Source organism: Oncorhynchus nerka, linkage group LG11, assembly GCF_034236695.1.
Source record: "Oncorhynchus nerka isolate Pitt River linkage group LG11, Oner_Uvic_2.0, whole genome shotgun sequence".
Taxonomy (NCBI): domain Eukaryota; kingdom Metazoa; phylum Chordata; class Actinopteri; order Salmoniformes; family Salmonidae; genus Oncorhynchus; species Oncorhynchus nerka.
In genome coordinates, this window is record NC_088406.1 from 59,050,725 (window position 1) to 59,186,515 (window position 135,791).

A 135,791-nucleotide genomic window follows, 5' to 3' on the forward strand; every position below is an offset into this window, starting at 1 on the left:
AGCATAACATACCTTGTCTAAACATGTTTGGCCTAAACGTTTGAACAATGACACACCCACCATGGAAGAGTATGTGTGATATTTGTGTGTGAACCTGCTTAGCCTGTCCATTCTGATTCATTAAGGATGAGCTGAAGTCTGCACCCCCAAAAAAATTCTTCACCCTTGAGCAGTAGTGTCCAAAATGTACTTCATTTACATATAGGCTTGTGACTTTTATGTATTCCACTAATTGTCTATCAGTTATTGTTGCTAACCTAACACTGGCCTACAGCATATGGCCTGTTTCAATGTTGAACTTGAATACCAATGTCCTTTATAACTCTTCAGTTATAAAACGAGTATTAGATGAAGTGCAAGAAATGTGCTTTATGTGACAGGGTTCTCATGGCATAATTTGAGTTTGCAGGACTTCATTGGTGTTGATGTTGGAGGGACTTCTAGTACTATGAATATTGCAGTTTGATTATTCTATATGGGAACCACATGATGGAATCTCTCTTAACCTTTGGAGTGATCTATTGATTGGCACAACGTTTTTCAACCTCAGTGGTATGGGGGATTTTAAAACAATGGGTCCACAAGCGCATCATCATAACCTCGATTTGCTTTGGTTGACCGCATGACAGTTGTTTGCCCGCGCGGGAAGAAAAAAACGAAATAGAATGTTTCGCATAAACTTAGTTTTCTGCACGATTTACCTGCGTATTGGACTGGCCACGCGATATTCCCATGAGTTGGATCATTTGGTGCGTTTAGTTCGTCACGTTCAAGTCCACCTCATTGTGCCAAAATTAGCCAACGCAGGCAGGCGGATGAATGCATCGCCTTGGCTGTGGTCGGCGCATACTCTCCACACACACACACAACGAGAAAGAGGGCGAGGAACAGAACAGGGTGGGAGGGTTTGCTAGACGGGGAGCGAAAGCAAGAGAAAGAGAAAGCCAAGCGTAGCACAAGGCAGGCTGCTAGCTGAACAGGGCAGCATGGCGGTGGTACGGGAGTTCCAACAAGGCAGCCGCTGTCACAGAAAAACGTGGATTAATATTATACTCGGAATTCTACCGCTACTTTTGCCCTGCATACAGCATGGAGGGGCTCAATTGCAAGGTCTGGTGAAGTACATTTTTCTTCAATAATTAACGTTAACCACCCATTGCGAAAATGTCGGCGAGAACTGCCAGTAACGTTAGAGCGAACGTTACCGAGTTGACAGTGAGGACAAGTCGCTATGCGAAAACGGGAGGGCTACTGCAACCATCGTATTGTGGATTCCAATTCGGCATAATTTGCGTGATAATTTCGAATGTGTTAATGTCTGCAGAAATGTTGCGAACGTCGTTCACTTATAAGTGCTAAGACTATTTTATTAAGTATTTTTTAATTTTTTTATCAGTGGACAGTTTCCTGTGTTGGTTCATGCAAGCCATAACGTTATTTCAGTGAAGTGTCGCGTTACAGTAGCTAGCGAATTTAGCTACAAGGGAACTTCGTTTAATGATAGTTAGCTTGCCAGATGCCATTGTTATCACTTTGGTTGTGTGTTTTTAAATGTTTCAGTGTATTTATTGGTTGTGTTATAAATGTATAGCTTGGCTTTTATAAATGTTAAAGCTATGTGTTTACACGCTAGCAAAGCCAAAGCTAGCTAACCTAAAAGCAACGTTGATGATGATAATTTGGTGGGTTCTTCTGGCCTATTTAACACATTTACAAGTGTGTATTAATACTGCATGTGTGAATTGAAAAATGTAATATCCCAACTCTCCCCGAGCCACCCTCGGAGAGTGGGATCATGGGCAGTTGAATACACGCCTTTGTCAGTCATGCATTTGCACAAGTTTATGCTAAACGTTGACAAACAGCCGTTTGCGCTGTCCCCTGTTATAATTTTTTGGGGGTAAAGCGTTTTATCTAGACATTATTTCTTTCTTTTTATCTGATGTGCTTGACAGCGAGTGTTTTCTGCTCAAGCTTTCACATTTACACCTCGTCCCCCTCTCTTCCTCCCACCAAGCCCTGAGTCAAATGTCCAGCGTGGTCGAGGTCTGGCAAGCTGAGGATGCTGACCCAGTAGTCCCAACTCAGGTAAATGCAATACACAATTTATTGAGATGGTATAAACCTTGATTGCAGATGACATAAAGATAGGCAGGCATTTATATTTCTTTAACAAAGCATACCACCTCCCACGTGCATGGGTATATCACCCCATTGTTTATGTTTGCACGTGTCTTGGAGCGCAATGACATCAAGGAGATTAGTTAGGTACTGCTACATTCTATCACTTCTGTGTGTTCTCTAATTGGTCGAACTGTTAATTATGGTTCTATTTTGCGAAGTCCGCTAAACGTGTTCCTGTTCTAAACGTGAGGATTTATGTTTGAAGCGAGGAGTCCAAATGGAGGCGGGGGAAGAATTTGCCAAGGCCACCTGCTAGAGGAATAGAGGGTGCCATGTGGCCTGCCCTGTTACTTGTCGGAAGTGTGCAATAATAGTGTGTCCATGAACAGCATAGCAAAGCCCTGTCTTAATTATCTCCATCTCATACATATCTTACACATTTTATTTGTCACATGTGCAGAATACAAGAGGTAGACCTGTGAACATTTCACAGTAATAACCTGTTGTATCCCGCGCATGTCTAACATTACTATGCTACAGAGAAAATAGCCTAGCTAGTCAAATCAATGAAGTTGGCTAAATAGATGTAAATATGATTTAATTCACCTGTGTTACTCGCACTATGATGCAAAAGCTTTTTTTCACGATGACACCTCACAAACTTCCCGAATTTCAAGTAATGCGTTGTCAGTGCTGCAGTGTGTTTTGCATTTTGGCCCTGTCTGCATTTTATGCTGCAGCTGATATGTTTGACGTTTTATGTAATCCAGGAACACCCTACATATTTTGTTTTACTGATTGTCAGTGAAGCTATGACGGACTGTCATGTTACCTGCAGATAAGACGCTTATTTTAATTGAACCTAGGATAAAAACATATTTGGAATGTTTTCAAATACCTGGTCATTTAGGCTGTGTACACCTTTTGACAGTCGACGCAGAACTAAAACATTATGCTTTCAATTGTCTATTTGATGGGAAGTAGAATTTGCCTAGTTCCATTTTCACATAAATGGGGTACCGGTACATTTCAGAAGCTTACCCTGACATATAATGTCACTTAAGTTAGACCAGTTGTTTTGGTTCGTATTCCCACCAAAAAAGGGTGTGTACTGTGGATCGCAACTTAGTTAGGCGTACATTTGCTCAGTGCAATGGGGAACCAAGGTAATCCTGTCAGGGTTGCAAATTATTTGGACCTGTTGATAGCAATTTAAAGTTAATGACATTTCAGAAGCTTACCCTGACATATAATGTCACCTAAGTTAGACCAGTTGTTTTCGTTTGTATTCCCACCGAAAAAGGGTGTGTACTGTGCATCGCAACTTAGTTAGGCGTACATCTGCTCAGTCCAATGGGGAACCAAGGTAATCCTGTCAGGGTTGCAAATTATTTGGACCTGTTGATAGCAAGTTAAAATTAATGACAGAATGCTGCAATTGTTTACATTCCTCAGTATTTGTCAGGCTCAGGTAGGCAGGGCTGTGCTGTGAATGGAGTAGCTGTGTCTCAGCACTATGATTTGTGAAATGTAGTAATTACATAATCTGTTTGCACTTGGCTGTGTTTAGTAGGTTCACAGTTTAGCTAAATGTTTCTTATTGGACAAGTCCAGGTTGTCCTTCCCTGTTTCATTGTTTTCTTCCATTTGGTGCCTAATGAATATAGTCCTTGTTTAAGATTGTTGTTGTTGGGTGGAAGATGTTAGCAGCTCACTGAGGTGATTCGGTGCAAAGATATCACGGTTTGTTTTAACCGTGCCACAACAAACCACTCCCTCTGTAAACCATAACTGGTTGATCTTGGTTGCGACAATTTACAATGGAATAGTAAAACAAATATTTAAACTTTAAAGAAATATATATTTAAAAAAATATATATAAAGATCAGTCATTCCACCTTTGAGTGTAACTTGGTCCATAAAAAACAGATTTCACAATTTTTTAACATTCTGTCATAAAGAGCACATGTTCAACTTCATTTTACACATTTTTCCATCTCAAGAGGTTAAATAAATGACTATAGTAAGTGCCTATTATGTGCCAAATAAAGTAACATGGTTGACTGTAACAGGGTTGACGATTTCATCTTAAATCAACCATAAATCTCCTTGTGACAGGGGTAATGGAAGCGTGTTGTGTGCAACATGGAGTGGCAATTGAATGCAAGCTTCACAATTTAAAAAAAATTGTTAACAATGCTAGCGCCTCTATCTGTGGGTATCAGTGTTGACGTGTTATGCTCGACACGCTCAGTTTTCCACCACAAAACACCAGAAAATGGCCAAAAAGAGTAGAAACAGCACAACTGCTTTTTACACTTTGATTTGACTATTAGATGTTCAAAGTTTCTTTTGAGAGAAAAATATTTTAAAAGGAATAGTTTCACCATATTGAAACGAGTTAATCTCTTAAAAAGGGTTGACCTTAAATGAGGGACAAACATAAATGAATCAGTAATCAAATGAATTGAATCTTCAAAGTTAATTAGTCAAAGCAACAAAATAACTAGGGCTTTACAATGATAGTAAAAACTTGTCGAAATGTTGTGGGTTAAAATCTTCTTAAAAGTCAGAGGGTTATTAAGGATCCTCATTTACTTATTTGATTTACTGCTGCCAAGGGAGTCCAGCAACATTAATTTTATATAATTGCCTTAAGTGATAATCCCTGATAAGCCGGTGTTTGAAGGATAAATTGACACGGGTGTTAGGCCCGAGATGAGTTTGAGTGCAAGCAAACCGTGCCAATACAGTGCATTCGGGAAGTATTCAGACCCCTTTTTCCACATTTTGTTATGTTACAGCCTTATTCTCAAATGGATTAAATAAAACATTTTCCCCATCAATCTACACACAATAACCCATAATGACAAAGTAAAAAGAGGTTTTTAGAAATGTTTGCACATTTATTAAGAATTAAAAAATTATCACATTTACTTACGTATTCAGTCCTATTACTCAGTACTTTGTTGAAGTACCTTTTGACAGCGATTACAGCCTCAAGTCTTGTTGGGTATGATGTTACAAGCTTGACACACCTGTTTTTGGGGAGTTTCTCCCATTCCTCTCTGCAGATCCTCTCAAGCTCTTTCAGGTTGAATGGGGAGCATCGCTGCACAGCTATTTTCAGGTCTCCAGAGATGTTTGATCAGGTTCAAGTCCGGGCTCTGGCTGGGCCACCCAAGGACATTCAGAGACTTGACCCGAAGCCACTCCTGCATTGTCTTGGTTGTGTGCTTAGGGTCGTTGTCCTGTTGGAAGGTGAATCTTCACCCCAGTCTGAGGTCCTGAGCACTCTGGAGCAGGTTTTCATCAAGGATCTCACTGTACTTTGCTCCGTTCGTCTTTCCCTCAATCCTGACTAGTCCCTGCCACTGAAAAACATCCCCACAGCATGATGCTGCCACTGCCATGCTTCACAATGGGGATGGTTTCAGGTTTCCTCCAGACGTGACGATTGAACTATTTGGCCTGAATGCCAATCTTTGTTTCATCAGACCAGAGAATCTTGTTTCTCATGGTCTGAGTCCTGGGGCGGCAGGGTAGCCTAGTGGTTAGAGCATTGGACTAGTAACCGAAAGGTTTCAAGTTCAAACCCCCGAGCTGACAAGGTACAAAATCTGTTGTTCTGCCCCTGAACAGGCATTTAGCCCACTGTTCCTAGGCCGTCATTGAAAATAAGAATTTGTTCTTAACTGACTTGCCTAGTTAAATAAAGGTAAAATAAAAAATAAAAGGTGCCTTTTTGGCAAACTCCAAGCGGGCTGTCATGTGCTTTTTACTGAGGAGTGGCTTCCGTGTGGCCACTCTACAACAAAGGCCTGATTGGTGGAGTGCTGCAGAGATGGTTGTCCTTCTGGAAGATTCTCCCATCTCTACAGAGGATCTCCGTCAGTTACCATCAGGTTCTTGGTCACCTCCCTGGCCAAGGCCCTTCTCCGCTGATTGCTCAGTTTGGCTGGGCGGCCAGCTCTATGGAGAGTCTTGGTGGTTCCAAATGTCTTCCATTTTAAGAATAATGGAGGCCACTGTAGGGTTGGGCGGTATACCATATTTTATGATATACTGGTATTGATGCAGGGACCGGTTTTGGTTTTTACTTTACCGTCAATACTGGTATTTGAATGTTTGGTTTGTTAAATGTGATACGCCATGTGTAATGTACATTTTTATGGTTTTACTTCGCTACTTGAATCATCTCTTGCCGCTCTTTCTCTCCATGCCACTTTGAACACAGACCTAGCCATGCCCCCTGTCACTCAAGGAGTGCATTTGATGTTCCTCAACCACGAGACACTTGCGTTCAGTCTGCATGGTCAATGCAGCACATTGCAACAATGTTGATGACAACAATGCTGTTTTCACTTTGGTTCTTAATATAAATCCACTAGCATTCTTAACTCAACAAAAAAATACAAAAATAACCACAATCTAAATAACTTCACAGATCTTCATTGTAAAGGGTTTAAACACTGTTCCCCATGCTTGTTCAATGAATCATAAACAATTCATGAACATGCACCTCTGGAACAGTTGCTAAGACACTAACAGCTTACAGACGGTAGGCAATTATGGTCACAGTTATGAAAACTTAGGACACTAAAGAGGCCTTTCTACTGACTCTGAAAAACACCAAAAGAAAGATGCCCAGGGGTCCCTGCTCATCTGCGTGAATGTGCCTTAGGGATGCTGCAAAGAGACATGAGGACTGCAGATGTGGCCAGGGCAGTAAATCGCAATGTCCGTACTGTGAGACGCCCAAGACAGTGCTACAGGGAGACAGCACGGACAGCTGATCGTCCTCGCAGTGGCAGATCACGTGTAGCAACACCTGCGGAGGATCGGTACATCTGAACATCACACCTGCGGGATAAGTTTAGGATGGCAATAACAACTGCCCGAGTTGCACCAGGAACACGCCGACTGTCCGCAATAGGCTGAGAGCTTTGACATCGGTTTTTCACATCGGCTGATACCGATGTTGGCATTTTTAGCTAATATCGGCTGATTCTGATATTTTCACCAATATATCGTGCATCCCTACTCCCTGGCATTTTATATCGTGCATCCCTACTCCCTGGCATTTTATATCGTGCATCCCTACTCCCTGGCATTTTATATCGTGCATCCCTACTCCCTGGCATTTTAATTTGTGGTCATCTCAAACGCTGTATTCAAAGTGCCCACTATTATATTCTTATAGATTTAGAATAGTCATTCGATGTCCATGATTCCAAAAGTTTTGCTCTAATTCGGAAGTCAAATCGCATTTGCAACATTTGGTTAAAAATAGGTCCTATATTATTTGCCCATATCGTAAAGCCCTACGTGGCAGTGTGGAAATTCTCAATTGAGCAGTGGTTTAAAAATACATCTAAGTACCATGTAAGTTTTTATTTTTGGGGTGATTCTGTACTTTACTGTTTTTTATTTTTGACAACTTTTACTTCACTACATTTCTAAAGGAAAATACTGTACTTTTTACTCCATTTTTCCCTGACACCTAAAAGTACTTGTGACATTTTGAGTGCTTAGCAGGACAGGAAAAGGGTCCAATTCACTCATTTGTCAAGAGAACATCCCAGGTCATCTACTGCCTCTGATCTGGAGGACTCACTAAACACAAATGCTTTGTAAATGATGTCTGAGTGTTGGAAGTGTGCCCCTGGCTATCTGTAAATAAAATAACCAAATGGCACCATCTTTTTCTTTTCTTAATATAAGGAATTTGAAATGATTTATACTTTTGCTTTTGATACTTGAGTAAAAGTATTTTGTTTTAAATATACTTATGTAGTATTTTACTGGGTGACTCCCTTTTATCGGAGTAATTTTCTATTATCTTTTACTTTTACTCAAGTATGACAATTGGGTACTTTTTCCAACACTGCAATTGAGTGCAGGAAATGCAGAAATTATAAAAGTGCTGACATTTATTTTGGTTGAAGTTTAATGGTTTTATACTGTTCAATCAGAATGGAGAGACTTATTGCAATCACTTAATCTATGTGTTGCACCCTAGGATCATTCACTACTCATAAAGCAAATGTGTAACTTTTATTATAAAAAAAAATAAAAACCGCCATACCGTCCAATTTTAAAATACTGTGATATAATATTTCGGCCATATCGCCCAGCACCAAGCCACTGTGTTCTTGGGCACCTTCAATGCTGCAGACATATTTTGGTACTCTTCCCCAGATCTGTGCCTCGACACAATCCTGTCTCGGAGCTCTACAGACATTTCCTTCGACTTCATTGATTGGTTTTTGCTCTGACATGCACTGTCAACTTTGGTACCTTTTTATATAGAAGTGTGTGTGCCTTTCCAAATCATGTCTAATCAATTGAATTTACCACAGGTGGACTCTAATCAAGTTGTAGAAACATCTCAAGGATGATAAATGGAAACCGGAAGCATCTGAGCTACAATTTCGAGTCTCATAGCAAATGGTCTGAATACTTATTTAAATAGGATATTTCTGTTTTTATCTGTAATACATTTCTAAAAACCTGTTTTCACTTTGTCATTATGGAATTGGTATTGTGTGTAGATTGAGGGGAAAAAAATATATTTAATCCATTTTAGAATAAGTCTGTAACGTAACTGTGGAAAAAGTCAAGGGGTCTGAATACTTTCTGAATGCGCCGTATATCCTCAACACCGACTTCTCGGGTATTTATCACTTTTATACAACGGGTTACCACATATTCAAATGAACATTTTATTTTGATGTATTTATTAATACTACTTCGACAAGATATAGTCCCGACACACATCTAAGGATGCTACACAAGCAGGCCTGTCGTTGGTTCGGTTTGCAGAGACGCGAACCAGTCAGTCCGTCTTTTGTTCTCTATCTATGGACTCAACCCAGTCGTTCGTTCTAAATGTTTCATTGCCATACTGGCTGGCAACGTTGTTATCCCTTGCTTGCTAGCTAGCCAAATGTGGCTAACTTAGTCACGTCAAACAGTGCAACCAGAATAACAGTAGCTGGATTTGCATTTGTTTAACCTCTTAAATGTGGAGTCCCCATATTTGGGGAGACTATTTTTCAATTCAGTCTGTGTGAACGGTAGCCCCTATCTGCAGGGTGTCTGCGGAATGAGTATCTTGGCTATTGATCGGTGTGACTTACTACCATATATGGGCATGTGAATATGTAAGGTGGCAGGTAGCTTAGTGGTTAGTGTTGGGCCAGTAACTGAAAGGTTACTGGATCGAATCCCTGAGCTGACAAGGTAAAAATCTGTCGTTTTGCCCCTGAACATGGCAGTTAAACCATTGTTTCCTGGTAGGCCGTCATTGTAAGTAAGAATTTGTTCTTAACTTCTTGACGCTACCCATCCCGGTAGCGGGAAATTGTCATCAGCAACTGCTGAATAGCATAGCGCAACAGTCAAATAATATTACAAAAAAATATTCATATTCATGAAATCACAAGTGCAATATAGGAAAACACAGCTTAGCCTTTTGTTAATCGAGCTGTCGTCTCAGATTTTGAAATTATGCTTTACAGCGAAAGCAATCCAAGCGTTTGTAAGTTTATCGATAGCCTAGCATAACATTATGTTCACTAAGCATTAAGTAGCTAGGTCACGAAAATCAGAAAAGCAATCAAAAAAATAGTTTACCTTTTTGATCTTCGGATGTTTTCACTCACGAGACTCCCAGTTACACAACAAATGTTCCTTTTGTTCCATAAAGATAATTTTTATACCCAAAATACTGACGTTTGTCGCGTTATGTTCAGAAATCCACAGGAAAGAGCGGTCACGACATGCAGACGTATATTCCAAATATCCATAATGTCCACAGAAACATGTCAAACGTTTTTTTATAATCAATCTTCAGGTTGTTTTTTAAATATATGTCAACCGTGTGTAGGTTTTTCAATGACAGCGGGAGGAACAATGGCGGCTTTACTCAATTGCGCAAACTCACTCGGAGCCCTCAACTATCTACTTACGCAATGTGATCCTTCACGCTCATTTTTCAAAATAAAAGCCTGAAACTATGACTGAAGACTGTTGACACCTTAGGGAAGCCATAGAAAAAGGAATCTGGTTGATATCCCTTTAAATGGAGGATAGGCATGCATAGGAACGGAGAGGTTTCAAAATAAGAGGCACTTCCTGATTGGATTTCTCAGGCTTTCGCCAGTTTTGTTATACTCACAGACAATATTTTTACAGTTTTGGAAACTTTAGAGTGTTTTATATCCTAATCTGACAATTATATTTATTATTCTATTTTCTGGGGCTGAGAAATAGGCAGTTTAAAATGGGTACGTTTTTAAGCCAAAAGCGCAAATACTGCCCCCTACACGCAAAAGGTTAATTGACTTAACTAGTTAAATAAAGGTTCAATTTAAAAAGGCCAGGCCGAGCTCATGACCTCGCTTCAAGATGGCTGATACCTACATATTGGTTAGCGTTGTGAAGCATAATCAAAATAAACAAGGAATACGTTGATAAACACCGAATGCCGGGCATCCACAGATCATGAGGATATATTATTTGTCTGCTTGTGATCTACTGTTATTGACAACGTTTTTACCAAAAAGGTAAGCTTCGATTTGGTCTGTGTTTGAGCTATAGCTACATGGGGGTATCAAATTAATTCTTACGTTGTTTAGGAACAAAACATTGGCAATGGGCTACATATCTGATGTATAACTTAATGGTAACGTCGAATGTCCACGAGTGATCATATTTTTGATGCACAAAGATATAATTTTGCCTGCTTAGGCACAGTTGGCATTCATTACACATGGGATTGCCTACTATGTCACCTTGACAGTCTTGGAGCCAATTCGAGGCTTTCCAGGGATATGCAGTTGACCTGGGTGGGACAAAGCAAGCCATATAACTTTTTTTTAATGCGTTATATGAAATATTGCTACCTGGCTCAGAGACGAGACGCACCAAACACGCTACATTACATTGTAAACAGATTTCATTGTGTTTAATTTAATTGCTTTTGCATACAATTTGGCTTCTTGTGGGGGGGGGAATTCAGCATATCGAACAGGAACCTAAAAAGACAGTATACCGACCATAGAAGCTTTGAATAAAAGTCTGACAAAGAGGATTCCGACTCGGGCTGACGAAGTTTGCTTTCTAGAGGGATTGGATCCATTTTAAGATCTGTAAGTCAATAATTTTCTTGACTTTATATCTAATTTACTATATTGTTTTTTCTAAGCTTTTTGTGATTTGGATGTAGTTTACATAGGCCTATGTAACAAGTAATTTCAATGTTATGTAATTCCAAAGTAGTTATTGTCTATGTTTCATATTAGTTTGCTGTTCTAAGTTTCATCCTTGTAACTTTGGAGAGGCCACTAAACTCTCATGGCCATTGTTTATTTGTGGTTCTCACGTTTCCCTTTGTCTCCAAGGTGTTACTGTTTGCATTGTGTGTGTGCTTCACACCTAATGTGAGTCACTGTCCAGGTAAAGTTTAGGTTTGGTGTTTTTACTTTATAGTAATGTCATTTTGTAACTTTAGTCAACTGTAATTCTGTCTCACAACAATATCTCTTTATTGGATGCAAATGATTTGGATGATGTTTGGGAGCAATCCCTTCCCCAGCAAGCTTCCCCTTCCCCAGCAAGCTTCCCCGCTGCTATGTCAATCACCCCATCTGATGGTTCTACATCCACTTTTCATAGACCTCTTGATAAAGAAAAGATGGGCTTGTGGCACCATTCGCCCTATCAGAATAGTTTTCCCCAAGACCAAGGTAAACCACATGACAAATACAGTGGAGAGGGGGACATTACGTTGGATCAGGACTAACAAGTAGCCTTTTTTTTAAATGGAAGGACACTAGGAAAGTAACCATGCTCACCACACAGCGTAAGGCCATAACGACCATGTCTCAATGAGGTTGAAAAATGCCAATGGGGCATTGGTGAGGAAAAAAGTCCAGGTTTCTCTGAAGGACTACAATTCCAATATGGGGGTACCGACCTATCTGATGCTCTGGTAGGCTACTACCAGGTCCTCCACAAGACCAGGAAGTGGTATAAGACTCTTTTTTTAAATCTTTTTTTTTACCACTTTGTGGAGATTGATACAGTAAATGCCAAAGCAAAAGGTCAAACCCCTCACACCCAGTTGGCAGCTGTGTTGGAAATTACAGAATTGGGGACCCAAAGCCACCTCACAACTGTTAGCTGTTAGCACTTGTTACTTTTCATTAACACAGACCCTAAAGCAAATCAGGTGGAGGTAAATGTGTTTATTCTTATTCAAAAAGGACGAATCATGTGGGGAGGTAGATGTTCATGCTCCCCTGTCCTCAGTGATTCTCTCCTGGGTGATTATCTTCTGTGATTCTCCAGTGAACAAAGGGACAGGGTGTAGTTTATAACCTTAACTGGTTGACCAGTTAGAATTCCTTGCAATAAAACTGGGCCAATGGCCAAATAACAAGTATCCTGTTTCAGGCTCACTTTATAGACGCATTCCTCCTATGTCTCTAACGTTGCTCATTAATCCCCTATTACAGAAAAAAACGTATTTCCATTCATCAATAGTACTCTATTGAACTCTTGTACTCGGCGTTGTGTATTTATCTTCGAAATATTCTTACTCTCCCCTAGACTATTTTGAAAAGAAATATACTTAAAAGGTATTTTTAGAAAACATGAAAAAATAGACAGTATAAATAACATTAGCAGTAAGCATAAAATCATTCACATTAAACACCTTGCATTTCTATAAAACACAAAGGACATGTTGTACTTGCTGTTACAATAAGAAATAGATTTCAAGCAAAGTTATTAGTATTAACAGGTGTAATGATGAGGAAACTCACAAAAAAATATTTTTTTCAATTGTCCTATTGGCAATTCACCAAGTCCTTTTAAAGGGACCAGCTCTTCCACACTGGTATCAGCCCCACATAGATAACTATTAGAAATTATGTTCTGACAGTCTGCCAGGAGTGAGGAATTCTTCTTCCGTTCCACTGGTTGATAAGGACTTTTCTAATGAACACTTCACCGGTGATCTTGTATCCTTTCAAATACAGTCCTTGGATCAAGGGATATTGCTTCAGACTGTAGATTCTCATAAGGAAACAAAAAAGGTGAAAGTAACTTGTCCTGGTTTCAAAAGAGTGATATTTGACATAGATTTCCGTAAGTAAGCATGTCCCGATTTTCAGGAAAACGTTGGACATTTCACTTAGATATCCCTAATATGATGACTGCGGTGTACAACATAGAAGCTTATCAGGTTCTGAGCATCTTACATGGATCCCAAACCGGCTGCACACGTGCGCCATCGTGCATAAATGTATTTTGTTCCCCTACACCAAACGCGATCACAACATGCAGGTTAAAATATCAAAACAAACTCTTAACCAATGACATTAATTTGGGGACAGGTCAAAAAGCATTAAACACGTATGGCAATTTAGCTAGTTAGCTTGCACTTGCTAGCTAATTTGTCCTATTTAGCTAGCTTGCACTTGCTAGCTAATTTGTCCTATTTAGCTAGCTTGCACTTGCTAGCTAATTTGTCCTGGGATATAAACATTGAGTTATTTTACCTGAAATGCACAAGGTCCTCCACTCCGACAATTAATCCAAACATAAAACGGCCAACCAAATCGTTTCTAGTCATCTCTCCTCCTTTGTCTTTTTCATCTTTGAACTTATATGATAATTGGAATCTAAACTTTCATAGTACTACCACGACGACCGGCAAAATAGTTTGTCTTTCAATCACCCACGCGGGTATAACCAATGCGGAGATGGGACAGGCAGGACTTTCAGCGCGATCTGCGTCAGAAATGCAAAGGAGTTCTATTTTAGCCCTTGGCATCGCAGATGCTTGTTGTCGCAATAATTGAATAACATGGATTTCTACATTTATTTTGCGACGTGTCCGTTCTGGTCAGCATGTTACTATGCTTCTGCACCTGAGATTGGCCCCTCATTTTTCTTCGTAGTCCAAATAGGATGGTTTGGAACTGTAGATCCCTGCAGTTGTCTAATTTGCCATGTCATCGTTCCTTCAGAAATGTTCAGTGTAGAGTCAAGTTGCATAATAACATCAAGGCCTTACATTGATTGTTCAAATGAACTTATCCACACCCCTGCATCAATCTTCATTGGATCAATAGATATTGATATGGTGGTTGGGTTTGTTTCATATGTCTCCCCTCCACACATCTTCTTGCCCGTGTACTGAGGTCATGTATATTTTGCTTAAGATATGGGCAATACAGTGACTCAAGCACCCTTATCTACTGCAAAGTTGTTAACCATCACGTTCACATATATTCCATCCGATTTCATATGTTCATGAGCTGAGATGGGAAGTAAAGAGGGGGTCTATTAGTTTCCTTCCACAGCATCCAGCAAACTTGCTGCTGAGCCAGACAGAGCTTCTTACATTTCTGCATCAGCATTGTATCATTGTCCCGTTTCCCCTTAGACAGACCTGGCTTCTCCTGGCCATTCTTCATAAGAACACGATTTATTTTCCGACATTCTCGTTGCCAGTGATCAGAAATCCGCAATAATGACATACACCAGGTTTCTCTTCCACTGAACAAATAATGTTGTTAGTTTCACTCGGAACCTGCACAACTCTTGATACCCACGTCTCGTGGATGCATCAAAGTTTTTGAACATTTGTCCTACTGTTTTGGGGATGCTGATTTATGTGTGATTACTGTCACCGGAGGTTTGTCTTCACTACCTTTTACAGCCTGTGTTCTGGTTGGCCTAAGACGTCATTCGTCACTGCTGTCAGATTCTGTTGACTCAAAGCCATGCAGTGCTGACCAGATGCTTGAAACCCGATCATCCTTGAGGAACTCAGCCTAAGGGTAGATTGAGGGAACAAAGGGTCCACTTGTGGGGGTCAAGTCTATTTTTTTTTTTTACGACCCTGTAATTGTTGAATTTCTTCTTTCGAGGTATTGAAATGTTCACCAAGAGCTTTCAAACTATCCTTATCGCTCTGCAATATCCTGTCATGATTCGCCAGAAAGAATTTCTCATCCCGTTAACCTACTTTGGCTATAAAAGTTAAAGACCGTCTTGTCTTTGTCAACGAGTTAGACATCTGTATTTTTCCTCAAGCTTTTTGTATTTCAGATAGATTCCATCTTTGTCAACAATAACGGAATATTTATTCTCTCGTCTACACTTCTCTACTTTGAAATGGTTCTTCATATCACTAGACGGTGAATTTAAAATCTTTTTCATTCTCACATCCGGAGGAGCTATTAAGTGGTTTTCTCACTTAACAATGGCATTATATTAACTTCAAAAGTTGGATCATATATATCTGTTTTATATATTAATTTAACCCCAAAGAATGTGTGTGTAACCCCTTTTGAACACGTTGTCTCTGTAGGGCCTGGCTACCCATAAAACTTCTGTTCACTTCAAAAAGCTTGTTGAAGGCTTACATTAACCACGTGTACAAATTGCTACTCTACTAGCAACTCCTATGCAACAAGGTTTCACAAAAAGAAAGGACTAACCGATTAATAGAGGACTTGAACCCCTGTAATAGAGAACAAAGACAAAGGACTTGAACCGTATACATCACAGATACGTATCACTCATTGCATGCACTAATTTGAACCTGATTTTGTTCTTTTTAAAATGGTATTGGTCTAGACTCAGCCAGCACTATGCCATCAATCGGGAGATTGGGAGTCACCTCTTAAAGTGGGTTGCGCTCAGCCTTCTCTCTTTCTTCTGGATCAACACAGTTGAGTTTTTCTTGTTGTTCAGACAATTCATCCGGGTCACGGCACCAAATGTTAGCAGTTGTTACTCTTAAGTAACACAGACCCCAAAGCAAATCAGTGGGAGGAAAATAGGTTTTTATTCATATTCAAAAAGGACGAATCATGTGGGAAGGTAGATGTTCATGCTCCCCTGTCCTCGGGTGATTCTCCCCAAGTGATTCTCTCCAGTGAACAAAGGGACAGGACAAGTATCCTATTTCAGGCTCACTGTATAGACAAATTCCTCCCATGTCTCTGACCCGTTGCTCATTAATCCCCTATTACAGAAAAAACACTATTTCCAATGATCGTTAGTACTCTATTGACCTCTCGTACTCTGCGTTGTGTATTTATCTTCAAAATCTTCTTACACAACCATCACAAGACCCCCCCCCCACACACACACACACACACACACACACACTCAAGGTGAGTGCGACTATCCAACACACATGCCAAAACACAAAAGGAAGAACTGCAAACATGGGGGAAAAAGGGGGAAATGACAGATCTTCTTTCAGAAAAGTCAGTTGGCTTTTTGTTTCCTGGCAGAGAGGGACTGCTTCAGACTATCACGACATGCTCAAGCTACAGTGAAAGTGAAATCTAATCATCTACACCTGGGATGTAAAATGAGCACGAATGCCATTTGTAAATAATACATCTTATTTCAGCTAATGTCACGTGCGTAACCAAGTTTGTTTGAGAAGACAATTGTGTATAATTTGAGTTGTATATCTGTTGCTTCTATATTGTTTTCGTAAGTAGTTGATTTGTATGTAGAACCAGTACATTGGACATGCCTAGGCTAAACTTTGAGGCACTTGAAACACTTGAATATCCCCTGTGTGTCCCCCGACACCACCACAATGTTTGAGAGAGGTTGGTGTTGTAGGAATTTAGTTTTTATAGTGAACAATACTTTTTAGGCACATCCAGTTTGCAAAAACAGTACAGTTACCACATTCGGACGAGGTTGAAAGGACAGCTGAATGTAGCCTGGGTACCCCATACCACCACAATGTTTGAGTGAGGTCGATATGATAGAACATGTGTTTTAATACTGAACAACCAGCATTTAGGGATTGCAAATATGTAATAGCACTGGAATTATTATTTTATTTTACTAGGCAAGTCAGTTAAGAACAAATTCTTATTTTCAATGACGGCCTAGGAACAGTGGGTTAACTGCCTGTTCAGGCAGATTTGTACCTTGTCAGCTCGGGGATTCGAACTTGCAACCTTTCGGTTACTAGTCCAACGCTCTAACCACTAGGCTACCCTGCCGCCCCATCTAATTTACAGACATATGCCAATTTGAAGCGGTTTAGGGACACTACTAAAACATCTGCCCATTTCTAGTAGTTAGGTCTATCAATGTGTTTCTAGCTCTGGCCATCAAAAAGATGGCCAGAGCTTGTCAATGAAAGATGACTTATAATTTTTATTTTTTATTTTAAATGGTTATTTTGTGTGTGCTTGATCTTAGGAGTTACATAATTCAGAACACACATCTATCTTCTGATCATAATCTCCCAGATGTTGTTTCCAAATATACCAAGTTTTTGCATGTCAGAATGTAATTACACATGAATAGCAGTTATTTTTTGGGTATGTCTATTTATGCGGAAATCTACATTTTGCCATTACATTTAAGAGGTTAAGCTGTTTCGCCTGGCATTGAAAATGTGCGCTCTCGTCAGCACACTGTTGTTCAGAGGAGCTAGCCAACAGCACAGCTAACACAATCGCGTCAAAATATGCCAGCTGATTCATGATTTTGACTGGCTGAGAAACGCAGCCTGCCTATCTGTCTCGTCCCGACACCTTCATTACTATGGGACAGCTGGAGATCAAATTTGAATATTGAAACAATGTTGCAAATGTTGGAGAGACCGACGGCAAGGATTATTTAAAATCTCCGATGTTAGTCTAAATTAAATAATGTCTGTATGCTTTTTATAGTGGCGATCAAGTTCATAAATTGCCTTGCTGGTCTGATTAGACAGTTGATTGCGCAGTCAGATGGAACGGAGTAAATAGGCATTTTAACATCATAGATTTAGCCGGTGGTAACTTGTGGAATAGACACCGGCTGGGATGCGGTTTTAACCAATCAGCATTCAGGATTAGCCCCACCCGTTGTACAATTTAAACACATTGCATGGCATTACATTTCATAACACTTTTCACAACACACGAAGTGTGTGCCCTCAGGCCACTACTCTACCACATATCTACACAATCCATATGTACTTGTGTGTAGTGCTTGTGTTAGTATGTGGATTGCAAGGGGTGAACAGATTGCAAGTCTGATTTATTGAGTTCTCCATATGGTCGATATTAAAGGGAACTTCATAGAATATAATAGTCTTTTAAATTCAATATCGATGCACAATTTCTTCATAAAATGTCAAATGGGTGCAAAATGCACTTTGTGGTACAACCTATTTTCTGTTGTTAGATCTTGTCTTAATGGGAATGAAATACATCTGTTTTGTTTCCTTGATAGCGTTTATGCCTAAATGCTCCGATGTCCAAACTGTATTTTTACGATAGATTAGCCTAATCTGATTTTTAAAAGTCTTAACTTCCATTGTAATTATCGTAATAGCTGTTCAAGATGAGTTAACTACGTCTGTCTCTTTGGCTCCGTTTAGATAGGCAGCCCAATTCTATTTTTTTCCCACCAATTGGGGTTTTGATCAATCAACTCTGAAAAAGATCTAATGTGATTTAGACAAAAGACCAATTAGTGGAAAAAAAGCTCAGTATTGAGCTGCCTGTGTGAACACAGTCTTTAAGAAACAACAACAGATCACCATTTCCATGCTTTGTTAAATGTTTCAATTGAGTTTGATCCATGAGTGACAAGGCGTACAGTGGGGCAAAAAAATATTTAGTCAGCCACCAATTGTGCAAGTTCTCCCACTTAAAAAGATGAGAGGCCTGTAATTTCCATCATAGGTACACTTCAACTATGAGAGAGGAAAAAATCCAGAAAATCACATTGTAGGATTTTTAATGAATTTATTTGCAAATTATGGTGGAAAATAAGTATTTGGTCAATAACAAAAGTTTTCTCATTTTGTTTGTCATAGTTGAAGTGTACCTATGATGACAATTACAGGCATCTCTCATATTTTTAAGAGGGAGAACTTGCACAATTGGTGGATGACTAAATACTTTTTTGCCCCACTGTATATGCATGCAACGTTATATAGGCTAGGTAGATTAACCTACACTAAAACACACCGCCCTTCAACTATACTGAACAAAAATATAAACGCAACGCTTTCAAAGATTTTACTGAGTTACAGTTCATAAGGAAATCAGTCACTTGAAATGAATTCATTAGGCCCTAATCTATGGATTTCACATGACTGGGAATACAGATACCTTAAAAAAAATGGCTCACAGTGGTGGGCCTCAGGATCTCATCACGTTATCTCTGTGCATTCAAATTGCCATCGATTTAAAAATGCAATTGTGTTCGTTGTCCATAGCTTATGCTTGCCCATAGCTCCACCGCCACGATGGGGCACTTTGTTCACAACGTTGACATCAGCAAACCGCTCGCCCACATGACGCCATACACATGGTCTGTGGTTGTGAGGCCGGTTGGACGAACTGCCAAATTCTCTAAAATGGAGGTGGCTTATGGTAGAGAAATGAGCATTCATTTCTCTGGCAACAGCTCTGGTGGACATTCCTGCAGTAAGCGTACCAATTGCACGCTCTCTCAACTTGAGGCATCTGTGACATTGTGTGAAAAAACTGCACATTCGTGTACTAAACTTGAGAGTAATACGCTTTTTTGTGTATGGAACTTCTTATTTACTGGACTGATAGCCTGCGTCTGAGGGGAGGGAGGGATCAGCGGTGAGGCTGCCGGTCACCCGACTCAACGTCCCTCCTCTCTTCGCTGAGAAAGGAGAAAGTCTTCCAGCTGATAGCGAAACAAACTTAAATCACACTGCATTACTTCTGCCTCATGCACCAATTAATGTTGTTACTCTTATGACCAGAGAATGTGAAATATTCCTCAATATTTAAAAAGACACAAGCTGCAAATCATAATAATATAGGAACGCAAGGCTTTATTGTTGGGTTTTTACGTACATTTTTGCTGATTGACTAGGAATGGCTTGGAGGTTGGTGATCACTGCTGTAAAGAATTCGTTTTTTTTTCCCCTTCTGGCAACACCAACGCCTCCATTGTATTAAAGGGGGCTGCATGCACAAAGTTACTACTGTACTTTAAAACCCACTATCCCCACACAGCCACTCTCCTCCCGTTGTACAAAAAGCCAATGTACTGCTGAGAGCTCGCCAATGTGACTCATGTCATGGGCCCCAGATTGTTCCTATGGAAGTGAGCTGTTCAATGGTAGCAACGAGTTCGGCTAACACTACAAAGCTGTATGTAACCTACATTTAGGTGATAATGCCAGAGAACCCGATGTTTGTTTAGATTATGTATTAGTAACACGGGCTTCGAGGGCATTATTTATTTTTACTTTTAATTTAACTAGGCAAGTCAGTGAAGAATAAATTCTTATTTACAATGATGGCCTACTCCGGCCAAACGCAGACAACGCTGGGCCAATTGTGCGCCGCCCTATGGGACTCCTAATCACGGCCGGTTGTGATGTAGCCTGGATTTGAACCAGGTACTGCAGTGACGCCTCTTGCACTAAGATGCAGTGTCTTACAATGGGTTACTGACATATTCACATAATGATTGACACATTTTCAGAATTTTCAATCTTCCACAAGATATTGTCCCGACACACATCTCGGGCTGTTACCCATGCTGGCTGGTCGTTCATTCTATCGGTTCAGTTGCTAGAGACGCGACCCAGTCGTTCTCTATCTATGGATGCGACACAGTCGTTCGTTCAAAATGTTCCATTGCCATAATAGCTGTCAACATTCTTATCCCTTGTTAACTAGCCAACTATGGCTAACTTAGTCACGTCAAAATGTGCAGCCAGAAGAACCACAAAGTAGACGCATTGGTTTTAGCTGTTTTTTTTCTTCCTGATTTTAACTGGCTGAGAAACGCTGCCTGCCTGTCTCGTCCCGACACGTTCATTACTATGGGACAGCTGGAGATCGAATTTGAATGTTGAAACAATGTTGCAAGTGTCGGAGACAGACAGCGAGGTTTATACAAATCTCCACTGTTGAAAATGTAAGGTTAGTCTAAAAGAAATGTGAGATAATGTCTAGATGCTTTTTATAGTGGAGATCAGCCCAACCAATCAATTTATAAACTTGATGACAGTGGATTGCGCAGTCAGATGGAACGGAATAAATAGGACTAGACACCGGCTGGGATGCGGTTTTAACCAATCAGCAATCAAGATTACACCCACCCGGATAAGAAGTACATCATGTACCCGTGCATCTGCTTTGAGTATTAGTGTTGTCACAATGGGCCACCATTCACCTTAGGAGCATTTAGAAAGATAGTCATTTTAATTTTTTTCATACGCCATTCCTTTTATCCAAAACATAAATGTTATAAACGTACAAACTTAGACTGCAGCTAATTTGTTGATGCATTTGGGTTTATGTAAGCCTAACACTCTTGATTAATTATATTTGTCCGTTATTTATTCATTATCAAGTGCTGAAATCCTACTAATGATGCTCATCATATACTAATTTCCACTTTAAAACAATGACTCAATATAGAAACTATTAGGCTAAACTGTAATTACAAGACTAATATATACATTCTTTAATCTGCTATGCATTTATGGAGGTTTAGTTGTTGTTTTGTAATTTAGTTGTTTTGTTTGCTTGTCTACGTAGGTGGAAGAGCGCAGCAAAGGCAGTCTTCCACTGGAAGAGAGGTAAGATCTTCTAATCCTTGATATTTCCTTTGGCGACGACAAACCAACATTCTTGTTACGTTACTCATTTTGTTTCACTCACACCACGCCACACAATAACCATAGGTGAGGAAAATGGCAGATAAATAATATCCCACTATGATCCGAAAGGATTTGCTCTCTGAGTGGAGAGAATGTAGAAACAGCCAAGTGTAGTTAAGTTAGGACTGGAAACAAACCACTGCAGCAGTATGCAGTTTAATCGAAGCTTGGATTATGACAGGTGTGCATCTATCAGATGAGAGAACCAACGTGGGCGAAAGACCAAACTGGGCGTGGTGTGCAGAGTGGAATAGGACTTGTGTTGTTAAATCAAGCATAATTTTGACTTGTCACACAAGTTCACATCCACTGTAATGTGTAGCCTACATGTATTCCGATGCATTTATAGTGGAGATGCACGATATATCGGTGAAGATGTCGGAATCGGACGATATTAGTTAAAACGGCCAACATCGACATCGACTCGATGTCTAGTTTAACGCCGGTGTGCAAAAACAATGTCAAAGCTGACGTGCATACCTTTATAGCGTAGGTACATGACGTAATGACTGTGCAACACAGCATTCCTATCCTAGCCCACAATGTGTGCTGTGTGGACCGAGCAGTCATTTGAAAGAGTAAGAAAATTTGAGCGAGACCTCAAAGGTGAAATCCATTAAACACCAAGATAATGGCATTCATTGCCCTTGACAATCAACCGTTCTCTGTCGTGGGTGATGTTGGCTTTCACCGACTGGTCGAGCACCGGTACACACTACCAAGTGTTCTATTTTTCAGATGTTGCCCTACCGGAGTTACACAGTAATAGCGTCACTGCTATTCGCTTCACGACTGACATTTGGACCAGCGATATCAGCCCCATGAGCATGATGAGTCTGACAGCATAATGGGTTGACGAGGATTTCGTACTGAGAAGTCGTATTTCATTCTCATGAATGTGCTGGTTGTCTGAAACTTGGAAACATGAACACACTAGCTTGCTCTATTCGGACAACTGACTCGGGAAATAAGCTTATCAATTGCGTCTGCAGCAGATGTGATGCTCTCTGTCACGGCATTGAAACGCCTGCTCAACAGGCATTCTCTCTTTACTCTGTCGCCACATGCTCGTACAAGTACCACTACTTTGATGCAGACAAACAGGGCTTACGTGAAATGTATGAACAAATGAACTACGAAACAGCACAGCAAGTAAGTGAAAGAAATCTGTTTCGATTGTTTTACTGGTAATGGGGACAAACGTAAATGCCAACAAAATAAGTTTTTGGGCAGTGTGTGTGTAACCTTTATTTAACTAGGCAAGTCAGTTAAGAACAAATTCTTATTTACAATGACGGCCTACCAAACCCGGACGACGCTGGGCCAATTGTGCGCCGCCCTATGGGACTCCCAATCACGGCCGGATGTGACACAGCCTGGATTCAAACCAGGGACTGTAGTGATTCCTCTTGCACTGAGATGCCATGCCTTAGAACGCTGCGTCCGTGTGTGTGTGTGTGTGTTAACTGTTGAACTGTACTAGAATGTCTATGCCTAGCCTATATGTTTTAGATACTGGAGCTCCAGAGGGGATTCTAAGAGGGCCTTATTGGGGCCTTTTCAATATGGTGTGGTGTTTATGTTGGTATGAGTGTGGAGGGCGTGAACACGAGTGGGAGAGGGCGAAAGAGCGGCACGGTAATACATTCCAGACTCATTTTAGAACTCCTTTAAAGAAAATGCGGTCGAGGTCCATCTGACCAGAGTTTTTTTTTTTTTACTCCAGATTGCGAAAAGTCTCCTTTCTTAACGAATAGAACATTGATATGTAATACATCTTGACGGCAGTTAAATGTGTTCTTGTTCTATGAAAGACTGGAAGCATAGATGCCAATAGCTCATTTGAAGTGTTGACCCTAGTGCTGCGTTTTAAGATAACAAATTGAACTGGTTTGGCAATGACTGAAGGAGTGAGGACATTCCACATTCAAGCACATACATTCCACATTCATACTGTGAATATAGGCCTATTCTTTGTTGTGTTTTCTGGTTAGCCATAGCACTAGTGACTAGAGAATGACATTTACAAGAGAAGTCAGAACGGCGACTTCTTTTGCTATCAAATTTCTTTGATCTAACATATAGCTGGGACTGTCATGGCAGCCACTGTTGGCTAGCTGCGTGCTGCTGGTTAGTGTCAGCTTCTTCTAAAAGCCCCCTGACAGTCAAGAAACAGAGCCCTGAGTCTCCTGTGTGTACTCAACTTGTCACTGGCACTGTAAGTGGCCCCAGTTGCTTGCTCACAAAGCCCTGAAGGGAATGATGTTTTGTATGGGAAGTTGGCATTTGATTTACTAGCTAACACGTAGCTAACCTAGCCTAGCCTACTACTTAGGCTGTTGCTAAAAATGTCCCCCAGTACAAACACACTGGGAAGGTGTGGAGTCCTTGGACAGGGCTAACATTCAACAACACTGAATTTAATACTAAACAGTGCTGCGCTCATCAGCGCATTGGTAGCAAAATGTCACTTGATGACTTCCTACCATCTCCTTATCAGTAGCGATACGAGCTAACCGTGTGCTAGCAGGATGCACCATTTTAACTTCAAATAGCTGTTGATTGATTTCCTTAGGCACATTCCCTCCAGACCCAGTGTGGAAGTGTCTCTGAGCCCAGAGAAGTGATAGGAAAGCGTGGACAGGCAGTGCTGGTTGAATCCCATCGACCTGGGGACCAGGGCTCCAGAGCCTCTTGTGCCTGGGTTATCGTACCTCTTGACGCAAGGTGCCATCACTCTTCTCCCACCTTGAAAATAGGGTGGAGATAGAGGGAACGGGTCTGAGCCAATGACCTTGCTGTTTGTGCGTGTGTCAGGGTTTCCGTTAACAAAACCCGATACCGATATTTAACATTTTAGTGGCCTTTTAAGCGTTCTAGTACAGTTAAATAGTTGACACACACTGACCCAGAAGTTATTTTGTTGGTGTTTACGTATGTCCCCATTACCAGTAAAACCTATTTCTTTCACTTACTGCTGCTGCTTTGTTGTTCATTTGTTCAGTCTCAACCAGGATTTCATCATACATGTCAAGCAGTGAAGTTTCAGGTCTGTCCATGTTTCTTGTCTGCATTGAAGTAGTGGTCCTTGTACCTAGCATCGAGCATGGTGGCGACACCGTAATGAGGCTCTGACAGAATCCCACCGAATGGCTTGTTCACAGCCTCTTGTACAGTACTTTTGTGAGCTTTAACCCCACGGTCTGTCGGCAGTTTTGAGCAGGCTTTTCAATGCCGTGACAGAGGGTATCACGTCTGCTGCAGACGCAGTGGAGGAGCTTATTTCCCCGAGTAAGTTGTTTGAATGGAGCTAGGAAGTGTGTTCATGTTTCAAACATTGTTCTCAAATGCCATTGAAATGGCAGGGGCGGTATGAGAACCAGCACATTCTTGAACATGTATTACGGCTTTCCTCCGTACAAAATCCTCGTCGACACTTTGTGCTGTCAGACTCCGCATGCTCATAGGGTTGACATCGCTGGTCCAAATGTCAGTCGTGAAGCTAATAGCAGTGACGCTCATAGCAAGTAGCTCATGGATGTGCGTTCCAACAATACTGTGGAACTCCGGTAGGGCAACATCTGAAAAATAGTTATTGCTTGGTAGTGTGTACCGGGGCTCGAGGTGCTCGACCAGTCGGCTCTAATTTATATAATTTTGGCAAATTTAATTTCCATTTACTTCTCTATTTCCTGTTGGTTTTCATATGAACTTTCTTTCGTTGTCCAGAAGCCAAAGACACAATCCTAGTCTTATTAGCAACCCATTCTAGTTATTGAGTCTTTATTCCCCCTCTTTCTAAATTTAACAGATTTTCATCTAGATTTCTTTCATCTAGAGATTTCATGAAATTAAAGTCTTCCCGGTCATGTTGTCCTGCAACACATTTTCCCAACGGAAACCTTGGTGTGGGTGTGCTTCTTTCTCTTGCTAGCTCTCTGTCTGTGTCACTTGCTACTGTGTTTGTGTGTCTACCTGTCTGTCAGCTTGTCCCATTCCCCTTAGCCCTAACCCATATCTCTTACACCATACAGATGTGCAAACATTAAAAGTATAGGGATCGAGCTAGGACCAGCTGTGTGACACTTTCTCTGCTTTCTCCACTTCGTTGTTATGTTGATAGTCCTCTTTCCTCCCCATCCACTTCATTCAGTTGATGGAGTAGCATCCGTTGCTTAGAGACCAAGGGTCTTGACAATGAGTGGTCGTCATAATCTTAATTCAACTCATTCTAATTCAATGCTATCGTCTCCATGGCTTTGATCAACATTCTAGAGAAGGGCCGGCTTAGCAGAAGGGTCGCACTGAACTATCAAGTGTACTTCGCTGCATGTCGGTGCTCTAATCAGCGCGTAAAGATGTCCACGCAATAAATGGAGTGAACCTGCAGGAAGCCATATAGCATGTGTTAAGTCAATCGTTCAATTCACCCTACATGCATACATTGGGGACAGAGGACAATGTCAGTTTCTTCCCTTGCTCCTTGGTCGGTATTGTCTGTACAGTCATACATAGTAGCACTGAGCAAAGCTCGAGAAGGAATGTGGTCGTCCTCTATTAAGACTCTTGTAGGTGCATTGAATATGCCTGCCACCCACTGCTCCCTTGCAGTCTTACTTTCTTATTTCAATGAAAACCACCCTTGGTTCAAAGCTGAACACCAAACTAAACTCCCACCCTGCTATCATCTCATAGCAGATGTGTTGTGGGTAGTGCACTGTGGTTTTACAAGGCTCTAAAAGCACACACAGTGTCCTATCAGCCTGGTGCAGAGCTGACTTACACTAGACAGCCCTCTCACGTTTAGGAAATAGAGATTACACATAATTACAGCCATTTCTGACTGAAATGTTACTGAAATCCCTAATTTGGAAAAATATTTCCTTTTCTCTAAACCCTTTGCTCTCTTTTTAAGTGACACATATTTATCACATACACATGACTAATAGCATATCATAATCACATCAATAAATTGGTTATAACAAACTAAGAACACTGTAACATGTGACAGTAAAATCATTGCAGACGACGTGACAAACTCAAAATGGGGGAATGTTTACTGGTTGCTCAGGAGGTTAAGGGGAAGTCGGATGTCGAATAAATTTGATTAGTTGTGGAAAATACTGGAGATATAGAAAAAAAGATGTAAGGAGAAAGTGCTGCCTGCATATTGTGTACAGGTGCTGTTAGATTACAATATACTTTTTCTGACCGTTTGGAACAATGTAAACAACACTAATTATAAGCTTACCAGAGTCTTTAACGTTTTTTTTGTAAAGCTATTATTACAGCAAATACTGAAGAGTCACATTCATTCGTTAATATAATTTCTGAAATCAACTGTTTAGGAACAGTTTAGGCCTATTTGTTTACGCAAATTATTTAGTGGTCGCTTTATTTTACTACTAAAATGCTTGATTGCATTTCAAATCATGAATGACTCGTATGCTGTGTGATGACATAACCGAATGAATGATTGATTGATACAGTAGCCTGTAAAAGTATTTTATTAAAGGCCTCACTCAGTAAGTTACGCTATTAAGACTAAACAGGATGTGCTCTTAGGCCTCCAGCTCAATGATGGTTATACAAGGCTGCTATACTAAAGCCTACTAATGATAATGACATTACTTATTATAGTGATCATCATCATAATAATAATAACAAGATCAAGGAAAAAGGAGGGTTATTATAAATATAATAGTTCTATTTGGAACAGTGTAACAATACTAAATAAATAATACCAGAGAGGCTGGTCCATCCTTTTACGGCAGAGCAAAGATTAAAAACAGCCAGATTTGTTTATCCGACGTGGTTTTGTGAGGCTTGGCGCTCACGGAATCAGTAGGCTATTAAACAAATACTCAAACAGAAGCAGGATCGGTCTTATTTCCGTCTATATATGGATGATTTATAAATCCAGGCACCTTTTAAGTTAGGCTATTGATTATAGACCTACGTTAGTCTCTGCTCTCCTCACTTTTCTTAGGTAATTAAGGCAAGGGTTGTATTCTCGTCTCCTAACTCCGCTGATACCTCCACCGCATTGTTCTCAACACCAATATGCTGGTTAAATGTGTGCACATAGCAACATGGTCTAGGAAAAGGCACCAATTCAACAGTGCTCTGATGCATTTTATAACTGCGACAGCGACCACTATCTAACTCGGGAGAAAACGCATTTCTTATAAAATAATATCATTTTTATTTGTGTTGCACCGTTCTTACATAATGTAACCATATACAATTTCAGTAGCACATGTCATAGAGTGATGGACTGTGCCATCCCCATGGCTTCCACAATGCAGCAGTCCACTCAGACTTTGCTACTGCTCGACTAAAATCTACGATAATCAACAGCCTATCAACCAAACAATCGACCAGTCAACTAAATGGGGTCAGCCCTAACCCACACCCATCATTTTAGGTTCTGGGTTAAAAAAAATATAGAATGCATAGTTTCAGCTATTTTCCTACATTGCGCATATTGCAATTGCCAGGAAGATTTGAGTTTGTTAGCAGGTTTTGTTATTATTAAATGGTGGTTTTGACCAACTTTACCAACCTGTTGCATGTTGCTGAGGGACAAATGTTCTGAACCAAAGCGATGTCTTATCACTAGGGCCTGGAGTTTTTCTCTTCAGTTTTTCCTGATCAGGGCCTGGAGTTCTTCCTGATCAGGTTGCGTTGTCAGGGAAACCCCCTGGCTCTATGTTATACTCTACACAAGGTGGAGTGTCGTATGAACAGCTGAATCAATTTTCTCGGCTGGTCCTCACCTCTCTCCCTTGAAGCATGTTTGATGGTTTAACTGGTTCAAATAAGGTCACCGCTAATGTTTACTTTATTTAGGTAGATCCGGGGATCAAATGATGACCGGACATAACTTATTTCTGCACTGTCTGTGGACAAAAACAAGGTCTGGGGCACACACCATGCTTGCTGAGGGGCTGTGGCTTTTTGAAAGTAAACACGCAGCTTCGTGCAAGGGTATCTCTGCTCTCTCCTCCTTTAACAAACAGTAGACCTATATAAAGCCACCTGACCCTGTGTGTCTGAGAGTGAGGGAGCGTGCAGTTTCGTCATCCTAAAAGGTTTGCTTGTCGTCGTCCCCCCCCCCCCCCCCCAAGTTCACTTTCCCTGTGCACGCACCTCTTCCGCATTGACAAACAGAGCTGGGGTTAATACTATCTGACAGGGTATGAACTAACTAGCGATTATGACTGTGGACTGACGGAGATAAGAGGTGGAGAGCAGCCCTTATGTAATGCCATGGTGCTTGCCTACGGAGCTGTGAGGGGAACGGCACCTCAGTACCTCCAGGCTCTGATCAGGCCCTACACCCAAACAAGGGCACTGCGTTCATCCACCTCTGGCCTGCTCGCCTCCCTACCACTGAGGAAGTACAGTTCCCGCTCAGCCCAGTCAAAACTGTTCGCTGCTCTGGCCCCCCAATGGTGGAACAAACTCCCTCACGACGCCAGGACAGCGGAGTCAATCACCACCTTCCGGAGACACCTGAAACCCCACCTCTTTAAGGAATACCTAGGATAGGATAAAGTAATCCTTCTCACCCCCCTTAAAAGATTTAGATGCACTATTGTAAAGTGGCTGTTCCACTGGATGTCATGAGGTGAAAGCACCAATTTGTAAGTCGCTCTGGATAAGAGCGTCTGCTAAATGACTTAAATGTTAAATGTGTTAAATGTTAATGGAGAATAACAATGGCCTGACTCACAGTGATTGGTGTCCTGGGCTCGACTTGAAGTACAGCCCTTACACTTCTATTGAAACAAGGGACATTTGGCTCCTTGTTTTGTTTTTTACTTGTTACACATGGTCAGGGAGGAAGCGCCCAATATTTGTAGAGCAGTGTTTCTTATTGTGAATTGGTCACTCTGCTAGTTCCTTATTGTTTGTTGCTAAATACTGCTTTGAGTCTCAGCATATTTGTTTTGTAGTCTTAGCCTATAATTGGTAGGCACCAGAAAATATTGAAAGGCTAATTTAGACGGAGCACAATGCAGACAATATTTCTACTGAACCAAAATATAAACACAACATGTAAAGTGTCCCATGTTTCATGAGCTGAAATAAAAGATCCCAGAAGTGTTCCATATGCACAAAAAGCTTATTTCTGTAATTGTGTGTATTTTAATGTTCATTTCTCATACATAAACCACCTCCCAGCGTTGTTTCAGATAATTTGGCAATAGACCACGTGTAAACGTGCCAGCCCAGGACCTCCAAATCTGCCTTCTTCATCTGTGGGATCGTGTGAGACATTTCTGTTAGTAAGAAAGCCCTTTTGTGTAGAAAAACTCATTCTGATTGGCTGGGCCCACCCATGCCCGCGCCCCTGCCCAGTCATGTGAAATCCATAGATTAGGGCCTAATGAATTAATTTCAAATGACTTATTTGCTTATATGAACTGTAAATCAGTCAAATCGTTGCATGTTGCGTTTAGATTTTTGTTCATTATAGTAACCACTTCTGTGGTGTTGAAGATATCTGTATCGTTTAAATGCCTTCATCACAATATATATTTTGACATTTGTTTGACCACCAAAGTGGAAACATTGTGGGAGGAAGTGATGCCATAGCCAGGAAGTGTGAGCGTAAGAGTGTGCCATAGTGTGGATTTCAGCTATTTCTCAACTGGATGTTGCTGCCTACTGTACATTTTAAGTGCTTGTGCAAAAGACTGGGATGTTCCTTAAGATTTTGTTATAGGCTGCTTAAGACCTTATTCTCATCGACTTGGCACATGGGGATGGTGAATGTTTCATGTTGCATGGCAGCTGTGTCATCACTCACTCCACTCAAGAAACTTTGTTCCTGACTGGGAAATTTGGAATGCAATGCGATTTAAGCAACCTGTGTTAGAAATAATATTGTGGTTATAGTTGATAGAAGCAAATTTTAGTTGCGTGAATGTTTCAATAGCGCAAATTATTTCACACAAAGCTGTTAAGATTAGCTAGCTACATTTACATTTACATTTAAGTCATTTAGCAGACGCTCTTATCCAGAGCGACTTACAAATTGGTGCTTTCACCTTATGACATCCAGTGGAACAGCCACTTTACAATAGTGCATCTAGGTCTTTTAAGGGGGGTGAGAAGGATTACTTTATCCTATCCTAGGTATTCCTTAAAGAGGTGGGGTTTCAGGTGTCTCCGGAAGGTGGTGATTGACTCCGCTGTCCTGGCGTCGTGAGGGAGTTTGTTCCACCATTGGGGGGCCAGAGCAGCGAACAGTTTTGACTGGGCTGAGCGGGAACTGTACTTCCTCAGTGGTAGGGAGGCGAGCAGGCCAGAGGTGGATGAACGCAGTGCCCTTGTTTGGGTGTAGGGCCTGATCAGAGCCTGGAGGTACTGAGGTGCCGTTCCCCTCACAGCTCCGTAGGCAAGCACCATGGTCTTGTAGCGGATGCGAGCTTCAACTGGAAGCCAGTGGAGAGAGCGGAGGAGCGGGGTGACGTGAGAGAACTTGGGAAGGTTGAACACCAGACGGGCTGCGGCGTTCTGGATGAGTTGTAGGGGTTTAATGGCACAGGCAGGGAGCCCAGCCAACAGCGAGTTGCAGTAATCCAGACGGGAGATGACAAGTGCCTGGATTAGGACCTGCGCCGCTTCCTGTGTGAGGCAGGGTCGTACTCTGCGGATGTTGTAGAGCATGAACCTACAGGAACGGGCCACCGCCTTGATGTTAGCTACATTAGCATCTAAGATGGCAAGCTAACATTACCACCCGCCAATGAATAATGGTGCATGTTTCTCATTACAGAATTAGTGACTGAACACAGAATGCATCCCTGTGTGTCCTACACATAGAATATCAGATTTCAGAGCGTCATGTCAGATGTCATATCTGAATGAGCGTGTGAGCAGCCAGCCGCATCCCCTAACCAGCCATTTGTCTACTTATCTGCTTCTCTCCAGACCCGGCGCCAGGATAAAGGGGCCAAGGGGACACCGTTTTTAGGGGGTTCTTGCATTGGAATTGTATTGAATTCTGCTTATTTCACACTATACCACAATAAACAAAGTTCAAATCTCTCTGAGACAATGAATTGCTTTTGAAATGACAGGTAGGCTACAGATTTCAGGCCGATCTCCACTGCGCTGTGTCAGCAGAATTGACAGCGCCCTACACGCTATTACTAAAATAATGCAAACCAAATGCTGAAAGTAGTAGACTAGTTATTAATGCTCGCAAACAAAAATACTGAATAGCAGTTTGGCTTGGAATACCAACACAGCTGCGAATGCGAATAGCACCAAAGTGGTACCAAGTAGGTAGAAAGCAAAATATCAGATGGATAAAGGCATGACAAAATCTATGTTTAGGCTAGTTACATTAACAGTAAACAAACACCATAAATAAAAGGCGAATGGAGATCCAAATAACCAAAATATAGACTACAACCTACTACAGTGAGAAGCAGAGCTGTCTTGCCAAACAAAAAGACATGGAAAATCAGTACGATATTATCACGATACTTAGGTGCCGATACGATATGTATTGCAGCTCTCACGATTCGATACATGGATTTTTATTGCAATTTGACGTTCCAAAAGTATTGCTCACCATATGTCTGCTGCGGAGGAACGAGAGAGCCATGAGAAAACAAGTTTTGATCAGTCATAGAAATAAGTGCTAAACGATGGAGAACAGTCCTCCCGTGTGGCTGTTGGTAGAGCATGGCGCTTATGTAAGTCACTCTGGATAAGAGTGTCTGCTAAATGACTCAAATGTCAAAATTCCTAAAACAATTGGTGTAGGTACAGCCAAACTAGAGCAAAAACAATACTGCAATATTGTCAAAACGATACGATATAACGGGTCTCCAACAGGTTGATCGCCAAGCAACAGGTAGCTCGCCGTACTATTTTGAAAGTGCATGCAATTTTTATGCGTTTCCACCCCAAACTGTCAAACAAATCTCACAAGTATCAGACCCCGTAAGCTCCCAGGTACTATCTAATCAACACAGCTTTGACATTATCCCACACCTGTTAGCCACTATTGGCTTAAAAGTCAAACCTTACACAATGTCTGCCAATTGCTTTCCAGCAATATTGCCCGTCTATGTGATGCGCGCATTTGTTTGTCAGTTCGTGTGTAGCCAGTTGATCTGATAAGTCTTTCGGCATGACAGAAATACTTTCCCCTAAACCTTATCAATGAAATGTTAACTGCAAATGAAGCTTACCTGAGTAAGTATATCATTTGTATGTATTATTTGCACATTTTGAAGTGAAGCAGCAGCAATACACAACCATCACTAGACCGGCACATTAAACAGCAATTTCATCACTTGCTGTAATTTTAAGATTGAAAAACAAAACTGAACACAATTTTTGAAAATATATCACCGATTTTATAGTTGTTTATGAACCATTATTTGACCAGGTATATTGACAGGACATAAACTATGTTCTCTTGTACACTTATTTGAAAGCTGGAATAAAATGAGGAGCTCATGACACTTTTACTGTTTATTTTGTTTAAGTAGCTCATACCAAAAAAGGTTGGAGACCCCTGCAATATGATATATTGTCAAAAATATGATATCGATATGTACTGTAACTATCGACCTAATGTTTAGGCTAGGCCTGGTGGATGACACTGTGTGCATTGCCAATTCAAATACACACATGGCATTGTCATTGCCCATGAACTGTGAACTTCTGTCACCTCTGATCTATCTAGAGTGTGAACGATGATCTAAGTAGTATGAACATGATACATGAACATTAACTTGGGTATTAATTCACTCCACTCTGTGTTCACTTCCTTTTAGATGGTATAAGGGTTGTGTCACAAATGGCACCCTATTCCCTATGTCGTGCACTGCATTTGACCAGCGCCCTAGGACTTCATTCTCTATTACTATTGACTACTAACCTCAATGTGTGGTATTTTTTAGCGTTTGGGCAGGTGATCCCTTTTGCAGTTGGTTGTGTTTTTTTTTTCTCCCTGCTACAGCGAAGTGGGTATTGAAGCTGTGTGTGAAGTCTCTGCATTTAGCATGCTGAGTCAGGCCCACGCACAGAGGCCCACGCACAGAGGCCCACGCACAGAGGCCCACGCACAGAGGCCCACGCACAGAGGCCCACGCACAGAAGCACTTATCACTGGCGAACGCGTCGATCACACCGACAGCGTCATTGCATTTTGATACACCAGAAGTACATTCATTTCCAATGGAACGCTGCGTTTGCGTTGCAGTGCGTTCTGCGTGGGGCCTACGTTGGATTTATCGAACGTGTGCAATCCAACTGTATGCGTAGACGGCTTGACAAATGGTAGCAGAAGGTGAATGTTGAACTTTTTGTTGCACACATATCCAGATGATGCCGCGTACCATTTTCCGCTATAGCGATGTCGGTGTGATCGAGGCGTAAGAGGAGTAAGATAAGCCCCCTTCCTCTCGCCTGACCCGAGAGTGAGATCATTCCGTGGCTAAATCAATCATGTCAAATTCATGCCAAACCAAGCAGAAACACAGAAATGAAAAGGAACCAATATTGCCCTAAATAAGGGGAAAACCAAGATCATGCTTACTTTAAATCTAATGGATAGTGGTTTTACGTTTTGAGCCGAGGAGTGATGGTAATGTTCTCTCGTGAAAGGAATGGACTTTTCAGTCAAACCTGTGGCTTTCAGTGTGCTGAAGCAGTGTCATATTTGCTTTGGCATGAAAATGGTCAGTACTGCTCAGATCTCCCATGGCGTTCTCTGCGTAGCAGCTGTTGCTATGAGTCCATTATGCTAAAGCGCTATCTGAACTGATAGGCCTCAACGTATAGAGAGCCTTATCAAACCCTTTTTTAGGATATGTGTGGGTGTGTATGCGGCTTTGCGTGCACGTCTCCCTTCCCCCTATTTCTGCCCGCTCGTCTCTCTCTCCCTCCCTCTCTCGCTCCCTATCTGCAATGACCCAGTGCAAAGCTGGCAGCTGAGCGGTGGGGAGTGCTAATTTTCACACCTCCTGCCGTTCCTGCACCCACTCTCCTCTGCTCCTCTCCAGCGTCCCCGGTGCCAGCCAAGCCTCCTATTGCTCACCATGACGCAGATAGACCCACCACCAGCAGCCCCTCAGTGAGGTATTTAGGCCCACTAGCCAGAGGTTAACCCTTCAAATCTCTGTACAAATAGAGATTTTAAGCATTATAAGTAAGGGTATAAAATAAATGATTTTGTTCTGCAGGTAGTTTTACCTGATCAAGTTATGCTGAAGTATCATGATTTGAAATATATTTTTAAAAATGGGTGTTTTCCAGTATAAATGGATTTCCTTTTGTTGTCATTGGCCTATTAAGGCTCTTCAGCCTCAATATCTTTTGAATAGCCATTGGTTTTTCCCTTCCCGCTTCACGTTGCCGGTGATGTGTCATAATGATCCCAGTGGGAGAGGTCTTACAGACTAGAACAATAGGGGCTACTCGTATATAATGACGTCGTCCCCCACCTTTTACTCTACTACCTCTCATCTCCTTTGGCGGTGGGGAAAAAGCTTTGTCTCACCATAATAGCACATTGTATTGGCGAGAGCAAGAGGGACGCTAATAACTAGTGCTCTAGCCGGGCTTTCATATTGTAATGCACACTTATGATAGCTTTGTTTCACCGTAGATATATTTAGCTCTCTTTCTTCCTCCCTCTCTTCCTGGGGTGGCAGGTAGTCTAGTGGTTAGAGCGTTGGGCCAGTAACCGACAGGTTGCTGGTTTGAATCCCCAAGCTGACCTGAGCTGACCAGTTAACACATTGTTCCCCGGGCGCCGAAGACGTGGTTTTCGATTTAAGGCAGCCCCCTGCACCTCTCTGATTCAGAGGGTTTAGGAACAACATTATTACACATTTCAGTTGTACAACTGGCTAAGTTTCCCCCTTTAATTAGCTAGCACACAGTGCTAATGCCAGAGCTCTCCTCTCCCCTACAGGCAGGTCATTGGAGCCGTGAAACAGACACCCGATCATTGCTCTCGCACAGATGAGGGAGTTGGATACAAGACGGTCGCCAACAGAATTTGCCAACTGCCACAGTCTCAAATTCTTATCTCTGAGCTTCACTCTCTTCACGAGTTGGTTATGCTGTATGACCGACCACAAAGGGGTGTAGGCGAGTTTTGCCATAGCCAAGTAGGGGAAAAAAGCTATCATCATACATTGCTGAAAGTGCCCTTTGCGTAGTGTAATTTTGGAAGATATTAAGTTGAGCAGGTTTTTGAGACCTACTGCAGTGATTGTCAGGAATTTTGGGTTGACAATATGGCTTTAATTATTTTACTGTCAATGTTATTATAAATTTTTGGTTATTTACATTTTTCATTAGATTTTGCCTTTGTGTGCACTATTATATTTTGGCCTATGTATTCATCTAACAGTAAATGTAATGTCCTAAAAATAACTTTGCGATGTGGCCTAGTGAGTGGCACTCGAGTGGAGCAGCGGTCTAAGCACTGCATCGCAGAGGTGACACTACAGACCCTGGTTCGATTCCAGGCTGTATCACAACCGGCTGGGATTGGGCGGTGCACAATTGGCCCAGCGTCGTTAGGGTTTGGCCGGGGTAGGCCGTCACTGTAAATAAGAATTTGACTTGCCTAGTTAAATTAAGGTTAAATAAAATAAGTGCACTCACGATGGCCAATGTGAAATTTTGCTCGCTCTTTATTTCAAAGCCATATCAGATATCTTGATTATAAACAGTGTGCTTTGAGCCCAATGATCGTTCTTTAAATATCTTTAATACCCGCAATTGCATTTTGAAATGTTATACAATCACGAGGTGCTCATTACAGCAGCCGGCCCCATCGAAACGGGCAGGCACAGTGGACGGCCAGACACTTTTATTGCAGGAAGGTTAATGCAGTTTACTATTTAACAAATCATGGTTTCATCCACCCAAACAATAGGATGATTGAGGTGACCAGATAGTATGTGCAGCTCTCATCAGTGCAACCAAAAAAATGTTTTACTCGCAGTCCAAGGGTAGCAAAATACAACTAAATGGTTTCAATCTGGACATCTGACAGATGTGTTTGGCTGGGTACATGTGTCTGGCTGTAGAGGAAACCAAGTGACAAATTTCAGCTTATCCTTATAATGCACCACACGGGTCGGGACATTAATCACTGAACAGGGTTCAGAGTTTATCAGTGTCAGAGCAGAGTTAGCATAGTTGTTCATTAGGCACCAAACTTAAGAAACGACTGAAACGGGAAGGGACTTCCTGGGCTTGTCCAATAATAAACGATCAGTATCGTTTTCTGTTGCGAAACATTTTCAAACGTTTTCCGTTGCGTGCCCTAATGAATACAACCCAAGTCAGAAGAGACTTTCCTGTATCTAAACTCTGTTCCCTGTCAACAGTCTGCGCCGTGATGAAATCTGTTTGGGCCCAATTAGGCTGTTAGGACAGAGCGAAACAGTGGGCACCTGCAATATTCAAATGAACCCCAACTTCCTGTTGAAACCTGTACAGGTTGTAGACACTCAGTCTCTCTCGTTTTCTCTCAGGGAGCTGCTTTTTAGGCTCATTACTGTTTTCGTGACATAGGGAAATTTTAGTTGACTGAAGTTACTACACTAAATAAAAATATAAACGCAACATGTTCCATGTTTCATGAGCTGAAACAAAAGATCTCAGAAATGTTCCATACGTCCAAAAGCGTATTTTTCTCAAATGTTATGCACAACATTTTTTACATCCCTGTTAGTGAGCATTTCTTCTTTGCCAAGATAATCCATCCACCTGATGGGTGGTATATCAAAAGCTGATTAAACAACATGATTATTACAAAGGGGCACCTTGTGCTGAGGACAATAAAAGGCCAGTCTATAAAATTACGTTTTGACAGACAACACAATGCCTCAGATCTCTCAAGTTGAGGGAGCGTGCAATTGTCATGGTGACTGCAGGAATGTCCACCACAGCTGTTGCCAGAGATTTGAATGTTAATTTCTTTACCATAAGCCACCTCCAACATCGTTTTAGAGAATTTGGCAGTATGTCCAACCGGCTTCACAACTGCAGACCACGTGTATGGCGTTGCGTGGGCGAGCGGTTTGCTGATAACATTGTGAACAAAGTGCCAATGGGGGGGTTATGGTATGGGCAGGCATAAGCTACTGACAATGAACACAATTGTATTTTACCGATGGCAATTTGAATGCACAAAAATACCGTGACACGATTGTGAGGCCCATTTTATTTATTTTGTTACGGTATCTGACCAACAGATGCATATCTGTATTCCCAGTTATGTGAAATCTATAGATTAGGGCCTAATGAATTTATTTCAATTGACTGATTTCCTCATATGAACTGTAACTCAGTAAAAAAAACAATTAAATTGTTGCATGTTGCGTTTATATTTTGGCTCAGTGTACATATTGAGCAACAGTTTCACACTGTCCATGTGAATGTGTAGATACCCTACTTTTACCTTGGTATCTAAGGAGATGGGTGGTTTTGAGTTACGTAAGAGCCTTGTCTTTTCAAGCACATTTAGTCCATGGTGCATTTGATGTCTGCAAGCTATTTAAGACCTAACTGTTCTCTCCTCAAAACTCTTCATTCCCACGAATGTCACTTCCTTCTAGTCAAAATGCAGATACTGTGAAAATGGAGACGGCTGATCTTTCTTGGCACGTCGGATGACAGGTGAATTGTTGTAACCTTCAACGCTATGCAAATCCTGCAACGTAAAACATGTCTCAGCAAAGACTGTACATGTCAGACACCCCCATTGCAGCCATCTATAAGCCTAGATTGTGAGGGCTGGAAGCCACAACCCGCTCTGTTTCATCTTTCATACATGTAGCCTGGGAATTATTTTTTTGTCAGAAAGCTTCAATGTGATTCTGATCAGATCACATTCTGGACATTTTAAAGACGAGTTAACAATGTAGCCTATTTTGTCGTAACGAGTTACCAAAAACTTGTAAGTCCTGATTGTGTTGTTGTCTAGAATTGACTTGTATCTTGTTGTCGCTACATCCGTAGCCTACATGTAGCTTGATGTTAATGTAGCTGTTGATGTCGCAAGTTAGCTGTGAGAGGGTTAACTTGGGGCAGAATGTAGATTTCATCATTTTGATTTCATCTCTAGGATCCGGCTGGCAAAGTGAATGGCCTTGGGCTGTTCTAGGCTATATATTTTTACACTGGCTGTGGAAAGCCTCCTGACTCACTGGGCACTCATCAGTCAGTGTTCTTTTTTGTTGTTGAGGGAAGTAGCTCGCACAAGACAGGGCCTGCCTCAGTTTGGAGCAGGGTTTCGTTTAGGGAACTGTGGCACCGGGCATTTGAGCGGCAACATTTTAATTTACCAGAAATTTCAGAAATGTACCGGACCCATATGCATTGGGTGCGTGACCTGATAAGGCCTTCCACCCACGTTGCTCAGAATGACGACAGGAATCACATTTTAGATTATGGTCATTTATATTAAAAGAACATGCAAGTCGAGGATGCAACGATGTCTTACTGAATTCTGACGTGCACTTTGAAGATGTTAGAATAACTGTCCACGTTTACATTTCCTCAGCAAAGACAAGTAACCAACAGCAAAATCACTAGCCTGTCAATGTACTATCCCCCACAGTAGAAAGGTTTACCTATTCTATTGGTCACCTTGTCGAGAAAGAAATACCCTATTCCAAACAGACTCTGGGACAGTTGTGAGATGATATATCCCAAATTAATAGATATTTAGCGCAATCTGACAGATTTTACACTTAAAGGCTCTGTATCTGTATGCTGCCAATTTAATTCAACAAATGTATATTTTATTTATTATTTTATTTCACCTTTTATTTAACCAGGTAGGCTAGTTGAGAACAAGTTCTCATTTGCAACTGCGACCTGGCCAACATAAAGCGTAGCAATTCGACACATACAACAACACAGAGTTACACATGGAATAAACAAAACATAGTCAATTATACAGTAAAACATTTAAAAACAAAAAGTCTATATACAGTGAGTGCAAATGAGGTAAGTTAAGGAAATAAATGGGCCATGGTGGCGAAGTAATTACAATATAGCAATTAAACACTGGAATGGTAGCTCGGCAGAAGATGAATGTGCAGGTAGAGATACTGGGGTGCAAAGGAGCTAGATAAATAAATACCTAGTATGGGGATGAGGTAGGTAGATGGATAGATGGGCTGTTTACAGATGGGCTATGTACAGGTGCAGTGATCTGTAAGCTGCTCTGACAGCTGGTGCTTAAAGCTAGTGAGGGAGTTTCCAGCTTCAGAGATTTTTGCAATTCGTTCCAGTCATGGGCAGCAGAGAACTGGAAGGAAAGACGACTAAAGGAGGAATTGGCTTTGGGGGTGACCAGTGAGATATATCTGCTGGAGCGCGTGCTTCGAGTGGGTGCTGCTATGGTGACCAGTGAGCTGAGATAAGGCGGGGCTTTACCGAGCAGATACTTGTAGATAATCTGTAGCCAGTGGGTTTGGCGACGAGTATGAAGTGAGGGCCAACCAACGAGTGCGTACAGGTCGCAATGATGGGTAGTGTATGGGGCTTTGGTGACAAAACGGATGGCACTGTGATAGACTGCATCCAGTTTGTTGAGTAGAGTGTTGGAGGCTATTTTATAGATGACATCACCAAAGTCGAGGATCTCGCTCTCTCTCTTTCCAAGCCCTTCATGTACCCAATGCCCTGTGACCACAGCATGAACTTTCTCCCCTTCACCTCTCCCTCCTCCCTTCCTATCCCGTTGTCTTTTTATACCTCCACACAGCACACCGCATTGCAGGCCAGCGATGCAGGTCCCTAGGATGCTATAAGCGGCGGTAGCACTTGACTGGCAGTGATAATGTGAATAACCACCCCTAGCCTGAATATATATATATATATATATATATATATATATATATATATATATATATTAGGCTATTTTATCCTCTATGTTAATGACTGGGGGAAGCTGCCAGTGGACAATGCCTCTCGACTCGTAACCACCCACAAAGTGTCTGTCTGAACTAAATTCAGAACCTCTGCAGGTGGATTACCGTGTTTCAGGGATTGGGGGGGAATTGTTGCGCGTGGGAGACCATTGAAGACATTTTTATTTATAATTTTACCCCCCTTTCTCCCCAATTTCGTGGTATCCAATTGTTAGTAACTACTATCTTGTCTCATCGCTACAACTCCCGTACGGGCTCGGGAGAGACAAAGGTCAAAAGCCATGCGTCCTCCGAAACACAACCCAACCAAGCCGCACTGCTTCTTTAACACAGCGCGCATCCAACCCGGAAGCCAGCCGCACCAATGTGTCGGAGGAAACACCGTGCACCTGGCGACCTGGTTAGCGTGCACTGCGTCCAGCCCGCCACAGGAGTCGCTAGTGCGTGATGAGACAAGGATATCCCCACCGGCCAAACCCTCCCTAACCCGGACGACGCTAGGCCAATTGTCGCCCCATGGGTCTCCCGGTCGCGGCCGGCTGCGACAGAGCCTGGGCGCGAACCCAGAGTCTGGTGGCACAGCTAGCACTGCGATACACTGCGCCACCCGGGAGGCCGAATAAGACATTTTAACATACAAGTATTTTTAGAACCATGAGTCTGGAGTAGGACTAGGGTTTTATGGCAGAAGATGCATATTCTAATAATATAAATATATGAAGTGCGACAGATTGGATTCTATTGGACAAGTTTAGTTGATACAGCATCCATTTTATCTCATTAGGAGCCTATACTCTAGGCTTCCATCATTAGCAGGGTTGAGGGGACGGTCTAAAGTTATACTGTTACACCTACAGGACGTTGGGCCCAGTGTAGCCTGTTACTCAGTGAGGGACAGTGCAGAACTGAAAGGACAGCAAGCAGTGCTTCTGGTCTGCTTTATGATGTGAGTCACCTCAACAGGCACCATCAAACAGCACATATAGTTCAACAATCTCTCTGCGGTCCAGAACATTCGCTACGTCTGTACACACTGTACAATCCAATAAGTCCCCAGTAGTAGCCATCCACTGTGCCTCTCTTTCAACTCTGTCTCTCCCGCCCCTCCCGGGGTATGTGAGTCGAGATCCCAGCTGTTGAAAGCTTGGACAGGAAACTGACAATCTGGAACTGATGGAGTGTGGTTGTCCATTCCAAAGTGTGAAAACATGGCTTCAGTGTGTTGATTTGATTGTTATCAGGCAGGGAGGGGTGTGTGTGGGGTCTTCTTTCAGCCCAAGTGTTGCGTTTGTGCTCCTTTAGGGAGGTTTCAAAGAGTTTCCCTGTGTGTTCTGGTGATGTTAGTGGGAGTTGATGTATACTTGGGTCTGTTTTTATAGGCGATGATTGGAGTTTATGTTGATGACATTCTTAAAACACAGATCTCCCTTTTCTGACTTCAGCATACTTGAGCATGCTAACTTCATGTATAATTCTGAACCCCGCAATCTACTACGCCTACAGTGGCAAGAAAAGGTTTGTCTTTCTGCATAAATTGGTCATCAGATAAGATTTGATCTCATCTGTCACAACAATAGACAAACGGTGTGCTTAAATTAATAACAGATAAATAAAATCATTTTTCTTGAATACATAATTTAAACATTCAGTGTAAAGAGATCTCAGAATACACAATATTAAGAATTGTTGACTTGCATAAAGCTGGAAAGGGTTACAAAAGTATATCTAAAAGCCTTGATGTTCATCAGTAAGACAAATTGTCTATAAATTGAGAAATTTCAGCACGGTTGCTACTCTCCCTAGGTGTGGGTGTCCTGCAAAGATGACTGCAAGAGCACAGAGCAGAATGCTCACTGAGGTTAAGAAGAATCCTAGTGTCAGCTAAAGACTTACAGAAATCTCTAACATGCTAACATCTTTGTTGACAAGTCTACGGTACGTAAAACACTAAACAAGGTGTTCATGGGAGGACACCACGGAAGAAGCCACTGCTGTCCAAAAAAAACATTGCCACACGTCTGACGTTTGCAAAACTACACATGAAGCTCAACTGAAGTTGGGTGATGCAACAGGACAACGACCCAAAACACGGAAGTAAATCAACAACAGAATGGCTTCAACAGAAGAAAATACACCTTCTGGAGTGGCCCAGTCAGAGTCCTGACCTCAATCCAATTGAGATGGTGTGGCATGACTTTAAGAGAACGGTTCACACCATACCTCCCAAGAATATTGCTGAACTGAAACAGTTATGTAAAGAGGAATGGTCCAAAATTCCTCCTGACCGTTGTGCAGGTCTGATCCACAACTACAGAAAATGTTTGGTTGAGTTTATTGCTGCCAAAGGAGGGTCAACCAGTTAATAAATTCAAGGATTCACATACTTTTCCCCCCTGCATTGTGAATGTTTACACATTGGGTTCAATAAAGACATGAAAACGTATAATTGTTTGTGTTATTAGTTTAAGCAGATTGTTGTGACCTAGATGAAAACATTTTGTGACCAATTTATGCAGAAATATATTGAGGTTTCACACTTTTTTTTCTTGCCACTGTATATTGTTAAAGCTAGTTAGGGTCTTCAGAAGCAGTGTTTCGTCTCTGCCGTCAACTCACTGAACAGCTGTGTCAGCCCTCTGTCAACAGGGCCAGATCAGGTTCTCCTCCTCACACACTGCAGCTGCTGGCTCCCTGCAGTGCGGATCTCCGTCACAGTGCTCATTGGAATGGGACATCACACACACATATGGCCACCACAAACAACGCACTGGTCGCAGCAGGGTGGCAGAAATGACCTCGTACTTGCTGTCATATAGTGTGTCATTCAGATTGAAAGCACAAGTTGATTTTTGGTGAGAGAGTACGGGATAGTGGGCGGGGGTGCATGTGTACTAACTGAGTTCCCATTACAATATATTGTAGGCTGTGTCTGGGTTTCTTTTTTAAAATGCTATTTGTGTAACAGAGCCATTTTTAGTGCGCAAACCTGACCGTCTTGTCGCAGGTGCCAAGACAATGTAACCCACTCAGTCTCAGGAAGATGGAGTAGGGGGAAGGTGCCCCTAAATGCTGATCTTGGGTCAGTTTAGCATTTTCCCCACTAATGGTTAAGGTTAGGCTTGGGGGATGGAAAGCTGATCCTTGATTTGTACCTTGGGTGGAAACTTCATCCTGGAGCCAAGTGGATTTTGCCATGGTCTCAAGACAGTCTAGCCTAGCTGATGTACATGGACTTGTCAATGTACCAGCCCGCTACTTATAGCCTAGGGCCTAGTGTTTCTCAATACTGGTCCTGGTGACCCAACGAGGTGCACATTTTAGTTTTAGCCCTGGCAATAACACAGCACACTAACCCACCTGATTCTACTTATCAACTCATCATCAAGACGTGATAAGTGGAAGCAGGTGTGTGCACCCATTTGGTTTCCCAGTAGGGCTGGTAATTGCCAGGGACCTGTGTTGCAATGCTGGTGTTTCTCATGATTCTATATGTATTGCAAGTTGATACTTTGATTTGATTGCGATTCGATGTTCCAAACTCTCTTGCTCACTGCTTCAGAGAGATGAGAGATCATAAGAAAATGGCTTTTGATCAGTCGTGGAAATAAGTGCTGAAAACAAATTGGCTCCCTATTTAACCTTTTCACATGTACCAACAAACGGGTGTGATCATTCTACAGCGTACGCTCAAACCAGTGTGATTAGAACGTCTAGTTTCGATTGATGCAACAGTCAGCATTTGAGCTGGCCACACTTTTTCCCCACAAACACAGTCCATACAAAGATATGTCCTGAATGTGAACAGTTTTAATTTTCGATGTCCTGTTCAGACATTCACAGAAATAGTGACAGCATACACAATCATCTAAACTGGGAAATGTATTAGTCCTAGCGCTAACTAAGGGAAGATTTACCTATTTAGAGCACTTTCGGCTGACAGAAACCACAATATGAATTAGCTAATGGCAGTTACTATTTATAAATTGTCACATCACAGGTGAGCTCAAAGTTGATCGAAATAATTGAGTTAAACACTTTCTAGAAATCAAAAGTAATCCGACGATGGGTAGTTTGTGCAAGCTGCCATTTTAGTTTTTTTTTGCGTCAACCAAAGATGAGATGAGTTTGGTCTGTTTGCAGTATGCATGCTCAAGGGGGTGTGTCATCTACGATCATCCACTTTCCTTCATTCACTTCTGGAAGTTTACTCGAAAGATAAGTGAACCATTCCTTCACCTCATAACATCTTTGGTCTGACAGACGTTTACGTGACACCCAGAATGCATTGTATAATGTCAACAAACATGGTGCCACACATAGCTGGCAAATAGCTTAGCAGTAGCTCATTATAATCAGTACAACAAAATACCAAGAAAGTATTTTACACACATCCTAGGTGTCCATTACAATCTATGCAATAATCAGAATGCATTATTTGTCACCAGTACTTGAAAACGTTAATAAAACTGTGCATACATACATACATACATACTGTATGCTACAGTAGAAACAACAAGATACACAGAAACTAAGGCAATTACTTTGATAGCAACTTACACATGTCCAAAGTTATTATTTATAAGGAAAACAACAATGCAACAATGTGAGCGGCCAGTCAGAAAATGTACCAGTTTGTGCAAGACTGCAAATGTCTGCATACTTTGTGCAGAAGAAATGGGGAAGGGCTCTTCTCGAAGAGGGAAGCTTGTAGCTTGTCCAGCTAAATTAAGCCTCAAACAACACTGAAATGGGCTACTTCTATTTGAATTAATGAGGAGGCGGTACACACTTCAATTCAAACTGTTAGAAAATAATTGACAAGTTGAAACACAGCCTATAGATAATTAGCAGGCAGCTCGTTTTAACAGTCCTGTTGTGTAACAATACGACATATAGTAAATGATATCCCGATGTGTAGCTGTCGATTTATTTTATGCCCCCATCAATTTGGGTCCCCAGGACTGATTGGGAAACACTGAGCTAGTTGATGGGCATCCCCATCTATTCCAACAATCAACGTGTCAAATAAACATGTTTATCATCACTAGAACCCAGCCAGGGTATCCATTTGGGGGATTTTAATTTACCCGACGGGATTTTAATTTACCGAACATTTGAGAAATTATCGGACCCATATGCATTGGATGTGTAACCTGATTAGGTCGTCCACCCACGGTGCTCAGAATGACAGAAATCACATTTAGATTATGGTCATTTATATTAACAGAACATGCAAGTCGAGGATGCAACGATGTGCGGTCCTTCTTACTGAATTCTGACGTGCACTTTGAAGATGTTAACTGTCCACGTTTACATTTCATCAGCAAAGACAAGTAACCAACAGCAGAATCACTAGCCTGTCAATCTACTATCCCCCACAGTAGAAAGGTTTACCTATTCTATTGGTCACCTTGCCTAGAAATGAATTCCAAACAGACTCTGGGACAGTTGTGGGATGATTGATCCCTAATTCATACAACCAGTAGGCTACATAACAATGTTGATCAACTATTATTTCTACACGTTATAAGCGCAGCAATGCACCCAGGGCAGCGGGCTACGCAGGGCAGCGGGCTACGCAGGGCAGCGGGCTACGCAGGGCACCGCACATGTAAGTGGTTTTATGTGACCAAGATGAAAGTATCCTTTAGACATTTAATATGCAACAACTAGCACGGGTTGCTAATATGACTAGGATTGTGGCTACTGGGTAGTGAAATAAAGTTTATATGTAATGATTGCTTCCACTGATATAGACTGAGGTAAGACATGCCTCCATAATATGTATTAATACGTTCAGTTTTCCAACCATTAAGTATATGCATACTGCCTCCAGCTCATTGCAAAGTGGTGTGTGACCGTGACGAAGCCTGCCTTCTGTTGCCAATGTATGCCGTTGCTGTTTGAGATGCTGTAGCCGCAGCTCTCGCGCTGTCTGACCGATTTTTCCACTCAAAGGCTCTGTATCTGAATGCTATACATGTTTGATAAATAAGATGCATAACGGAATATACTTGTACCTGCGGCAATTGTGCAACATTGAAGGCTCCTTGGCAACATTGGATTCACACCTCTGATAGTTTAGAGTTTTTAATATGAAACTGAAGGAGGTGTGTGTGTGATGTCCGATGTCCGAGAGCTATTCTTATTGAAGCTCAGAATTAGAAACCACCACCTTCTGTTGTAACGGTGTCAGTGGCGATTGACTGTGTTGTTTTGTTGCGTGCCTCGACGCTCGCTTGCAGTGCAATACAGGGCTGCATGTTCATTACGGCAACGAAAAACTATCTAAAACATTTTGCAACAAAAAAAATAGGCAATTTCTCATTGGACAGTCCAGGCAGTCTCTCCCATTTTTCTTCTATTTGGTGTCTAAACATACAGAAACCAGGCTCTTATTTACCTTATTGAAATGAGTAGAATTCCAATCACAAATAGAAGGACCCACATTGGTGTTGATGAAAGCAGGTTTAAGTCCAACTCCCAACACATGCGGCTTGAGTTTTCCAAAGACACTGTAAAGCAGCTCTTTTAATAAAGAACTCTCATTGTCTTTGTCGTGTTTCAACTCGAGCCCCCCCCAATGGGGTGTGAAATGGATTTGGCAAGCGGGAGACTTCCATTTAAATCCCCCTAATTCATCTCTGACACCCCTCTCTGCCTTTTGTTATATTTTTATGTATATTTGTTTTTACGAGTAGGACGATCAAGTGTCTCAGAGGACTCGAGATTTGGCCACCACTCTGGCTGTGTTAGATAGGAGAGTCAGCGTTTTGCCAAGTCGCCCGAGCGCTCACTTGTTTCATAGGGTAAGGTCCCATTGGAACTCCACTGAGTTGATAGGTGTACGTGTACATAAATGTGTTCTTCTCTTTGTCTTTCTTTCGCCAGCTCCTCGTTCTATGTGCCGGAGAATGGAAGGCCGCTGAGTTGATAGGTGTACGTGTACATAAATGTGTTCTTCTCTTTGTCTTTCTTTCGCCAGCTCCTCGTTCTATGTGCCGGAGAATGGAAGGCCGCTGCGCTTCCAGCCACCATCGCTGGAGTTTGGGGCACAGTGAGTTTATTTCTCTCACTTCCTGGTTTCAGAGAAAACGATTCATAAACATAAGCCAACGTCAAGACCTTGATAAATCCCGTGTTTGGAGCTACTATAACCAACCACCTCATTTTAGACGTACACATGGGTGCAAAAGACACCGACTCCAAATCACAATCCGACAGTTATCAGAGTAATGTGGAAATAGCGTCGTATGCCAAAATCAACAAAATATCTGTAACCTTTACCTAACCATGTCTGGATTATGTCACCGGAAGCCCCCATGAAGAATCACATGCATAGAAAATGATGATAAAAAGCAGTAGAAGTGGAGAAGCTCTCTGTATAAAGCAAGGGGCCTTTTAAACGCAGAGGAAGCCAAAGGAACAGACAGATGACGACCAAATAAGGTCATGAGCAGCTCAGCTCTCTTCCCATAAGCGCGAGACTGAATAAGGGAGAGGGTCAGACCCAAGGGGAAACGTTTAGAACTCTGCTGTTTGCCTCCCCGCTCCCAAAACAATCACCAGAATAGCGAGACTCTTTGTTGTGCTTGGACGGCTGTCCCCACTGCTACTATTTGCAGCTGAAAAAATGTATCCTCTGACATATTTTAAATCCCTCCAAGGTCTGTTTATTTCCCATTTCATTTTGTTTATCTATTGATCCAAGTATCCAAGATATGTATTTGTTAATTATTTCTGTTTCTAAATCTGAGAAATACCCCATTCCCCAAACTAGTAAACACTAGGTCCGACCTAGGATGTATCCTCGTCCATACCTTATTGCTTTGGACAATGGTTGCTATATGACTGACGTGTTTAAACAATGCAATCCCACGCCCTTGTTTTACAGTGGCATCAAGCAAAGCAGCCATAACAACACAAGCACACCAGCACAAGGTGTTAAACTCAACCTCATCCTCGCCCACTAGCCTTGCCTGCCACTCGCTAACTAGGCTAACCCAACAGCCCAGTAATTTCAGCAATGGCAATATACCGTGTTTGTATGCAACATTAGCACACCGTCCTTTTTCCGTTTGCCAGGCAGCACAGAGGGAACCAGGCATGCCCAAACAGACCTTTTATTTACTGAAGTTGTGTCCCAAATGTCACCCTCTTTCCTATATAGTGCACTACTTTTGACCAGAGCCCAGTGGCACCCTATATAATGCACTACTTTGACCAGAGCCATATGGGCACTCTATTCCCTATATGTAGTGCACTACTTTCGCAGTATTTACTCGTCATCCCGTAGTTTAAACATACAACAAACCCCCCTGTCCCTACTACAATGCAGGTCCCCAGTCATGTGATACGAGTGGCTAAGACAGGCAGTAGCTTCGCATAAAGAGGATGGAATTTCTGCTGTCTTTTAACATCAGCGTTGAATTGAGGAAACATCTAGATTATAAAATAGGCAAGGCAAAACTCCTATCTGTTACTTGATCACGTTAGGAAATGGAGTTTGACCTATCCAATGACTTTACGTTGTACAGTAGCTCTAAAAGTTACTATCAGGTGTATTTATATATTCCTGGCTTATGGTTATGATGACGCTAGCATGAGGAAAGCTTGCACCTGCAGCTATTAAGTTAATCTGCAAACCTCTCCTTTAAGAGGGACACAGGTGACTCCTGCCTTTTTGTTGCTTTGCCCCCTTTTTTTATTACAAACACATCAAAATATTGAAAGGCTAAATGGAGAGCGCTAAGCATAGCTCCAAAGGTCACCATAGACCTTTCAATAGCAGGCTGCGCTCGCTTCGTTTTTGTGGTTGATCTGAACTATGTCACGTTTTATCCTTTGATGTCAGCCCCGGAGAAGTGTCAGAGGAGCAAAAGTGACTTCCTCGTTTCTAGGAAGTGCTAACTTGTCTTGTAGTCAATAAAATGGTGTAGGGTGAATTTGCCCCTAGATACTGATCTTGAGTCAGATTTGCGTTTCCCCCCGCTAATGGTTAAGGTTAGGATTGGGGGAGGGAAGTGGAAGCGGGACAGATCCTAGATCTGTCCCTAGAGGAAACGTCACTATTAAAGGGACATTTCCAGCTCATGGTCAAGTGTTGATGCTATGTCAGTGTTGACACAATCGGAAAAACTTTGCATTGAGTCGCACTCTTATGCCCTGAAGTTACTCTATAACTACAGTGGTAACTAGAATGTTATCATGGTAAAACTGCAAATGAGGTAACAATGTCTAAATTGTACTTAAACAAAAGTTAGTTTCATAGTAGTTTAGAAATATTACTTTGTCGATGTCCAATTGCGATAAAGTATTTTACACTGATTAAACAGCATGATCATTACACAGGTGCACCTTGGGCTGGCCACTCTAAAATGTGCAGCATGGTCACACAATGCCACAGATGTCTCAAGTTTTGAGGGAGCTTCCAATGGCATGCTGACTGCAGGAATGTCCGCTAGAGCTGTTGCCAGATAATTGAATGTTAATTTCTCTACCAACATCGTTTTAGAGAATTTGGCAGTACGTCCGATTGTCATCACAACCCCTAGACAACATGTATGGCGTTGTGTGGGCGAGCAGTTTGCTGATGTCAACGTTGGTGGTGGTGAGGTTATGGTATGGGCAGGCATAAGCTACAGACAACGAACACAATTGCATTTTATCGATAGCAATTTGAATGCACAGAGATGCCTTGACGAGGTCCATTGTCGTGCCATTCATCCCCCGCCATCCCCTCATGTTTCAGCATGATAATGCACGGCCGCATGTCGCAAGAATCTGTACACAATTCCTGGAAGCTAAAAATGTCCCAGTTCTTCCATGTTCTGCATACTCACCAGACATGTCAAGCGTTGAGCATGTTTGGGATGCTCTGGATCAACGTGTACGACGTGTTTTCAGTTCCCGCCAATATCCAGCAACTTCGCACAAGAGGATTGGGGCAACATTGCACAGGCCACAATCAACAGCCTGATCAACTCTATGTGAAGGAGATGCGTCACGCTGCATGAGGCAAATGGTGGTCACACCAGATATTGACTAGTTTTCTAATCCATGCCCCCCCATTTTTTAAAATATATATATACAGTGCCTTGCGAAAGTATTCGGCCCCCTTGAACTTTGCAACCTTTTGCCACATTTCAGGCTTCAAACATAAAGATATAAAACTGTATTTTTTTGTGAAGAATCAACAACAAGTGGGACACAATCATGAAGTGGAACGACATTTATTGGATATTTCAAACTTTTTTAACAAATCAAAAACTGAAAAATTGGGTGTGCAAAATTATTCAGCCCCTTTACTTTCAGTGCAGCAAACTCTCTCCAGAAGTTCAGGGAGGATCTCTGAATGATCCAATGTTGACCTAAATGACTAATGATGATAAATACAATCCACCTGTGTGTAATCAAGTCTCCGCATAAATGCACCTGCACTGTGATAGTCTCAGAGGTCCGTTAAAAGCGCAGAGAGCATCATGAAGAACAAGGAACACACCAGGCAGGTCCGAGATACTGTTGTGAAGAAGTTTAAAGCCGGATTTGGATACAAAAAGATTTCCCAAGCTTTAAACATCCCAAGGAGCACTGTGCAAGCGATAATATTGAAATGGAAGGAGTATCAGACCACTGCAAATCTACCAAGAAAGACCTGGCCGTCCCTCTAAACTTTCAGCTCATACAAGGAGAAGACTGATCAGAGATGCAGCCAAGAGGCCCATGATCACTCTGGATGAACTGCAGAGATCTACAGCTGAGGTGGGAGACTCTGTCCATAGGACAACAATCAGTCGTATATTGCACAAATCTGGCCTTTATGGAAGAGTGGCAAGAAGAAAGCCATTTCTTAAAGATATCCATAAAAAGTGTTGTTTAAAGTTTGCCACAAGCCACCTGGGAGACACACCAAACATGTGGAAGAAGGTGCTCTGGTCAGATGAAACCAAAAATGAACTTTTTTGGCAACAATGCAAAACGTTATGTTTGGCGTAAAAGCAACACAGCTCATCACCCTGAACAACACCATCCCCACTGTCAAACATGGTGGTGGCAGCATCATGGTTTGGGCCTGCTTTTCTTCAGCAGGGACAGGGAAGATGGTTAAAATTGATGGGAAGATGGATGGAGCCAAATACAGGACCATTCTGGAAGAAAACCTGATGGAGTCTGCAAAAGACCTGAGACTGGGACGGAGATTTGTCTTCCAACAAGACAATGATCCAAAACATAAAGCAAAATCTACAATGGAATGGTTCAAAAATAAACATATCCAGGTGTTAGAATGGCCAAGTCATAGTCCAGACCTGAATCCAATCGAGAATCTGTGGAAAGAACTGAAAACTGCTGTTCACAAATGCTCTCCATCCAACCTCACTGAGCTCGAGCTGTTTTGCAAGGAGGAATGGGGAAAAAATGTCAGTCTCTCGATGTGCAAAACTGATAGAGACATACCCCAAGCGACTTACAGCTGTAATCGCAGCAAAAGGTGGCGCTACAAAGTATTAACTTAAGGGGGCTGAATAATTTTGCACGCCCAATTTTTCAGTTTTTGATTTGTTAAAAAAGTTTGAAATATCCAATAAATGTCGTTCCACTTCATGATTGTGTCCCACTTGTTGATTCTTCACAAAAAAATACAGTTTTATATCTTTATGTTTGAAGCCTGAAATGTGGCAAAAGGTCGCAAAGTTCAAGGGGGCCGAATACTTTCGCAAGGCACTGTATATATATATAAGGTATCTGTGACCAACATATGTCTGTATTCCCAGTAATGTGAAATCCATAGATTAGGGCCTAATGAATTCATTTCAATTGACTTATTTCGTTATAGGAACTGTAACGCAGCAAAATCTTTGAGTGTTGCATGTTGCATGTATATTTTTGTTCAGTATAGCTTGATGTTTACTATGCCTCTGAATAGAACAATGAGAGGTGCTTGTTGTGTCCATCTCTCTCCAACTCTCTGTAGGCCACTGGGGCTGCCAAGAGCTGAAACCATATACATACACAACCCCAGCCAGGAACTTCCAGTGACACTGCTGTCAATGTTTACATCCAGCAGACATTTTCACATGCCTTCGTTCCACAGAAGGGTGAGTGTGTGTGTGTGCCCTCCCTCGGACACTCCCTCCCTCTCTCACCCAAACACACCCCTCTGCATCCAGTTTCTCGCAACAATCTCTGTTTTGCTTCTCTCTCCTGTTTCTCTCTCTTTCTCACTCACGCTGTTTTTCCTCTCTTCGTCTACCTCTCACCTCACTCACTCACGCTGTTTTTTCCTCTCTTTGTCTACCTCTCCACTCCCCCCTCTTTCTCATGTCAGTCCCTTGGGCCACCAGTACAGCTATTTAAACTCTCAAACTGCCATTGAAACCCACAGCATTTCCCTGCTCTGCTTAGAAAATTTCTCCTACCGATTCCATGCTGAAATTAACCCACAAATCATTCTCAGCATGATTCTCATAAAAGTGGTGGAAGTTGTGTGCCTCACCAGCATACTACAGAGTATGAAGCCATGCTAGTATGGACATTGTAACGTAGTCATTGCCTATCAGTGAACCCTGACCCCGTGTCCTCTCTGCTTTCAGGTAATCCCACCCAGAGGGAAGGCCTCATTTAAACTGGTCTTCCTCCCGACGGAGGAGGGCAACGTAGAAAACTCATTATTTATAAACACATCGGCCCACGGGGTTCTCTCTTACCAGGTCAGTAGTGATATGAGCATATGATACTAATGCTCTCCGGTCTACGTCGCAAACGGCTCCTTATTTACTGCACTACTTTTCACCAGTGCCTGTATGACTGTGGTCAAAAGTAGTGCGCTATGCCTCGCAGTGCTAGCTGTGCCGCTAGAGATCCTGGTTCGAGTCCAGGCTCAGTCGCAGCCGGCCGCGACTGGGATACCCATGGGGCGGTGCACAAACGGCCCAGCATCGTCCGGGTTAGGGGGATGGTTTGGCCGCAGGGATGTTCTTGTCCCATCGCGCTCTAGCGACTTCTGTGGCGGGCTGGGCGCAGTGCACGCTGACACGGTCACCGGGTGTACAGTGTTTCCTCCGACACATGGGTGCGGCTGGCTATCGGGTTACGCGGGCATTGTGTGACGAAGCAGTGCAGCTTGGCTGGGTTGTGTTTCGGGGGACTCACGGCTCTCGTCCTTCGCATCTCCCGAGTCCGTACAGGAGTTGCAGCAATGAGACAAGACTGTAACTACCACTTGGATACCATGAAAATGGGGTAAAAGTTTTTTAATTAAAAAAAAAAGTATTCCTACACTATAGACTAGGGTTCTATTTGGGACTTATGCTCTGACCCACAGCCAGGGATCTGTTTTTAATATGGACTCAAAAAGAACATTGTGTGCTTGGTGGAAGGCATGTTGAAGTTAGTTTTGCAATCGTTTTGAAACACAGGAAGTAATGGCTGTGATGTGATATTTTGCACCTTTGACCCCTGACCTTTTAAAGACGCATCAAAGCAGATGGGTGTTAATAACAGAGTGACATAAATGCCCAAAGCCCTATTAATAGTTAAATCAGCATTCGTTCTTGGCAGGGAGGGAAGGAAGGGTGCCTAGGCCTAAATATATTCTGTTAATCAGTGAAAAGGCACAATTTAGTACACCCAATCATTAAATATGGGGATTGTGTTTATTACGATGATTCATTCTCCAGTGTTGTATACATCATGGCCACTATTAGCATAAGCTACATTAGCATGCAACCTTGGATTCATTCACTCCCTTTGATTTAATATTCTGTGGTCTAATCAGTCCCTTTACAATGGCCAAGTAAACAAAACTTTGCTTTTGGATTGCACACTCTTCTGACACATTAGACATCTCGAGGTAAAATAAGTCATTTCTGTCATATTATATGAACTGTCCCTTTAACAGTGATGTCCTTTCACCCAGGTTTTTGGTTTGGGCGTCCCCTGGGGCTCTTTAAATGGGGTCAATAGGAAGGACAGTGTCCTCATATTCTCCCACATCCAGAGCATCAAGCTAAGCCAAACTCAGGTACGTCCATTCCATTCAACTCCATACACTTGATTTATTGCCCAACAGGCAATTGTTCCTGGACAAGGAAGTCAGCAGACATGTGGCAACAGGATACATATGTTTACCACAGTACTATAAAGACTTACACACATGCCATAACAACAAGCAAACACATTTACCACAGAAAACTTGCTAGCGTGTCCCTCTGCCCTGCTCTGCAGTGTGCAGGCCTTGCTGTATTGTCAGCTGCTGGCTATCAGATGTCAATCTTCCCCTCTTTGCCAGTCCCAATAAAGAGAGAACCCAACACAGAGGCATAAACACACACTTACATGAGGCGTACGCGCACTCACAAGGTATATACACATTCATGCATGCGCACACATGATCAATCACGTTCATATTTGTGTATACACTTGTGTGCACACACACACGGAGCATGAAAACAGTCCCATCACACACGCACTCACTTTTAAAAACATCAAGGGAAGACGTGAAAGCGACAAGGCTTCTTCGGAGGAGCGTTACCCTCGGCAACAGGAAGCAGGTGGCAGTTACAAAATGTCAGCCTGGCTGCGTTCTCACAATCACTCAGACTTGCTTCTAGTCTTTATTTAAACATGTTTTGCAAGATGGTTGTTTTTGTTAATTCTCAGTATGGTTTACTTAATAAATCGACCACTTATTTTGAACACGCTCTTCTGTTACAACACTGAAGTTTTACAAAACAATTTATGGGCTGCGTCTTAAATATATGCCCCCCTATTGCCTATATAGTGCACAACCTTTGATCAGTGCTCTATATAGAAAATAGGGTTTTGTTGAAATAATGCACTATAAATCGAATCGGGTGCCATTTGGGACAACCATAGTTTCTTCACTGATCTGGATATACTTTTATGCGAGGTAGACAGGCGTTGTGAGAGTGAAGTTGTTCCTGTACGGTGTCTGTGGTTTGTGTTGCTGTAACACGGCCTGTTGAGCTGCTGAACATATGAACAGGTTTAAATATAGACCGAGTTTTGGCAGCCAGATTCAAATTTAGTTCCCCCTTCCCTTTATTTCTTTACTCCTGTCACTTTATTTCTGTCTCACTTTCTATCTCTCTCTGGCTCTTTAGTGGGGAGGTTGAAATTAAGTCTCTCTCTCTCTCACCAAGTCATTGGACGAGGTTACTGTTATTTCACAGTGTGTACTGGAGCTTTGAGCTCACCACCACTTTTGATATTAAATAACGCACTACGCACCAATCCAAATATGCTGTCATGTATGAATACTGTCACCAAAGTATAAGATCTTGACTAGTGAAGACTTGTGTCAAAGAGATCTGCCTTGTAGTTGGGATAACCTATAGGTCATGTTGATAAATCAATCAATCAGTTTTGAATTCATAAAAGCCCTTCCTAAATCAATAGTTGTCACAAAAGACTTTACAGTAAATAACCTGGTATAGAACCACAAAGGTCATAGGGTTCAATGACTCAGGGCAATAATGCTGGTCATGTACACCGCCTTTCAGAAGTTCGGGGTCAATTAGAAACATCATTGTTTTTGAAAGAAAAGCTCAATTCTGTCCATTTAAAATGACACAAAATTCATCATAAATACATTGTAGACATTGTTAATGTTGTAAATGACTAGTGTAGCTGGAAACGGCTGATTTTAAAAGAATAAAAAAAACATTTTAAAATCATTTTTAATGAAATAACTTCATAAGCGTACAGAGGCTCATTATCGGCATCTATCACTCCTGTGTTCCAATGGAAGTTGTTTGCTAATCCAAGTTGATCATTTTAAAAGCTAATTGATCATTAGAAAACCCTTTTGCAATTATTTTAGCACAGCTGAAAACTGTTGTACTGATTAGAAGTGAAACTGGCCTTTAGACTAGTTGAGCATCAGCATTTGTGGGTTTGATTACAGGCTCAAAATGGCATGAAACAAAGAACTTTCTTCTGAAACACGTCAGTCTATTCTTGTTCTGAGAAATGAAGGCTATTCCATGTGAGAAATTGCCAAGAAACTGAAGATCTTGTACAGCGCTGTGTACTACTCCCTTCACAGAACAGCACTAACTGTCTCTAACCAGAATAGAAAGAGTGGGAGGCCCCGGTGCACAACTGAGCAAGAGGACAAATACATTAGTGTCTGGTTTGACAAACAGACTCCTCACAAGTCCTCAATTGGCAGCTTCATTAAAACTTCTTCAGGATTGGTGGGTGTGGTGGTTCATTTCTTTACTATCAAATGAGGAGAGACAAACTTATCACACAAGTTCGAGTTACAATTAAACTAAATCGACTTGTCAACGATTCACCATTTCTAATGATCCGTTGAAAGTGCCGAGACAAAAGTACAAAGGTCTTTTATAGCCAAGATACACCCCTTTCAACCTACAGGACGAACAACCGATACATAGAATGGGTCACAAGGTGAGACCGTATAAATGAGAAAGGAGTATCCCTTAGCCAGATAGGATTCGCTATAAATGATTGTAAAGTTTTTTTCCCTAAGACAAGGTTCCTATCTCGTTCCTGTTACTCCTAGCACAAAAACACCAACATAAATCAATTGTCAACTTCAGACACTACCACACACACCCCCCAAGGCCAAAGGAGGAAGTGACTGGCACACAAACATTGTGGAAACCACTAATTGATTCCCCATTAATCACGCCATCTCTTCACATGTTTTAGAATAGGTAAAGACACATTCACATATGAAGACATTGTTCCCTCCTGTCCTCTTCTCTTTCTGATATTCTGCATAGCACCAGGGACATGTGAAAGACAAGCCTGACCTCTCCCCTCTCTGGGCCCCAGGTGACTGAGCCCCAGCTGAGGGAAGAAGTGCAACTGCCAACACTAGAGTCCAAAGGGATACATTCTAATAACAAGTATATCACATAAGCATATTATGCAGATAAGACATCTTAATTATCTATGTTACCCAACTAATTCTGATTCATCCGCCACATGCGTCCCCTGCGGGACGGTTGAGTTCACGTAAGCTAATGCGATTAGCATGAGGTTGTTGTTAATTGAGTGCATGTAAACTTCTGACCCACTGGAAATGTGAATAAATAATTAAAAGCTGAAATAAGTCATTCTCTCTCCTGTTATTCTGACATTTCACATTCTTAAAATAAAGTGGTGATCCTAACTGACCTAAAAACATGGAATTTTTACTAGGATTAAATGTCAGGAATTGTGAAAAACTGAGTTGAAATGTATTTGGCTGAGGTGTATGTAAACTTCTGACTTCAACTGTATGTTACCAATGTTTTGCTTAATATAACCTCACACAATTAGTTTAGTTTGTTATTTATGCTACGCATGCCTGTATTTATTTCTTCACTAGTCCCATTAGACTTCCATCTAAAAGAGTGGTGGATGTAATTTTGATCTTTAATCTTGATTAATGAAACTGCCTTTAATTTATTTAGTCTAATCAACATGACCTTTCCAGCTATTCGTCTCATCAAAGAGCATTGGAATGAAGGCTGAGTTATCAACCTCCTTGATTGTAAGTTTCTACCATTGACTCTATGTTCTCTGTTACAGGAAGATTCTTCCAACATCACTATCCTGGGGCTACTGCTAGAGTGCAGTTTACCCAAGAGCATGTACAGCCAGCCGCAGGTACTGGGCATCTCATTTACTTTTTAAAACCAGCCTTTTCACTATAATGTTCTCAGTATGTAAATTGAAAGACTGAAATATGCTTTTATATTAGTTCAAAATTGAACACGCTACCAAAATCGAAACAAAGACGCTGTCAGACTCAACAGAAATGCATGTGTATGACCACTTGATATTTTCGAGGCAACCTATTTGCGTTTTAAAGGCAAAACGTTTAAATTGCAAAGTCCTCATTCCATGCGAACTGTAAGAATAACTTTGAGCGTTGATATTACAGGCATTTTCATAGCACTTATGGCCGTTAAAAGTTTATTTTCTTTTTTTCCAACTATTGTCAGCACGAGTGCTGAATACTCCTTAATTGTGTGTACTCACTATCTTCTTGGCTTCACGATAAATCACAAGGGTTATTCTCCTGTAGTCAGTTATTACCTGTGTCACATGAATTGGGGCTCTAAAGTCTACTGCAGAATCATTGCTCATGATGAAATTGTTTTGAAGGATTATGTGTACAGGACATCTGAGTGAGCTGCGGTGTTGTGATATCTGACTGCAGTCTGGTTCCTCAAGAAGCCCCAAGGACAGTGAGACCACTTGCTAGGAACATAATTGCTTCCTCGCGAGACCTTTTAATTGGCCCGGGAGCTTCCCTAAACACAGGTGGCGCAATCGCCACCAATGACGCAAGCTCTACACACCACTCTATCGCTCAAACCTAACCCAACTTTGTTTTGTTTGTTTTTTCATAATGCCTTGTGAATACTTCTAGTATGGTGTAGCCTGGTCCCAGATCTGTTTGTGAAGTATAGCCAACTCCTATGGTCAGGGGGGATAAGCACTAATATGGCGTCTTCAGGAAGTGGCCGGTAGTCTATCTGTTGTATCCCCAGGGGCTTGGTGTTTGTTATTGTAGGCCCAGGCCCTGTGGCGTCTAGCCAGGGATAGATAGCTGTCTGATTCTTAAGTCCAGGCCTGAGTCGCTCCTACTCCTAAAACGACAAGGCCTGGTTTGAGCCAGGCTTTGCACCCCTCAGATACGGATCTTGCCAGATTATAGGGGGGTTAGTGGGTTAGGTACAGTGCTGAGGGACTGAAGAGAAGCAGCTTGTTGCCCATAGTTCTGCCTTTAGCTGACTGTGTGTGTGTGTGTGTTTGTACACGCATGCACACACACACACTCTTTTAGTATACTCCCCCTTCATCTCTTCCTCGTTGACATTTCTTACACAATTTTACTCATTTGTCTCTCCTTCTGTCCCTCTGTCCCCCTTTCTTGCCCCCCTATCGCTCTCCACGTTCCACTCTCCCACTAATCGCTCTTTCTACACTCCTCTTCATTCTCTCTGCTCTATTCAACCAACCCCCTCCCCCTTTCTCCCTCTTTGCTCCCTCTGTGTAACTGGTATGCCTTTCCTGCCGTTTCCCCAGGGGTCCTGCTTCCAGAGCGTTGAGGACCATGCGGCCGGGGTAGAGCAGCGACTCAACCTCCAGATCAGGCTGTCGGAAAGCACAGAACGCCCCGCTGACCTGGACAAGCTCAAGCCCTACATCATCGAGCACATCCTGGTCCTGTTGGTCGCCCCAGCGACGGGCCGTGGCTCCGCCAATGGTGGGTGTCGGGGCTAGGGGACTAGTTTTTGGTGGTGGAGGGTGGGGTAAGGCATGGGAGATAGGAATAACTTAAAATATTTTAAGCATGTTGGTTGGTTTTAATGCAGAATGTTGGTAGTCTGCGCGGGTTTAGGGTCCTTTGTACCCCACCTAAAGAAACATCTGGAAGAAACACTGATTCGGATTTGGGGGCCTTACCACTGCTGAGCCATTGAGCATATTACCACAGCTAGTTGTAGAATCAAACATGTCCTTCCCCAAATTCTCATCTTAACTATTAAAGGGGAAACGGCAAAACTGATCTTAGATCAGCCCATCGGTGCAAGTTAATCCTGTATCCTCATCACCACCACACCCCATATTACATACACAGGACTGTTAGTGCTCCCTTATCAAGGCCGGACTATAGAGTAGGCTACATCTCCATGCTAAAATATCCCTATCACACCAGGCCTGTAGATTGATGATGGATTAACATTGATTTGTCCCAAATGACACCCTATTCCCTACATAGTCCACTACTTTTTTTTACCAGATCCCATAGGACTCTGGTCAAAAGTAGTGCACTATATAGGGAATTGGGTGCCACTTGGGTTGCAACCATTGTTTAGAGTTTGGTACTAGGGGCCAGACATGGGTGATTAGATGTTCTTTCCTTGTTCTTCTGTCCACCGACTTCTACATCATAAACAACTACGGGTTGTTTTCCTGGCTTTCTCCATTTACATTTTAATCTAATAGTAGACTTAATCTGGGTCATGTCAGTTTACAAAAGTGTATTTCTGTGAAACAGTACTAAAACGGTGAACTTAGTGACTCCCAGTGAACGGTTGGCCATTCATTGGTTTGCCAATACAACGCTATCGATGGAGGTGAAGCGTGAACGGTAGAACAGGTACTTTTCATCCACAGTCTCACTTGCAGAGAAACCTGCGGTTGAAAGGAATTGCCCAAGGGAATCAGCCCCGACGTGTCAGCTCAGCACTTTCGCCCACCCAACTGCTGCACTGCTGCTGTAGAGTAGAGCACAGCATACTGTAAACATAATCACCTCCTTTCACTTAGTGCTACTGTCCAGATCAAACCCGAACTGAAACCACTTAGTGAGTAACATTAGATCTAATTTTAAGTCAATTGTCAGTCATCTGACCTCCTGTGAGGAGTGTTATCAGTCATCTTTCGTCTCGTGTACAAAAGATGTGATTGGCATGCATGAAATGGGATAGATGGGGCATTAATCTTCTACCTTGGAATGGGCATCATAGAGCATCAGCGTTACGCCCTTAGATTCTGTGCACGGCGTACAGTCACAGTACCTAAGAGGATGTCAAGTAGCCCTGAAGATTGCTTTGTTATTGACGGTCTGTCTTAAGGTGGATGTATCCATTTTGTGTGCGTAGTGACACCTACTGGCGACAGAGAGAAGTGCAATTTTCAGTGTTTTGTTGGGCAGCAGTACAGTATTTATTCGATTCTTTCAATAATATGTCATTAACCTATTATGTCTTTATTCTGTCCTACAGGGGAGCCAAAAATAGGAATTTATATGTTGAATTCAGGAGGAAAGAAACTTTATGTTAAGGTAAGTTTCTGTGCGAGTACTCAGTGTACTCCTATGTAGTCTATTTCAAATGTATTCAGTATTACCCATGCAGGAGATTATATTGTATATTTTTTTTATTAGGAAATACAGTTGCTATCCAAAGTGGACAGCACTCTGGAGTTCAGCCCAGTCCTGCTGAGAGCATCAACAACAAACTTCACAGAAGTGGCTACGTTACAATGTCAAGGTAGAGAAATACTGGTTCTGTTTGCCATTTGTGGTAATAATATTGATATCTTAAAAGAAAAGGAAAACCTGCAAATTGCTCTTGAAGTATCATCATCAAATTGTTCCCACACACCTGCAACAAGCAAACTCAGCTGTGTGACATATTTTCCTATTTTGCTTGTGAGTTGATAGCATGTGTGTATATTTAAGCAATAAGGCCCAAGGTTGTAGTACAGTGCCTTCAGAAAGTATTCATACCCCTTGACTTATTCCACATTTTGTTTTTACAGCCTGAATTCAAAATTAAAGTGCTTTGTTTCACCCATCTATGCCCAATACCCCATAATGATGAAGTGAAAACATGTTTCTAGACAATTTTGCAAAGTAATTTACATAAGTATTCACACCACCGAGTGAATACTTTGTACAAACACCATTGGCAGTGATTACAGCTGTGAGTCTTCATGGGTAAGTCTCTAAGAGCTTTCCACACCTGCCCATTATTATTTTCAAAATTCTAGACAACCATTTTCAGCTCTTGCCATAGATTTTCAAGTAGATTTAAGTCAAAACTGTAACTCCGCCACCAAGGAACATTCACGGTCATCTTGGTAAGCAACTCCATTGTAGATTATTCCTTGTGTTTTAGGTTATTATCCTGCTGAAAGGTGAATTAATCTCTGTGTCTGGTGGAAAGCAGACTGAACCACGTTTTCCTAGAGGGTTTTGCCTGTGCTTAGCTCCCGTTCCATTTATTTTTATATCCTGAAAAACTCCCCAGTCTTTAGCAATTACAAGCATACCCATAACATGATGCAGCCAACACTATGCTTGAAAACACGGAGAGTGGTACACAGTACTACTGTATTGGATTGGCCCTAAACATAACGCTTTGCCATATTTTTGTTGTTGCAGTATTACATTAGTGCCTTGTTACAAACAGGATGCATGTTTTGGAATATTTGTATTCTTTACAGGCTTCCTTTTCACTTTGTCAATTAGGTTAGTATTGTGGAGTAACTGCAATGTTGTTGATCCATCCTTAGTTTTCTCCTATTACAACCATTTCACTCAAATGTTTTTAAAGTCACCATAGAGTACCACAGTATGAGTCATAATAACCATTATACCTAGCGGTCAAACAGGGAAATGGTTCCAATCGTTTTTCCACCAGACATTTTTCCCATCAGAGATTTTAGAAACACTTAAAGTGGGGGCTGTGTTTCATGTTGGCCTACCCAGATGTGATGTTTTCTGTTTAAATCTCTCTAGGACAAGGTGACTTTTATCAAAATATTCATCTGTATTTACCCCCTAAAAATGAAACTCTAATTAGATGCTAATGTAGCTATCATGAAAATAAAAATAAATACCATGATGATCTGGACAAGACTGCCGAATTGAGGCAAAGGTAAGAATCTGGATTAACTATCTGTTTACTAAATGTAGTAATGAATACATTTGCAACATTTCTTGAAATGGACAATTCTGTGAGCTGTCTTGTGTAAGTTTTTTAATTTGACACAATACATGTTAGCAACAGTGTCAGCTAGGGATAACATGCAGGAGCTTGATTTGTAGTTTTGCATTACGTCTACTTTGAGGCTAATTAGCGGCTTAGACGGAGTAAATAGAGCCGAAATATATGGATACGCCATCTTGTCAAAGAGATTTACGTGGTTATGAAAACATTTCACCAGGGTTAGTCTACACAAAACACAGACCTTATTTGAAGTGTTTTTAAAATCCCCTATTGGAAATATGAATGGCAGAAGAAATGATTGGGACCATTTCCTTGTTTGACCACTTTGTCTTATGGGTATTATGACACCTCCACTCTGGGGTTCTTATTGGTCTCATTGTGAAATGCCTGAGTGGTTTGCTTCCTCTCCGGCAACTGAGTTACAGTAGTCATCTTTGTAGTGACTGGGTGTATTAATACACCATCCAAAGTGTAATTAATAATTTCACCATGCTCAAAGGGATATTCAATGTCTGCTTACCAATAGGTCCCCTTCTTTGAGAGACATTGGAAAACATCCCTGGTCTTTGTGGTTGAATCTGTGTTTGAAATTCACTGCTCGACTGAGGGACCTTACAGATAATAGTAGGTGGGGGGTACAGAGATGAGGTAGTCATTCAAAAATAATTTTAAACACTTTTATTGCACACACAGTGAGTCCCTGCAAATTATTAAGTGACTTGTTAAGCAAATATGTACTCCTGAACTTGACTAGGCATGACTAGGCATGCCATAACAAAGGGGCTGAATACTTATTGAGTCAAGACAATATCATTTATTATTTCATACGTTTTGGCTGTAACACAGTGTATAATAAGTCAAGGGCTATGAGTACTTTCCGACTGCCCTGTATTAGCTGGAACGTAACTTATTTACCGAGAGGAACCTCCTACTTTTAAAATCCAATGTCGACTGTGTTCAGCAGGGTCTCTGCCAGGTCAGGGTAGAAGATGCTCCAGTCATATTAGCCTACAGGTCCTGGGGAATCACACAGTGAACACTTTCCCTGGCTTCCACATCACACACAGGTAAGACCATACAGATACTCTGCTCAAAAGGAGTTTTTGGGCGTTACGTTATCAGCACAATTTAAGAGACAAGAGTTCCTCTCACTCCTCCAGAGCACGTTTAAATGGTTGTCCCTCCTCTCTCCAGGGGGTTGGAGCTGTCTAGTCTCTTTCAGGTGAGACTGAGGCAGAGAGGAGCCGACCACGTGGACCTGTGGCTGACCAACACCCTCCACTTCCCCCTCGCCGTCCAGGACGCCACCCTCTCCCCGGAGTCCCAGGGCTTACTGAAGGTAGGGGTGGTGGTCTTCTTTTGTAGTTGCGCTGGGCATCTCAGAAGATGGCTACGTCCTACAAATGTGGTTCCATGAATTCCGTTGGCATTTTTATGAGGTCGACCAGAATTTTTTGCTTAAGGTCGATAGAAATGTCAAAGTTCAGCCCGAAAGCTATGTGCAAAAGTAAAATTGCCTTTGTTTCTTTATACATATTGGTACAGGTGCACAATTCAGTCTCTCAAAGTTTCACAGGCCTGGTTTCCCAGGTTGAAATCAGTCTCTAGTTCAAATATGAGAGAAGGAGATCTGCGTAGTTATAGTTGAATCTCCTGCTATCGGTATGTCTGTGCTGACAGTCTGTCCCCCGTGCGTCAAGGTGGTCAACTTCAGCGGGGCAGTGTCAGTGCCCCAGGGTGGCTGCTGGCGGATCCTCTCCCTGCAGCTCCTCAACAGGAGCCTGCCCCTAAACCTGCTATCCACCCTCTCCCTGACCACTGGCTTGGGTCTGGCCCTGAAACTACCCCTCCACTTTCACTCCACCCTGGCCAAGGTAACACTCCCAGGGACTGTCTGCATACACACTCCGCCATACTCTCGATAGACCAGGAGTGCACATTTTTGTTTCTGCCCTAGCAATACACACCTGATTCCACTAATCAAAGGATTGATGAGGAGTTTGTTAGTGTAATCGGGTGTTTAGTGCTAGGCCAAAAACAAAGATGTGCACCACTTTCGGACTCCAGGACCAGGGCCCGTGTCCACAAAGAGTAGCAGTGCTGATCTAGGATGAGTTTAGCCTTTTAGATCATAATGAATAAGATTTTATGGACAGATCCTAGATCAGCACTCATATGCTGAGATACCTTGTGGATAAACACCCCCGGTCTGAGAAACACTGCCATAGACAACTGTCTATTACATACTACAGTCCTGAATAACCACACTTTACACTATTACTGTCTGTTGTTATGATCTCTACACTAATGTTTAACATCTGCTCACTCACGCCTTCAAACCCCTTCACTTTTTCAAAATGTTACGTTACAGCCTTATTCTAAAATGGATTAAATACATTGTTTTCCTCATCAATCTACACACACTACCCCATAATTACATATCGAAAACAGGATTTTAGGAATGTTTGCGAATGAATAAAAAAAAAATGTAAAGGCCTTATTTACATAAGTATTCAGACCCTTTGCTAATGAGACTCGAAATTGAGCTCAGGTGCATCCTGTTTCCATTGATCATCATTGAGATGTTTCTACGACTTGATTGGAGTCCACCTGTGGTAAATTGACTTCATTGGACATGATTTGGAAAAGCACACACCTGTCTATATAAGGTCCCACAGTTGACAGTACATGTCAGAGCAAAATCAAGCCATGAGATCGAAGGAATTGTCCGTAGAGCTCTGAGACAGGATTGTGTCGAGGCACAGATCTGGGGAAGTGTACCAAATCATTTCTGCACCATTGAAGGTCCCCAAGAACACAGTGGCCTCCATCATTCTTCAGTGGCCTTCCATTCTTAAATGGAAGAAGTTTGGAACCATCAAGACTCTTCCTAGAGCTGGTTGCCCGGCCAAACTGAGCAATCGGGGGAGATGGGCCTTGGTCAGGGAGATGACCAAGAACCCGATGGTCACTCTGAAAGAGATGGGAGAACCTTCCAGAAGGACAACAATATCTGCAGCACTCTACCAATCAGGCCTTTATGGGAGTGGCCAGGTGGAAGTCACTCCGCTTGGAGTTTGACAAAAGGCTTCTAAAGGACTCTGACCAGGAGAAACCAGATTCTCTGGTCTGATGAAAACAAGATTGAATTCTTGGCCCTGAATGCAAAGCGTCACGTCTGGATGAAGTCTGGCACCATCCCTACGGTGAAGCATGGTGTTGGCAGCATCATGCTGTGGGGATGTTTTGCAGGGGCTGGGAGACGAGTCAGGATCGAGGGAAAGAAGAACGGAGCAAAGTACAGAGATCCTTGATGAAAACCTGCTCCAGAGCGCTCAGGACCTTAGACTGGGGTGAAGGTGCAATACAAGAGAGGCCCAGCCAGAGCCCAGACTTGAACCCAATCGAAATAGTGAGTAAAGGGTCTGAATACTTATGTAAAATTTCAGTTGTAAAAAAAAATAAATAAATCTTAATTTGCAAACATTTCTAAAAAACAACAACAATTGAATCAATTTTAGAATAAGGCTGTAACGTAACAAAATGTGGAAAAAGTCAAGGGGTCTGAATCCTTTCCGCGCGCGTGTGTGCGCAAGCTAACAAATGGTTAAGCGGCATTATATTGATCTGACATAAATTCGGCCAAAAATAATGGCGTGTGTTCTCTAATGGGAGTGTGTTTGTGTGTTCCCTCTCCAGCAGGGTAATGTTGTGTTTGAAGCAGAGGGGGAGTGTGGCCGACTATGTCCTCTCAGACTGTCAGAAACAGGTGAGACGTGTGTGTGCGCACGTTTGTGGCGTGCATGCATGAGTCATTGGTCTCTGCTGTTGGTACAGTGTGTGTTTGACTGATATGTGTGCAGGTGTGTGGTCCACTCAGGCTGTGTTGTATGGGTGTTTCCAGGTCGTGTCCAGTGGCAGCGCTCTCTCCTCGCAGACTCCTCCTCCTGGATGCTGGACAGCAGACTGGCCTCGGAGCTCTGCTCTCGCTGGCAAATCCGCAAAGACCAGCTGGCTTGCAGGTGAGACACACGGCTGTTCACTTCCCTCCTTTACTCTATGTCTGGTCACTCGTACACACACACAGCATTTTTCCTACCCTCAGTGACTTATACATTATCTAGTCACTCGTAACACTTCTAATCACTTATATCACTTCCAATGGTGGTGGGCCACACACACATTACACTTACAGTTCCCATTTTCTTCTGTTCACTAAAGGTGGCCAAGAATACCAGCAGAGACCTCATGCCCTCTAGACTTTGGTGCTGTCCCTGTCAATGAAAGCAAGGTAACCCAAACATGGTTTTATCACACACTAATAGTTGAATAGCTCTGTAGTACATCTAGTCAACAATTCACCTGCAGCCGTTGGAGGATTTGAGATATTTGTAATAATAAATGAAAAAATGCAACTCTACCATCTACACTTTTAACATTAGTATGCTTTACTATTGCAATGTCTTGTTATGTTACGTGTCCAGCTGTGAGCCATGGAAACCAAATACAATTGTCAATGTACTTTGAACTTTGATCTTTCCCCCAGGTTAAGCTGCTGACTCTGAAGAACCCCTCCTCCTCTGTGGTGTGTGTGGAGATCAGAGCCCTCTCCCTGTACCCAGCTCCCCTGGAAGCCCTTGACCTCCTCACCAAATGGTACGAACCCAAGGACACCACCTCTCAACATTAGTTGCACAGGAGATGCACTCCCTTGGGTGCGTCTCAATAGTCTATAGTGGCTTCCTCTCCTCATCTCCTTTCCTTCATCTGCACTGAAGTGAAACAACTGAACCATATTGCTTTCACCTATAGTGCTTTTTGAGATCAGCGCAGAGGAAGGAATGGGAAGTCACTTCAGACCATTGTAACACATTCCTTCGCGTTAGTTTCCCACTCCTTAAGTGGACAGTTCATACAAATATTTGTTGATTTTAGACAGAACTGCCCCTTGAACATTGCAGTTTAGTACCCGTTAGCTCTGAGTGTCCCTTGTAGGTGTTATTGATGAGGCGTCTCACTGTTTGGCCTCCTCTCTCCCCTGTTTCTCCAGGTTCAATATCAGCCCCCTCTCTGTCAACATCAGCACTACAGAGTTCACTCTGCTGCATGCAGAGCACAAGGTAAGGATGCTGTGCATTCTGGGAAATGTAGTTTGTCTGTTCCACTGTCTGCCTATGGGACTGGGGCTGCTGTAATGTATTAGGTGTAGGGCAGGGATGGGGGGGGGGAAATAAAGTGGAGTATAGCGATTTTAAAAAATATATATATATTGCTAGGTAGTTAACATTAACTAATGCTAGTCGGCTGTACCTGCGCCAAAACTCTGGCATATCTCATCCTATAGCTTGTTTTCCATCTTCTTTTTAAAACGTGTTTTCTCATGGCTTTCTCGTTTCTCTGCAGCAAACACGTGAGCTTTGGAACATCGAATCACAATAAAATCACAGTATCGAATCTCAATACAGTCGTGATACAAATAGGGTGCATTCGGAAGGTATTCAGACGCCTTTACTTTTTACACATTTTGTTACGTTGCCCCCTTATTCGAAAATGTATTAAATACATTTGTTCCTCATCAATCTACAGACGATACCCCATAATGACAAAGCAAACTTTTTTTTTTTTATGTTTGCAAATGTAAAAAAAAAATGTAAAAAAAATGATCACATTTACATAAGTCTTCAGAACCTTTACTCAGTACTTTGTTGAAGCACCTTTGGCAGAAATGACAGCCTTGAGTCTTTTTGAGTATGACACTACAAGCTTGGCGCACCTGTATTTGGGGAGTTTCTCCCTTCTCTGCAGACCCTCTCAAGCTCTGTCAGGTTGGATGGGGAGTGTCGCAGCACAGCTATTTTCAGGTCTCTCTAGAGATGATCGATCAGGTTCACGTCCGGGCTCTGGCTGGGCCACTCAAGGACATTCAGAAACTTGTCCCAAAGCCGCTCCTGCTTTGTCTTGGCTGTGTGCTTAGGGTCAGGGTCGTTGTCCTATTGGAAGGTGAACCTTCAACCCAGTCTGAGGTCCTGAGTGCTCTGGAGCAGGTTTTTATCAAGGATCTCTCTCTGTACTTTGCTCCGTTTATCAATTGAATTTACCACAGGTGGACTAGAAACATCTCAAAGATGATCAATGGAAACCTTTGTAAATAAGGTTTTATTTTTCTTTATTTTATTTGCTTAAATTTAAAGAAAATCTTTTCACTGTCATTATGGGGTATTGTGTGTAGATTGATGAGGGGGGAAATTATCTCTGTCCATTTTAGAATAAGGCTGTAACGTAACAAGTTGTGGAAATAGGGAAGGGGTCTGAATACTTTCCAAATGCACTTTACAGTATTGTGTATCGTGATAATATTGTTTCGTGAGGTCCCTGGCAATTCCAATCCCAAGATCAGCGTCTACACTTTCCCCCATTTAATGGTTAACCATGGTTAGGAATGGCGGAGGGGAAGCTGATCCTAGTTCTGTATCTAGGGGAAATTTCACCCCGTATCAACGGATTACAATGAAATGACAGGACATTTTTGAGAGCTCATTGTTTACTGCTCCCAAGTGTGCTATTTTATTGACCTAGCTAAGTCACCGACTTTGCAGCGAACATGGAGCATTTGCTGTCTTTTTATTGCGTTATTCTTTGGTCCTTATTGCATTTTGATGCATGTACTTTAGTCATTCTGTTCTTTTGACACTCCAGCTCAGATTTTCTCAATCCACTCCTAGGGAATCCAAGTTAGTGCTGACACCCCCCCCCAGGAATGGATTGAGAAACACTGCTCTAGTTATGGGAAACCAATGCAGTCTTTAATCATTGGCTTTGGTGTCACAGGTCTGAATCGGTCCATGATTAGTAGAGAATGAAAGCCAGTGGGGGCTGTATGTATCAAGCGTCTCAGCCCTTTTAGATCAAAATGGACAGGCAAGACCTGATCCTAGATCAGCACTCCTACTCTTGATATGCCTGATACAGACAACCCCACAAGTGTTTCAGCTGTCCAGGAGAGCGCAGTTGAATAATTCTCGCTATATATAAAGTGTGCTCATGCAGTGATATATGAACCCTGTGTGTTGTCTGCAGGGCAGGGAGAGTGTGAGGGGAGAGGGAGCGTTGCGTCTCCTCCTCCAGCCGTGGGAGAGCAGGGAGGTGGCTGTGGTGTTCACCCCCTCCGAACACAAACCCACCACCACCATCCTACTCATCAGGTACACTATGATTGACACCTCTACATTTTGACACGTTCTTAGGAATAGTCTTCTGATTTTCATGTTGTCATGTACATACAAAGGCAAAATTACCACATAAACAGTACCCCTCCCCAGTTGTTGCATACTGGTAGTTGTAGTCTCTTGTGCATGCAAGATCTTGATATGAGCACTGATATTACAGTAGTTATTGCAGTACAATGCAAACACGTAGCTTTGTGCGTGATATTATTGTTGTTGTTTTGGTCAATAATGAAGCCAAGCTAGATGGCACCAGGTATATTAATGACGTTTGCCAGATTTGATTATGGTGCCATGTGCTGTCGGTTTTGTTGACGCTCAGCATTGGTGACCCTCTAGTCTCGAGTTGCCATTATTTTCAAGTGTCGTCTCTCACTCTACTGTTGGTGCGCGAGGAAGTGCGAGTCGGGGAGCTGAGTCTAGAGACAGTCTGACTCTTTCTCTTTTTTTCTCTCTCTGTCTCTCTCTGTCTCAGGAACAATCTGACAGTGTTTGACATGGTGATGGTGCGTGGTCATGGGGCCAAGGAGCTGCTGAGGGTGGGGGGCAAGCTGCCGGGCCCCGGAGCCTCATTACGCTTTAATGTCCCTCAGTCCACCCTCATGGAGTGCCGAGATGGTGAGCCAACCACTGTGTTCATTTTAATATTTGTCATTTATCCACCTTTCTCTCACTGAAGATGTAAATCTATTTCCTGCACTTATTTAAAATAATTTCCACACTGCCACGTAGGGCAAACAATCTAGGCCTTATTTTTAATCAGATGTTGCAATTTGACTTGAGATTTAGTGTAAAACTAATGTGTAACTAATTATATAGTTCTAGTATAATAGTGGGCACTTTGAATACAGTGTTTGGCATGACAACAAATGAAAATGCCAGGGAGGAGTTATTGTGACAGGGTAGGAACCAAAGTGTTGATATGTGTTTCCTAGGGGGATCTATAATCTTTGACTACGTTAAATGTTTTCACTTAGCTACTTCTAAGATATTCATGCTTTGCGTATTCCTCTTTGATTTAGAAGATACTGTTGCACAAACAGCATGCTGATTTTGGTCTAAACCATCACTGGTATTATCAGGCTGTATAGCTAATTACATTTGCTCTGACTCAGTACATTTATTAGCTAGCTAGCCAGCCAGCTAACTAGCGATTAGCATTAGCGGCTAACAAGATTTAGGCCCAATATGCTAAAAAAAGAAAGAAAAACTAGCTGTTTGAAAAAAAGAAACTAGCTGTTTGCAGATGTAAGAAACACAAATTATGTGTAATTATAGAATGCTAGTGGATTTATATTAAGAAGCAAAGTGAAAACAGCATCGTTGTCATCAACATAGTTGCTCTGCTGCATGCAGACTAAACGCAAGTGTCTCCTGGTCGAGGAGCAACAAATGTGCTCCTTGAGTGACGGGGAAAGAGAGGCTCGGTCTGTGTTGAATAACGGTATATCGTAAGGTATATCGTCAAATGCGTTGTACCCTCCGCCCTAAGTATACAGTATTTACTGTATGTAGCTAGATCTTATTCAATGTTTGTCCATTTTTAAATGCATTACAAATACAATTCATTAGTCAAGGCAAATGATGGTACTTCATAGTAATGGCAAAGTGAATTCAACACATTTCAGGTTAATTTGCACTTCAAACTCTATTATAAGGCCCTTGAATTTGAAACTAGGCTACTTAATCATTGTCTTACTATTAGTGGTGGTAGTTCTGCTGTACAACCTGTCATATCCTTTAATAAACTCATTTTAATGGCACAAAGCAGATTTCTTTTTTATTAAACGGACAATAAAGCATGCCTTATCTTGTGTGTTCTCCTGCCAAGGCTAATTAATCCTTGGTGACATACCAAATGTCACCCTATTCCCCGTATAGTGACGTATTTGGTCAAAAGTAGGGGACCCTGGTCAAAAGTAGTGTGTTATAAAAAGAATAGGGTGCCATTTGGGACTCAGCACTTGTCTTGCTCTACTGTTCTTAAGAGTGTGTGGCTGGCTACTTTATAAAATGCTTCCTCCCATCTACCTCCCAGGTCCTGCGCACCAACAAGCCTCTGTTTGCCATCTGGAAGAGCTTCAAGGTAGAGAACGCCGGGGAGCTGCCCCTTACGGTCACGTCCATGAACATCAACGGCTACAAGTGCCAGGGCTTCGGCTTCGAGGTGCTGCAGTGCAGGTCCTTCAGCCTGGACCACAACTCCTCCTCCGAGATCACCATTGCGTGAGTCAAATGTCGGCAGAATGGATGCAGATTGTTCTTGAACCTTTTTTATGTCAACATATTTTGTATTAACTCAGCAGTAGTGTGCATGTGTCAGGTTACTTTCAAATGAAGGGTACATAAAAAGTAATGAAAGAAAAATAGATCAAAAATAGATCATTTTTGTATTCTGTCCGAACGCAAACATCCAGACAATTGTATTGTTTAGTAAATCATTTATTGTGGTACGAGACATATCAAGATAAAGTTTTTTGACATTTGTAATGCGCATTGACCTCTCATCTCCTTCTCGCCTTTCCCCCCCACTGTCTCAACTTCTATTTTCTCTTTCTTCCCCCTCTGGTTGTCTCCCCCACTTCCTTTTCACCATCCTCTTTTCCCCCTTAATCACTCTCTTTTTCTCCTGTTCTTACTCTACCTTCTCCTTCTCTCTCCCCACCTCCCACTTTCTCCCTCCTCCAGGTTCACTCCAGACTTCACGTCGTCCTGGGTGATCCGGGACCTGACCCTGGTGACGTCACGCGGCTCATCGTTCCCCTTCACCCTCAACGTGACGCTGCCCCACCACATGCTGCCCCTCTGTGCCCAAGTGGTGCCCGGCCCCAGCTGGGAGGAGACATTCTGGGTGGTCACCCTCATCTTCACCTGGTCAGTGCCACCCTGAGACGCATAGACCAGTACCAATTTAGTGCTAAGTTTGGGTGGTGAAAGGCCAATGTCATACACAGCTTCATGATCCCCCCAGAAACAAAACAGGTTTCAGGTTGAAAGACAATGGACTTTGACTCCCCAACCAGATTACCAGTGCCTGCTACTTTGTCAATTTGTTTGGTGGACTGATATCACCAATGAATAACCGGCCATATCCTTTCTCTCTCTCCTCTCAGCTTCTCCCTGGCGGGTGTTTGTCTGATGGCTTTCCACCAGGCCCAGTACATCCTGACTCAGTTCTCCAGCCCCACCCCCCGGAGCATCCACAACTCTGCCCTGTCCCGGGACAACGGCCCCGTCAACATCACCCCCAACGGAGTCAAGTAAGACTCTGTGGAATATATTTTACAAGAGACGCGTTTCCAATCAAATATTTTTTACATAAAATCAACAGTTTTATATGGTTGCCAATAGAGGTTGACTGATTGATTAGGGCCGATTTCAAGTTTTCATAACAATCGGTAATCAGCATTTTTGGACGCCGATTACATTGCACTCCACGAGGAGACTGCGTGGCAGGCTTGACCACCTGTTACGCGAGTGCATCAAGGAGCCAAGGTAAGTTGCTAGCTAGCATTAAACTTATCTTATAAAAAACAATCAATCTTAACATAATCACTAGTTAACTACACGTGGTTGATGATATTACTAGTATATCTAGCTTGTCCTGCGTTGCATATAATCGATGCGGTGCCTGTTCATTTATCGTCGAATCACAGCCTACTTCGCCAAACAGGTGATGATTTAACAAGCGCATTTGTTAAAAAAGCACTGTCGTTGCACCAATGTGTAGCTAACCATAAACATCAATGCCTTTCTTAAAATCAATACACAAGTATATATTTTTTTAACCTGCATTAGTTAATATTGCCTGCTAACATGAATTTATTTTAACTAGGGAAATTGTGCCACTTGCATTCTATGCAAGCAGAGTCAGGGTATATGCAGCAGTTTGGGCCGCCTGGCTCGTTGTGCACTGTGTGAAGACCATTTCTTCCTAACAAAGACGAGTTAATTTGCCAGAATCTTACATAATTATGACCTAACATTGAAGGTTGTGAAATGTAACAGCAATTTTTAGTCTTAAGGATGCCACCCATTAGATAAAATATCTAACGGTTCCATATTTCACTGAAAGAATAAATGTTTTGTTTTCGAAATGATAGATTCCGGATTTGACCATATTAATGACCCAAGGCTCGTATTTCTGTGTGATTATTATATTATAATTAAGTCTGTGATTTGATATTTAATAGAGCAGTCTGACTGAGCGGTGGTAGGCAGCAGCTGGCTCGTATGCATTCATTCAAACCGTGCTTTCCTCAGTTTGCCAGCAGCTTTTCGCAATGCTCAAAGCACAGATTGGTTTATGACTTCAAGCCTATCAACTCCCAAGATTAGGCTGGCAATATTATAGTGCCGTCTATCAGAACATCCAAAAGTCAAAGGTCTATGAAATTCAAGTGATATAGAGAGAAATAGTCCTATAATAACTGCAAACTTCTTAACTGGGAAAATTGAAGACTCATGTTAAAAGAAACCAACAGCTTTCATGTGTTCTCATGTTCTGAGCAAGGAACTTGAACGTTAGCTTTTTTTACATGGCACATATTGCACTTTTACTTCTCCAACACTGTTTTTGCATTATTTAAACCAAATTGAACATGTTTAATAATTTATTTGAGACTAAATTGATTTTATTTATGTAATATATAAGTTAAAGTAAGTGTTCATTCAGCATTGCTGTAATTGTCAGTATTACAAATATATATATTTTTTAATGGTCCGATTAATCGGTATCAGCTTTTTTTGGTCCTCCAATAATCGGCATCGGCGTTGAAAAATCCTAATCGGTCGACCTCTAGTTGCCAATATAAAGCGTTATTAAAGTTAGATGTTTCGGTGGTACTTGATTTAACTCTTGGTATAACACTCCAGTACAACAATGTTGTCAAAGTAGCCGTATGTTATCTACGTAAATCTGAACTGATTTTGTTCTATAAATGAGGCTTGTCACCCATTGTTGTGCATTGTTATGGGTTTACACATATTCTCTCTAACTAGTTTTTTTGTTTTTGTCCATGTCTAGTAAAATGAAGGGCAGCTGCAAGACATATGTGGACACCTGCCACAACTCTGACAAAGGAAAGGGGCGTGGCTCCCCGGCAGTGGCCAACGGCTCCACCCCCAGGCCCCAGCCCCTCTCCACCTCCTCTTCCTCCTCCAAGAAGGGTGCCTCCACCACCCCCTCCCAGCCGCAGAAGAAACACAAGGTGTCCGTTTACTACGGCAAGTACAAAACCAGCTCCTACGCTACAGCGGCGGCGGCCGCCACGGCGACCGAGGAAGAACGGGAACTAGACCTAACGCCCGACCTGGGAACCCTGGAACCCGACCTGTGCACGGACGCCTGCAACAACAACAACGAGCCCACGTTCCTCTGTCAAATCGACGTTAAGAAAACGACACAGCACTTTAAGGAAGCCCCACCACAGAGCGCCGCCCAGCGGGAGGACAGCAAAGGGCTGGCGGCGGTTATGTTTCCCGTGGAAACGCAGGCCGGCTTCCCCGACAATGTCACCATGGTCCCAGGCCCCGACCGGGTCTCCTGCTGTGCAGCCCCGTGACAGAAAAAGGGTGCGGCCTCCGTACACATTCACAGTTTGTGGAGAAGAGGGACACAACGACGAAAAGGGACAACTCTGAGCTAGAGGTGAGAGAGAGCGACAGGGTGATCAATTGCCTATTACTTGGTTTTATTTGATAACTTGCTCTGATGCTTGTAGCCTGGTTACTCTAGCTCTGTAGAGATTTTTTTTTGTGCAAGCTAAGTACTTCAGTACAGGGTGGAAATGTGAATTGAATATTTCTCTCTTCTCTCTCCCTCCAGACCAGAGAGGATGGTAAAATCCAGAGGAAGAAGGCAGAGAAGACGGAGGCTGGTGTCCCAGCCGGGAACAGCAAGGCAAAGAAGAGTCGTAAGAAGAACACAGAGCGGGTTTCTGGGTACATGGCATCTTCAAGTCGATAGAGATGATAGACTCTGTGCTCACTTAGAAATTCGTCTTGACAAATGGTTTGGTGCAGAATTCCGTTTGTAAAATCTATAGAAAAGGGCCTCCCGGGTGGCGCAGTGGTCTAGGACACTGCATCCCAGTGCTAGCTGTGCCACCAGAGACTCTGGGTTCGCGCCCAGGCTCTGTCGCAACTGGGAGGTCCGTGGGGTGACGCACAATTGGCCAAGCGTCGTCCTTGTCTCATCGTGCACTTGCGACTCCTGTGGCGGGCCGGGCGCAGTGCACGCTAACCAGGTCGCCAGGTGCACGGTTTTTCCTCCGACACATTGGTGCGGCTGGATGCACGCTGTGTTAAGAAGCAGTGCGGCTTGGCTTGGTTGGGGTTGTGTTTTGGAGGACGCATGGCTTTCGACCTTCGTCTCTCCCGAGCCCCGAGTTGTAGCGATGAGACAAGATAGTAACTACTAACAATTGGATACCACGAAATTGAGGAGAAAATCTGTAAAAAATAATAATAATAATCAATAGAGAACGAAATTGACATCACTCAAAGGACAATCTTCATCCCACACAGATGTGATGCACCTTATTCACACCGCGGCCATTGTTCATTGACCAAAAGTACTTTTTTTTCTCTCGATAATACTTTCTAACTGGGCTGTGAGTTGGTGAATTTGAATATTTTGAATTGGGGTTGATTTAAATTGAAGGAAAAAACGTTAATTAGCTACCCCCAGCAGCCGTTTATAGTAGAACGTTCAGGTCTGTAACCCTGTTGATTGCTGAATCGCTGCGTGAAATGTAACGACATTGAAAAGTGACAATGGTCTTCGCTGTTCCCACAGGCTACCTGAACACAGTGTGGTTGTGACGTCGGTGCAGGAGAGGGAACCGGAATGGAGAACGGGAGAACAACAACAGAATATGAACGGAACCCGCACTCGGAACCGCTGCTCCACAGGAAAAGCAGACGCACCGAAGCCCAGCCCCGACAGCCCCCTCAAACAGAACGGTGGGTACATGTACATACATACACACCAGGGTTTCCGTTAGGAAAATGTGGCGGGGGGACATTTGACCGGAAACCTTTTTTATTGACCCGACATTTGAGAAATTACATTTCCTCAGCGAAGACAAGTAACCAACCACAGAATCACTAGCCTGTCAATTTATTATCCCCCACAGTAGAAAGGTTTACCTATTCTATTGGTCACCTTTCCTAGAAATGAATTCCAAACAGACTCTGGGACAGTTGTGGGATGATAGATCCCTAATTCATACAACCAGTAGGCTACATAACAATGTGTGATGCAACAGATCACAACATTTAGATTAAATTGTTGAGCAACTATTATTTCTACACGTTATAAGCGCAGCAATGCACCCAAGGCAGCAGGCTACGCAAGGCAGCAGGCTACGCAAGGCAGCGGGCTACGCAAGGCAGCGGGGCTACGCAAGGCAGCGGGGCTACGCAAGGCAGCGGGGCTACGCAAGGCAGCGGGGCTACGCAAGGCAGCGGGGCTACGCAAGGCAGCGGGGCTACGCAAGGCAGCGGGGCTACGCAAGGCAGCGGGGCTACGCAAGGCAGCGGGGCTACGCAAGGCAGCGGGGCTACGCAAGGCAGCGGGGCTACGCAAGGCAGCGGGCCACGCAAGGCAGCGCTAGGCAGCGGGGCTACGCAAAGGCAGCGGGGCTACGCAAAGGCAGCGGGGCTACGCAAAGGCAGCGGGGCTACGCAAGGCAGCGGGGCTACGCAAAGGCAGCGGGGCTACGCAAAGGCAGCGGGGCTACGCAAAGGCAGCGGGGCTACGCAAGGCAGCGGGGCTACGCAAGGCAGCGGGCTACGCGCGGATGTTTGTTCCATAATGCAATTCGCCGGAAAACACTTGTCACTTCACATCCGGTTTCATATTTTATAGGCCAAAAGCCAGCTAGCGGATAACGGAAACACTGACCAACACACAGACACACATTCAAAAAGCTGCGACATCTATGGTTACACCCCTCAACCACTTGATAACCTGTGTGACTATCGCTGTCAGTTTGTGACTAACTTGACCTGAATTTCAACCCGACCCCTCACCTAAACCAATCATGTTAAAAGCCCTCTGCTGTGTCTGTGATGCTCTGGACATCTCTAAGCAGACTTACACCTGACTGACCAAGTATCTGCCGCAGTGCCTTTTCTTTTTCAACACATTGCCATGGTAGACACTCCAGTACATATCCGGTTTTGTCACATTTTCAGAAACACCGGAATTCCCAATTAAATGTGATGGCTAAAGACGTAACTGACTGAGTGAAAGTTAATAGATTGACATTTTATATTGAATATTGGACAGTCCTCAGCGTCTCCTTCTTTCTCGACACTTTATTTCAACAGCTGGAGACAAAAGGGAAGCTGGGCAAGAGGGAGGACCGTAGAAAGGGTGGATATGGGGCATTGAAGGGATTGAGCAGTGTATTTGACTGGAGTGTTACAGCTAGGCCACGGGCTTTACTCAGTCCTCAACATCTCTCGCCCTCCTTCCTGTTCTAGGCGTGTGTCTGGTGCGGCCACGGCGGAAGTGCGCGGAGCGGCGCGTGGCGTGCGAGTCGGGCTCAGACTCGGGCAGCTCATCGGGCAGCGTGCGGGCCAGCCGCGGTAGCTGGGGCAGCTGGAGCTCTGCCAGCAGCATTGAGGGAGACAAGGACCCCAGCACTCCGCACCACCGCCCACACCACTGCGCTACCTCAGCCAGGAAAAGTATGGACCCACTACTGCAGTAAACACACACACACACACTGTGCCATATACAACGCACGCACACAAGCACACTTTTATCTAGACACTATACAAAACATTAGGAACACCTGCTCTTTCCATGACAGACTGACCAGGTGAAAGCTATGATCCCTTATTGATGTCACTTGTTAAATCCACTTCAATCAGTGTAGATGAAGGGGAGGAGATGCGTAAAAGATGGATTCTCAAGCTTTGAGACAATTGAGACATTGATGGTGTATGTGTGCCATTCAGAGGGTGACTGGGCAAGACAAAAGATTTAAGTGCCTTTGTACGGCGTATGGTAGTAACTGCAACGCTGCTGGGTTTTTCACACGTGTGTATCAAGAATGGTCCACCACTCAAACGACATCCAACTGTGGGAAGTATTGGAGTCAACATGACCCAGCGCCCCTGTGGAACGCTTTCGACACCTTGTCGAGTCCATGGCCCGACGAATTGAGGTCGTTCTGAGGGCAAAGGGAGGCTAGACTTAATATTAGGAAGGTGTTCCTAATGTTTTGTACACTCGGTGTATACACACTCCCCTATCTCGCTACTGCAGCGACCACTGCACTGCTCTTATCAAGAAACGTGCCCATAGAGCACGGCTCTCCAGCCCTGTTCCAGGAGAGCTACCGTCCTGTAGGTTTTCACCTTAACCCTAGTCTAGTGCCCCGGTTACATTTAACATTTACATTTAAGTCATTTAGCAGACGCTCTTATCCAGAGCGACTTACAAATTGGTGCGTTCACCTTATGACATCCAGTGGAACTGCCACTTTACAATAGTGCATCTAAATCTTTTAAGGGGGGGGATTACTTTATCCTATCCTAGGTATTCCTTAAAGAGGTGGGGTTTCAGGTGTCTCCGGAAGGTGGTGATTGACTCCGCTGTCCTGGCGTCGTGAGGGAGTTTGTTCCACCATTGGGGGGCCAGAGCAGCGAACAGTTTTGACTGGGCTGAGCGGGAACTGTACTTCCTCAGTGGTAGGGAGGCGAGCAGGCCAGAGGTGGATGAACGCAGTGCCCTTGTATGGGTGTAGGGCCTGATCAGAGCCTGGAGGTACTGAGGTGCCGTTCCCCTCACAGCTCCGTAGGCAAACCATGGTCTTGTAGCGGATGCGAGCTTCAACTGGAAGCCAGTGGAGAGAGCGGAGGAGCGGGGTGACGTGAGAGAACTTGGGAAGGTTGAACACCAGACGGGCTGCGGCGTTCTGGATGAGCTGTAGGGGTTTAATGGCACAGGCAGGGAGCCCAGCCAACAGCGAGTTGCAGTAATCCAGACGGGAGATGACAAGTGCCTGGATTAGGACCTGCGCCGCTTCCTGTGTGAGGCAGGGTCGTACTCTGCGGATGTTGTAGAGCATGAACCTACAGGAACGGGCCACCGCCTTGATGTTATTTGAGAACGACAGGGTGTTGTCCAGGATCACGCCAAGGTTCTTAGCGCTCTGGGAGGAGGACACAATGGAGTTGTCAACCGTGATGGCGAGATCATGGAACGGGCAGTCCTTCCCCGGGAGGAAGAGCAGCTCCGTCTTGCCGAGGTTCAGCTTGAGGTGATGATCCGTCATCCACACTGATATGTCTGCCAGACATGCAGAGATGCGATTCGCCACCTGGTCGTCAGAAGGGGGAAAGTTAGTTAATAGCAATGGGCCAGCGCTCCTAACCACTAGGCTAGCTGCCGCCCCACCGGGGAGCGTGAACCTACAGGAAGGTAGCTCTACAGGAACAGGATCACAGGTTGACTTTAGAGAATGTGTTTTTGTCCCTGGTCCCTACATATTGCTCCTTTACTAGGGGGGGGGGGTGAGAAGGATTACTTTATCCTATCCTAGGTATTCCTTAAAGAGGTGGGGTTTCAGGTGTCTCCGGAAGGTGGTGATTGACTCCGCTGTCCTGGCGTCGTGAGGGAGTTTGCCCCACCATTGGGGGGCCAGAGCAGCGAACAGTTTTGACTGGGCTGAGCGGGAACTGTACTTCCTCAGTGGTAGGGAGGCGAGCAGGCCAGAGGTGGATGAACGCAGTGCCCTTGTTTGGGTGTAGGGCCTGATCAGAGCCTGGAGGTACTGAGGTGCCGTTCCCCTCACAGCTCCCTAGGCAAGCACCATGGTCTTGTAGCGGATGCGAGCTTCAACTGGAAGCCAGTGGAGAGAGCGGAGGAGCGGGGTGACGTGAGAGAACTTGGGAAGGTTGAACACCAGACGGGCTGCGGCGTTCTGGATGAGTTGTAGGGGTTTAATGGCACAGGCAGGGAGCCCAGCCAACAGCGAGTTGCAGTAATCCAGACGGGAGATGACAAGTGCCTGGATTAGGACCTGCGCCGCTTCCTGTGTGAGGCAGGGTCGTACTCTGCGGATGTTGTAGAGCAGGGGTGTCAAAGTCAAATGGACGGAGGGCCAAATAAAAAAATCAGCTACAAGACGAGGGCCGGACTGTTCGAATGTTCATTGAAAAATTTTTAAATGACGCATATAGTCTAGTGAACCTAATTGAACCTACTGAAAACCTAACAAATATATTACAATATGATCAGATAAATAAAGCAATATTTTCTTATGGCTCTGTCAGTAATCTTTAATTTTCAACAGACACAAAAGACAAATTTCCTTTATATAAATATCCCCATAACATGAACATTAAATGAAAGAAACCGGTATTCAAGGCACCATCAGTAGACTATATTTTCTATTTTAGCAAAAGTGGGCTAAATTTACTTCAAAGAAAAAGCAATAATAGCAATTTTCTATCATCCACTCAACTGAAATATTTTTAAAATATAATTGGATTGAAATACAAAAAAATAAAGTGCAAAAATCTATTAATCAAAAACAACACTTTGTTTAAGGAGAAGTAACATGCAGTGAAAACAAATATTAAATTTTAACTTTTAAACTTGAACTGAGTAAAAACTCTAAATATGTGATTGCACAGTAATGTTCACTTGTTTGAGGTTGAGGGTGATACTTGGTGGTGTCCCATCTTTTCCACAAGTTCATCAATGTTCGGGGTAAGGCTCTGAGCTGAAGAAATCCTCAGAATTGAGTGGAGGTGTTCAGCAGTAAGTCGACTTGTGTGATGTTTTGTTCAGGTTCATCAAAGAAAACAGTTGTTCACACAGGTATGTGCTGCCAAACATAGACAACGCTTGAGCAGCCTGGATGCGCAGCTGGGGCATTGTGCCGGGAGGAAACGGGCGAACTCCGCAGCACCCACTGCCGCATATTTTGCCCTCAGTGCATCATTGCATTGGAGGTCAATCAACTCCATTTGGAGGTTTGGTGGTGAGCTTTCCACGTCAACAGCAAATGGGTTACCGAGGTTCCAACCTGCTTTTTTGTGCTTCAAAGTCAGCAAATCGGCGTCGAAAGTCAGCGGCAAGCATACCTATTTTATCAGCCAACTGTGTGCTCGGGAACGCACTGGTAGAGAGCTTCTCTTTCATGGTCTGGCAGCTGGGAAAGTGGCTCAAATTTTCTTTCCGCATCTGCGTCTCCCACAGAGTCAGTTTGGTTTTAAATGCCTTCACTGTACTGTACATATCAGAGATGACACGATCCCGACCCTGCAGCTGCAAGTTTATTGCATTCAGATGACTCGTAATGTCACACAGAAAAGCCATTTCACACAGAAACATTTCGTCTCGGAGTTGTGTTGTGTCTTTCCCTTTGCTGTCCAAGAACAGACAAATCTCCTCACGAAGCTGAAACATCTTTGAAGCACCTTTCCCTGGCTTAGCCATCGCACCTCTGTGTGATAAGGCAAATCACCATGCTCCGTTTCTAACTCCGTCAGAAATGCCTTGAACTGGCGGTGATTCAAACCTTTGGCTCTGATAAAGTTAACTGTGCGCGTGATGATGCTCATTACATGCTCCATTTTCAAGGCTTTACCGCACAACGCTTCCTGGTGTATGATACAATGATAAGCTGTCAGCTCACCTGTCGCGTTTTCCTCTTGCATCTTTTCCCGTATCTTCGCCACCAGTCCGCTCCTGTGTCCACACATCGCAGGTGCTCCGTCGGTTGTCAAACCCACGAGTTTTTCCCAAGGCAGCTCCATCTCATTTACACATCTTGACACCTCTTCATACAAATCATGCCCCGTAGTTGTGCCATGCATAGGACGTAAAGCCAAAACTCTCTGTCACGCTTTAGGTTGGAGTCCACTCCGCGGATGAAAATTGACAACTGGGCAATGTCAGAAATGTCGGTGCTCTCATCCACAGCCAAGGAATATGCAATAAAATCTTTTCCCTTTTTCACAAGCTGCTCTTTTAGATTGATGGACAACTGGTCTACTCTCTCGGCAATGGTGTTTCTGCTCAGACTCACATTTAAAAAGAGTTGCCTTTTTAATCATGCAGTTTTTGATGAAATCCCCCTCCGTAAATGGCCGGGCTGATTTAGCGATCTCTTCTGCCAAAATAAAACTGGCCTTGACAGCAGCCTGGCCTTGTGATTTGGCTTTTTTGAACAGAGCCTGTCGAGATTTGAGGCCTCGTTTTAATTCCTCTGCCTTTTGTAGCCTTTGTTCCATGTCCATATTCTTGTTTTTGTCCGCGTGTTTCGTTTCATAATGTCGTCTCAGATTATACTCTTTCAGTACCGCCACACTTTCTCCACACAGAAGACACACAGGTTTTCCAGCTACCTTCGTGAACATATACTCCGACTCCCACCTTGTTTGAAACCCCGGTTCTCAGTATCCACCTTCCGTTTGCCATTTTTGATGGGTATCTGAAAGTTAATTTTACTGTGATGCTGACGACTGCTGTGCCAATAAATATTGAAATGAAGCAGCCTACTGCTCGGTGCGTCACCTTTGCATTGTGGGAAATGTAGTATTGGTGCGTGTAAAAGATCTGCGGGCTGCCGGCTTGCTGCGGGCCGGTTCTAATAATAAATCAAGATCATCCCAGGGGCCGTAAAAACCTTCTTGCGGGCGGATGTGGCCCGCGGGCCTTGACTCTGACATATGTGTTGTAGAGCATGAACCTACAGGAACGGGCCACCGCCTTGATGTTAGTTGAGAACGACAGGGTGTTGTCCAGGATCACGCCAAGGTTCTTAGCGCTCTGGGAGGAGGACACGATGGAGTTGTCAACCGTGATGGCGAGATCATGGAACGGGCAGTCCTTCCCGGGAGGAAGAGCAGCTCCGTCTTGCCGAGGTTCAGCTTGAGGTGGTGATCCGTCATCCACACTGATATGTCTGCCAGACATGCAGAGATGCGATTCGCCACCTGGTCATCAGAGGGGGGAAAGGAGGAGATTAATTGTGTGTCGTCTGCATAGCAATGATAGGAGAGACCATGTGAGGTTATGACAGAGCCAAGTGACTTGGTGTATAGCGAGAATAGGAGAGGGCCTAGAACAGAGCCCTGGGGACACCAGTGGTGAGAGCGCGTGGTGAGGAGACAGATTCTCGCCACGCCACCTGGTAGGAGCGACCTGTCAGGTAGGACGCAATCCAAGCATGGGCCGCGCCGGAGATGCCCAACTCGGAGAGGGTGGAGAGGAGGATCTGATGGTTCACAGTATCGAAGGCAGCCGATAGGTCTAGAAGGATGAGAGCAGAGGAGAGAGAGTTAGCTTTAGCAGTGCGGAGTGCCTCCGTGATACAGAGAAGAGCAGTCTCAGTTGAATGACTAGTCTTGAAACCTGACTGATTTGGATCAAGAAGGTCATTCTGAGAGAGATAGCGGGAGAGCTGGCCAAGGACGGCACGTTCAAGAGTTTTGGAGAGAAAAGAAAGAAGGGATACTGGTCTGTAGTTGTTGACATCGGAGGGATCGAGTGTAGGTTTTTTCAGAAGGGGTGCAACTCTCGCTCTCTTGAAGACGGGAGGGACGTAGCCAGCGGTCAGGGATGAGTTGATGAGCGAGGTGAGGTAAGGGAGAAGGTCTGGAGAAGAGAGGAGGGGATAGGGTCAAGCGGGCAGGTTGTTGGGCGGCCGGCCGTCACAAGACGCGAGATGTCATCTGGAGAGAGAGGGGAGAAAGAGGTCAGAGCACAGGGTAGGGCAGTGTGAGCAGAACCAGCGGTGTCGTTTGACTTAGCAAACGAGGATCGGATGTCGTCGACCTTCTTTTCAAAATGGTTGACGAAGTCATCTGCAGAGGGGGAGGGGGAGGAGGATTCAAGAGGGAGGAGAAGGTGGCAAAGAGCTTCCTAGGGTTAGAGGCAGATGCTTGGAATTTAGAGTGGTAGAAAGTGGCTTTAGCAGCAGAGACAGAGGAGGAAAATGTAGAGAGGAGGGAGTGAAAGGATGCCAGGTCCGCAGGGAGGCGAGTTTTCCTCCATTTCCGCTCGGCTGCCCGGAGCCCTGTTCTCTCTCTCTGTCTACCGCTCTCTCTCTCTGTCTACCGCTCTCTCTCTCTGTCTACCGCTCTCTCTCTCTGTCTACCGCTCTCTCTCTGTCTACCTACCGCTCTCTCTCTGTCTACCGACCGCTCTCTCTCTGTCTACCGACCGCTCTCTCTCTGTCTACCGACCGCTCTCTCTCTGTCTACCGACCGCTCTCTCTCTGTCTACCGACCGCTCTCTCTCTGTCTACCGACCGCTCTCTCTCTGTCTACCGACCGCTCTCTCGCTGTCTACCGACCGCTCTCTCTCTGTCTGTCTGTGTCTACTGCTCTGTCTGTCTGTCTACCGCTCTGTCTGTCAATTCAATTCAAGGGGCTTTATTGGCATGGGAAACGTGTTAACATTGCCAAAGCAAGTGAGGTAGATAATATACAAAAGTGAAATAAACAATAAAAATGAACAGTAAACATTACACGTACAGAAGTTTCAAAACAATAAAGACATTACATATACACAGTGTTGTAACAATGTACAAATGGTTAGAGTACGCAAGGGAAAATAAATAAGCATAAATATGGGTTGTATTTACAATGGTGTTTGTTCTTCACTGGTTGCCCTTTTCTTGTGGCAACAGGTCACAAATCTTGTTGCTGTGATGGCACACTGGGATTTCACCCAGTAGATATGGGAGTTTATCAAAATTGGATTTGTTTTCGATTTCTTTGTGGATCTGTGTAATCTGAGGGAAATATGTCTCTGGTCATCCATTTGGCAGGAGGTTAGGAAGTGCAGTTCAGTTTCCACCTCATTTTGTAGGCAGTGTGCACATAGGCTCTCAAGAGAAGACAGGCTGTCTGCCTATGGCAGCTTTTCTCAATAGCAAGGCTATGCTCACTGAGTCTGTACATAGTCAAAGCTTTCCTTAAGTTTGGGTCAGTCACAGTGGTCAGGTATTCTGCCACTGTGTACTCTCTGTTTAGGGCCAAATAGCATTCTAGTTTGCTCTGTTTATTTTGTTAATTATTTCCAATGTGTCAAGTAATTTTCTTTCTGTTTTCTCATGATTTAGTTGGGTCTAATTGTGCTGCTCTGTGGGGTGTGTTTGTGAACAGAGCCCCAGGGCCAGCTTGCTTAGGGACTCTTCTCCAGGTTCATCTCTCTGTAGGTGATGGCTTTGTTATGGAAGGTTTGGGAATGGCTTCCTTTTAGGTTGTTGTAGCATTTAACAGCTCTTTTCTGGATTTTGATAATTAGTGGGTATCGGCCTAATTCTGCTCTGCATGCATTATTTGGTGTTCTACGTTGTACATGAAGGATATTTTTGCAGAATTCTGCATGCAGAGTCTCAATTTGGTGTTTGTCCCATTTTGTGAAGTCTTGGTTGGTGAGCAGACCCCAGACCTCATAACCATAAAGGGCAATGGGCTCTATGACTGATTCAAGTATTTTTAGCCAGATCCTAATTGGTATGTTGAATTTTATGTACCTTTTTGATGGCATAGAATGCCGCCCTTGCCTTGTCTCTCAGATCGTTCACAGCTTTGTGAAGTTACTGTTTAGGCGCTGATGTTTAGGCCGAGGTATGTATTGCTATTTGTGTGCTCTAGGTCAACGGTGTCTAGATGGAATTTGTATTTGTGGTCCTGGCGACTGGACCTTTTTTGGAACACTTATTTTGTTTTTTACTGAGATTTACTGTCAGGGCCCAAGTCTGGCAGAATCTGTGCAGAATATCTATGTACTGCGTTAGGCCCTCCTTGGTTGGAGGGGTGCAAAATCCACTTGTCATTTAAATCTCTTACTCTGGTGACTCTTTCTCACACTTGCTAGTGCCATTCGTGTTTTTTCTCATTGACATGAGGACCGCATAAACGTTTATATTGACCTGTCAAACACACTCTGGTAATGGCTGAAATGGGCCCAATGGAAATACACCGTTTTTCCATTGCTTCTATAAAAGAGCTAACACTACGTCTGGGATTTAACACTCTGTATCGACAGTTGCATCACAAGAAAGACGTCTTATTTTGGTAGGTTTCGATGTATGTGCATTTGAAGAAGAAAAAAGTTAGGATTTAGTTCAAATGTTTTCAAATTAGAGGCGCTGAAATGAAAGGTACCTCTGATAAAATGTCTGATCTCGCAAACGATGTAAGTATGTATAGATGGGCGTAATCTAGAGCCAAGCATTTGGTTTTGAAAACGCATGGTTATCCTTCTCACGGAACACTTGTTGAATTATGCAAGAGAACGTGACGACCGTAATGAATAACTAATGAGGCTGTCTAGACAGCGCAGGTTGGCCTAGAGACAGAGCATGTTTTCGCCGGTCGTCGCCCTGTTCCACCCCTTCATGTAAAAATGTATTAATGAATGCAAATACACCCAGGCAAATGATGCACATAATACTGTTTATTTTATCACAGAGTATTTTTTTTTTTAAACCTGGGCGGGGAAAGGTGTTTTACAATAAATGTAATACCTGAATTCCCACCCAAATGCCACCTCCATTCGTTATTTGTCCGTGCCAGTACAATGTTTTATGTGCTATAATTCAGTCAATCTGATTTTGATTTATACCATTCTGGAAAAGTATTGCAGTGTTTTCACACTCTCCCCCTCTCTGGCGCTGATATGGTAGAGAAAAGGATGTATGAACTACCACGTTTTTCATGAGAAAGCATGGTCAGAGTTGTGGTTTGTAGCTGTGTGTCTGTGTCCACAGGGGACTCCATGCAGTACGGCGTCTACCCAGCCGAGAGGGACTGCTACCAGACCATGAACTCCACCTACAAGGCCCAGAGGTACGCGCACACACACACACACACACACACACATTGACTGATGTAATCACACACAGACGGATAAATACACACACACACACACACAGCAACCACATAGATTGGAAGACGTACTCTTATGGTCATTTAGCAGACTTTTATTTTAAGCTACTTACAGTTCAACCCACAACTGTAGTGTGGCAAGCACTGCCATACTCTAACCAACTGTACCGCTCTTACTGTTTCAAGAAGTGTACTATCATTCTAAAAGTCCTTAATGACAAAAACCCTAATGGAGAAGTCAAAGTTCCAATAATAATGATTATTTCTGTACATTTTTTAAAAGTGTTTTTCATTATACACAATCTCAAAGTGCTATATCTGTCCCCTGGTGTGCAGCATGAATAATCTGTACAGGAAGGAGCCTTGCCAAAGCCCAACAGAGCCCGCCCCGGTGCCCCCCAGCTTTGCCCCCAGCTTCGCTTCTGTAGCAGCCCGCATGGACAGAACCATGGGTGAGTGAAGTGCTCAGTCAATAAATGTTGACATACCTGGACATCAGAATCCGTGTGTAAAATGTATTGTCTATTATAAATAGAAAGTTGACCTTAAAAAGGGAAGTGCTGTAAAATCAGCATGTAAGGGTATTGTGTTTGTCATTCATTGAATGCGTTTCGCAAATTATTGCGATTTCTGTAAATGTTTGGTGTCGTAAATCGGGGATGGCCAATGCTCTTTCTGGACAGCCAAGCACGCAGGCTTTTTCTCCAACCCTACTATAAAGCCTGCATTACAGCTTTCCCTGTTAGAAACGCACTAACATAATTGTTTCCCTCTTCTCTCTCAGATGTGGCGGGCCACTATTTGCCTGAGGAGACGTGGTCGGCACCCTCCGTGCCCCTCACCAATGAGTTCAGGTACAACACCTCAGAGGCTGTGCCCTACGTACCTCAAGCCTCAGCACCCGCACCCTTCAACGGGTACGTCACTAAGCCAAGACGAAATGTACTAATTGTGTATTTTTGTACAGTCATGTTGTAGCTTAGGAAGCCATTTTGATTGTCTGTCAGGCCATGTCGATCATACAGCTATTTTATACAGTAATCATGTACTTATGAACCAGAGTTTATAGCACCGAGGCGGTGTACCCTAGTAGGGATGGCTCACCCTGTACTATTAGCTCAAACAAATAGAACGTTGTCATGTCTACCTACTTCTCATATCCTTCCCAATAAAAACAATCAAGAATGCCAGAAGTGTTTAAAAAGTGCCCACATTAACATATGTAGCCTAAAAAACAAGGTTCGTGAAATCAATAACTTACTTGTAATAGATGACATTCATATTCTGACCATCTCTAAAACACACTTAGATAATACATTTGATACAGTGCTGGCAATACATGGTTATAACATCTACAGAAAATACTGAAATGCCAATGGGGGTGATGTTACGGTCTATATTCAGAACCACATTCCTGTAAAGCTTAGAGGTGATTTGAAGTAAAATGGCTACAGGTTCATCTGCCTCACCTAAAGCCCATTCTGGGAAGCTGTTATAGACCACCAAGTGCTAACAATCAATATATGTGAAATGCTTGATAATGTATGTGGAATCAACAGAGAGGTGTATTTTCTGGGTGACCTTAATATCAACTGGCTTTCATTAAGCTGCCCACTCAAGAAAAAGCTTCAAACTGTAACCAGTGTCTGCAACCTGGTTCAGGTTATCAATCAACCTTCCAGGGTATTTACAAACAGCACAGGAATGAAATGATCAACATGTATTGATCACATCTTTACTAATGCTGCAGAAATTTGCATAAAAAATCTATAGGATGTTGTGATCACAATATAGTAGCCATAGCTAGGAAAACCAAAGTTCCAAAGGCTGGGCCTCTTATAGTGTATAAGAAGTCATACAATATGTTTTGTAGTGATTCCTATGTTCATTAAAACTTGTTTGGTTGTGAGGGATGTGGCAGAAGGAATGGCAAATCAGTCTGGCTGCACAACCGTACCGGAAATTGAGAAATCATGTGGCTAAATTGAATGAAAAGAAGAAGAAACTATACTATGAAACAAAGATAAATGAATGATAGTAATACGTTTTACAGCACCTTAATTGTAATTTAGGGCAAAAAGACACTCGGCTCCGTCGTTCATTGAATCAGATGGCACATTCATCACAACCCACTGATATTGCCAACTACTTTAATGATTTGTTTTCATCGGCAAGATTAGCAAACTTAAGCATGACATGCCAGCAACAAACGCTGACACTACACATCCAAGTATATCTGACCAAAATATGAAAGCCATAAGAAAAGTGAGCCCGGAAAAGGTGAAGAAATGGTTGTCTATCAACAATGACAAGCCACCTGGGTCTGACAACTTGGATGGAAAATGACTGAGAATGATAGCGTACGATATTGCCACTCCCGTTTGCCGTTTCTTAAATGTAAGCCTACAAGAAAGTGTGCTTTCAGGCCTGGAGGGAAGCAAAAGTAATTCCGCTACCCAAGTAAAGTCCCCTTTACTGGCTCAAATAGCAGACCAATCAGCCTGTTACCAACCCTTAGTACACTTTTGGTGGGGAAATTGTGTTTGATCAGATACAATGCTATTTTATAGTAAACAAATTGACAAGACTTTCAGCACGCTTATAGGGAAGGACATTCAACAAGCACACCACTTACACACATGACTGATGATTGGCTGAGCGAAATTGATAGCGAAACGATTGTGGGAGCTGTTTTGAGACTTCGTTACGGATTATTGATCATAGTATGCTGCTAGAAAAACACATTTGTTATGGCTTTACACCCCCTGCTATATTGTTGATAAAGAGTTACCTGTTTAACAGAACAGAGGGTGTTATTTAATGGAAGCCTCTAACATAATAGGTAGAATCAGGAATTCCCCAAGGCAGTAGTCTAGGCCCTTTCACTTTTTTCAATCTTTACTAATGGCATGCCACTGGCTTTAAGTAAAGCCAGTGTCTCTATGTATGCGGATGACTCAACAATATACACATCAGCTACTACCTGATTGAAATGACTGCAACACTTAACAAAAAGCTATAGTCAGTTTCAGAATGGGTAGCAAGAAATAAGTTAAATATTTCTAGAACTAATCTGTCGTTCTGCCCGTGAACAACGCAGTTAACCCACTGTTCCTAGGCCGTCATTGTAAATAAGATTTTGTTCTTAACTGACTTGCCTAGTTAAATAAAGGTAAAATAAAAATCAATAGATAAATTGTAAACTGCCATGGTCAAAACATGTTGATGCAACAGTAGCTAAGATTGGGAGAAGACTGTCCATAATAAAGCGCTGCTCTGCCTTAACAGCACTATCAACAAGGCAGGTCATACAGACCCTAGTTTTGTCGCACCTGGACTACTGTCCAGTTGTGTGGTCAGGTGCCACAAAGATGGACTTAGGAACATTGGCTCAGGAGAGGGCAGCACGGCTGGCCTGTACATGGAAACGGAATGCTGACATGAATAATATGCACATCAATCTCTCATGGCCCAAAGTAGAGGAGATATTTACTGCCTTTACTACCTTATGGAACAGCGGTGACTGAAGAGACACACGGCATACACGTACTAACACACGCACTCTACACACAAGTGCACATGGATTGTGTGTTGTAGAGTAGTGGCCTGAGGGCAGACACTTCATGTGTTCTGAAGAGTGTTATGAAATGGAATGTCACGCAATATTTTTTGTTGTATGCAACTGTCTTAATTTGCTGGACCCCAGGAATAGTGGCTGTTGCCTTGGTAGCAGCTAATGGGGATCCTTAAATTAAAATGTGTTTTACCTCTGTAATGTGGTCACCTGTCAATTTAGATACAGAAATGTATTGTGAAATTATGTGTGTTAGCTAATTCACGGTTTTGTGTTTCTGTGGGGGTTTTTTTCACAAATTTTTGTTCTCAAACAGCTTCCCTTGGAACAGTGCCAACAGCCAATGTAACAGCCCGTACGTGTACTGTGACCAGGGCAACTACGTGTCAGCAGGTAGGCGTCAAAGCTACTGTGTTATTGTGTGTAAAATGTCTTATACAGGTCTCCCTTGAAAAAGGACTTTTGATCTCAATGGGACAACCTGGTGAAATATCATGGGAAAACCACTTACCATTGTGTCCTTACCATCGGTCCGCAGGCAACACCAACTTCCACAACAGTTTCCCATGCCAGCCAGAGAGCCAGACGGTAGCCTACAGCCACCAGCCCAGCTGGAGAGAGGAATGTTCCCAGGAGGCTCCCTCGTCCTGGGATACAGCCGGCTGTGTGGGCAGCAAGGTAAACCTCCGGGACCCGCTGCTGGCTCCATTCAACCTAATCCCCCTAATATCTATCATTACTGTCCCCCTGTCTGCCTCAGTCAATGACCTAGTCCTAACCACTTGGCTTTGTGCCAGGTTTACTAAGCTTCTGCACCAAAGACGAACGGCCTTCATTTACACTTAACATTATTATTATTTTTCTCCAAACCTTTATTTTACCCTGTGGAAAAAGCCATGTGCAAACGCTTACTAAATCTGTCTCAGTAAAGCTTAGTATTTAATGTTATATATTTATGATATTAATATAAAGTATAAAAGATTGTTTGATATTATTTAAATGGATAATCAATGTGAGTGTTATTGTAACTCATCTGAATCTGTTTTCTGAAACGCCCTTTGACCTCTGTGTCCTCTGTTTTTCCCTTTTACTGGTGCTGTCTGTGGTTATCACATTTTAACATCACAATCTAACTGTGATTTATAAAAAATAAAATAAAAAGCAAATGGAGCTTAGAAAATAGGAACTTCAACCTCTGCGGTTTGATTGGGAATCTAGGGAGTGAGGCTTTGTCTGCTTCTCTTGCGTGGACAACTTCCATGGTTCTGGCCTCAGCATGGGTCAATACTATGTAGATCATAGTCTTTCGGTTAGGCTTTATTTTAGAGAGCATTGTTTACCTGTTATTTAGACCAAAACACAATGTCACTGACTGCTTGATGACATTGATGATACCTTTCTTTTCCTAATTCTTGGTAAAAGTCACATAAGTGGAATGTATTGTATTGAATTATCTTCTAACAAGAACCAGAAAGTGAACACCAACATACTAGTGGTGACAGGCCTGTAAAATGAAGCTTTTATGCTTGTATTTATCAAGATCCCGACCACCTCCATTATGTCTTGTGTGCAATGTTCCCTCAAATTTTTGTTGGGCACTGAGCAAATGTCTGGTTTGATGAGTGCAAACTTGAATGTTGTGAAAATTTGGTGCAACTTCCAATGCACGTTTACTGTGAAGACTGAGGCTATACCTGCTTTCAGTTAGTTTTAACAGTGGCCAAGTAGGCTACTGTGGCTATTTGATCGTAATGTAGGCCTAACAAAAACAATGGAGAAAATGCATCCCATAACATTTTAACATGGAAATAGCAGTTCTATTATTCAGCCTACAGTAGCAGCCAATGTGTTGCATTCAATGTAGGTCTACATTCCAAAAGAAAACATGCTGGGCTTGACATTAACCTGTTTATCCACATGTCCTTCAGACAAGGAGGGGACTGAAAATGTTGTTTGATTCAAGAAACCACTTCACAAATAAAATGCATCATTATAGAGAATCAGACAAATTATGCTACCCTCTGCCTATTGGCCACTTAGCTTATTCAAGCCTGTCTCAAATACAACACTGCCCCTTTAAGACAAAAAAAAGCTCTTTACCTAACTCGCTTTTCAAAATGTATAAGTTTTGTGCTCTTGTAGGAAGCAATCACTCCCCTATTGCTGACTACAAATTATCTATAACTGGGCTAATAACTCACCAACTAGCAAATTATATGAACAAAATGTTTACATGCAGCTCTCGCTTTGATCTCAAAACAAGCGCATCTACTTACGGCCGCTCATGCTGTGAACACAGTCCAGTTCATAGTAAATTGCACCGATCCATATATGGCAATGGTCTATTTACATAGGCCTACTGCAGCTCTGATTGTTTATGCCGCACCAGTCTGTGTAGAGTACGGGCGGAGTATTGCGTATAAATGCAATTGAATCCTACTCCGATGCGCTCTGTCTACAACAAAATCTCTTGCATAGTTTAGGTATGTTGCATAGAAAGTGGCTAATATTGCGTTGATTCGATCACAATTGCAACAGTATAGGGAAATGTTGATAGTGTTAAGTGAACTCTAGAACAGTGGTCACCAACCTTTTCTGAGTCAAGATCAATTTGAGTCAAAATGCAAGCTGAGATCTACCGCTCAGATTTTTTTCCCGACATTAACAACTTAAGCCTATGCAACATTAACCAATTTAAAACAGTATCGTGGCAATGAGGTTTGTGCATTAAACTATAGGCCCAATAAGTTATGACTGAATATAGGCTTTGCTTGAATTGCCCTGCCAATGCGCTGTTGTTCGGGCCGTTTTTTCAAATTCGAAATATGAGGTAGGTTATACGATCACACCAGTAATAGATCCGTTGTATTTTTTATTTTTTTATTTGACCTTTTATTTAACCAAGTCGGTTAAGAAAAAATGATTATTTACAATGACGGGCTAGGAACAGTGGGTTAACTGCCTTGTTCAGGGGCAGAACGTGTGAAGCACAGCATACATTAAAAAAAAAAAAAATACTGGGCCGATGGTACCTGCATCTGATGGGCTTGTTCAGCGGAGGGAGAGAGCAGCAGACTGAGGGTCCGCCTCTCAACCTCATTCCGCTCTCCCTTTCCTCCACTGACACGGTCTTCCAGATAATGGACGAAACCCGAGTCGCACCACATTATTGCACCACTGCCTCATGCACAAATGTGTTACTCCTTTGAACAGAGAAAGTGAAATATTCCTTGATATTAAACTTGATATTTACTATTAGATTTTTGCCCTCACTGAAGTGTCCAACATTTAATATTATAATTTTTGTTAAATAAATGGTGGCATATCTTTTCTAAACCATGTTTTTTTTCTCTCACTCTGTTCCCCCTTAGCCATATTTCCCCGGCACCAGGAGCCTGTCCCCCATGTCCAGTCTGTTCGGTTCCATCTGGACCCCCCAGAGTGAGCCGTACCAAAGCCACTTCCAACCCGAGCGCTCAGCCCCCATGTCCCCCGTCTGCCCCATCACCCCGCCTCACGCCCCCTTCAACCGGGAGCCCGGGGGCATGTGCCGCCCCAAGCAGTACTCCAGCTTCAACCCTTTCGGCCCCCACATGAACCTGGACATTTGGAACTCCTCATCCAACCGCAGCTCAAACTCGCAGCTGTCCAACGACTCGGGCTACTGTGGTGACATTTAATAAAAACCTGGCATAACCGACGACAACAAACAAAAACGATGCTATAAAAGAAAGGAACAAGAAATGAATGTGCTTTTATCGATAATGGGGGGAAAAATGTGAATATTCCTTTACTTTTATGTTATTTTTTTCTTTCAAACGTTCAATGTTGTGAAAGGTTAAGCATTTGTTGTATATTTTTCTAGATGTTTTGATCATAGAAAATTAAAACATTTAAAAAGTTTTGTACTTTATGTCTTGTTTTCTTTGTCCCCCACACTACAACTATTTAGCAGTAGCAGATGGACCGTATAAGCTTGTTATCTTTGTCCCCCACACTACAACTATTTAGCAGTAGTAGATGGACCGTATAAGCTTGTTATCTTTGTCCCCCACACTACAACTATTTAGCAGTAGCAGATGGACCGTATAAGCTTGTTATCTTTGTCCCCCACACTACAACTATTTAGCAGTAGCAGATGGACCGTATAAGCTTGTTATCTTTGCCATCCATCAAAATCACTTTCATACAGCAGTTGAAATCACTTTACAAAATCAATTATAACCAGAAAATGACACAGAATTCAAATGTACAGCAGGTGATGGCCTAATAATATACAGTGAAACATAGAGCAAAACAAGAAATCAATCGATTCAAATCACTGTGCACAATTGATGCAAATCAATTAAAAGTACGTTTATAAAAGTGTCATTTTTAAGATTCTAGGATTAGGATATTCGTTGATCTTTGAACACAAATTGAACTATACAGAACAAAAATATAAATACAACATGCAACAATTTCAACTATTTTACTCCGTTGCAGTTCATATAATGAAATCAGTCAATTTAAATAAATTCATTAGGCCCTAATCTATGGATTTCACATAACTGGGCAGGGGCGCAGGCATGGGGGGGGTTGGGAGTGCATTGGCCCACCCATTTGGGAGCCAAGTCCACCTTCTGGCTGGGGCTGGCTCCCAAATCTGATTTAGTTTTTCCCCAATAAAGGGCTTCATTACAGACAGAAATACTCCTCAGTTTCATCAGCTGTCCCGGTGGCTGGTCACAGACGATGTGGAGGCCTTTTATTGTCCCCACCACAAGGTGCACCTGTGTAATGATTATGCTGTCTAATCAGCTTCTTGATAACCCATCCACCTGACAGGTGGGGCATGTCTTGGCAAAGGACAAAATGCTCACTAACAGGGATGTGAACAAATTTGTGCAATTTTTTTTTGGGGGGGGGGGGGGCTTTTTGTGCGGATGGACCATTTCTGGGATCTTATTTCAGCTCTTGAAACATGGGACCAACACTTTACATGTTGTGTTTATACACTGCTCAAAAAAATAAAGGGAACACTAAAATAACACATCCTAGATCTGAATGAATGAAATATTCTTGTTAAATACTTTTTTTCTTTACATAGTTGAATGTGCTGACAACAAAATCACACACAAATTATCAATGGAAATCAAATTTATCAACCCATGGAGGTCTGGATTTGGAGTGACACTCAAAATTAAAGTGGAAAACCACACTATAGGCTGATCCAACTTTGATGTAATGTCCTTAAAACAAGTCAAAATGAGGCTCAGTAGTGTGTGTGGCGTCCATGTGCCTGTATAACCTCCCTACAATCCCTGGGCATGCTCCTGATGAGGTGGCGGATGGTCTCCTGAAGGATCTCCTCCCAGACCTGGACTAAAGCATCCGCCAACTCCTGGACAGTCTGGTGCAACGTGGTGTTGGTGGATGGAGCGAGACATGATGTCCCAGATGTGCTCAATTGGATTCAGGTCTGGGGAACGGGTGGGCCAGTCCATAGCATCAATGCCTTCCTCTTGCAGGAACTGCTGACACACTTCAGCCACATGAGGTCTAGCATTGTCTTGCATTAGAAGGAACCCAGGGCTAACCGCACCAGCATATGGTCTCACAAGGGGTCTGAGGATCTCATCTCGGTACCTAATGGCAGTCAGGCTACCTCTGGCGAGCACATGGAGGGCTGTACGGCCCCCCAAAGAAATGCCACCCCACATCATGACTGACCCACCGCCAAACCGGTCATGCTGGAGGATGTTGCAGGCGGCAGAACGTTCTCCACGGCGTCTCCAGACTCTGTCACGTGCTCAGTGTGAACCTGCTTTCTTCTGTGAAGAGCACAGGGCGCCAGTGGCGAAAATGCCAAACGTCCTGCACGGTGTTGGGCTGTAAGCACAACCCCCACCTGTGGACGTCGGGCCCTCATACCGCCCTCATACCACCCTCATGGAGTCTGTTTCTGACCGTTTGAGCAGACACATGCACATTTGTGGCCTGCTGGGGGTCATTTTGCAGGACTCTGGCAGTGCTTCTCCTGCTCCTCCTTGCACAAAGGCAGAGGTAGCGGTCCTGCTGCTGGGTTGTTGCCCTCCTACGGCATCCTCCACATCTCCTGATGTACTGGCCTGTCTTCTGGTAGCGCCTCCATGCTCTGGACACTATGCTGACAGACACAGCAAACCTTCTTGCCACAGCTCGCATTGATGTTCCATCCTGGATGAGCTGCACTACCTGAGCCACTTGTGTGGGTTGTAGACTCCATCTCATGCTACCACTAGAGTGAAAGCACCGCCAGCATTCAAAAGTGACCAAAACATCAGCTAGGAAGCATAGGAACTGAGAAGTGGTCTGTGGTTGCCACCTACAGAACCACTCCTTTATTGGGGGTGTCTTGTTAATTGCCTATAATTTCCACCTTTTAAATTTTTTACCTTTATTTTACTAGGCAAGTCAGTTAAGAACAAATTCTTATTTTCAATGACGGCCTAGTGGGTTAACTGCCTTTTCAGGGGCAGAACGACAGATTTGTACCTTGTCAGCTCGGGGATTTGAACTTGCAACCTTCCAGTTACTAGTCCAACGCTCTAACCACTAGGCTACCCTGCCGCCCCACCTGTTGTCTATTCCATTTGCACAACAGCATGTGAAATTTATTGTAGATCAGTGTTGCTTCCTAAGTGGACAGTTTGATTTCACAGAAGTGTGATTGACTTGGAGTTACATTGTTGTTTAAGTGTTCCCTTTATTTTTTTGAGCAGTGTATTTTTGTTCAATATAAATCAGAAATAGCACCAGTCCCCACTCTGGCTTCACTTCCTCTTTTGACTCAATGGACTGGTCCATAAATACTGTTTGACAGAGAAAGGGGAAATACTATGCTCACTATTTGACATCGTTGCCTGGCTACCCAAACTCCTTGCTACGGCCAAACGCTACGCCACAGACATTAGTTTCTTCTCTGCAATGAGTCTGGATCTGAGTGTCTCCCCAACGATTTCTTGGAACGCAAACACATTCTAACCGTTCTGATTGGTCCCAGAAACCAATGGCATCATGGCACACAAGGTGAATCACAAATGCTGTTTAGCCTACATTTTATTTAGCCGGATATAGCAAATTGCTTGCAGGAACAGAGGCTCCAAGGGGATTTGGGACAGTCAGATTATCACGGACCGGTAAAGGGGGACTCGGAACACATTTTAGAATACTGACCACACTTATGTTAGTTTAAATCAAGTTATTTAACACAAGGAACCCAGTGGTTTATTTTTGCACTACATTTCTCAAGTTCTAATCATTTAAAATCATTGTTATAGTTGTAAATATACTGTGGCCAGTTTATTAGGTACACCACCCCGTTTTGGAAAATGGTTCACTCCTTCAGACGGTTAGTCATGTGGCAGCGGCTTGCTATATAAAGCAGGCTGACCGACATCGAGGTATTCAGATACTGTTCAATTGGGAAAAACTAGTGACGTAAGTGACTTTGAGCGTGGTATGATTGTCAGTGCCAGGCAGGCCGGGTCCAATGTCTCAGAAACGTCCCTGACTTTAAACGTATGACAGTGGCTAGGGTTTACCGAGAATGGTGCGACAACCAAAAAACATAGTGAGTGGCAGTCCTGTGGACGAAAACCGCTCGTTGATGAGCGGTCGAAGAAGAATGGAAAGAATCGTGCAAGTTAACAGGCGGTCCACAAACAGGTAAATAACGGCGCAGTACAACAGTGGTGTGCAGAATGGCATCCCGGGGGGCACAACTCGGCAGTCCTTGTCACGGATGGGCTATTGCAGCAGACGATCACACCGGGTTCCACTCCTATCAGCTGAAAACAAGAAGAAGCAGCTCCAGTGGGCACACCATCACCAACTGGGCAATTGAGGAGAGGAAAAACGTTGCCTGGTCTGATGAATCCCGCTTCCTGTTGAGTCAGGATTTGGAGTAAATGGCGTGAGGCCATGGCCACATTCTGCCTGGTGTCAATGGTACAGGCTGGTGGTGTAATGGGGTGGGGAATGGTTTTTCCTGGCAAACGTTAGGTGCCTTGATTTTAAAAAACATTGCAATGTGTACATGCCCTTAAGAATTCCAGCTGTTCTGGAGGCAAAGGGGGTCCGACCCGGTACTAGATGGGTGTACCTAAAAAACTGGCCACTGAGTGTATATTATATCTTACAACCTAGTTATTTTAATCTAAAAAATTGGTTACACTTTTATAAATGAACCATTTTAAATCCTTATTTTCATGTCTTTGAATTTGAGTGGTTACATTTCTCCAGCCCCATCCGTCAGCAACAGACACAGGGATGGGAAGAAAGCTTTCTTGAGCAATCTTGAGGAGCAGTTCCTCTGTCCAGTGTCTCTGTTCTTTTGCCCATCTTAATATTTGATGTTTATTGGCCAGTCTGAGATATGGATTTTTCTTTGCAACTCTGCCAAGAAGTCCAGCATCCCGAAGTCGCCTCTTCACTGTTGACGTTGAGACTGGTGTTTTGCGGGTACTATTTAATGAAGCTGCCAGTTGAGGACTTGTGAGGTGTATGTTTCTCAAACTAGACACTCAAATGTACTTGTCCTCTTGCTCAGTTGTGCCCTGGGGCCTCCCACTCTTTCTATTCTGGTTAGAGCCAGTTTGCACTGTTCTGTGAAGGGAGTAGTACACAGCATTGTACAACATCTTCAGTTTCTTGGCAATTTCTCGCATGGAATAGCCTTCATTTCTCAGAACAAGAATAGACTGACGAGTTTCAGAAGAAAGTGCTTTGTTTTTGGCCATTTTGAGCCTGTAATCGAACCAACAAATTCTGATGCTCCAGATACTCAACTAGTCTAAAGAAAGCCAGTTTTATTGATTCTTTAATCAGGACAACACTTTTCAGCTGTGCTAACATAATTGCAAAAGGGGTTTCTAATGATCAATTAGCCTTTTAAAATGATCAACTTGGATTGGCACACAATGTGCCATTGGAACACAGGAGTGATGGTTGCTGATAATGGGCCTCTGTACACCTATGTAGATATTCCATTAAAAATCAGCCGTTTCCAGCTACAATAGTAATTTACAACATTAACAATGTCTACACTGTATTTCTGATTTGATGTTATTTTAATGGACAAAAAAAATGCTTTTCTTTCAAAAACAAGGACATTTCTAAGGATCCAAATCTTTTGAACGGTAGTGAATATTTTCCTTTATTATTTTCCCCCTAACTCTACCAAATCAAATCAAACTTTGTAACGTGCCGAATACCACAAGTGTAGACCTTACCATGAAATGCTTACTTACAAGCCCTTTAACCAACAATGCAGTTCAAGAAGAAGAGTTAAGAAAATATTTACCAAATAAACTAAAGTAAAAAATAACAAAAGTAACACAATAACATAACAACGAGGCTATATACAGGGGGTGCCGGTAACGAGTCAGTGTGCGTGGGTACATGTTAGAGGTAATAGGTACTTATAGTTAGGGGTGAAGTGACTATGCATAGATAAACAGCGAGTAGCAGCAGTGTTGGGGGGGGGGGGTTAATGTAATAGTCTGGTGGCCATTTGATTAATTGTTCCGCAGTCTTATGGCTTGGGGGTAGAAGCTGTTAACGAGCCTTTTGGTCCTCGACTTGGCGCTCCGGTACCACTTGCCATGTGGTAGCAGAGAAAACAGTCCTATGACTTGGGTGACTGGAGTCTCTGACAATTTTATGGGCTTTCCTCTGACTCCGCCTATTATATAGGTCCTGGATGGCAGGAAGCTTGTCCCTAGTGATGTACTGGGCCATTCGCACTACCCTCTGTAGCGCCTTACGGTCAGATGCCGAGCAGTTGCCATACTAGGCGGTCACGAACCGGTCACGATGCTCTCGATGGTGCAGCTGTAGAACTTTTTGAGGTTCTGGGGGACCCATGCCAAATATTTTCAGTCTCCTGAGGCGTGCCCTCTTCACGACTGTCTTGGTGTGTTTGGACCATGATAGATCGTTGGTGATGTGGACACCAAGAAACTTGAAACTCTCGACCCGCTCCACTACAGCCCTGCTGATGTTTCCAGTAGTCCACGATCAGCTCCTTTGTATTGCTCACACTGAGGGAGAGATTGTTGTCCTGGCACCACACTGCCAGTTCTCTGACCTCCTCCCTTTCGGCTGTCCTCCCCATCCCTCCCCTAATTGGAGAAGACTAATGGATAACAATACGTAGGCTTTGACTTCCTGCTGATACACACTATATACATTTTATGGACACATTAGTCATCTTGTTTTGTTCTTTTTAGTCCCACCCTTCAGCGCTCCCCTCACCCCTCCCATCTATCTCTGAACACCATCCAGTTTTGATTTCTATTTGCCATATATTTTTAAACTGTGCTGTTTCATAAAAGTTCTGAACTTTTCTATTCTCACAGTTTATACAGATTGTAACTAAAGCAAACATTTTTGTTCTGAGACTTATTTTATTATATTGATCGATTGAATATGACTAATCACCCAGCAGTGGTATTTGCAGAGTTCGCTCCAGGAAAATGTTGCAGTTCTTCAACCATTCCTGACCATGCTTCATCTGGGCAGTACCAAAGAAGTGATCTGATGATTGTCTCTTTGCAGCAAAATCTGCAGAACTGGGATGTTTGTATCCCCCATATATATATATTGTCGGAAGTTTACATACACCTCAGTTCTGCTCACACATTTTCTATAGAACTGAGGTCAGGGCTTTGTGATGGCCACTCCAATACCTTGACTTTGTTGTCCTTAAGCTATTTTGACACAATTTTGGAAGTATGCTTGGGGTCATTGTCCATTTGGAAGACCCATTAGCGACCAAGCATTAACTTTTTGACTGATGTCTTGAGACGTTGCTTCAATATATCCACATCATTTCCCCCCCTCATGATGCCATCTATTTTGTGAAGTGCACCAATCCCTCCTGCAACAAAGCACCCCCACAACATGATGCTGCCACCCCCGTGCTTCAGAGTTGGGATGGTGTTCTTCAGGTTGCAAGCATCCCCCGTTTTCCTCCAAACGTAACGATGGTTGGGCATTCTGGCCAAACAGTTTTATTTTTCATCAGACCAGAGGACATTTCTCCAAAAAGTACAATCTTTGTCCCCATGTGCAGTTGCAAACCGTAGTCTGGCTTTTTTATGGCGGTTTTGGAGCAGTGGCTTCTTCCTTGCTGAGCAGCCTTTCAGGTTATGTCGATATAGGACTTGTTTTACTGTGGATATAGATACTTTTGTACCTGTTTCCTTCAGCATCTTCACAAGGTCCTTTGCTGTTGTTCTGGGATTGATTTGCACTTTTCGCACGAAAGTACGTTCATCTCTAGGAGACAAAACGCGTCTACTTCCTGAGCGGTATGATGGCTGCATGGTCCCATGGTGTTTATACTTGTGTACTATAGTTTGTACAGATTAACGTAGTACCTTCAGGCGTTTGGAAATTGCTCCCAAGGATCAACCAGGCTTGTGAAGGTCTACAATTGTTTTGTGGAGGTCTTGACTGATTTCTTTTCATTTTCCCATGATGTCAAGCAAAGAGGCACTGGGTTTTAAGGTGGGCCTTGATATACATCCACAGGTACACCTCCAATTGACTCAGATGATGTCAATTAGCCTATCAGAAGCTTCTAAAGCAATTACATAATTTCCTGGAATTTTCCAAGCTGTTTAAAGGCACAGTCAACTTAGTGTATGTGAACTTCTGACCCACTGGAATTATGATACAGTGAATTATAAGTTAAATAATCTGTCTTAACAGTTATTGGAAAAATAAATTATTTCATGCACAAAGTAGATATCCTAACCGACTTGCCAAAACTATAGTTTGTTAACAAGAAATTTGTGGAGTGGTTGAAAAACGGGTTTTAATGACACCAACCTAAGTGTATGTAAACTTCCAACTTCAACTGTATATATAAACATTCTACTGGTTGCAAGAATTTGGTATAATTTAAATAGAAAAACTTGTACATTTTGTGTATCAGTTCCTAAACCATGTACCATTGCATCGGTACATCAAACATTTCTACCCAACTACAATATTTTGCTACCTGTATGGCACAGCTGTCAATGTTTGGGTCCTGAAATGAAATTATTTATAATTTTCTTTAACCTGTTTTGGTCTTTAATGCAGGGCTGACAGACAAGTTCCTTACCTTCTCCCTCATCCAATTGCCTCTTCCATTTTTACTGAAATTCTGCAATTAGTTTGTTGTAATTTTGGATAGAGCAGACATTTCAATAGTTTTGTTAGCTGCTTGTGTGACAATTCCACCAGTCCTAAGTATGATATAATTTACAAATATTACACTGTAAAAAAAAATACAAATCCTGTTTTTTTAAATCATTTAGTATATTTGAGTTTAACCATAATATTTATTGTACTATTTGCTCTGTCTTTTCTGGTGGATTAAACTGAAATTGCAACCAACTTTCTATGGCTTGTTTCCAACTTTCTATGGCTTGTTTCATCTTCAAATAACCGAATCTGAATGAAGGGTAAAAGGCCATTCTTGAACACTGGGGGAGCCCTTAATACTAATCTGCTAGAGAACCAGTTTGGATTTAGGTATAGTTTTTGTATAACTGAAGCCTTTGAAAGGTCTAATACTTTAATATTTAATTATTTTTGCCCTCCAAATTCATATTCATTACAGTGCATTCGGAAAGTATTCAGACCCCTGACTTTTTCCACATTTTGTTACATTACAGCCTTATTGTAAAATGTATATATTTATTTGTATTTATTTTTTATTCCCTCAATCTACACACAATACCCCATAATGACAAGCAAAAACAGGTTTTTAGAAGTAAATAAAAAACTGATATCAAAGTTCATACCCTTTACTCAGTACTTTGTGAAAGCACATTTGGCCATGATTACAGCATTGAGTCTTCTTGGCTATGATGCTACAAGCTTGGCACATCTGTATTTGGGGAGTCTCTTCCATTTTTGTCTGCAAATCCTCTCAAGCTCTGTCAGATTGGATGGGGAGCGCCGCTGCACAGGTATTTTCACGTCTCTCCAGTGTTTCTCATAGTCTGAGAGTCCTTTAGGTGCCTTTTCGGCAAACACTATGCGGGCTGTCATGTGCCTTTTACTGAAGAGTGGCTTCCGTCTGGCCGCTCTACCATAAAGGACTGATTAGTGGACTGCTGCAGAGATGGTTGTCCTTCTGGTAGGTTCTTTCATCTCTACAGATGAACTCTGGAGCGATGTCAAGAGTGACCATTGGGTTCTTGGTCACCTCCCTGACCAATGCCCTTCTCCCCTGATTGCTCAGTTTGGCTGGGCGGCCAGCTCTAGGAAGAGTCTTGGTGGTACCAAACTTCTTCCATTTAAGAATGATGGAGGCCACTGCTTTCTTGGGGACCTTCAATGCTGCTGACATTTTTTGATACCCTTCCCCAGATCTGTCCCTCAACACAATCCTGTCTCAGGTGTGTGCCTTTCCAAATCATGTCCAATGAATTCAATTGACCACAGGTGGACTCCAATCAAGTTGTAGCAACATCAAAGATGATCAATGGAAACAGGATGCAGCTAAACTCAATTTGGAGTCTCATAACAAAGGGTCTGAATACTCAAGAAAATAAGGTATTTCTGTTTATTTATAATACATTTGTAAAAATGTCAAACCTGTTTTCGCTCTGTAATTATGGGGTATTGTGTGTAGATTGATGAGGAAAAAATGTATTTAATACATTTTAAAATACGGCTGTAACGTAACAAAATGTGGAAATAGTCAAGGTGTCTTAATACTTTCCAAATGCACTTTCTATCAATAGGCCTGTTTAATCTTGGCTGACATGCCGTTCCAAATTAAATGGAATATTTTTTGCTCAGATAATTAAAAAAAAGTTGTTAGGTGTAGGCAGGGCCATAAGCAAATAGGTCAACTGGAAGATTTGACTAAAAAGTTCATCAGGGTGATTTTTCCACAAATAGATAGGTATTTTCCTTCCATGGTAGTAAGATCTATTTTTGCCAACTTTCTATTAACATTTATTGTAGTGAGATCATTTCCTTCTTTCGGGATATGCATATGGTTGGTCAGTATTTGTATTAAACCATTCCCTTCTCTAAACTGAATACTCATTTCCTTAACTCTTATTGACATGAATTTGATCCCCACATGGGTCACATATTCTGAAAATATGTATATCTGTAAATTGATAGTGGTAACACTAACATCCCCATAACTGTCACGTTGGCCCTGTTCGTTAATCATTTGTTTGAAAATACATGTAGTTATGCAGTACACGCTGTATTCTTTTGAAATATTTCCAGCAGATGGTGCTATTACCCAAGTGAGCTCTTCATTATTGTATACATTTTACCCTAAGAGATATTTTGGTCAGGGCCTCAGTGCCCAAAGTATTGGTTTGGTCTGGGTCTTGGCTAGTCTTTGTGGTCTCAGCTCATGATGTGGTCAAGATACCGAACATCACTAGCCCAATTTATACCTGGTGCTCACATGGGGTTGTCGTCTATACTTGGGCATTAAAATGTGTATTTTATCAGTCCACTTTCTCCGCATTGTGGACAGATTTTTTGATCCCTCTCTCTATGCAAATGATTTGACAGATATTGTTTCAAAATAATATGAATGTATTCATTTTAAGACAATGGTGCCACCTGGAAAATGATGTCAATGCTTTTACAGTCCAGATCTGTCTACACTTGTGAGATATCCAGACACAATGCGTGCTCTGCTACCTCTGCAAGGGGTCAAGAAGATCAGATCACCATGTGTTTTTTTGATCATCTACACCTGTCTACAAATGTGGGCACAATCAGGATGTGGACAAAATCAGGAGAAAGGACGCATGTTACAGTAGCACCAAATAAATGAGACTGAGTACCATCTCTTGCCCTGGCACCTTGCTTTAAATGTGGAGGCCGTATTGGCAAGCTAATGTTTAGGTAGATGGATACTTTAAGAGGGTTGGTCTGGGTCTTGTCTTTCCACATTTGAACGGAGCTTGTCATAGTGTCAATAAGCTGAATCTAGCTCTGGTTGTCAAGATGTTGGGTCTTGGTCTGGAATGGTTCTGAAGATGTTGTGTCTGGGTCTCCGGTCTTCACTTCATATCTGTTCCAAACATAATAAACATGCCATTGATTTGTATTTTAAAAGGTTCCTTGAATTGTTTCCTTTAATTAAGAGGGACCAAAAGATGCAGTAACCGGTCATTTATAAGAATCACACTTCTCAGATTAATATTATACAAATATATGTTTAGTGTTGTAATTTTTAAAAACTTATCACCATCTGAATTCACACTTGTCTCGACCTCTGCGGTCTCCCAAAACTATGTACAAGAATACAAGGTTTATCTGATATTTACAGAGTACTATATAAAGCAGTATTTTACACACACACACTACAGCTGCATTTTTTTTTTTTTTGCATTCACCCCAAGAAATGAAAACACAATCGACCACTAATATACAATCCTGATATACTTAGTTAACATACCTAAGACACGCTGTCATAGTGAGAATAAATGTCTTAAAAAATTGAAACACAGAAATGGCATTTCAAAGGAACTTAGGTGAAAAAGCTTGAAACAGAAGCATATTTCATAATCAATCATTGTGGTGGAAATAGGAACAGTGCAGCATTGAGGCTCATGTACAAAAAGTTGACCGTCCATTGACTGCAGAGGGTCAATTAATTGATCGTCGTCACTGCAATGATATGGGCCTTGCTCTGGCCCGTTGAACATCCAATGCCAGGGGTACATTGGAGGTCGTATCTAAAAAGGCAGAGAATATAGCCAGCTATCTCTCGTTGCTTGAGAAAAATAATACGTAAAAAAAAGAGCACATTACACTGCATTTCATTACATACCTAAGTCTCACTATCATCATCTTAAAGAACACATCTGAACAATATCACACCATGCACACAGAAACCACACACTCTCCTCTCACCTGATGATAGGCCTATGCACTAAAAATGTATCCAGCCTCATCATCAAGTCTAGATAAGTGTAGCCTAACAGACTGCATTTAATCATGAAAAAATGACTGGTAAACTAATGATTTTCAGTCTTTTCAGAAACACTGAAAAATGCAGACAACATGACATGTGTAGTAAGGCCTGTTTGTCTTTGATTTTACTGTAATGTGTACGTGATTTGCTTTGTCTTAAGGACTATTGATGGCTCAAATGAGATCCTAATAAACCATGAAATTGTTGAAAAGTAGCCTATGGCAGCGCTAAACATGATACTAAGGACAGGACATTTAACAATACTGACTGAGAACTAGTTGCATCCGGATCAGACCAGATCCGGCTCTTAGAGTTTAGATAAGACTCATCTGGATCTGAGTCTTGCTTCGCTTAGCACTGCAGCTTGCGGATGCTGCGCGAGATCCTCTTGAACTCACGCTGGCCCCGCTGCCAGCGCTTGAGCGAGGTGATCACCAAGTGGCCATCCATCTTCTGGCCCATGACCAGGTAGGAGGCGTTGATGTCATTCATCTCGTCGCACACGCACTGCAGGCCATCCTTGAGCCAGAGCACCGTCTTGCGCAGGTCGCGCTCAGTCACGCCGCTCAGCTTGTAGATGGTCTTGCTCTTGGTCTCGGGCACGATCTTGGTGTCGCCGTTCATGTAGGAGATCTCCTTTACCTTGATCTTCAGGGCTACGCAAAGCAGCCAGGGGTGAAAGGAAGAGGTGGAGGTTAAGGTTTGGATTTGTTGGACTTGAAAGCGAGTGCTAATAAGCCGACTGTATTTAGTTAGAATTCAGGAATAGGACTTACCGAAGTCATTTTTGCACAGGTTGTCAACTATTTCATTGTCGTTTTCCTCCTTTTCCTTGCAGGCGTCACACACTCTGGGCACTACAGGAGAAACGAGAGCAGATGTATTATACTCCCACTGTAAATTCAACAGGTGTTCTATCGACTGTCACATAATGCAGCATATTACAGTTTAAATAGTAAAGCTATTCAATGCATTCTTTCTCACATTCCACTGTTGAGAGTGATCTCAGGAGTAACCTGTGGCGTTTACACATCCCCTTATTAAGGGAACAACCCAGTAAAAACAGGTCCTGCCCAAAGGAGATTCCACAAGACACTATTAACCTGATGCTCAGGCTTATGAAAATCCAGGGGGGAATGGAGCTCCAGGAACATGGCTATTACGTTTTATTAAATGACTCCGTTACATTACCGCATTGGATCTCATTAGGCTCCTACATCAAATGTATCATTGGCCGTTTCCCGTTTAAAGTAGTGTCATGTTATTGTAGGCTAAGACATATTTTGCCTTGACTTTATCAGTATATTTTTGGGGGTGAATGCCAACAGAATGCAGCTGTAGTGTGTGTGTGTGTGCGTGTGCGCGTTTGTGTGTGTAAAATATTGCTTTATATAGTACTATGTAAATATCAGATAAACCTTGTACTTTTTTGTTATGTTTCCATAATAAAGCCGCGTATTTTCTTTTCAGAACTGGAAGTTAAACAGGTTTTACAAAAAATGATCGATTTTGAGGTTTATTCTGTGAAAATTGTAAGTGTCTAGCCGGATTATGCCAAAACTTTACCTTCTTTGGTGACTGGCATGAAATGATCGATGCCCGCTGGAGGGATACACAGGTCATTGTCGGGCGGGAAGCGCTCGCAGTCAAGCATATCTGGCCACGGGAACCCGAACGCGGACATCACCGGTGCGCAACCGTGTTTGACGCTCTCACACAACGACCTGCACGGCTGGATAGGCTCGTCCATATCGTCCAGACACACCGGTGCAAAGAGAGAGCAAAGAAACTTCCTCGTGTCGGGGTGACACTGCTTCTGGACCAGTGGAATCCACGAAGAGGCTTGCTGCAAAACCTCGTTCATTGTCTCGTGCCCGAGAAGGTTCGGGAGGCGCATCTCGGTGTATTCGATGTCATGGCACAGGAGAAGATTGGCCGGGATGGGTTTGCAGTTATTCTTTTTGTAGAATAACTCGGGTTGACCGAAATTGTATAATCCGTGGATTGCCATGCACGCAGGTAATGTTATCGCCCATATTATGGACAGAATGTTGTAATTCATAGTTGTTAGCTAAATCGTTTTTTTTTTTTATCGAAACGGCGAGCTGCAATGCCTTCATCCAGGTGTTCTTCAGCATCAGTAGAGGACCACTGACAATGTTCTGAATATGTAGTAGTTTAACATGGGGTGTTCTTGTGGGCATGTTTGGGAGGAGTCAAGGGCGCGAAGTAATCTCATCCATTGGTCCAGTTTCACTCCTCGGTGTCAGGTAAACATTCGACTGGCAGTGCACTGGGATATTTTGTACAATGTACAATGTTCTTCATTTCTTATATTAGCAAAATATACTCTACATGGTAAATGATTTCACTACCAAGCACACCTATTTGCAATTGAAGCCAGCAGAATGGGAGAAATACCTCACACATGCTACAAAACGATGTCTTGCACTGTTCTTTACTTGGTAGAGCTATATCACTTAAATGTAGGCTTTCCAGTCTCCTATGCTTTTTTGAGTAAGCTGCCAGAAACAATAGTAATGCATTTACTAATTAAAACCCATACGCTACAGCTTGTCTTTAGGGAGTAAGTATGGAGTTAGGAGAGCTATATTGAAAGTGCCACAATTCAATTCATCTATGTGTTAATTTATCATCATTACCAGGGTTTAAACCTTCTGGCCCATTCCTCAGGTTTATACACCACATGGTGAAATATAGTCCAGTGAGAGAACCAGAGCCTGGCGCATTGGACCCAGGGGTGAAACTTCATCTCCCCCCTTGGCTGCAGCTCTAGCCTGGCTCCCATCCCACTCAACGCCCCCTGGGCTGGAGTCTGGTCTGCAGACAGCCAAATGGTTCTTCTCAGCCTTGACATCCTGCCCTACTTTCTCCTTGGGGGGAAAGATGGTGAGAGCTTTATCTTAAAGGTTGATGCTGTTCATGCTCGCAGGAGTCTTTGCTCCGACAAGTATAGCTAGATCAATGGGTAAAAAGGGAGCGCTGGAGTTGACGTGATCAGCCTCCATTTCCTTACTAGAAAGCTAGTACTCTGAGAAGAATGTTGATTTTCAGCCACACACAATAAGAACATAAGGAAGCATGTGCATTGCATTGTTCTATGGAATTTGACATTTTATTAAAGCAACAATAATGTGTTCTTGCTTGTTAAAGTTGGCCTGAAATGTTGTATAATTTCAGCCAGTAGTTTTGAAAATGATGGTCACGGGCAAAAACGGGTCCCCATTTTTTTGTGTACCACGTCATCTATTTTGTGTACCACGTCATCCATTTTGTGTACCACGTCATCCATTTTGTGTACCACGTCATCCATTTTGTGTACCACGTCATCCATTTTGTGTACCACGTCATCCATTTTGTGTACCACGTCATCCATTTTGTGTACCACGTCATCCATTTCGTGTACCACGTCATCCATTTCGTGTGATACCTTATGGATTTTGTCATTTGTATGATGTCATACGAATTTTACAATTCGGGTGATATGTTAAAGATGCACTCAGGGATCTTAAGCACAAGGAATTGTAACAGATTGCACAAATTGGATTTGTAAACTTCCCTTCTAGTATGTCCCACAAAGATGTTATTGCCTTGTAGTTGACATGTTACCTACCATGACAATAATGTACACAACCAATGTGAAGGTACTATATGGGTTTTTACTATAGAAAAAATTATACTTAATTGAAAAAATAATCAGAGGGAAGAATGTGACATTGTATGGTGCGATATAGCATCACCCAAAACCGCGATAATAAAATACACAAGGGAAAAAAATTGTAGGAGTAATCTATCAAACGTCCTAAAGCTGTTTTACGAGGCCCATAAAGCCTTTTAGCCGTGTGCCATCCATGACAAACAAGCCATGAACTCTGACCCCCCCCCACCTCACCACCTTTGGATGGAAAAACCAATGAACATGATTCCTCGCTAAAGATTTCTGCTGGGACAGGAAGTGCAATATGTATTTTGCTGTGGACTCGCAATCTCGACTTCACTTCTCGAGACCCCCTTCCAGCACCCCTCAGCAGCAGATCTGGGTTCAAATCCCACCCACCTGCTACAGAGGGCACTCCAGTCGGCTCAAGCAAATGCTTATAGTATTCGAAGGAAAACCAGGTCTGCGCAGCAGTCGCTTCGTTCGCCCTAGAAGTTGATATAAGTTAATGGCTAAAGAGGGAGGAGAATGGAAGTCAATTGAAAACCAGAGAGTAGTTTACAGTGTCTGAATTAAACCCATCATTAAAGTTTATAGCTTTATGTGTGCCAGTTTTTCAGCGGGAAGGGATAAAGAGGATGGTTCCGTTGGGAAAATGCCTAAAGTTTGGGATTTTTATTCTGTGGTAAAACAAGACAGAACTTATATCTTATAAATGACTAGGAGTGTTTGGCATGAGTAAACTGTCTATCAGTCCAAATTAATAGCTGAGCATTTTCCCATTCCCTTAAATTAGGTGTTTTATTGTTCGCTAGCCATGATAAAATACTTCTAAATTTCTCCTGGAATGAGTCATCATAGAATCATGAGCAGATGGCATACCTTCTACCGAGTCACACATTTCATCTCTTTATATCTTTATAGAGGCTTGTATGGATTTGTAACGAATAATTGTACCTATTACGCCCCCATTTCAGGAAGGCGGATCACCTGGAGCGCATTTTAGAATGCATAAACATTCTACGTTTTCTCCTTTCTAGGGAGTTTTTCCTAGCCACCGTGCTTTTACACCTGCATTGCTTGCTGTTTGGGGTTTTAGGCTGGGTTTCTGTACAGCACTTTGAGATATCAGCTGATGTACGAAGGGCTATATAAATAATTTTGATTTGATTTGATAAACATATACATTCACTGTCAAAGCAAGGCCATTGTGTGTTGGGACAATGTGAAACTGACTACAGGCACTCCCATTTTAACCATCCTCCAATAACATTTCGACTGCTCCTCGCTGAGTGTCCACTGCCCACGTCCCAGAGAGTAACTTAGCTACCCCCCAGTGGTCTGAGGATCAATGGACTCCAGTGGTGCCCCCAGTGTTATGCTTTTATGGGGCAACGCTTCTCCCTTCAAACTCGCTCCTCTTCGTAGTGAGCAAATTCCACAAAAAGCTTCTGCGGAGACACCTGTGAGGTCGTATTTACTCACTACAGCCCCATTAACCCACTACTGGGCTTCCCTTGAACCTCAGGGTCCTGGGGCTAAAAGCCACGCAGCGAGCCCAGCTATTTAAACACGGTTTAAACCCAAGGTTTGATAGTTCAAGTGACAATCCCCTCTGTTGGGCTACCGGGGTGATCTAAAGGCTACAAACGGGAGCCCGGCTTATACTGGGGAGTCTTTACATCTCGCTACACCCAGGGCCTGTATTCACTAAGCATCTCAGAGTAGGGGTGCTGACCTAGGATTAGGTCCCCCCCTTGTCCATATAATCTTATCCATTATGATCTGAAAGGGAAAACTGATTCTAGATCAGTGTACTCCAACTCTAAGAAGCTTTGTGAATACGGGCCCAGAGAATGGTTGTGGACACATTCAATGGGAAAGCCAAGGGGCGTAGAATGCGTTGAGGCTTCACAGGCCCACGGGGGGTAAAATCACTGGGGAAGCCAAGGGGCGTAGAATGCGTTGAGGCTTCACAGGCCCACGGGGGGTAAAATCACTGGGGAAGCCAAGGGGCGTAGAATGCGTTGAGGCTTCACAGGCCCACGGGGGGTAAAATCACTGGGGAAGCCAAGGGGCGTAGAATGCGTTGATGCTTCACAGGCCCACGGGGGGTAAAATCACTGGGGAAGCCAAGGGGCGTAGAATGCGTTGAGGCTTCACAGGCCCACGGGGGGTAAAATCACTGGGGAAGCCAAGGGGCGTAGAATGCGTTGAGGCTTCACAGGCCCACGGGGGGGTAAAATCACTGGGGAAGCCAAGGGGCGTAGAATGCGTTGAGGCTTCACAGGCCCACGGGGGGTAAAATCACTGGGGAAGCCAAGGGGCGTAGAATGCGTTGAGGCTTCACAGGCCCACGGGGAGTGGGTAAAATCACTGGGGAAGCCAAGGGGCGTAGAATGCGTTGAGGCTTCACAGGCCCACGGGGGGTAAAATCACTGGGGAAGCCAAGGGGCGTAGAATGCGTTGAGGCTTCACAGGCCCACGGGGAGTGGGTAAAATCACTGGGGAAGCCAAGGGGCGTAGAATGCGTTGAGGCTTCACAGGCCCACGGGGAGTGGGTAAAATCACTGGGGAAGCCAAGGGGCGTAGAATGCGTTGAGGCTTCACAGGCCCACGGGGGGTAAAATCACTGGGGAAGCCAAGGGGCGTAGAATGCGTTGAGGCTTCACAGGCCCACGGAGGGTAAAATCACTGGGGAAGCCAAGGGGCGTAGAATGCGTTGAGGCTTCACAGGCCCACGGGGGGTAAAATCACTGGGGAAGCCAAGGGGCGTAGAATGCGTTGAGGCTTCACAGGCCCACGGGGGGTAAAATCACTGGGGAAGCCATATTACAACCTGTATGATAATTGCGTTGTTTTCTCTATAACCTATTAGGTCATATGCCACCGTGATATATACTGTAGGCCTAAGGCCGAGACAATAAGAAGACACTGTTTAGGTCATATGCCTTGCCACCGTGATATATACTGTAGGCCTAAGGCCGAGACAATAAGAAGACACTGTTTAGGTCATATGCCTTGCCAACGTGATAAATACTGTAGGCCTAAGGCCGAGACAATAAGAAGACACTGTTTAGGTCATATGCCTTGCCACCGTGATATATACTGTAGGCCTAAGGTCGAGACAATAAGAAGATACAATGGCAGAATAAATTCTGTTTCATCACAAAACCGGAGAGCAGCATCTGTCCAGTAAAGTCCACGAAGCCTATTGCATGTAACAAACAGTTACATGACCTACAGCATGGTCAAGCAAGTTAAATGTTTCTATTGATTTCGAACCACGGAGTGTTACCGCAAGTCGCTAAGAAAACACCAGCACCATTTTAACTTCAGGATTCAAATGATTAAATCACCTAATACAGTGATAATTAAAAGATACCAAAAACTGTTTAGTCCAAACAATGCAAGCTAAATATGATGTGGCATTATCCGGGTTGGAGCGAGCCGGTCGCATCCGCGCTTCGGTCTGCAGGTTGTATAACTTTTTCATTACATTTCATTATAGTACAACGGTCTGATTTGTCTAATCTTAGCAATTTCTTCTTAGCTAGCTACATAGTCATCGTTGTATCAAAGATAATTGCGTAATTATCGTATTTCGTCGTCTCCTATCTGCCCAACACGTTCACCGTCTACCGTAGCACTGTAGTAACTATCACACTCAACTGAACGACTTGATTAGTGTAGTGTTAGCTAGCTACATAGTTGTCTTTGCTGTCTTCGTATCCAAGATAATTGTGTAGTTTAGAGTGTGGAGTCTTAGAGTGATAATTGCGTTATTATCGTATTTCGTCGTCCTCCTATCTGCCTAGCAGCTAGCCAGCTAGCATACGTTCACCGGCTACCGTAGCACTGTAGTAACTATCACACTCAACTGAACGACTTGATTAGTGTAGTATTAGCTAGCTACATAGTTGTCTTTGCTGTCTTCGTATCCAAGATAATTGTGTAGTTTAGAGTGTGTAGTCTTAGAGTGATTATCTTAATTCACCGAGGTTAGCTAGCCAGCTATTTTGTCGTCCTTAACGTAGGAGACACTCCTAGCTAGCCAATAGCCAGCCAACGTCTACTGAATAGAACTTTCGCATTCCGGTCGCATTCCGCTTCGCTCCACAGGTAGTATCACATTTTCATTTCATTTCATTACAGTCCCAACGGTGTGATTTGTTTGATCGTAGCTAGCTACATAGCTAGCTACATAGCCGTCTTTGTTTCAAAGATAATTGTGTAGTCTAGAGCGATTTTCTAGGTTAGCTAGCCAGCTATTGTCGTTCTCCTAACGCAACGTAACGTAACCAACACTGCTAGCTAGCCAGCTAGCTCCCGAAATACAGCATTGTAGAAACTTCAGACTCAACGGTACGACTTGATTAGGGTAGTGTCAACAACGCAGCTAGCCTACCCCAGCAGTACTGTATCATTTTAATCATTTTAGTCAATTAGATTCTTGCTACGTAAGCTTAACTTTCTGAACATTCGAGACGTGTAGTCCACTTGTCATTCCAATCTCCTCTGCATTAGCGTAGCCTCTTCTCTAGCCTGTCAACTATGTGTCTGTCTATCCCTGTTCTCTCCTCTCTGCACAGACCATACAAACGCTCCACACCGCATGGCCGCGGCCACCCTAATCTGGTGGTCCCAGCGCGCACGACCCACGTGGAGTTCCAGGTCTCCGGTAGCCTCTGGAACTGCCGATCTGCGGCCAACAAGGCAGAGTTCATCTCAGCCTATGCTCCTCCAGTCCCTCGACTTCTTGGCTCTGACGGAAACATGGATCACCACAGACAACACCGCTACTCCTACTGCTCTCTCTTCGTCCGCCCACGTGCTCTCGCACACCCCGAGAGCTTCTGGTCAGCGGGGTGGTGGCACCGGGATCCTCATCTCTCCCAAGTGGTCATTCTCTCTTTCTCCCCTTACCCATCTGTCTATCGCCTCCTTTGAATTCCATGCTGTCACAGTTACCAGCCCTTTCAAGCTTAACATCCTTATCATTTATCGCCCTCCAGGTTCCCTCGGAGAGTTCATCAATGAGCTTGATGCCTTGATAAGCTCCTTTCCTGAGGACGGCTCACCTCTCACAGTTCTGGGCGACTTTAACCTCCCCACGTCTACCTTTGACTCATTCCTCTCTGCCTCCTTCTTTCCACTCCTCTCCTCTTTTGACCTCACCCTCTCACCTTCCCCCTACTCACAAGGCAGGCAATACGCTCGACCTCATCTTTACTAGATGCTGTTCCTCCACTAACCTCATTGCAACTCCCCTCCAAGTCTCCGACCACTACCTTGTATCCTTTTCCCTCTCGCTCTCATCCAACACTTCCCACACTGCCCCTACTCGGATGGTATCGCGCCGTCCCAACCTTCGCTCTCTCTCCCCGCTACTCTCTCCTCTTCCATCCTATCATCTCTTCCCTCTGCTCAAACCTTCTCCAACCTATCTCCTGATTCTGCCTCCTCAACCCTCCTCTCCTCCCTTTCTGCATCCTTTGACTCTCTATGTCCCCTATCCTCCAGGCCGGCTCGGTCCTCCCCTCCTGCTCCATGGCTCGACGACTCATTGCGAGCTCACAGAACAGGGCTCCGGGCAGCCGAGCGGAAATGGAGGAAAACTCGCCTCCCTGCGGACCTGGCATCCTTTCACTCCCTCCTCTCTACATTTTCCTCCTCTGTCTCTGCTGCTAAAGCCACTTTCTACCACTCTAAATTCCAAGCATCTGCCTCTAACCCTAGGAAGCTCTTTGCCACCTTCTCCTCCCTCTTGAATCCTCCTCCCCCCTCCTCCCTCTCTGCAGATGACTTCGTCAACCATTTTGAAAAGAAGGTCGACGACATCCGATCCTCGTTTGCTAAGTCAAACGACACCGCTGGTTCTGCTCACACTGCCCTACCCTGTGCTCTGACCTCTTTCTCCCCTCTCTCTCCAGATGACATCTCGCGTCTTGTGACGGCCGGCCGCCCAACAACCTGCCCGCTTGACCCTATCCCCTCCTCTCTTCTCCAGACCATCTCCGGTGACCTTCTCCCTTACCTCACCTCGCTCATCAACTCATCCCTGACCGCTGGCTACGTCCCTCCCGTCTTCAAGAGAGCGAGAGTTGCACCCCTTCTGAAAAAACCTACACTCGATCCCTCCGATGTCAACAACTACAGACCAGTATCCCTTCTTTCTTTTCTCTCCAAAACTCTTGAACGTGCCGTCCTTGGCCAGCTCTCCCGCTATCTCTCTCAGAATGACCTTCTTGATCCAAATCAGTCAGGTTTCAAGACTAGTCATTCAACTGAGACTGCTCTTCTCTGTATCACGGAGGCGCTCCGCACTGCTAAAGCTAACTCTCTCTCCTCTGCTCTCATCCTTCTAGACCTATCGGCTGCCTTCGATACTGTGAACCATCAGATCCTCCTCTCCACCCTCTCCGAGTTGGGCATCTCCGGCGCGGCCCACGCTTGATTGCGTCCTACCTGACAGGTCGCTCCTACCAGGTGGCGTGGCGAGAATCCGTCTCCTCACCACGTGCTCTCACCACTGGTGTCCCCAGGGCTCTGTTCTAGGCCCTCTCCTATTCTCGCTATACACCAAGTCACTTGGCTCTGTCATAACCTCACATGGTCTCTCCTATCATTGCTATGCAGATGACACACAATTAATCTTCTCCTTTCCCCTTCTGACGACCAGGTGGCGAATCGCATCTCTGCATGTCTGGCAGACATATCAGTGTGGATGACGGATCATCACCTCAAGCTGAACCTCGGCAAGACGGAGCTGCTCTTCCTCCCGGGAAGGACTGCCCGTTCCATGATCTCGCCATCACGGTTGACAACTCCATTGTGTCCTCGTCCCAGAGCGCTAAGAACCTTGGCGTGATCCTGGACAACACCCTGTCGTTCTCAAATAACATCAAGGCGGTGGCCCGTTCCTGTAGGTTCATGCTCTACAACATCCGCAGAGTACGACCCTGCCTCACACAGGAAGCGGCGCAGGTCCTAATCCAGGCACTTGTCATCTCCCGTCTGGATTACTGCAACTCGCTGTTGGCTGGGCTCCTGCCTGTGCCATTAAACCCCTACAACTCATCCAGAACGCCGCAGCCCGTCTGGTGTTCAACCTTCCCAAGTTCTCTCACGTCACCCCGCTCCTCCGCTCTCTCCACTGGCTTCCAGTTGAAGCTCGCATCCGCTACAAGACCATGGTGCTTGCCTACGGAGCTGTGAGGGGAACGGCACCTCAGTACCTCCAGGCTCTGATCAGGCCCTACACCCAAACAAGGGCACTGCGTTCATCCACCTCTGGCCTGCTCGCCTCCCTACCACTGAGGAAGTACAGTTCCCGCTCAGCCCAGTCAAAACTGTTCGCTGCTCTGGCCCCCCAATGGTGGAACAAACTCCCTCACGACGCCAGGACAGCGGAGTCAATCACCACCTTCCGGAGACACCTGAAACCCCACCTCTTTAAGGAATACCTAGGATAGGATAAAGTAATCCTTCTCACCCCCCTTAAAAGACCTAGATGCACTATTGTAAAGTGGCTGTTCCACTGGATGTCATAAGGTGAAAGCACCAATTTGTAAGTCGCTCTGGATAAGAGCGTCTGCTAAATGACTTAAATGTAAATGTAATGTACTGATGTGTGTGCGTGCGTGCGCTCGCGGAAGCAGAAAAAATGTTGACTCACCCTACTTGCAGAGAAACGCCAATGCCATCCTCTCCTTCATGTTGCCAAAACGGTCTGTGACTTGGTCATACAGTAACGTTACATGCATAGTATTTGTTGTCCTCCTAGGCTACCTGGCTAAAATGCTTGTCGCTAGTCTACGTCCTTCATGGATAACAATGTTAACATTACGGGCACAATGTATGAATTTATGGTTGGTTGGATCGCATTTATATAAATCACTAGCCAGTGCGGAGAATTAATTAAAACCAAATCGTTATCCCCATCCATGGCTAATTTTGGAAAGGGAGAATTTTATCTAGCTAGCTACCGGAGGACAACGACACCATGATATGCAACGATTCATGTTTTTTTGACAATTTGCTTTTGATGTCATTGATGTGAAGCCAAATCCAAACTGTCTTCCCTTAAAACTTTTTTTTTGGTCCGCTAAGACCATTCACAGTTGAGCTCGATCAGCCAATCAACGTTGAGCTAAACTATCATTTTATTTTAATTATCAAGGGAGACCAAATGCTTTCTGGCTTCCCTTGCGTTCAATTTTACGGACAGCAACAATGTCATACTCTTTTTGACCAGACAGCATCAGATAGATGGGCTAGACATACAGAGACAGAGGGGTGCTGTTTCGCTCGCTCGGATGCTTTCTCTGGCGAGAGAATTCTTGGGAATTTAAGGAAAATTATGAAACACAGAGACACAATAATGTGTGTTTCCTTTTTTTCTTGTTCAATTTTTGGGGGAAGCCTGGCTTCCCTTAGCACCTATGAATACACGCCACTGTGCACAGAACACCACACACTGCCTGTACATCACCCTAAACCTCATCAAAAGCACCAGAGACAAAGCCCATGTCAGATTAAAATGACCTAGGCGAAAGGAAAAGCACATTGTGGTTGGATTTTAATCATTTAGCCTAGCAGTTAAGAGTGTTGGGCCAGTAATCGAAATGTCTCTGGTTTGTCACCCTGTGCCAAGTAGAGTGTGTCACCGACATTGCAATGTTTTACAAAACCCCAGAATTGCTATTCGCACCACAAGCGTGATGTAAAGCGGTGTACCCTGCAACCAAGAACCCCAAACAGCATAACGGTGTCATACAAATCAGCACAATCTGTGTTGGCCCATATTTGTCCTCCATAGCCAAGGGAGATGCTCCCTAACAAAGCATAGATCTCAGGTCAGTCTGGAGTTTGACAACTTTATGGTTAGAGGTTATAGTCAGGAATAGGGAAGCTGCTCCTAGACCTGCGCTTAAAGGGGCCACATCTCCCCAGAACAAGTACCAGCAGGTTCTCATTACGACGCTGTGTCAAAATGAGACGCAGCTTTGTTGGAGCGACTCGCTCATCTGTAGGCTGGAAACCCTACCTTCCTCTCTTTTTACATTTTTTATTGAGAATCGCAGGCCGGACTACTGTCACAAGCCATTAGTGAGGGAATGTTTCCTCGGGTTCAAGAGAAACCCAAACCCCACTGGAAGCCTTTGAGGAATCAATTCATCGAGCGTCAATAAAGTTCCTTGCGGTGTGAAGGGGGCTTGGACCATCGGGCCGCTCGAATGTAAAACAAGATTTCTCTTTCATGTTTTCACATCAAAGTCGCTATTCCTTGATCGGAAAGCTGTTTTTTTCCCGTCTGCACTTTACGCCAACATTTTTTAATTTTTTAAAGTTTGCTATTTGGGAAGGAGTTCACTAGTCAGGACTATGTTTACTATAATTTGGTTGTTAGTGACATATTTCTAATTATAGTAGCTGGGATTAGTGTCAGTGAAACAATGTAAGCCAATCTCTTTCATCGTTATGGTACGACATTCTATTGTAATCACGGTTCCAAAATAATTGTTGATGGCGTTCGAGAAGGGCTTTTTAGAAGGGTGGAGGTTTTGACAAAGACTTCATGTTCAAAGATACTGGTTAAACAATGAGGTTTCAAAAAGGTGTGATATATTGTGAATATATCACATCTAAATAAAGGGTGTTGTTAAAGCTGATTGACGTTTAAAATTCAGCAGTTACAAATGCTTGTCATTAAAGCGGCAGTTCAAACAAGTTGTCACCACTGTTTTGCTAAAGAGCTGAAGGATGTGGCCCGAGAAATGATCCATGGAGATCTATGGATGAAAAGAATGACCATCCATGAAATCAAAATGATAGTTTCAACTATGTTTTAAGGTTATACAATGTTTTCTTTTACAAATGCATTGTTTACAAACAATGTATTAAAACAATCTTATATTATGGGTTCTGATGGAGTAAGACTGTTGAACTTAGCTCATGAGGCATTTCCAAGTTATTTTCTTTAAAAAGAAAAAAAAAATCAATGGGTACATACTGTATCATACATTTAAAAGTAAATAAAAAACATTTTTTTTTAAATAAAACAATCCTTTAAGCACTAAGTTTCTCAGGTCTGACCAATCAGATCAGCTGTGAAAAAGATCTGATCTGATTGTCCAGAAGACCAATTAGTGTAAGAAATACCAGCAGCCATAGTGGTCGGCAAGTGCCAATCTATCATAGATGTATCTTAGATCTGCAGTGTATGATCTATTATAGATCCGCAGTGTACTGTATGGACATGGTTCATGGTCTGAGTGACAGTTAGACCGATGCTTCGTGAGATCAACAAGGCTGTTCCACTAGAACCTTTACTCTGTACTTATCACGTAGGGCCCACCACGGGACCCCCAGCAGAGAATCAACATATAGTCCAGGATATGAACTGAAGTCCACATGGACCACACGTACTAATGAGCTTGTTAGCGGTAATCCCTCTGCATACTTTGACATCTAAAATGTATTAATCTCATTAAAGTTCCAAAGAGTCATATAGATAATGCTTGCTGAGTGTAATTCATGAAATGCCCCCATTAGAGAGGTAAAATTGTTTCAGTATGGCGGTTCAGGCAGCTGTGACACAGTCAACTCTCAGGCTAAGGGGGGAATAATCAGATGAACACTAGCCAAGAGCTATGGCCCTGTCCAGCTTCTACTTCAACTAGATCTACACATCTGTACAATGCTCAAATTCAACAATATCTACATAAACTCAGCAACAAAAAAAAGAAACGTCCTCTCACTGTCAGCTGAGGATATTTTCAGCAAACTTAACATGTGTAAATATTTGTATGAACATAAGATTCAACAACTGAGACATCAACTGAACAAGTTCCACAGACATGTGACAAACAGAAATGGAATAATGTGTCCCTTGACAAAGGGGGGGGGGGGGGGGGGAATCAAAGTAACAGTTAGTATCTGGTGTGGCCACCAGCTGCATTAAGTACTGCAGTGCATCTCCTCCTCATGGACTGCACCAGATTTGCCAGTTCTTGCTGTGAGATGTTACCCCACTCTTCCACTAAGGCACCTGCAAGTTCCCGGACATTTCTGGGGGGAATGGCCCTAGGCCTCACCCTCTGATCCAACAGGTCCCAGACGTGCTCAATGGGATTAAGATCCGGGCTGTTCGCTGGTCATGGAAGAACACTGAAATTCCTGTCTTGCAGGAAATCACGCACAGAACGAGAAGTATGGCTGGTGGCATTGTCATGCTGGAGGGTCATGTCAGGATGAGCCTGCAGGAAGGGTACCACATGAGGGAGGAGGATGTCTTCCCTGTAACGCACAGTGTTGAGATTGCCTGTAATGACAACAAGCTCAGTCCGATGATGCTGTGACACACAGCCCCAGACCATGACGGACCCTCCACCTCCAAATCTATCACACTCCAGAGTACAGGCCTCTGTGTAACGTTCATTCCTACGACGATAAACGCGAATCTGACCATCACCCCTGGTGAGACAAAACCGTGACTCGTCAGTGAAGAGCACTTTTTGCCAGGCCTGTCTGGTCCAGCAACGGTGGGTTTGTGCCCGTAGGTGACGTTGTTGCCGGTGATGTCTGGTGAGGACCTGCCTTATAACAGGCCTACAAGCCCTCAGTCCAACCTCTCTCAGCCTATTGCGGACAGTCTGAGCACCGATGGAAGGATTCAGCGTTCCTGGTGTAACTCGGGCAGTTGTTGCCATCCTGTACCTGTCCCGCAGGTGTAATGTTAGGATGTACCAATCCTGTGCAGGTGTTGTTGCACGTGGTCTGCCACTGCGAGGACGATCAGCTGTCCGTCCTGTCTCCTTGTAGCGCTGTCTTAGGCGTCTCACAGTGCGGACATTGCAATTTATTGCCCTGGCCACATCTGCAGTCCTCATGCCTCCTTGCATAATGCCTAAGGCACATTCATGCTGATGAGCAGGGACCCTGGGCATCTTTCTTTTGGTGTTTTTCAGAGTCAGTAGAAAGGCCTCTTTAGTGTCCTAAGTTTTCATAACTGTGACCTTAATTGCTGTTGTAAGCTGTTAGTGTCAACCACCGTTCCACAGGTGCATGTTCATTAATTGTTTATGGTTCATTGAACACGCATGGGAAACAAGTTTAAACCCTTTACAATGAGGATCTGTGAAGTTATTTGGATTTTTACGGATTATCTTTGAAAGTCAGGGTCCTGAAAAAGGGCAGTTTCTTTTTTTGCTGAGTTTATATACACTGACACTGACCAACCATTAAGAACACCTTCCTAATATTGAGTTCCACAGGGATGCTGGCCCATGTTGACTCCAATGTTTCCCACAGTTGTGTCAAGTTCGCCGGATGTCCTTTGGGTGGTGGACCATTCTTGATACACACAGTCAACTGTTGTGCATGAAAAACCCAGCAGGGTTGCAGTTCTTGACACGAACTGGTGCGCATGACACCTACTACCATACCCTGTTCATAGACACTTGCATTTTGTGTCTTGCCCATTCACCCTCTGAATGGCACACATACAATCCATGTCTGACTTGTCAAGGCTTAAAAATCCTTATTTAAGCTGTCTCCTCCCCTCCACACTGATTTGAAGTGAATTTAGCAAGTGACATTAATAAGGGATCGTGGCTTTTACCTGGTCAGTCTATGTCATGGAAATGTTTTAATGTTTAAACATTATGTTAATTTTGTATACTGTGTGAGTCAAAGTCAGCAGCTTGGTACAAAAAAAGGCTTCTTCAGGTTTGTCCCTGTAGAACAACCCGTTATGATTCTAGGTAAAAACATTTTGCCCACAAAGAACCCTCTTAAAGCTGTTTTTTCCATGGAGACTGTTTTGGAGAACCCCCCCCCCCCGGATGAAAAGTGTTCCATTTTATATATAGAATAAAGGCTTCCAAAATGGTTCTTTGTGGGTGAAAGGGTTTTTACCTAGAACCATAAAGGGTTCAGCTACTTCAACTGAACAGGCACAATGTCTACATGAATGACTGTGTTAGTACACATGAGGTCTTCCCCTTTCAGACGAGCTGGGAAAGTGTTTTTGTGTTGGGATCAAATAAAATGTAGGTGTTGGGCGCTACACATTTTTGGCAGATGAGTAACTCGCCAGCGAGGCACGTTGGGACACACGGATAAAAGTCGACCATTATGACGACCATTGAAATGGTCGTAAATGTTCTGCGTTGGTAAATTTAACAAACACATTTTGTGGTTTTGAAATTCAAACCACATGCTTTTGCTGACTAGCCTTTACGGTCATGTGATGATTATATTTCTGGGAACGACCTTGGCACGCTTTAATGTTCGACCGAAAGGGAGGGGTACGTTTTTTAAATAAAAAAAAGTCAACAGCTTGCCGTTTGAAAAGGTCAGAAAAGCGTCAGAACATAAAGTGCAGCGCGTGAAATATTGAGCCGAACAGGTTTACTCTCACAGGATGTCCGCGACCCACGACAAGCGGATGCTTCGGAATGGCCCTGCTCTTTGACCTCTGACCGACACTGGAGCTGGAAGACTCACACTGTGAGGGGCTTAGAGGGACTTTTTACGACGCACACCAAAGCAACGAGCAGCCCTGGGGTTACTGCACTGTCTCTGGATGACCCAGACCTGATCTCCATCTCATACGAAGGGCACCACCATCCCGTTCTTGCCACCCCTCCCCTCCAGACCCCCTCCCTGACTGAGACGCATTCCATCCCAATAGGCGTTTACTTAAGTCAGTCCTTGTGGAAAAAGAGAGGGGGCTACTGACCTACCTACCGCTCTAAATCGTTATTAGGAAGGCTTGGAAAAACACAGATGAGACGTTAACCAATTAAACAAAATGGCGCGGCTGCCGGATGTCCATTATGGCCAACTGTAAACATTGTCTCAAAGGTGGGGTCATTTCCTGACATTTCGCTCATGTTTATGCCCTTGGAAACCAACTATTAACTTTTTAAATTAGAGGCACTTTCAGTTGATGTACATAGTTAGCATAGGCCTGTGCTGATTTTTTTTTGTTGAAAGATGACTAGCTGTGAAATTAGAGGCCTATCAGTCGATATGTAGTCTGTGTACTGTATTTTGGACAACCTGTTGGCTTGACGAAGCCAAGGATTCTGTATAAGAGCTCCATAAGCGATAAGGGAAAGGTTCTGACTTTAGCTCCATCTGTAAAATGCTGGAACAAAAAGAAAGGTAGCTTAAGAGGTTCATAAAGAGATTGCATTTGGTATCTAATTAACTGACTCGAAAAAGTTTGAACTCATGCCCAGGTTGGCAAGGAGCACCAACATTTATCAAACTTCAAGACCTCAGGTACGGTGATGTGTACAGTGTACCTTTTTGGTCTGAAGCTGTTAGAGACGCGATATCACTCTGTTTACTTAGCTAGACTTGTTTTTGAGTGTCCATTGCTGTTTTTTCAGCTACATGTTTTATTGATATCAATGACCCAGGCTCTATCAATGATTAAGTGTTGTAGAGGGATGAGACTAAATCCCAAATACTCCCCCAAAACAAAAATACTTCTTAGCTCATAAAACAAGTCAGGATGTTTTTCCAGGCAACGTAAATATGGACCATAAAGTATTTATCTAAAAGCAAGTGCTACAAGACGAGCACCGGTAGTCTCAGTGACATGAACAAATGACTGCTCTTGTGCCAGTCATGGATCATTTGACATTGTGTGTCATTTGACAGTTTACACAAACCCTCATCACCCCCTCTTCATTTTTGCCAACATCACTGTGGGTGTTTTTAGTGACCTGGAGTGACCCCGGAATACCAGATGCAGACTTGTGTAAATAACGCTCCGGCATTCCCACTCGGAAAGTCGCAGCCACGGCGACAAGGCCGGAATTCGTTTACAGGGATCAGCTGAGACCCATTAGGTTTCACTTGAGCAGAAACAGACGTGAGAGCAAGAACTTCTCCTCCATCATATCACAAAGAAAACCCCCGCCAGCCCGTAAATGTCAGACGTGAAAAGTGACCTGTAGTCCGTCTCTGAAGTCACTATCAAAATATAATTATCCAAAAGGAACACTACAGTAGGCCTACAAACTAACATTTATTTTTGCTAGGTAATTATTTGTATTTGTTTTTATTGCAGATGTATTTTGCGATAAGGTCTTGTTTCCATTTCTGCCTGTTTGAAATGGTTTTGGATTTTCCAGATTTTGTTGCATTAATCAGTGATAAGATTACTCTAGTTGTAAGCAGTTAATTGAAGGTAATTTCATTGAAATGCCATTGATTGTTATGAGGCAGATTGTGTTGAGGTATGAGGTATGTAAACAGAGCATACAGTATAACACAGATTTCTTGGAAACGTGGAAATAGTAGGAACGCAAACCACCCGATAAGAATCTGAGAAACAAGCGAAGATGTGATTGCAGCAAATCAAATGATGAATCATTTCTGAATATTTAATCTAACATGGATTTAGTTACATATAGTACACGAGGGTATTGACGTGAACCTGTGTGTGTATGTATTCACGAATACTATCGCTACGTGCTCAAATAGTCACAACAAGAGATCAAGGGAAAGGGTCAATTTTTCATTTAGAATCCATGTTTCAAATGGGACAATCGGCTGTTGCAGTCTAACATGACAAAAAGTTGCACCAGAATGTCCATATGTCAAAATGTCCTTTAACTCTTATGTAACCTTGTTAAGGGGAATTTAATTATGAGGGTAATATCCACTTGTTGTTGCCCATTTGCTAACGGAACCACACTATGCAGTCAGTGTGCGTTCATCACCAGTACCCCCATGCTCTGGTACGTTGACGTTTTTTCGACCAAGATGTCCAATTATTTTGACAAGGCTTGATGGATGACTGTGTGCAACCACTTCAAATAAGTCCTAGAGCATGTAGAAACCAATGCGATCATTCCCTTGGCGAGTTGGATCATCTCATTTGAGGAACGTACTGTCCTTTTCCCTCACAGAACTGGACCATTTGTGACCACAAGAATGAATTAGCTAAACATTTTGGAAAGATGCATTTTCATGGGATCGCATGTACTGTTTTGCTGTAAAGGTTGGGCGTTCCTAATGTCAGAATACGGTCTATATTGAAAGGGAGTTGCTTTATATTGAAGAGAACTTTCCATAGCGCAGCTTGCTTAGGCTTTTTAACCATGGCTAAAAGTGGTTTCCCCTGCCATTTTTACTGTGTTTTTAAAATTCCAATGGCAAAAGTCGCAGTTTTTATAATACACTTTTACCATCCAAGTTTACACTTTTTAATAGAGCCAGGCAAAATGTACCTTTATCCAAATGCCTGAGTATTTCATTAGGAACAAATAGAAATGGATTTAAAAAGACCCTGTGTCTTCATGTCTGCAAGACTTACTTTTAATGCAAACTTGGGGAATGAATCATTATTTAGCACCTATGGACCAAAGCAAGGCACGACATTAAAGGATAAAGAAGGTCTTTGTCTCACCCGGCATGGGATACATTGACATTTGAAACATTGATATTGTTCCAAAGGAGATTACCATCCTCCTGGTCCACAGTACAATAACAACGTTTGATATAGAGTTGTAATACATCATTGATTTCAACTCCATTTGACTACACGAAGACAGTTTTCGTACCTCTCAAAGTCAGTGGAGAACATTGTCTGCAGATAAACCACAGAAATGAATTCCACTTGCTTTCTAGTATAAAGATAGCATAGACCTTTAGGTGAATAGCCCAAATTCCTAGCCTTAATACATCGCACAGCTTCTTTGCATTGACTTACAGTACAGAACATTTCATTTTACCTTCATCCACCGTGCCAAGAGGAGGGTGTGCCAACTTGGAATTGTGCTTAGATGGAACAAGCCCAAGGCACTGCACATTATACCTGCAGAGTCCTGCTGGGAGCAGCAGAAAGAGACCCGGCATTAGCCTTAACCTATTTGGGAGACACGCCGCTGCACATGAACTAAATGATGGCCTCCTGTAAACGCTGAAGGCATTTCCAAAACCTTGATGAGACGACCTCCAAAGTCCCTACGAGCTAATTGTTTGATATTTTGGTCTTGTTTTTAAAAGAGGTAGGATGGTAGCTATGATTCTCTAAACAACAATTAAGTACTGTTTGCTTGCATTTACCATTTTATTTTCGACAATAAATGAAATCCAATTAAGTTGACTTTGTTTGTCTAATTACGATGTTTGGTTAGTTGGTCATCAACCCTGATTCTGTAGTGCTGTAGTGCAGGCTTTTGTTCCAACCAAGAACACACTTGAAATAGCACAGAACAAAAAAGGTTAGTCAAGTTCAAGGTTGTGTAACCTTTATTTAACTAGGCAAGTCAGTCAAGATCAAATTCTTATTTACAATGACGGCCAACCCCGGGGTAGGCCCACACAAAAACCTGCACCGGGGTTGGTAAACACTAGTCAAGGTAAGCAGCACCATTGTGATCAGTGTTCACTAGGCTGCGGTAGGCCCGCTTCTCTCCAACTGGTGTTCAAAACAAACATTATGACTATGATCAGAACATTGGACTTATATTCAAATCCAAGGAATTACTGTACAATACATGGACATCATAATCATGTTTAGATCACGATGGCCCCAACCAAACACTTTCCCTGACACTACCCTTCAGTAGACCCTAAGTTGCCCTCTCAAGATGACATAACCATTTTTACAGAAAGCTCTGGACGCATGTTGTTCTCTTAATCCATTCCATGTTCACGACTGTGTCTGAATTTTAGGGCTGCTCAAAATCGAAAATAACAAGTGACAAACTTACTCACAGTCTCAAGACAATGGGGCTTTCTTCCATTCGCCTTATTCTCAAAGGGAGAATTATGATCTGTTGCGCAAAGCACGCCTCAGTCGCACTCCAATGGAAAGTATCTCTGTTCATAAACAATATATTAAAGAACGAGTGGACATAGTTCAGCAGAAACCCGATCTCGCTGCCGGCGAGGCAGGAATCTTGAGGTATTGTTTGTATTTCTGTAGATGGTGTGGCGAGGGAACATGCAAAAACAAAAAAACACGGTTAACTTTGGGTCTCTCGTCTTAGGGGAGAACACTTGTCGCCTTTAAAGATTCCAAACTCTCCTAATCTCATTGATATCTCAACCACTCATTGTCAATTTAGAGTGGAAGTGATACAGTATTGTGAGTATGTGAGAAAGGTGAGTGACAGTACTGTACATCAAATACTTTTACAAATCAATACTTTATAGGAGGAAGTTCACGTCAGGGGAAGTAGATGAGGGAATACTTTCTTCTGGTCCTTTGAAAACCTTTTGTTTACAGGCAACTGGTATTAGTAGCTACTATCACTCTGTAGCTAAAGCTGAAATATTAGTTAAAAAGACTTTTCGGTCAAATGCTAATTACATAAGTGCTCTGTTTGTTACATTGTCACAAGAGGCTTCCCAAACAGCTCGCAACTGGTTCTATCAAAACACAATTAGCGCCCACAAACATTGTAGCTAGCTCATTGTAACAATAGCACATACAGTAGCACACACTTTTCTACTCTTTAACAGCCTTGTCTGAGGGCCAAACTGGGGCCTCAAAGAAAGTGTATGCTACATTTGCATTGGTAAAGCACCCAGGTCTTGTGCATTTGATGCCTGCAGATACTCTAAGAGAGAGAGAGAACAGTGAAATGAGTGCCACATGAAGCTAAAGCTAGCTACGCTCTCAGCCCCATTATAAGACACTCTTCAGGCCTGTGAAGCCCCAACACTCTCTCTCCTCCTCCCCCCCTCTCCTTCTTCCTCTACCCACATCTGGGTCGGCGGCCCTAATTGTTTGATACCTCTCTCCCGCCAACCTCCCAGTGCAGCCAAAGCACTAATAGGCCCTTCAAAGACCGCAGAGGCCTCAGAGTCTCGTTAGCATGGTCTAACCAATGGGAAATTTCATTGGTCAGCGGTTCTGAACTCGTGCCGCTCGCCACCTGGGTTTTTTCCATCACTGGCACGGGGGTGTGGTGTGTGTCGAGGAGGGGTGGATTGGGAAAGGCAAGCTGTCGAATGTATGAGAACGGTTCTGGGAACAACCACTCGCTGCATAGGTCCTATGCTCAGATATGTGTGTGTGGGGGGGTTTAAGAAAGTCTCCAGATAGGTCTCTTCATCCGTTGACATGTACATTGGCTTCAGAAAGTATTCACAACCCTCAAATTTTTCCACATTTTGTGTTACAAATTGGGATTACAATGCATTTCATTTATCATTGTTCTAACTTTTTTATTTTATTCATGGAAAATAAAACATTAATGTGTCTTGATTAGATAAGTATTCAACCCACTGAGTCAATGCATGTTAGAAAAACCTTTGGCTGGCCTCCCGAGTGGCGCAGTGGTATAAGGCACTGCACCACAGTGCTTGAGGCGTCACTACAGACCCTGGTTAGATTCTGGGCTGTGTCGCAGCCATCCGTGACTGGGAGACCCATGTGGCGGGGGGAACAATTGGCCCAGCATCGTCCGGGTTAGGGGAGGATGTGGTTGGCCGGGATGTCCTTGTCCCATCGCGCTATAGCGACTCCTATGGGGGGCCGGGCGCAATGCACGCTGACACCGTCACCAGTTGCACATTGGTGCAGCTGGCTTCTGGGTTAAGCGAGCAGTGTGTCAAGAAGCAGTGTGGCTTGGCAGGGTTGTGTTTCAGAGGACCATGGCTCTTAACCTTCGGGAGCGATGGGACAAGACCGTAACTAGAGATCGGATATCACAAAAAAAAGGGGTAAAATAAAATGTGCGATTACAGCTGCCAAAGTCTTTCTGGGTAAGACTAAGAGCCGGTGCACACCTGCATTGTACAATATTTGCCCATTTTTCATTAAATTATTCAAGCTCTGTCAAGTTGGTTGTTGATCATTGCTAGACTGTCATTTAAGTCTTGCCATAGATTTAAGTCAAAACTGTAACTAAGCCACTCAGGAACATTCAACATCGTCTTGGTAGGCAACTCCAGTGTATTTTTGTCTTTGTGTTTTCCGTGAATTTGTCTCCCAGTGTCTGTTGGAAAGCAGACTGAACGAAGTTTCTCTAGGATTTTGCCTGTGCTTAGCTCTATTCCGTTTCTTTTTATCCTACAAAACTCCCTAGTCCATACTGATGAAAAGCATACGCATAACAGGATGCAGCCACCACCATGCTTGAAAATATGAAGAGTGGGACTCAGTGATGTGTTGGATTTGCCACAAACATAACTGTATTCAGTAGATTTCTTTGTACATACACTTCCTTTTCATTCTGTCATTTGTTAGTATTGTGGAGTAACTACAATGTTGTTGATTCATCCTCAGTGTTCTTATCACCATTGGCCTCACGGTGAAATCCTTAAGCGGATTCCTTCCTCTCTGGCAACTGAATAAGGGATATTCAATGTCTCTGAATTGTTTAACCACCTACCAATAGGTGCCCTTTGCGAACCATTGGAAAACCTCCCTGGTCTTGGTGGTCAAATCTGTGCTTGAAATTCACTACTCGATTGAGGGACCTTACATGCACTGCATGTGTGGGGTACAGAGATGAGGTAGTTATTTAAAAATCATGTTAAACACTATTATTGCACACAGTGTCCATGCAACTTATGTGACTTGTTAAGCACATTTTTACTCCTGAACTTATTTAGGCTTGCCATAACAAGACATTTCAGCTTTTGTAAACTTTTCTAAGAAACATAATTCCACTTTGACATTATGGGGTATTGTGTGTACTGTACATCAGTGGCACAAAATCTCAATATAATCCATTTTAAATTCAGGCTGTAATAACAAAATGTGGAAAAAGTCAAGGGTTGTGAATACTTTCTGAAGACACTGTACAGTGCAGAGCACTGACCTTATACTTTTGCTACGTACTGCACCATCAGACAACCATTAAATCGACTCAACTAGACTGTCAACCATAGTCAGAGAGCAGCGTAATTTAGCTACACTAGACATGTATAAACAGTGGTCTCTCTACTATAGCTTGATAGATTGATGGCTCATGTCTGTTGCTTTGTAGCAAAGAGTGGGGTTGGAAAAACCTGACCCCAAGATGTTTGATCTCCGTGGACCTCTAGATGCACCCAGAGACAATAATGGATGTCCTCTTTGTTCTTTTTTTGGGTGTGGAAGAGAGCGAGAGAAAGAGAGAGATAGCCGAAAGAGAACCAGGCCCTATGGTTGGCCCATAAGGACTGGTTCGTCGGTGTCACCCTCCCTATGGTGTGACACAGACGGCCATTTGAACCGGAGCTTGGGGGCTTGGGGGTGTAAATCTCCCTCTAGGGCCAGTCTTGACATTCTATTCCCAGATGAGGGCCTCCCCTGCTGGGTGATCCCGCCACATGGGGGCCAGGCATCCACAGCCAGATTCATCCGTCACTGGGGGAGCAGCTGTCAAGAGAACACCCAGGATCGAACACCTGCCTCAAGGGGACCTCACCTCTCAGCTAGCCCCCGCTCCTGGCCTCAGCCCCCTCTAGTAAAGCCCGGGAGTCGGGCAACTCCACAGTGGAGGGTGGGAGGCAAAGTCAGTCAAACTCGGCACGTCCGACATTCACGTTAAGACACGTTCACTTGGTGCTCAATCCATTAGGCCGTAGAGAAACGGACAGTTTGTGGTAAGTTACCGCAAAGCCACACATTCTGTAGACCCAAGGCAAAAGAGATCAATATGAATCTTCAGATTTCACCTATTTTGATCTTAAAACGATCCAATATCAAAGACTTGGGACTTAGAAAAGGGTAAATGATTTAAAAAGACTGCCATACCACAGTGTGTGAAAAAAGCAAACCATCCTACTGAATATCACTTTTCTGGATCAGAATATATTATCTGAATCATTAAAAGAGACCAGGGTATTCAATACATCTAACTGCTTTGTGCTCTAAAAAGAGGCTACATACTGAAGAACCCCCTCCATCTATTTGTACTTCTGTTTTACATACGGTGGCCAACAAAAACATCACTGGGGTGATTAGATGCAAATGTGATGCTTCATCCATCCATACACACACACACACACACACCTCTCACTCCCTCTCCCAAACAGTCTTGTTCGAGAGTCCCTTTAGCAACATCTTTAAATTGGTCACAGCCGTATTTGCTGGGCTCATTGAACAAGTTGCCTCTACCCATGTTTTTTTTCAGTGCCCCATACAACCTAATAAATTATTAGTATGAGATGGTAAACCAGCAAAACTGACCTCAGATCAGTGCTTAAGGGAAACTGCACCCCACGCGAGCGGCACACGCGAGGCGTATAGTACCAAACTATCTGGGCCCCCAGACACTTATTCAAGCTGGAAAATCCATCTAGCTTTAGTCAGTAGATAAAAAATGAAAAAAGGCCATGACTGCCCTGTGAAACACCAGCTCTGTTTTCAAACTTCTCCAACTCGTCTGTGTTCATTTTCCTCAAGACTCCCAGGTACGGGCACTGCCACGCACTCTGGCATCCATCTCCCCACACACTTGTCAAACATCTGAAAGCCATAGAGGGGATGTTCCACATGGTTTCGATAAGGACTGGAGGTGAGCTATGGTCACCGAGTGAAGCTCTCTCGACTGTTCTAATGATTTCTCCATGGTACTGTTACAGTACTGGTGCCCTTCCTGAACAGGTTTCATGTCACCCGTTTGAATGATTAGAACTAATACTGTAAGTACACACTGTATTCAAATAAGGACAATGCTATGTTATCAATTAGGTTTAATACCTCCTTTATATCGAATATTTTACAAGTACTTGTAGGTGAAGTTAGTAACTGCGAGACGGTACATTTAAATCATGCACAACAATGAGATGTCATTCCAAGATTTAAAAAATTAATACAAATGTATACAATGTTTCTCTCATTAATGCCTCCGTGGTATGGGAACGCTACATCTTACTTTCACTCCACGCTCACAGAGTAAACATTTTCTTCTCAAGCTGTTTGTCAACCATGTTGCTTTTATTTGGTAGCTGGGGGAGGAGGAGAGAGAAAAAAACAAATGAAAGAAAACATTCAAATTTAGGAATGTGGCAAGCTCACAAATGAAGCACAAAGCATGTCCCGAATAACATATTTATATACGTCTTCAATGAGGGCAAAGGGGCTGAGGAAGGGCAACTTACAGATTTAAGGCAACGATGTTGACTCTTTGCCCAAATGCTGAGTGTCTGGAGTTAAAAGGGCCTAGCGTTGATTTATGACCGAGCAGACCCAATTTATTTTCCTCACTACAGTAGTGTTGAAAGACAGTAAACAGATTACAGGGTCTGCTGTAAATCTGTCATTTATCTGCGTTTTTATATTCAATCCACTGCAGATGTGTACATTTTCAACAGTTTACTCAAGATTGTATTTTCTGAAGTCTATATGACAAAAGCTGATTCATATTGCACAGGGAAGTATTTCTACAGTATAGGGGACCATGTTGAATTAAAGTGTATGTCAATGTTTTCCCACAGGTAATGGAATTATTACATTTACATAATTATGATTTATACAACATATGACTAAAGTTGAAGATTTTAATAACTAGGGGGGAAAAGCTTGTTTAGAGTGATTCAATTGGTCACAGGGTGGCGCAGTGGTCTAAGGCACTGCATCTCAGTGCTCGAGGCGTCACTACAGGTTCGATTCCAGGCTGTATCACAACCGGCCGTGATTGGGAGTCCCATAGGGCGGCGCACAATTGGCCGTGGTAGGCCGTCATTGCAAATAAGAATTTGTTCTTAACGGACTTGCCTAGTTAAATAAATAATAAAATGCAAGAGCTGAGGTGGCCATTTTGATTCCAAAGGCTGAGTAAAATATTCTATATGGTCTAGCCGCAAAAATTCACTCTAGTCGCCCGTGTTTGAAAACAAAGACGTTAAGAGCCCGTAGTGTAACCGTGTTTATTTTAGAATCGCCAGTGGAGTTAGTTTGGGGATATTTATTTTCCATAATCGTGACATAAGACATGTAGCCTTAGTGTCCAAACGATCTCTTTACGAAAGCTAGGCAGCTGCTTAGATGGCTGCATACTGAACAGAGCTAGACCCTGTTGAAGGCAACTCAAATTAATTATTTCCTAAATATACTTACAGTATGGAGGAAACAGTAATGAACAGTTTGTGTAGGCTACTCAAGAGGGGTATACCACAAAGCATGATTTTTATTTTGATTTAACCTTTATTTATGATCAACGAGTTAACCTGTTAACTTTGATAAACAACA

The 135,791-nt window shown here is 43.1% G+C and overlaps 2 protein-coding genes across 2 annotated transcripts; one reads left to right on the plus strand and one right to left on the minus strand.

Annotated features, from left to right (window-relative positions):
- The first annotated feature begins 907 nt into the window (after positions 1-907).
- Positions 908-95,872, plus strand: LOC115137248 (transmembrane protein 131-like). Its single transcript, XM_065024694.1, is given in 35 exon segments — positions 908-1,110; positions 2,018-2,088; positions 21,720-21,760; positions 47,771-47,842; positions 52,757-52,880; positions 53,376-53,492; positions 54,701-54,805; positions 58,351-58,428; positions 59,857-60,037; positions 61,563-61,621; positions 61,724-61,829; positions 64,255-64,360; positions 64,488-64,632; positions 64,994-65,167; positions 66,993-67,062; positions 67,198-67,315; positions 67,515-67,584; positions 67,840-67,949; positions 68,344-68,413; positions 70,371-70,495; positions 70,992-71,136; positions 72,558-72,742; positions 73,205-73,390; positions 73,630-73,776; positions 75,543-76,038; positions 76,041-76,166; positions 76,344-76,459; positions 77,316-77,482; positions 79,010-79,216; positions 88,273-88,351; positions 88,727-88,842; positions 89,175-89,307; positions 92,281-92,357; positions 92,503-92,642; positions 95,336-95,872. Coding segments are annotated over 35 exon segments (4,695 nt in total). The 5' UTR covers positions 908-986; the 3' UTR covers positions 95,645-95,872.
- Positions 95,873-107,086: 11,214 nt separating this feature from the next.
- LOC115137249 (secreted frizzled-related protein 2-like) lies at positions 107,087-110,109 on the minus strand. The gene is made up of 3 exons (XM_029673455.2): positions 109,513-110,109; positions 108,723-108,803; positions 107,087-108,602 (listed from the first exon to the last, which is right to left on the minus strand). The coding sequence occupies exons 1-3, from the start codon at positions 110,006-110,008 to the stop codon at positions 108,298-108,300; spliced, it is 882 nt and encodes a 293-aa protein (XP_029529315.1). The 5' UTR covers positions 110,009-110,109; the 3' UTR covers positions 107,087-108,297.
- Positions 110,110-135,791: the final 25,682 nt, after the last annotated feature.

Bases quoted from the DNA above. Each gene is read 5' to 3' on its own strand.
- LOC115137249 (XM_029673455.2), bottom strand. From the start codon at position 110,008: ATGAATTACAACATTCTGTCCATAATATGGGCGATAACATTACCTGCG. The intron at 108,804-109,512 runs GTAAAGTTTTGG...TTTCTCCTGTAG, and splicing joins CATGCCAGTCACCAAAGAAG to TGCCCAGAGTGTGTGACGCC. The intron at 108,603-108,722 runs GTAAGTCCTATT...TGCTTTGCGTAG, and splicing joins CCTGTGCAAAAATGACTTCG to CCCTGAAGATCAAGGTAAAG.